Genomic DNA, 134,424 nt, shown 5'->3' on the forward strand with positions numbered 1-134,424 from the left:
TCTTCGCAAGTACTCCCCACCGTACCAAGCTACAACTCCATAACTTCAGCCTCCCGTTCCCGGCCGAGTCCTGGGATCTTGGGGAGAAAGGAATGGGGGTTTTGCCTCGGTCCTCAAGAATCAGTCTTCGGGAGGCGCAGGGTTAATGCAGGGAGGCGCGTAGACGCCTGAGCGCCACTAGAGGGACCACTGATACAGCTCAGCCGGGCAACTTTACGGTCACGTGGTGGTGAGGGCGGGTCCAAAAGGGGCCAGGCCAATAGGCTGTGCTGTCGGTGGGTGTGATGGCCAATAGGAACAGGGAGCGGGGTCCCGGACTGTAAGAAACGACGTCTGGGAGGGGGCTACGGGACCATGGGGCTTCTGACCATACTGAAGAAGATGAAGCAGAAAGAGCGGGAGCTGCGACTGCTAATGCTGTATCCTCCCAGACGCCGGAGCGCCGAGGGTAGTAGGGGCCCCCGCCGCGTGGGCGGTGCTAGGCGCCCCCTGCCGGGCGCGGGTGAGCGGCCGGCCGGCGCGAACAACTGTCCATTGTGCGTCACGCACGTGGGCCCTACCAATCGCTGGCGGCGGGGGCCGAGAAAAGGCCGTACCACCGGCTCGGGCCGGGCAGGGGGGACTCCGTTCCAAACGCCGAAGGTGTGGGCCTAACGGCGCAGCGCGCGACCGTGTGTCCCTATTGCAAGGAGGAGGTGGGGCTCGGAGGTGACTCGAACGTCACCGTCTGTCTCCGTCTGGCCTGAGCGTGGGCCCCTGTCCTCTCTGAGGCCCTGACCTCCTCCCCGAGGTCCGAGGGTGCCGGGTCCTGCCCGGCCCCCGAGGTCGGAATCCCGGGGGCGTGTGGGGCCAGCTCTGGGCTCTGCGCCCGCGGGTGTCCCCAACTCGGTCCACCGTGACTCCAACCGTCACCTCTGCTGCCCCGCTGCGCGTCGGTGTCCCCGCGGCCTGCGGCTTGTAGGTCCGAGGGCCCAGCCGGCCTCCCGAGCCCGGTTAGCAGGCGGCTGCACTCCTGGCCCTGCCCTGTGCGGCCGTGGGGAACCGGCGATGGCAGAGCTAGGCCGGCCTCACCCCCGGCCCGGAGAGAACATAGACGTGCGCACGTCACTTAATAAGATCCACATCGCATTTCATTTAAAGAGCTCTGAGAAGAGCGCGGAGTCACGCATTCAATACATATTTACTGAGCGCCTACTACGTGCTAGGCACTGGCCTAGGGGCTGGGGTGAAACAACCAAACCAAATCCTGCCTTCATGAAAATTCTGTAACGGGGGAAGAGAAAGAGAAGACCGCAAAGAAGTGAAATATGTAGTATGAATGGAGAAGAAAGTAGTTTAGGGAGGCCAAAGAAGGCCACCATCCGTCGCTGTCTGGCCTGAGCGTACCTGACCTCCTGACCCAGTGACCGCTGGATAAAGACATGAAGGAGATGAGGAATGTGTGTGTGGCGGGGAGCCATTTAAAGCAGAGGAAAGGCCAGTGGAAAGCCCTGAAGGAGGCACAATTGGTGTGTTCGGTGGATGCCAGGGAGGGTGGTGTGGCTGGGGAGGGTGAGGACAGGGAGCATCCTAGGATCTTTAGTTCTTAGCTCTCACTTTAAGTGAGTACCAGATGCGAGGCCATGAACCGAGCCCAGTTAGGCAGCTGTGCTCATGCAATTGATATAGAATGGTGGCTTGGACCAGGATGGAAGTAGTGAGGTCACGGAAGTAGGGGGACACCATGATAGCAGGGCCAGCGGGAATTGCTGCTAGGTGGGACGTGAGAGAGGAAGTGAAGTGAAGCCTGCAGCCTGGGTTTCTGGGCTGATCCATGAGAAGACAAGAGCCACTTACCGAAATGGGGAAGACAAAACGGGAGGAGCAGGTTTCCCGGGAAGTGATAGCTCTGAGATGCCTTGGAGTACCAGGTAGGCTGCAGGATACAGGGCTTACTAGAGGGGCATGGGTGGGTGGCATCAGCACAGGGATGGTGTTTGAAGCTATGATCCTGGAGGGACTCACCTAGGGAGCCCCGTGTGCACAGAGAAGTGAGTTGTGGAAATACAGATAAGAAGTCAGGCAGGGCGCAGAGGAAATCAGGGCCTAGGAGGAGGAAGGAGGGTGAGCCACTGTTGTCAGGTGCTGCAGGTGAGGGCCACTGTCCACTAGGGAGCAGTGGGGGAGATCTGGAGGACCCACTTGGCAAGAACAGGTTTGGGAAGCAGTGGGAGCCACAGCTATATGTTTAACAAAGAGCAGGGAAACAGGCTCTGGTGAGTGTGAACAACTGTGGCGAGGAGGTGTGCTGTGAAAGGGAAGGTAGGAGTGAGTCCCTGGGGCAGGGGAGGGTTTTGTTTGCGGCATCTGAGGGGGAGAAACAATAGCATATTTGCCAGCTGCCAGAGATGATGTGGGGGAGAAGGAAAGATGGAGGACAGCATTAGGGAGATGGGGAGAATCTGGAGCCAGTTTTCAGGGACTAAGGTCTCGGCAAGGTACTCTCCCCGCCTCCATTTTACAGGTTGAAGTCATTGGTCCCAGGTCCAGTGAGCAGCAAGAGGCACTAAGCCCAGGACCTCCCCCCAGCCCCATCCCGGCTGCAAGTGCCTTAAGTGTTGGAAGGAGAGCAGGGTGGTTCTCTCCCACTGGTGAGCTTATCCATTCTTCTGCTTTCTGCACCAGAGGTTGTGGAACATTCCTGTATTTGCTCTTCCTTCAGCCCTTCAAAAAAGCTAACTCCCTGTATTTCAGGCCTCCGTTCAGTATGCCTCTGGGAGCCTTCCCTGGCACGGAGCTGAAAGCCCTCCCTACAGGTGCCCCTCGAGGTGACTCCCTGGGGCTTGCCACATTCACAGGATCTTATTTTCTCAGTTGCACTTTATCACAGTCTCCTCACTAAGAGTGCAGGCTTCATAAGGGCAGGGACTTTGTCCCTCAGCACCTAGAGAGGGCCTGGCACATAGTAGGTGTTCAATCAAGATTTTTTATATGAATTAAAAAGCTTTTGATTAGCAGAGATGATACAATTATATCTTTTTGTTGTTGTTGGTACTGAGAAATGAACCCAGGATGCGTAACCACGGAGCCACATGCCCAGACCTTTTAATTTTTGATTTTAAGACGGCCTCACTAGGTTGCCTAGGACCTTGCTAAGTTGCAGGGGCTGACCGCGAAACTGTGATCCTCTGGCCTGGGCCTTTGGAGTCACTATATCTTGCTAGTTCCATGCTTTCTCCAGGCCAGTTATGGGCCAGCACGTGCTCGATTCTTTTTTACATGATGGGAAACGGTCAGTCCCTAAGAATGACATCGCCACTGGCACAGCACAGGGACTTCTCCTTAACCCGTGTGGCCAGAGGCCTGGACAATGCCGGCAAGACGACTATCCTCAAGAAGTTCAACGGGGAAGACGTGGACACCATCTCCCCGACTCTGGGCTTCAACATCAAAACACTGGAGCATCGGGGGTGAGCGGGGCCTGGGGCCCGCCCCGAGGGGGGGCGGGTGGGGAGGACCAGCTGACCACCAGCCACTCTCTGCCCAGATTCAAGCTGAACGTCTGGGATGTCGGTGGCCAGAAGTCCCTACGCTCCTACTGGCGCAACTACTTTGAGAGCACTGACGGCCTCATCTGGGTGGTGGACAGCGCGGACCGCCAGCGCATGCAGGACTGTCAGCGCGAGCTCCAGAGCCTGCTGGTGGAGGAGGTGGGCCGGGCGGGGCGGGGCAGCATGATCCCTGGGGGACACCTGGGGACCCAGAGTGCCAAGGGCAGAAAGCATGCTGTGGACAGAGACCTGGGTTTCCATAAATTTGGTTTTACTGTGTCACCACCCTGAGCCTCAGGTTCCGTACCTTGAAATGGGAATGACAACACTCACACCATAGGGCTTCAGGGAGCATCCTCAAGGTCAGCGTGGGAAGCTCTGGGAGGCAAGGAAGCCTGGCTCAGGAGTCTGCCACTGCAGTGTGACCTCAGGAAGGCACTCAACCTCTCTGAGCTTCCACTTCCACATTCCTTTTTTTTTTTTTTTTAAGAGACAGAGAATTTTTAATATTTATTTTTTTTAGTTCTCAGCGGACACAACATCTTTGTTTGTATGTGGTGCTGAGGATCGAACCCGGGCCGCACGCATGCCAGGCGAGCACGCTACCGCTTGAGCCACATCCCCAGCCCCACTTCCACATTCCTAAAATGGGGATCACAGTTAGGCTGATCTCATAATTTATTGTGTGGCCCCAACACTTTTTTTTAAGTAAGATTTTAGATTTACAGAAGAGTTGCAAAGATAGTACAAAGATACTCCCCCCTCCCTCACCCCACTTCCCTAATGTCAGCATCTCGGAGAACCCTGGTATACCTCTTAAACCAGGAAGCTAGTATTGGTGAGTTACTGTTATCTACAGGTCTTATTTGGAATTCACTATCTGTGTGTGTGTGTGTGTGTGTGTGTGTGTGTTTCTCTGTTGTTTCCACTCACGGGCTTTGTCTCTTCTGGGGTTTGATGAAGGTCACTTGCTGCATTTAGTAGAAACCAGGCCTCTTGAGAGCGGTAGTGAAGTTGTGAATAACTCCAAGAACCCACAGTGACATGTGGACCCCTCCTGGGGGTGTCAGCAGATCCACTGAAGTCCTGGCTGTCAAATGCTGAGCCCAGGCCTGGCAGGTTGAGACCAAGCAGGTCATGTCCACCTGTCCACATGGAAGGACTCCCAGTTGTAAACGCATAGAAATGACAGAATCAGAGGCAGACAGCGAAGCCTTTGGGGAATGGAACTATCAGAAGGGCTACAGCCAGGTGCGGTGGTGCACGCCTGTAATCCCAGAGGCTCTGGAGGCTGAGGCAGGAGGATCACGAGTTCAAAGCCAGCGTCAGCAATGGCGAGGGGCTGAGCAGCTCAGTGAGAACCTGTCTCTGAATAAAATACAAAATAGGGCTGGGGGTGTGGCTACAAACACTTGGAAGAGGGAAGGTGGCCACTTGCAGCAGCAAACCCCCAGGAGGCTGGGATGCCCGTGTGGCGTGGGCTCGCCAGGCCACAGTCCTGAGCGGCAGGACTGCAAGGGCTCAGGAGCCATCTTGAGTATCCCCTCCCTACTTATAAAAGAGGAAGCTGAGGCATAAAGGAGAGCGCCCACAGGGGGTGGTTGGCTGGAACCAGGACCCAGGCGCAGCCCTGGGCTCTGCCCCACGTGGCTGCAGCCTCAGTGGCCCTGCCCTTCTGCCCCCTCACCTGGGCCTCTCCGGGAACCCACAGCCTTGTCTCATCTTCAGGGTTGGTCTCTGACCCCAGTACCCCCCTCCTCCCCGCAGCGCCTGGCCGGAGCGACCCTTCTCATCTTTGCCAACAAGCAGGACCTGCCTGGAGCGCTGTCCTCGAACGCCATTCGCGAGGTGAGTCCAGTCCCTGGGGCAGCCTCCTGAAGAAAAGGGGCATGTTTCTATATTAATTTGTGTAAAAAGCACTTTTGACCCCTGCTGTGTGGCGGGATGGACGTCTGTGGGCACCAGAGACTCGGTGTCTGTCAGTTCGATGGCACAGGAGCCAGCACACTGCGAGTGCGCCCCTTGTGATGCTCTCTGCATGGATTCGCTGAATTCATTCTCACAACAGCCTTGCTAGGTAGGGACTACTGTCGCCATTTTAAAAGATGGTTAAGCAGACTTAGAGAGGTTAGATAATTTACCCAATGACACACAGCTAGAAAGTGGACAAGCCAGGATTTAAAAGCAGGCCTATCTAACCTGGTAACTAAATCTTAACCATTACGCTAGTGCTCAAGCACCATAATGAGAAAGAGCCAGGTTAGAATGTTGGTTCTGCCACTTACTAGCTGTGTGACCTTAGGCAGGATCCATAACCTCTCTGAGCTTTGGTTTCCTCCTTGGTAAAATGACCAACACAATCCCAGACTCATGAGGCCTTGGGAGGAGCAGATGAGATGTCATATGTAGGATTCCTGACACAGAACCCAGTCCTAGGAGATGCACAGGGGCCCATATTGCTTTTTTCACCATTGAGTGTCAGCGGTGTGGCCCTACAGAAAGCCTAGGTGCCCAAGGGGTGGCAAACCCGCGTAGGAGGCTGCACAGACGGGATGACCCTTGGACAAGGCCTTGAGGGAGACACAGAGTTCCCCCAGGGCCAGGAGGGCAGGCCCGGGGACTCTGGCCCCCGCCCACCAGCAGCTCCTGTCCGCAGGCCCTGGAGCTGGACTCCATCCGCAGCCACCACTGGTCCATCCAGGGCTGCAGCGCCGTCACCGGGGAGAACCTGCTGCCCGGCATCGACTGGCTCCTGGATGACATCTCCAGTCGCATCTTCACAGCCGACTGAACCACCTGGATGTCCCCACTTGCGGTCCAGGCCCCAGCCCCCCCAGCTGCCACCGTGCGGAGCGGAGTCAGCCCGCTGGACTAACACGCCCACCCTCCCGGAACCTGCTGCTGCTACTGCCCGCTGCTGCTCTCCCACGGCAGGAAGCTGCACCCCTCCAGTCACCCTGGCTCCCGACCCAGCCCCCAGTCGCCACACCAAGAAGAGGGGCCTGGGCTGGAAGGGGCAGCCTCTGCTGCTCTGGAGGCCCTGGGCCTCATCTTGGGCTCAGCTGTGAGAATAAAGCACTCCTGTCCAGCTGCTGGCTGAGCCCCTGTGATTCACCCGCCTTGAAGACCACCTGGGGTCCTAGAGTCCGGCAGGGCGCATACAGAAGCAGAGGGTCATCTGTGCCAGAGGGACGCACAGAGTTGCCAAAGCTCAGGTCAGGGCTGCACCTGATGCCATCTGGAAGAGTCCAGGCAGGCTTCTCAGAGGAGGCAGCCTTAGAGTTGGGAATGGAGGAGGAGGAAGGGTCTGGGTAGAGAATGGGTGGCAGTTTACCAGGGCAACTGCACCGCTCCTAGGTGGGAATCAGAAAAAGGCGCAGCCGCAGGCCTGGGCTCATGGTGCACAGGTTGTTGAATGGAACATGGGCTAAAAATGGCCTCCCTACTTGCTGTTATGACCAGAACCCCTTGTGCAGTGCACAGCCTGTACAGCTGTACATGGCAGTGCTGCTCAGGCAGAATCGCAAAGCAGAGGCAGGAAAGAGCAAGAGCTCTTGAGAATTGGGAGAGTATGGACTTGGGCACAAGTAGGCACACAGGGAGAAAGGGAGTGGGCTGCATCGGGCAGGGATGGTTAAGGCCTTCCCTGAGGCATGTGAAACCAGGCCCCCGGACCTCAATCCAGGCAGCAAGGCCGGCAGGTGTCTTCATGGGGCTGCTGTTCTAAGCACTACTCAGGGATCAAGGCAGCTAAAGACAGGCCTAGGGCATAGACCATCAGTGTCCCCTGACACTGGAAGCTGAGCCCCCAGGAGATTAATAAGTGGCCACCTCAAGCCCCCCAGCAAGTGGCGCACTGACCCTGCATCCCGGCCACCACGCCCTGCTGCCTCCTGCACAGCGTGGGCCTAACCATCTTCAGCTTCTCTTTGCTCAAAACTCTCTTAATGAGGACCTGCTGCCCACGAAGCCCACGGGACTGTGTCCAAGGGAGGAAGGATATCTTCATGACAGTTGGATGCTATGCGTAAAGGCGAAGGAGACCCTGGGATTTCCATCTGAACTAGCACTAGGGTCCCTTCTCCGAGGGGTAGAGGTTCCTTTAGGGTGGGCAGAGGGAAGCAGATGTTGGGTGGCCAATCTTAGGACATGCTCAAAATTAGGAACCCCTGCCCTGTCCTTGAGGGACAGTTGCTGAGGTCAGCAGCCTCCAAACCCCGTGGCCAGCAAACACTTGAGTCCCCGCAGCCAAACCCCAGCCCTGCCATGTGCTCATTAAGGCTGAGCAACTTGTTTAACATATCTGTGCCTCAGTTTCCCCATTTGGGGAAATACAATGGCACCTACCTCCCAGGGTTGGGATGAGGACCGAACTGGTTGGCGCCTTGTATGTCATAGCACCAAGTGTCAGCTATGATTAGAATGAACAGCGTGGTCCAAGCAGGTCCAAGCAGTGTGCACTGTTACCCCGTGCTTGTGGACATGCTGGTGGTCCCCTTAGCAAGCCACACCCAATGGAGAGGTGAATTATGCACAGCTGGGGGCCAGCAAGAGCGCAGCATGGTTGCTCATCACCAAGGTCTGGGTGGAGAGCCTGCCCTGCTGAGGCAGGAAGGATCCCAGCAGGGTCCAGCAGACCGGGGACACAGGCAGCTTGGTGGCTTCCCCTCTCCCCGCTGTCTTCTGCTCAGGGAAAGGGCAGAGGGAGGGAGGGAGGGGGCTGAGGAGGCCAGGAGCCACAAGCTGCCCAGCAAGCTTTAGAGAGCAGGAGCCGGGTGTGCGGTGCCAGGGGACAGTGCCACACCCCAACTGCTTAATGCTGCCTGGGTGACCTACCCGCGTTCAGGCCCCAGAGTGCAATTCTGTCGTCTATTTCCACCTGGAGCCTGCAGCACAAGGTTCGTACCTCCGAGTTCCAGGAAGAAAAGTCCCTGTCCTGCCAGTACTTCACCTCACTGTGGACTCAAAACTTTATGGTGCAGTTCAAGATTTTGACTTCAGTGTAACACTGACTGGAGCAAAGGTGACCACAGTGCCAGGTTTGAAAACCCCGTTCTCACTTGGCCCCAAGGACAACAGTACCAATGTGTATCACCAGCCTGGAGAGTTCCAGAAAGGCTGACCCTAGAACATATCAGAGCCTCGGGGACTGCGGCTCCTCTGCCACCTTTACCATGACGTGACTTCTTCCCTTGAACCAAGCCATGGTAGCCCCTGCTTCCTACGTTGTCACCTTTCCAACTGGACGCTCACACGAATGCTACACTGTTGGGTTGTAGGGAATTTTCCTAATGTAGGCACTGCCTTCTGTAAGAGTCCCTCCTGTCTCCTCTGTAGGGTGGCTCAGCGGAAAAAACACAGCTAGCTGTTTCATACCTAACGCATGAGAGACCAACTTAAATTCCCACTACCTGCAGCAATAGCTTGAGATGGGCCTGCAATGGGGTTTTTAAATATATGCGTATATTTAGGAGGAACGCTGGGATTGAACCCAGGGCCTCCTGAGTGCTAACCACAAGCTCTATCACTGAGCTACACCCAGTGTGCCACCCCCCCCCATGAAGTTTTTGATAAAGTCTCTGTATCCTGAAGCTTCCATGATAGTCATGAAAAATTTGTTGGTGTCAAATTTTCACAGGGACATATCAATGATGATACCAGGCTCACATTCAGGTTTCGGTTTATCCAGGATCCAGGTACACTTGAAGGAGGCTTTTTCCATCTCACTCACCTCCTTCTCAAAGTTTTCCATGATTCTTTATTTATCCCCCAAATTTGTAGATGGGATTGCTGGTAGTGGTGGAGCTGCCCAAATCTACACGTTCACTGAGGACAATAAGTCTTTCCTCCTTTGATGTCTTGATGGCTTCCACCATACCTGTTTCTGGCTGCAAACCTGTAACAAAAACAAAAATCCTTCCCTGCAGCCATTGCAGAAGATTCTCTTCTAACCCCCTTTCCCCCTTCTAGAGATGAGAAACTGGATCTCAAGTAGTTAAAGGAAATTGAAACCATAAGAGTAGTGACTTAGAGTCCCCAAACAGCATCCTGCCTCTCTGGCACTGTTTTTGCTGCCCCCAAGCTTACAGGAAACATGCATTAGCCAGTCCTGCAGAGGGAGAGAGGAATTTGGCTGTCTGGCACATTATGAACACAATGAAAATTGGGTGGATGAGCTGGGCACAGCAGTGCTGTAGTCCCACCTCCTCTGAGGCTGAGGTGGGAGTTCAAGACCAGCTTGGGCAAAATACAAATAGGGGCTGGGGTTGTGGCTCAGTGGTAGAGCACTTGCCTAGCATGTGTGAGGCACTGGGTTCGATTCACAGCACCGCATATAAATAAATAAAAATAAAGGTCCATTGGCAACTAAAAACATTTTTTAAATATTTTTTTTATATAAATACAAATAGCTGGGCGCATTGGTACACGCCTGTGAATCCCAGCGGCTCAGGAGACTAAGGCAGGAGGATCGCGAGTTCAAAGTTAGCCTCAGCAATGATGAGACACTAAGCAACTCAGTGAGGCCCTGTCTCTAAAGAAAAATGCTAAATAGGGCTGAGGATGTGGCTCAGTGGTCGAGTGCCCCTGGAGTTCAATCCTCAGTACCTAATAAAAATAATAATAATAAATAAAAGTTGGGTGTCTGGATGAAAGAAGGGAAGCAGGGGAGACGTAGTTTGGAGGTCGGAAAGGTTTTCCGCCCCGATAGGATGCATTCAGTTCCCCGCAAAAATAAAACCAGCAGCTGGAACCTGCCCAACCAATCCTTTCTCTCAAAATTTACAACATTTGCGCTTCAACAACAACAGGGATCTTTTCAGACGCTCCCTTGGCCGCGCGCTACGTCCGAGAACGGCGTCGTCACTTGCGACCAGCTCCCTGGGCCGGAAGGAGCAGGGCGCAGGCCCGGGCTAGGCGGCAGAGCGCACGGGGCGGGGGTGGCGTGGAGGGGGTACCTGCCGGCGGTCAGCCCCGCTGTAGCGGGGTTGTCATGTCTCGCCAGACGAAAGATGACTTTCTACGGCACTACACGGTCTCCGACCCCAGGACCCATGCCAAGGGCTACACCGAGTACAAAGTAACCGCGCAGGTGAGGTGGGGCCCAGCGGGGACCTTACCCTTTTAAGTAGCCAGGGGGTTGTGCTTTACCTTAAGGGAAGGCGCTGTAGGAAGCTCCTTTTTTAGACGACAGAAATGGGTTTCCCCTTTAAGAAAAGCCTGTGGTGGGCGCTGTCGTTGACTTCTTTCGCCATCGGGGGCGGGGCCGTGGAAGGGCGTGGTCCTCTTTAAAAGGGCGTGGACACAGTTCCCGGACTTGTGAGGTGCGTGTGCCCACGCCCGACGCTTGCTGTCTGGGCCTCAGTCTGTGAGATTCTCAGACGTGAAAACTCTGGCTTAACCCAAACGTTAGTTAGTTTCCCAATTTGGGGGTAAGTTTCATTTATTGGTTTGTTGGATACCTAAAAACCCTTTAAAGAGTTTATTTCTTAAAAAAATTAATACAGGTCTATGGTTTAAAAAATTCACAATTCAAAAGGACTTGAATCTTCACGGTCATCGCAGGAAGAGGATAGGTAAAGGCTATAGTGGATGTTGGAAGCAGTATTATAAGCACATTTTATAGAGACATGGAGAAAACCATGAAAAGAATTTAAGATAAAACGGCATAAGAGACTTCCTGTAGAATGATTTGAAGAATCGGTAATAATGGAGACTTCCAGGGAAAGTCTCTGGGGACTGGGGTTGAGGAGGGACTTTTTTAGTGGTTTTTTGTTTTGTTTTGTTTTGTTTTGTTTTGTTTGCTAGGGATTGAACCCAGGGGCAACACTCTAACACTGAGCTACATCTCCAGCCCTTTTTATTTTGAGAAAGGGCCTCACTAAATTGCTGAGGCTGGCCTTGAACTTGTGATCCACCTGCCTCAGCCTCTTGAGTCACAGACGTGTGTCACAGCCTCCAGTTTAGCATACATAGTTTATACTCTTAGAATTTGGGGACCAGGCAACTACTAAATGCAGAATCCTAGATGTTTTCAAAATATGCTTTCCCCAAATTTTTTATGTCATTCCCATGCCAAAAAAACTACAAATAAAGAGATTGCCCCTGGGAGATGGGCAGGAGGGGTAGGGGGTAGGAAGGATGTGGCCTTCTTCTTCAACCTTTGCCTACGTGCCTCCTACTGACTTTTTAAACCAAGTAACATTCATTATTTGAGATAGCTGGGATGGGTCTATAGTTTTTTGTGGATTGGGGTGCTTTGCAGTAATGCAGATTGACCCGAGGGCATTGTGTGTGCTAGACAAGCCCTCTGTCACCAAACTACATCTCTAACCCTACTTTGATATATTTTTATAAATTATAAAGATAAATTTTGCCCACTTGCCATCCCCATGTCTCTGTTGCTACCAATTTGTTGATCCTTGAAAATAACTACATTTACAAGCAAATTACCGTGTCTACTTTAGTAGTATTATTTACACACAATGGAGTTGTGCTTCTGACTCTTTTTGCTTACTGGTGTTTCTAAGTGAGTTTTTGTGTTTTATTTTACTTTAAATTTTTTTAAGATTGCAAATAAAAGCATTCTGACTCATTTTTATTATCAAAAAAATTTTTAAATTGAGACACAGTTTACATAAATGAGCTCAGTCTTCAATGTACAGCCTAATCAAATTTCACTAAAAGTATAATGTGTGCAAACACCACTCAGATGGAGAGAGACATTTTCATGACTCCAGAAAATTTCTTTTCATCTCTCCAATCACTGGTCACCCTCCCGCAGAGATCACTACTTATCTGATTTCTGTCACCAAAGATGAATTTGGTTTGTTCTTGAATCTCATATGAATGAAGCAATGAAACAAATATTCTTTTGTGTTTGACTTTTTTAACTCAACATAATATTTTTGGAATTCGTCCAGGGCTTTGCACATGCTGATCAAGTGTTCTACCAAGTTAAATCCCTGCCTTTTTTTATTTTTTTGGTACCAGGGGGTGTACCAGGGGGTGAACCCGGGGCCCTTGAGCACTGAACCACATCCTCAGTCCTTTTTATTGTTTATTTTGAGACATAGCTGGCCTTGAGCTTATGATTCTTCTCCCTCAGCCTCCTCAGTCACTGGAATTATAAGCATGCACCACGTCGCCCAGCCCCAGCCCTTTTTATATTTTGAGACAGTATCTCCCTAAATTGCTGAGGCTAGCCTCAAACTTTCAATCCTCCTGCCTCAGCCTCTTGAGTCAAAAGGATTACAGGTGTGCACCACTACACCTGGCTCACCATTTCTTTATTACTTATGTTGAATATTTTGTTTTTTTCTTAAACATTTTTTTTAGTTGTTAAATTGTATGAACTTTCAGGTACAAAATTTTTTTCTGGACATATCTGCTCATTTCTCTTTGGGATACACATAGGAATGGTACTGCTGGCGTGTAAGATAGGTATACGTCTAGCTTTACTAGAAATTGCCAGAAAGTTTTCCAAAGTAGTTGCCCATGTCATGCTTCCCTTATCACCTGCACTGGAAATCAACAGGATCTTTAATTTTAGTTATTCTTGGTATGTATTTGGAGTATTAATTTGCATTTCTCTAATGAGTTGATATTGAGCACATTCTCATAATAATCTTATAGGTCTTTTTTGTGGGAGGTGCCTGTTCAAGTATTTTGCTCACTTTTTTCAAGCTAATTATGCCATATTTATTCATACCAAATCACACTGTGTTGACAGGTAATGATTGAATACAGATACAGGCTGTCAGGAAAAGGGGAGGAGACAGGGGGCCCTTAAAATAGGGGGTGGGGTTGCGGCTCAGTGGTGGGGCGCTTGGCTGTGTGTGCAAGCTGTGAGCATTTTGAGCGCTTGAGCTGACTGGACTGTGTGCACGTGTGTGTCCTTTTCACTAGCTCTGCCTTTTGATCCCACTCAGCACCTGAGATGGGCATGGACTTCCAAGATGTCAGTTAATCTGCTGACCAGAAGACATCTGGAAGCTAGACTCCACCCCCTGAAACCTAACCCCCCACACCATTGGGGTGGAAAAAGGGGCTTTAGAAGTCCTCCTTCTCTTTTTTTTTTTTTGTGTGTGTGTGTCTGTCTGTGTGTGTGTGTGTGTGTGTGTTGCTGGGGATTGAACCCATGGCCTTGAACATGCGAGGCAAGTACTCTACCAACTGAGCTATATCCCCAGCTCCCTCTCTATCTTTATTTCTGCCTCCCTAGTGGGAGCTGGAGCTGGGGAGCCATCGCTGAAGAATCCCGAGAAAGAGGTATTTTCTCTCTCGGTGTGGTTACTTCGTGCCAGCCCACATTCACCTGGAGTGAACCTGAACAACTTAGTCGTGTGTTGTGGCAACTGGGTTTCATTCTCAGCCCTGCATATAAATAAATAAAATAAAGGTTCATCAACAGCTAAAAAAAAATTTTTTTTAATAGGATAAAATGGCTGGGTATGGTGGCACATGTCTGTAATTTCAGCAGCTTGGGAGGCTGAGGCAGGAGGATCACAAATTCTAAGCCAGCCTCAGCAACTTGGCCAGGGACTGAGCAACTTATCAAAACCCTCTCTCTAAATAAAATGTATAAAATAAAAAGGATGGGATATGACTCAGTGGTTAAGTGTTCAATCCCTGATACCCCCCCCAAAAAAAAGGATTAGGGCTCAGTGATAGAACACTTGCCTAGCACGTGTGAGGCACTGGGTTCGATTCTCAGCACCACATATAAGCAAATAAGTGAAATAAAGGTCCATCAACAACTAAAAAAAATTAAAAAACAACAACAACAAAAAGATTAAACACCAGGCCTTCTGAAAGGCAATAAGGAGCCTCTTTCCAGAGGCTGCTCTCAGTTGACACTCATGGAACTGCTGCATCTTTAAATTAAAGTCCTACATTAAATACGAATTTATGTCACAGTCACATTTCTGAGTACCATCCTTTGAGAATGACTCCAACCAGGGAGGCAGAAATAAAGAGAGGGGGGACATTCTAAAGTCCCTTTTTCCTCCCCAAGTTTGTGGTCTTAAAGCAGCTTTCACATGTTGTTAGCTATCTTCTGAACTGTGAGACAGGTACTCTTTTCTCAACTATTGATGTGGAAACTGAGGCTTATAGATATTAAGCGACTTGGCCATATTTTGCTCATTTTTAAAAAATTGAGTTGTCTTAACATTGATTTTATAGAGGGCCTTTCTGGATTTGAGTCCTTTATCAGGTATATATTCCTTTTTTAGGGGGGGGGGTACTAAGGATTGAACCCAGGGGGTATCCCTCAATGGTTTTTATTTTATTTATTTATTTATTTATTTATTTTTTTTTAAGATTTTTTTTTTTTTAAAGAGAGAGTGAGACAGGAGAGAGAGAGAGAGAGAGAGAGAGAATTTTCAATATTTATTTTTTAGTTCTCGGCGGACACAACATCTTTGTTGGTATGTGGTGCTGAGGACTGAGGATCGAACCCTGGTCGCATGCATGCCAGGCGAGCGCGCTACCGCTTGAGCCACATCCCCAGCCCCCCCTCAATGGTTTTTAAATATGGGCTTTGGGTTTGGTTTGGTTTTGCCATGCTTTAGGCAGGTCAGTTGTCAGAAGCCAAGGCCAGGTTTTAGTCTCAGCACTGCCTTCCAGGCCATCCCCCCCTCTGAGCCTCCATGATTTCATCTTTTAAATGCATGTTTTAAAAACTATCAAGGGCTGGGCTGGGGCTGGGGCTCAGAGGAGGAGCACTCACCTAGCATGCATGAGGCACTCAGTTCAATTCTAGCACCCCATAAAAATAAAAGGTATCAAGGGAAAAAAAACCTGTCAAGTGCTGCAAACTGTGGGACATTATTTTTAAATGATTATGAACATAACTTAAAACTGAATCTTCTTGTCAGCTCAGACCCAGCTCTGCACTTCAAGGGTCACCAGCCCCAGAGGTGGCTTCTTCTGTGACTTGGGGCGTTGGAACGCAGAGCTTTCTCCCTTAAGGAAGGACTGGCTCCTGGCACACACATCTCCCTCCCTCCCTCCCTCCCTCCCTCCCTTCCTTCCTTCCTTCCTTTTGTCTCCTTTTTCAGTGCTGGGGATGGAACCTAGGGCCAGGTGCAAGCTAGGCGGGCGCTCTTACCACTGATCTACATCCCCAGCCCTTTTAAGGTTTTTTTCTTTTAGAGACAGGGTCTCCCTAAGTTGCCCAGGCCGGCTTTGAACTTGATATCCTCTTGCTTCAGCTGCCCCAGTGGCTGGGATTATAGGACGTGCCACCACATTCAGCACAACCTCATTTCTTCAGAGGTTTGGGGTTCTTTGGTTTCGGGAGATAGAGAGACTTGGCCTCTGAAGGCACAGGTTGAGAGTTGAACAGAGGACGGTGCAGTCTGGAGAGGCCTTTAGGGATCCTCCCATTTGAAGGATGAAGAAACTAAGGCATGCAGTAGAAAAATTGCTCAAAGTCACACTAAAGCCCTAACTTCAGGCTGCCTTAGTGGCTGAAGGACATCTCCCTTTGAGGAGTTCTGAGAGGTCCCTGACACCTCCTCAGCTGCTACAGTTTGGTGGGGTGTCAGATGTCTGTCTCTGATCTCATGTGGTTCTTGCCTTTTCTTTCTCAGTTCATCTCAAAGAAGGACCCAGAGGATGTCAAAGAGGTGAGAATCGGGGGTGGCAGGGGACCGTTCCCCAATTCCCCAATTCCCCAGTTCCAGATCTGGAAGCAGTGGGTTATAGGTAACTGTGAGGACCTGGGCCCTTCCTCCCTGGCCCCTAGTGGTTGGGATGCTGTCTTCTCCTCCCAGGCCCTGGGGCAGACTGGGTGGGGGGAAGGCTACTGCCCACCTTGCTGGCCAGGTTACGTCTCATGCCCCTCTAGGTGGTCGTCTGGAAGCGGTACAGTGACTTCCGCAAGCTGCATGGGGACCTGGCTTACACCCACCGCAACCTCTTCCGCCGCCTGGAGGAGTTCCCATCCTTCCCCCGGGCCCAGGTGTTTGGTGAGTGTCAGATCTGAGCTCTTGGCCCAGTACAGAAGAGTTGGGCAAAGGGGGCAATTGGCCCTTGGCTGGGCGGTGACTAGAGAGATGGGGCCCAGAACTATAGGCAAAGTCATTTGGAGAGCTGGGTGGATCCTCTGAAGGGAAATGGAGGCTCAGAGAAGCCTAGCCCTTGTTGTGAGTTGGGCCCTTTAACATTCCCATCTCTCTCTCGCTCTCTCTCTCTTTTTTTTTTTTTTTTTTTTTTTGTACTGGGGATTAAACCCCAGAGAGCTTTATCACTGAGCTACATCCCCAGCCCTTTGTATTTTTTTATTTTGAGACAGAATCTTTCTTAGTTGCCAAGGCTATCGCCAAATTTGCAACTCTCCTGCCTCAGCCTCCCATATCACTAGGATTGCAAGTGTGTGCCACCATGCCAGAACATTCCCATCTTTATTACCCCTACTTTCAAGATGAGGAATCTGAGGTTCAATGAGGTAAAGGGTCTTGGTCTGTGTCTTAGATTGTTTTCTGTTGCTAATAGACACAATACCACAGACTAGGCAAATAATTAAGAGAAGAGGTTTATATGTCAGGTGTGGTGGGCAGTGCCTGTAATTCCAGTTACTAGTAGGCTGAGGCAGGAGGATCACAAGTTCAAGGCCAGCCTGGGCAACTTAGGGAGACCCTAAGCAACTTAGCAAGAGCCTGTCCCAAATAAAAATATTTTAAAAGGGCTGGGATACAGCTTGGTGGTAAAGCACCCCCAGGTTCAATTGCCAGTACCACAAAGCGAGGAAAAAAAGAAGTTTACTTTGGCTCATAGTTATGGCAGAAGATTTAGAGGCCACATCTGGTGATGGCCTTCTTGCTGGCAGAGTCCCCAGGAGGCGTGGGGCCTCACATGGCAAGAGACAGGGACCTTGGCAGACACCTAGCCAAACTGGCTTTTGTAGCAAACCCACTTTTTTTTTTTTAAGTGCTGGGGATTAAACCCAGGGCTTTGTGTATGCAAGGTAGGCAATCTGCTAATCAAGCTATATCCCCATCCCACAAACTCACTCTTGAGATAACCCATTTACCCATTAACCCACGGATCACGTGAGTCCCCAGACTCACATGAGATATTCTTTGTATATGTGTGTGTGTGGTGCTGGGGATGGAACCCAGGGCCTTATACATGCAAGACAAGCACTCTACCAACAGAGCTATGTCCCCAGCCCACAAGGTGAAGGATGCTGTTACTTGCTACCGCAGGAATACATCAGGGTACTCCCACTAGCAACATAATAACTAAGGCAGCGTTAGATAAATTTTAATAATATCTATACCAGCAGTGAGACTGCTGCTTGCTGTGTGACCTTGGGCATAGCACTTCTCTGAGCCTTACTTTTCTCTTTATTACATCACATCCATCTGAAATGACTTTGTTTTTTGTTGATTACCTGCCTTCCCAATTACAGTGTCACATCCTTGAGAGCGGAGACTTTGTTTCTCTCATCCATCTTGAACCCAGCATAGAGCAGGTGTTTAGATAAACATCTGGGGTGCAGTGGTGCACACCTGTGATGCCAGCTACTTGGGAGCCTGAGGCAGGAGGGATTGCAAGTTTGAAGACTTTTGTTGTTGTTGTTGGTACTGGGATTGAACTCAGGGACTTGTGCATGGTAGGCAAGCACTCTACCACTGAACCACATCCCCAGCCCAGAATCAAAAGTTTGAGGGCAACTCAGCAAGACCATCTCTCAAAGTAAAATTTTTTTACAAAGGGCTGGGATGTAGCTCAGTGGTAGAGCACCTGCCCAGAATGCACAAGTCCCTGGGATAGATCACCAGCACCAACAGGAAAAAAAAAAAAAAGAATGAATAGGGCCAGGTGTGGTGGTGCACACCTATAATCCCAGCATCTTGGGAGGCTGAGGCAGGAGGATCCAGTGTTCAAAGCCAGCCTCAGTAATTTAGCAAGGCCCTAAACAACTCAGTGAGACCCTGTCTCTAATAAAATATAAAAAGAGCTGGTATGTGGCTTGGTGGTTAAGCACCCCTGGGTTCAGTCCCCTGTACCAAAAATAAGAAGAAGAAATAAAGAATGAATAGGGAGATTGAGCCCTGCAGGAGGCATCTGGAGAGATTGCTGGGAGGTTGGGAGGAGGCCAGTAGGCTGCTCAGAGGCTCAGGCAGAGCCAGGAACAGTGGGCCTTGGTGTTAGAAGCCTCTGAGGTCACTGCTCTCCCGCTCCTTTGTCCTGGGACCTCAGGCCGGTTTGAAGCCTCTGTGATCGAGGAGCGGAGAAAGGGGGCCGAAGACCTGCTTCGATTCACGGTGCACATCCCTGCACTCAACAACAGCCCCCAGCTCAAGGAGTTCTTCCGGGTATGTGCACCTGCCCTTCCTACCACCCCAGCACCTGGAAAGCTTACCTGCCCACCAAGCTACACTCCCTCTGTTGGTCTTTCTGCAGGGTGGGGAGGTGACACGGCCCTGCGAAGTGTCCAGAGACCTGCACATTCTACCACCCCCTCTGATCCCCACACCACCCCCTGATGAGCCTCGGTTGCCCCAGCCACTTCCTGCAGAAAGGAGGGGCCTAGAGGAGTTGGAGGTGTCAGGTACATGAGAATGGGGGGAGGAAGCCAGAATTGGGGGACGGGAAGGCAGGGCTCCACACTCCTATCCCTACCTGTGATCATGTGACAACCCTGTCATGTCCCATGCATCTGCTGAGGTCTTTGGATAGGTCATTTCCTGTCTTTATTTTCAGTTTCTTAATCTGTAAAATGGGCACAGACCCTGATGATGGGCTTGTCTATGCCTATTGCTGCAAGGATTTACTGAGAGGATCATCCCATTTTGAACTCTGTCGAGTGGTTTATGTGCAGGTGTTAATATCCCAATGGTCTGTCCTCAGCGGACCCCCCGCCGTCCAGCCCTGCCCAGGAGGCTCTGGATCTTCTCTTCACCTGTGGCAGCACAGAGGAGGCATCCGGCTCCCCTGCCCAAGGCCTTCTCTCTGAGGCTGAGCTTGCCCTCTTTGACCCCTTCTCCAAGGAAAGTAAGGAGCAGGGGCAGGCAGGGCAGGGATTGCAGTAGCAGGTCCTGGGGGGCAAAAGAGGAGGCAGGACCACCAGCCAGCTGTTTGCAACTGTGTAAATCTGAGCAGGTTATCCCTGCACAGTGAGCAACCACTGGGGAAGGAGATGAGCCATTTCTCCCTATGAAAGCTTGGAAGAGCAGGGTCACATTGCTCTGGGAGGTTTTAGCTTGTCCTGCAAGTCCAAGGTGGGGCTTCCTGGCTGGCTCAGGGTCCCCTGCAGATCCTGGAGGTAGGAGAAGCCTGTCAGTCTGGGCTCAAAGAGCAGCCAAGGGAAGCCACTCTGCCTTGGAGTCCACCAGAAGCAGATGAGCTCCCCACATGGGACAGGGTCCCGAGCACTTTCCTGCTCTGAGACCAGGAACATGATAGTTCCCAACAGTGAGACACTGGGTTTTTCATTCAAAAATTCTCCAAGCTTCTGCTGTAACTGCAACCCAGGTGTTAAAGTGGTCAATCTCACTTTGGGATGATCGTGAAACAGTTTCTCTTTTTATTCCTTAGGAGTGTTTTTAAGCTGGTTTTGTTGGCCCTCCTTGTTTGCCCTTTGGTGGCCTTGAGGGCTGACCCTTCACCTTCTGATGAGTTTCAGGCATCTGAGGCCCAGCCTAGGAGAGGAAACAGCCTAGGCCAGCCTGTGTCAGCTCCCATCTAGCTGTCAGCCTCACCTTCCCCCTGGCTCAGGCCAGTGGCCAGTGGCCAGGCCAGCAAGTGACAAGGGTGTGAGGAGCTTGCTTTTACTTGTTCTTCTTCCACACCTCCAAGGTTGGGGAAGGGGGAAAATGGATTGGGGACAGAAGAGGTGGTATCACCAGGGATGTTGTACCATCCTCTGAGTGGCAGGCACCCAGGTTCCCTGGCCCAGCTGAGCTCTCTAGGGTTCCTGGTGGAGGATAGGACAGCCACTGGCAGTTGCTGGGTTTTTTTTTGTTTTTGTACCAGGGATTGAACCCAGGTGCTTTAGTACTGAGCCGCATCCCCAGCCCTTTTTATGTTTTATTTAGAGACAGGGTCTCACCAAGTTGTTTAAGGCCTAAGTTGTTGAGGCTGGCCTTAAACTTGCGATCCTCCTGCCTCAGCCTCCTGAAATGCTAGGATTACACACCCGGCTTGGCGGTTGCTTTGAAAAGCCCTTTACAGGTTGCACCCCTGAGACATTTACTGTGTCCATAGGAAAATTCCCCAATCCTTGTGTCCCTGTTGCTGAAGTGCAGTGTGCTCAGGCACTTCCTTCCCTCCTGCCTCCCCAACAGTCGTTTATGCCAGGAGCCAGCACCCTCTCTCTTTTTTTTTTTGTATTTATTTATTTATTTATATTTTAGATTTGATGAACCTTTATTTATTTTTATGTGGAGCTCAGGATCGAGCCCAGTGCCTCACACTTGCTAGTCAGGCACTCTACCACTGAGCCACAACCCCAGCCCCACCCCTGCCTCTCTTCTTCAGACATTAAGCTCCTGACTTCAAGTATTTAGGGGCTCCACAAACTCTTGCACTCCCTGCTTCCTGAGCAACACAGGGAGGGCTCAAGGCCCAGCTGGGAGGGGCGACATCCTCCTGCCTTCCTGCCACTCATCTCTTCATGGATCTCCTGGGACTCCCCATTTGGATGGGGCCAGAGAGATGCCCAATCGTGCATTCCCTCTCCAGGACAGGAATGCCACGGTGCTTCCTGCTCCTGTTCCTTCCTGTCAAAGGCCTCTTCTCAAAAGACTCACTGACTCTGTAGCCACCTCATATGAAAGCCACAGGGAGGATCTTTGACCACCTCCGGGACATCATGAGCCCTTCAACCTGGAACATGAAGATGCCAGTTGCCCACTGCCCCTTGCCCTGGGGTTCTCAGCTGAGATTTCAAGATCTTGAAAAAGTCCTGGAGAGGGCTGGGGTTGTGGCTCAGGGGTAGAGCACTCGCTTAGCATGTGTGAAGCACTGGGTTTAGTCCTCAGCCCCACATAAAAATTAATAAATAAAATAAAGGTATTGTATCCAACTACAACTAAAAAAAAAAAAGAAAAAGCCCTGGAGGGTGTAGCTTGCCTAGCATGTGCAAGACCCTGGGTTCAATCCCCAGCACTGTCAAAAAAAAAAAAAAAAGAAGGAAGGAAAGCAGCATTTTCACCCTTAGGCTGTATAGTTAGTCCGCCATCCTGTAACTGAACTTTCGGAGAAACTCTTGCATTCCTAGACCAACTGGAGTCACGAAAGAAATAGGACCAGTGAGTGACCCAGAGCTCAATAAGAAAAATTAGTGTATACCTAAAGAGTTAGGAAGGTAGGGCTCTTTTTGCTATACTCAAGTGGCTTCTAGACTGTCCAGGCCCTGCACCCCTCCACTGAGGACACACTGGTACCTAGATAGGTCAGAGAGGTTTGGGAGGGGTCAACAGTCCATGGGAAATGAAGGGCCAATAAGGCTTGAATGCTCTTTTTCTGATTGCAGAAGGCACAGGCCCCAGCCCCACCCACATAGGTGAGCTGGCAGCCATGGAGGTAGAGTCCACGAGGCTGAACCAGGAGCCCTGGGAGCCAGGAGGGCAGGAGGAAGAAGAGGACGGAGGCGGGCCTCGCCCTGCCTATCTTAGCCAGGCCACAGAGCTCATCACCCAGGCCCTGCGGGACGAGAAGGCAGGCGCCTACCCTGCTGCGCTCCAGGGCTACCGAGATGGTGTGCACATTCTGCTCCAGGGGGTGCCCAGTGAGTAGGGGCTGGAGGGTAGAGGGTCAGGCCTGGGGTCCTAGATGGAGCAGTAAGGAAGGGAAAGTGAAAAGCAGGCAAGGACCAGGAGCCTTTCTCCTCACTGACTGATGACCATGTCACTTTGAGAAGATTATTTCCATTCCTCTTGGTGGCTTCAGTTTTCTTTAGAATGGGGAGGAGAGACATGGTAAGTCCCAGGGAGGGGAGAAGGACCCATGATGCTGCTCTGTGAACCGAAAGGGCTAGACCAGGGGTTCCGAAGGGAGCTGGGCTCAAGTACCTCAGCTGAGCCAGTCTCTCCACAGGTGACCCATCCCCTGCCCGCCGGGAAGGTGTGAAGAAGAAGGCAGCTGAGTACCTAAAGCGGGCTGAAGAGATTCTACACCTGCATCTGTCTCAACTGCCTCCCTGAGGAGTGGGCCTTCCATAGGACTCTAGCTCCAGCACTGCCAGCCTCCCCCTCTCCTTCCCCAGCAACCCCAGGGGCCATTTCTCTATGTAACTGGACCAAGGAACATAATGGCTCCCTGACTGCCTGCCTTCTTGGAATCAGGACTCTATATGTGCCAGTATCTATCATGATGTGGCAGCAGCAGGTCTCGTCATTAAAACTTGTCAGTTTAGCCATCTGGAACTGGGGTCTGCAGACTGCAGCCTACAGCCAGATCTGGCCCATCACCTACCTTTTTTTTAAGGCCCACAGGCTAGAATGGTTGCTACATCTTTTTAATGGTGTGTGTGATGGGGAATCAAATGAGTAAGAGTCTGTGACTAGTGAAAATTAAATGAGGTCTGAGGTTGTAGCTCAGTGGTGGAGAGCTTGCCTTGCACATGTGAGGCACTGGGTTCGATCCTCAGCACCACATAAAAATAAAGGTATTGTGTCCATCAACAACTAAAAGAATTAATAATAATAATAATAATAACAATAATAATAAAATGAAAGTTAAGTGTCTATGAATAAAAATTGTTGGAACATAACCAGGCTCAACCACATCTATGGCTGCAACCAGAAGATTTAAGTAAGGCGACCAGCAAATCCCAAAACAGTTTTTCTTTTTTCTCCATCATTCTGAGGATTGAAACCCAGGTCTCAGGTTTTCTAAGCGCTCTCTCTCTCTCTCTCTCTCTGTCTCTGTCTCTCTCTCTCTCTCTCTCTCTCTCTCATGTTTTAGTTGTCAGTGGACCTTTATTTAATTTTTATGCGGTGCTGAGTATCAAACCCAGTGCCTCACACATGGTAGGCAAGCGCTTTACCCCTGAGCCACAACCCCAGCCCCTCTCCGCCTCTTTTCTAACTGTTCTTTTGCGAGTGGGTCTGGCTAAGTTTCCCAGGTTGGCCTGGAACTTGTCCTCATGCCTCAGCTTCCCTCCTCAGGACTGCATCCTCGGACCGCTGCACCTATCCCAAGACATTTTCTACTTGAGTCTTTGCAAAAAAAAAAAATAATAATAATAATAGAATAGAGTATCTCCAGGGAAACAGTAGAGAAAGGGGTCGATAGAGCCAGTTTATTGAGTGAAAAGGAAGAGGGACGGAAACCAAGACCGGGACGCTAATTTTGGGACCGCCCTAACCGGCGGTTTAGTGGAATAAATCCCGGCAAGACCTAGGAGGCGTGGCCCCTCGGTGCCACGCCCCTTCCCGCCGGCTATTGGTTACGGGAAGGACTACAAACCGGTGCACCATGGGAGTGCCCGGCCTGCAATTTTTAAGGTAGAGGAGGCCGAGCGCGCGCGTTGTGGAGGACGTTAGTGGAGCCGGAGTTCGCGAAATAGTGCTGGTATCGCCGGACTAAAACGCAGTGCATCTAGGGAGCACGACTCTAGGGATCCGGTGAGAGGGCGGTGGTGGCCGGCCGGGAGGACGGGGACGTTGAAGACCCGGGCGGGGAGGCGGGGCGGGCCCAGCGAGGCTCGGCCCCGCCCCGCCTCGGCGGAGCCTCACCGGGCCTCCGCCGGCAGTGGCGTGCCCTCCCACAGGATGGGGAGAACGGCCGCTGTCCCCGGGTTCTGAGCGCCCCCCATCCCCGCAGCCCACCCATGCCCGGCAGCAAGCTGCCTGTGGGTATTTGCCCAGACATGTGCCCGGCCGCCGAACGTGCCCAGCGCGAAAGGGAGCGCCGCCTTCATCGCTTCGAGGTGGATAGGGGGTGGACAGGGGACCCGCCCCGCGCCGACCCGCAGCGCACGGTAAAGGAGTACAATCGACCCGCTGCCGGCAAGCCCCGCCCCCCGCCGAGCCAGCTGCGTCCGCCCTCCGTGCTGCTGGCCACCGTGCGCTACCTGGCCAGCGAGGTGGCCGAGAGCCCCAACGCGCCCCTCGCGGAAGTGGCCAGCTTCGTGGCTGACCGCTTGCGCGCGGTGCGGCTAGATCTGGTTCTACAGAGCGCGGGCGACGCCGAGACGGCGGTGGTACTAGAGGCTGCACTGGCCACGCTGTTGGCCGTAGTGGCTCGACTCCAGCCGGTTGAGACGCGTGGGCCGGTGGACCCCGTGCTGCTGCAGACCCAGGTACAGGAGAGCTTCGGCTCTCTGCGGCGCTGCTACGCGCAGAGCGCAGGGCCGCACCCACGCCAGGCCGCCTTCCAAGGACTCTTTCTGCTCTATAACTTGGGTGAGTCGGCGTCCCAGCCTTACTGGCATAGAGCCAGGGACCCCTCCTTGAGGACAGTGGAGGCAAAGAAAAGAAGTATAAAATCTCACCGTTAGAGGCTGGGGTCGCATGCTTAGCATACTCGAGGCCCTAGATTCCATTCCCAACAGTAGCAAAGAAAGAAAACAACATCAGTTTCCTTTCAAAAACGGCAGTGCACAACCCCCAACATCAGACCCCAGACCCGACCTTCCTATTTCAGAGTTCAGTTGTAATCCCAGCGACTCAGAAGGCTGAGGCAGGAGGGTCGAAAGTTAGAGACCAGCCTCAGCAATTTAGCAAGGCCCTTAGCAACTTATTGAGACCCTGTCTCAAAAAGAGCTGAGAATGTGGATCAGTGGTTAAACGCCTGTGGGTTCAATGCCCCCATTAATAAATAAATAAATAAATAAATAAAATGGAAGGCACAGGGTTGGGAGAGTTGGCCTTGATAGTGATTTTCAAACATTTTAAAATCTCCCTTCCCTGTTAACAGTGTTGCAGAGATCACACATGCCCAGGAACACATCTGACAGAAGTTTCAAGACTAGACCCTTTATATGGGTGGTGCATTTTAACAAATTCAATTGAAATGAAATACTCTTGACTTCACAGCTCACTAATGAGTCAGAAGCCTCAGTTTACAAAAGGTGCCCAAGTTCCCAGTGTCCTGTGATTTTCTGAAAGAAAAGAAGCAAGATAGGGGCTCCTTGAAGAAATGGCCTTCCCAGGCAGATGAGGATGGTTTAGTAGATCAGGCTCCCAAACTGTGGGTACAGGGCAGCCAAGGCAGTGGGAAAATCAAGTGACAAAACTTCAATTTGGGTTAGGCCCTACCACATACTATCTCTAAGGCTCTCAGGCAAGCTGTTAATTTATTTGTTTCTTCTTTCCCCATCATTCCCCAACACTGCCCACTTCTTCTCTATTGTAAGCACCTAGGCTGACGTTGACATTTGGATCAGGTAAAGGCCTGACTGCAGGATCTTTTTGGGAAAGTTGGGCAAGGTGGGCTGTGCAGGCAAAGAGATATGGTCAAGTTGGGGTGAGCAGGATCAAGAACTGGAGTTGAGCCTCGTGGAGGGCCAGCCCTGTCTGGCCAGAAGAGTGAGCATAGCTGAATCTTGGAGCTGGCGGGAGTGGAGATGGGTAGGGCCTAAGGGGATGGGACGGGAAGTGGGTCTGATCCTAGAAGACCAGGCCTCATCCCAGCCTCCCAACTTCTCAGGCTCTGTGGAGGCTCTATATGAAGTTCTGCAGCTGCCTGCTGCCCTTCGTGCCTGTCCGCCCCTGCGCACTGCCCTGGCCATCGACGCCGCCTTCCGGGAGGGCAATGCAGCCCGTCTTTTCCGCCTACTTCGGACCCTGTCCTACCTGCAGAGCTGTGCAGTGCAGGGCCACGTGGGCCATGCCCGTCGTGCTGCCCTGGCCCGCCTCTCTCGCGCCCTTAGTACCCCCAAGGGACAGACTTTGCCTTTGGACTTCATGGTTCATCTGCTGGCTTTGGATGGACCTCACGAAGCACGGGACCTGTGTCAGGCCCATGGGCTACCCCTGGATGGAGAGGAGAGAGTTGTGTTCCTGAGGGGTTGCTATACTGAGAAAGGACTGCCACCTGTTGGTACCTGCAATGTGTTAGTGGGGAGTAAGCTCCGAGGGCGCACCCTGGAGGAGGTGGTCATGGCAGAGGAGGAGGATGAAGGTGTGTTCAGACCTTCCTAGGTCTGACATTAGGGGGACCTGGCATTAGGGGGATATATGCCAGCTTCCAGAGCTTCAGGACTGGGTCAGATCACTTAGATTTCTTTTTTCATGATTCTTAGACCATAAAAGGAACTTTCTTTTTGGGACCAATGGCTGTACTTCATTTATTGGAGAGCACATAGAGAGGAGACTGTATGGGTGTGGCAGGAGAGGCAAACAGACTGGGCAAGGCCCTGTCTACCTGGACCTGAGTGTGCCTACGAGTCCATGAGGGGTGGCCTTGCTGATCTCTGAATTGGCCTCTAAGGTTGACATTGTGCATCCTGCACTCACCAACCCACCAATGCCATCACTTGTTGGGTTTTCATCCCCTAGCAGCCCTGTCAGCCATTCTGCCAGCCAGATCCAGGAGGAAGGAGATTGGGACTTGCCACTCCCCTCGGTGTCCCCACTGATGGAACTCCTAGCTGTTGCCTCAAGCTGGAGAGGGGACCGTGATTATACATACTCTGGGCCTTGGGGGAGACTGGGACACGCTCCGGGAAAATATGTGGGAGAGGGTTAGGATAAAGGGAGATCGGAGGAGTACAGGCTGGGGTCAGAGTTCAGCCACAGGTCTCAGGGTGGCTGTTGCACCCTCCAAAGCTGCCACCACGATGCTGAGCTGTCTCTGCACCTCAGCCCAAGCTTCAGATCCGGCGTCTGTGTCCTTGGCCCTGTAGCAGGCATTGGCCAGGCCAGGGAATGTGGCAACAGAGCTGGAGCGGGGTGCCCAGAGCACATGGCTGATGAGAAATGGGCAGGCTCAGGGTTAGTGAAAGGCCCAGCCTGGAACTCAGCTGCTCTACACAGCCAGGCACAAAAGCCCCCACCCAACCCATCTGAAAGCTGCAATGTACAGTTTCATGGTGGGAAGACTGTAGATTAGAGTCCCCGATGTGACTGATTTGCCTCCCCTCCCTGAGACTCACCTTCCCCCCTGCCTTGGACTAGATTGTGCTCCAAAGCAGCAAAGCTGCTATCTTCTTCCTCGGGCAGGTGGCCTTTGCCTGGCGCCTGCGAGGAGCTTTGGGACAAGCTCACCTGTAGTAGCGTTCCTCCGGGAAGGCTCTGGAGTTCAGGAAGGCCCGCTCTAAGAGCATCAACTGGTCATTGAACATCCGGACCTGCAGGGGACTGGCAGAGGCAGGACCTGTGGCTCACCCTGCAGCCCGCAGCCTGGGTGCACCTTCCCAGCCACCTGCCCTCTCCCTTGCTCACTCAGGGCTGCCTTTCCTCTGTGCTGAAACATGTTGATCCAAGGCCGAAGCTGCTACCGCAAACTTCTCCACTGCCGTCACCAGAGGCCCTGTAAAGAATACCCAGTGGCTTAGCTTTGCAGGTGCAGAGTTCTCCATGCCTCAATGTCAGGGGGTGTCCATACCCAGGCTGATGTTGTGCTGCTGCAACAGGTTCCCAAGTTCCTGCTGGGCAGCCCGCAGGAAGCTCTGGAGGACCTCACTGTAGTCACTGACATTGAGGGGCAGGAATAAGCTGTCACTGAGCCGAAGAAGCACATTCCCAGCTGTCCGGGCCACAGCTTGGTGGCTGCTGAAGCCTACATAGAGAACAAGACCAGGCTATCTTCAGTTCAATCTCCTGTGGGTGGTCTCAGGATGCTCCTTGCCCCACTCCTCACCAGGGTCCAGAAACTTTTCCATATAATCAAAGGTGTCGAAAGCTGTGTGGTAGGTGGGGTAGATCCGGGCTGAGGTCTTGCTCTGGGGGGACAAGGCAGAGGTGATGGGCTTAGGATAGGAGGTGGAAGGTACGCCTACAGCAAGCCACAATGTGTGGGAATTGTCAGAGTTGAACCCTTGGCACCTCCATGAGATGGGTTCTACAATTCCCACTTTACAGAGGAGCAAACTGAGGCTCAGAGCGATGAACCTGCTAGACATCGCATGACTAATAGGAGGCAGAGCTGGCTTGGGTGCCAAATTCCAGTTTCACCTGAAGGATCCTGGAGTCAGGGGGACTTAAATCCAAGCTCCACACTCAGTACCAGTGTGGCCATGAGATGGAGAAAAGCCTTTATGGGACATCAAACAGGGAGACAGGCTGGCCACTCAGCATCCTGCTTCTCACTGCAACCTCACTCGATGCTATGAGTCTTCCCTATTTCATAACATTTAATCAATATTGAGATGAACTCCTCACACACACATTTTAAGATCTCAAGGCTTTCTATAATTAATGTCATTGTACAACCGATTGGTTTTTTTTCTTCCCTCCTGAATAATGCATAACACAATGTTGCTTCTTAAAATCAGTAGTATCTTATTTTTGACAAAGTAACAGATGAGTGTAAACAGACTCAGAGGTTAAGAAACTCAACATTAGGTAGCACAGCTACTAAGCGAAGGAGCCAGATACAGTGTCTGCACTAGAGATTTAGAATTAGAGCAAGGGACGTGGGGTGCCTGCTCACCCGGTCATAGGTGTAGGTCATGTCCACGGAGGAGATGCCCAGGAAGTGAATGAAGGGGGCGTAGTCGCTGCCAGCACCCAGTGAGCCCAGACTGCGGGAAAGAAGTGGGCTGGCTGGAGGGCAACTGGCCGACCCGCTGCGCTTGGTCCCCACCTACAGTTCCCGGTCTCACCTGGGAACCGTGCCGTACACCGGGCTGCTGCGGTTGAAGTGGCGTTTCCAGTTGTCGTAGATACTGGGGCCGCTGGGGCCTGGAGAGTCGATCTGGCCCAGAAGGGAATCTAGTCTTGGGGCGGGCACCCTCCCCAGCCCCAACAACCAGGCGGGCCGTCAGCGGGGTACCCTAGTCCCCACAGTCTCCCGACCACCTGCTGTCCGTCAGGTCTGGCTCTGCCCACCTATATGGCCCCGCCCTACTCAGTCTACGCTCCACCCCGCCAAGCCAAGTCCCCAGCACCTCCTTGGTTGCAGAGAAGACCACATTCTGGACAGGGGGTGTCCCCAGCACTCTAAGGGTAGCATTGGCTATGGGAGGAACAGAGAAAGACTACTCAGACTCTAGTCCCTTCCTTTACCTACCCACCCCCGTCAGGCCGGCGCCCTGCAGCGCCCACCCCATACGTACCCATCACCGCGACGTCCACGTTGATGTAGGCCACCGTGCGCTCTTGCAGCTTGCTGAAGAACTCCTGCGGAGGCGGGGGTCGACTTCGGTCCAGTGCTACCCAGTCCCAGAAGCCCCTCTCCATCCCCTACTCTGTGGGGCTTACTCACCTCTGTGAATTCCGTGGAGCCAATGAGCCCAAACTCCTCTGCCCCCCAGCTGGCAAACACGATTGATCTGCGGGGACGCCAGGTGCCTGAGGATGGGGGCATAAAGGGTTGGAAGGCAACCAACCAGGATCCAAGGTGGCTTAGGGGAAAGGTTGGGGATGTGTGGGGGAGGGGAGAGCTAGAAAGGGGAAATTGGGGAGGGGGGAGTAGGTGACCGAATGGCCTGACACCCTTAAGCCAGATCTTCCAGGAGGCTCGATCCTTCTTCCAGTTTCCTCCTCTGTGACAACCCACCCCAACACCAGACTTCCCTGGTCAGGGGCTACTTTCTGCCAGGATGCCCCACCTCCCTTCCTCTCTGCAGGCATGTTAGGGAGGGGAATGGGGGAGAACTGGCTGGCTCGCCCTCTTGGGCCTCGCCTCCAGGCGTCCCATGAAACATTTGCTGATAATCTCTGAAGGTACCCTCAAGGGCCTTCGCACTGAAACAGGTCTTCTTACAACAGTATCTTGCGTAGGTACTAGTTCTATCTCACGCTGAAGAAACTGAGCCACAAGGAAGTTAAACCACTTGCCTAGGGTCACACAGCTGGTAGGCACACAGCCAGGTTCAAATCTAGGAATGTGACTCCAGAGTCCTGGGGCTTATCCACTGCTCCAGTTGTCTCCCAGAGCATCCCACAGGGGGACTTCCATCTGCAGCCTGTGCCCACCCTGCTCTTGCCAGTTTCCATCCATCTTTGCCAAGACCCTGGTGGGTTCCACTTGCCTTTCCACCAGCTCCAGACCCCCCTGCTTGCCTGCTGCCAGTGCTCCCAGTTTTGCTCCTACCCCTGGCTGCCACTCACTTCTTTCATCACTCACTTTCTTGTTTTAAATGAAAACTTTTTTTTAAAACCAGGAATTGAAGGGGGAGGGGGCTTAACTTCTGTGCCATACCCTCAGCCCTTTTATATATATTTTTTGAGACAGCGTCTCGCTAAGTTGCTCAGAGCCTTTCTAAGTTGCTGAGACTGGGTTTGAACTACGATCCTCCTACCTCAGCCTCCTCAACCTGGGATACAGGCGTGCACCCACCACACATGGCTTAAATTAAAACTTTTAAAGTATAACATACATGCTTGCAATCACAAATTCCCATATTCCTGCCCAAAATGCATAACCTGAATAGACTCAGACAACCCCAAATTGAGGGCCATATAACAAGACAATGCCCAGATCCAGAAAGGTGAAGCATGGCTAAGGGACTAGTACAGATGAAAGGAGCCTGGAAGACACACAATGTTTGATCCCCAATTGGATCTTGGACCAGAAAATTCTTTTGCTATAAAGGTCATTATTGGGACAAGTGACAAAACTGTTAATTTCCTGATTCCAATCTTTGTACTGTGGTTGTAAGAGAAAATATCCTGGGCTAGAGATATAGCTCACTAATAGACCCTGTCTCAAAATAAAAAATATAAAGGGTTGGGGGTGTAGCTCAATGGTAAAGCACCCCTGGTTTCAATCCCCAGTATTTAAAAAAAAAAGTAAAAAGAAATTTCAGAAAATCAGTATGTGAGGAACAGGATTCACGCCTTCCCCTCGGATCTGCCTCACCCTACTTAGTGCCTCATCAGTGGTGCCTCCGTTGCTCAGGGTGAGCCTCCCCTTGTCCTCCCCTGTGCCCCCACCCTTGTCCAGCCTGAGGACAACAAGCCTCTGTCCCTCCCCCACAGTAGCACAGGATGGAAATAACATGTGCACTCCAAATGCTGCTCTCCTGATTAAAATCACTCCCCAGCTTCCCACGACCCTTGGGCCAAACCAAGCTCCCCATCTGTGACCTGGCGCTGCCCACTGAGCCACCTTGTCCAGTCCCAATGGTCTCCTGTTGGGAGCTGCCACATAGGAGCTGAGCGCCCCCTACCTTTGAGCAATGGAAATGTGGAGACTGGTTTCTGCTGCACAGAAGGAGGTGGATCCCCATCTCTGCTCAGCAGAGGACAGAAGCCTTGGGAGTGGGCGTTACCAGTGGGACGGACTGCCCCTTGTAACATTACCCCTCTGCCTTATTTGGATGGAATGTTCTTTTGAACAGCCTCCCCCAATAAAACCAGGGTTCGAAGTATGCCCTCTCTTTCCAAGGGACTCCTAAGGTCGAGAGCCATCCAGGGCTTTGAAAGGTATTTCTGTGTGCTTGCATGCTTTCTTTGCCGTTTTCTTAAGTTATTGGTGCAGCCAGCTTTTGGGAACCCAGCATAGGTCCCCACCCCATTTAGTTGGTGAGATCCTCCCCAGCTGCTGTGCCCTTGCCCTCCTCCTGGATCTGCCTCTCCTGCTCTGAAGGGCTTGAATGCTACAGTGTCCCCTACAGAGAGACCTTTCCCACTCTTCATTGGCAGAACGAGGTCCAGCTCCAGCCAGGCAATGAGAAGGCTCTCGGAGTGAGAGCACACCAATGCCTGAGTCAGTGAACTGCACCGGGATCCTGGAGGCCAAGGCTGGTGCCCATGTGTCTCTGCCCCCAGGGCCCTAGTCCTGGCACAAATGGGCACTGGAAACAGAGAGAGGAGGTGGCACAGGATGGTACTAGCTCAGGAAGGAGTGGGCTGGAGGTGATCCCTCGGGCAGAGAGTCCTTGGATTGGAGGAAGGAGGGCTAACTCACCTTTCTTCAGCAGGGTCCCCAGCACTCGAGAGATCTCCAAGAGAACAGCGGTGCCACTGCTGGGGTCCACAGCCCCATGTACCCAGCTGTCCCGGTGGTTTCCATACAGCACATAGCGGTCTAGCGGGAGGAACAGTGTCAGAGAAGCAGAGAAGGGGGAGGGGTGGGCGGGGTGTCCAGGCTGCGCTGAGGCCAGGTCAGGGCCAATGAGGCTGGAGTGGAGTGGCAGGGGCACCAGGGCAGGGCAGGGTCCTGGCACACAGGGAGCATGCTGAGGGGCTCACCAGGCTCCACGGCCCCACGGATGATCCCCAGGACGTTGGAGGAGTTCCTCAGTTCCAGACGATTGTAGACACTCATTTTCACCTGGCTGGGGAGGGGACAGATGTGACAGGGGTCTCCACCCAGTCCACCGCGTGCCCTGACCCAGTGCAGGAGAAACAGGTCCAGAGAGGGAAAGGAACATGGCAACATGGGACATGTCCCAAAGGACCAAAAGAGGCAGCAAGGCTGGGGCCAGTCCTTCTTGCTGAACCCTCGAGGCCTTGCATTCATTATTCACTCAGTCAGTACTTAATGAGCACTTGGTGTATGCACAGCACCTTACTAGGCTCTGCACAATGATCCGGACAGATGGGTCCTGGGGCCCTGGCTTTCACTGGGCCTCCCTCTCCTGAGCAAGACAGAACCCAGGAAGTGAACAACTAACTGTAGGTGGTGAGGGGCCTGGGAGAGGGAGTCCAGGTGCTGCAGGGGGCAGAGGCCCTGACTTGGGGGATCCATCCTTGGCATGTTCAAGAGAGAGTGGCTGCTGCGTGGGGGACGGGGGAGGGGCAGGGGACCCCGCAGGACCTCCCAGGTCATGCAGCTGTTCACAGCCTTCCCCTAAGGCAAGACAGATATTTAGGGGACAGGGAAGAGCTGAGAGAGAGAAGGAGGAGAAGGCCAGGTAAGAGAAGAATAGCCAGGAAGAAGAGAGGTAGGGGAGAGAGGAGGAAGGAGGAGAAGGGCCTGACCTTACCTGCCATCAGAGAGGCTTCCAGAAGACCGGAAGCCGGGGCCCAGTCTGTACTCACAGCCCAGAGCTCCCTGCCAGGCAGATGGCGCCAAGGTTCCATTGAGGTTGCTGGGAAGAGCGAAAGAGTGAATGTGGGTGTGGAATTGAAGGCTGCATGCCACTGGGGGCGGGCAGGGAACCTGGGGCACAGGCTCACCAGAGCAGGTCTTTGGCATCCTGGAAACCAATGGGCTGTGCAGGAATTGGGGGGAATCCAGAGGCATTGCTATGGTCCACGCGGAAGGAAGAGTGATGGGCTGGAAGGTAGGGAGTCACAGGGTCCCCAAAATACTTATAATAGGATCCTCTTTCCACACCTGAGGGAGGCAGGCCCCAGGAGTTTGGGAAGGTCTGGCTTGGCAAACTCTGCCCGTCATTGACGTCCATGGGGTCTGTATACACCAGCACCCCGGCCACCCCATACTTGGCAGCATTCACAGCCTGCAGGAGGCAGAGGAAGTGTGTGTCAGGGAGGGATGAAGACATGCACATCTTGCTCCTCTTTCTCCTCTGCCATGGAAGACAGGATGGATCTATCTTCCCACAGGCAAGATGATGTTTGTGCAAGACCTTTAAGGTGGTGCTACTTGCAGCATCAAACAACTGTCTATTGGGCATAGCCAAGCTAATGCCTATCAGTGGAATTAGTTAAATAAATGGGGACATCCTGTGATGGAATACTATGCAGCTGTATAAAAGAACAAGATGTACTTTTACAACCGTGTTCATAGCAGCATTATCCTCAATAGCCAAAAGGTGGAAGCAACCCCTGTCCATCAAGGGATGAATGGATAGACTAAATGTGGTTTGTAATGTGCAATGGACAGAATATTATTCCTACTTCAAAAGGAGGCAGACACAGTAGTGCACACCTATAATCCCAGCTACTTGGGAGGCAGGAGGATTTTAAGTTCAAAGCCAACCTGAGCAATTTAGTAAGATGCTGTCATAGAGTAAAAATTTTAAAAAGCTGGGGATGTAGTTCAGTGGTAGAGCATTTGCCTAGCATGTGTGAGGCCCTGACTTCAATTCCCAGTACTGCAAAATTAATTAATTAATTTATTAATTTATTTATTTAAAAAGGAATAAAGTGCTGAGACCACATCAGTGAACCTTGAAGAGGTTCTGTTAAGTGAAATAAGCCAGACCAAAGGATACATATTACTTGAGTCTCCTTATATGAGATGCCTAGAAGAGGCAGGATTGAGAGGCTGAAAGTAAAATCCAAGTTACCAGGGGCGGAGTGTTGGGTGGGGAGGGGGTATTGTTAAGTTGAATTTCTATGTGAAATAATGGTAAGGTTCTGGAAATGGACAGTAGTGATCTTTAACATTGTAATGTTGGGCTGGGGATGTGGCTCAAGCGGTAGCACGCTCGCCTGGCATGCGTGCGGCCCGGGTTCGATCCTCAGCACCACATACCAACAAAGATGTTGTGTCCGCCGAGAACTAAAAAAATAAATATTAAAAATTCTCTCTCTCTCCTCTCTCACTCTCTCTTTAAAAAAAAAAAAAAAAAAAAAAAAAAAAAAAACATTGTAATGTTCTTTGTGTGTGTGGTCGGGGGAGGTCCTGGAGATGGAGCCCAGGCCCTTGAACAGACTAGAAGCGCTCTCTCACTGAGCTGCATCTCCAGACTTTTCATTGGTTTGCTTGTTTATTTATTTATTTATTTATTAGCTGTAGATGGACACAATACCTTTTATAAGCTTTTTATTATCGTTTTTTTAATGTGGTGCTAATGCTTGAACCCAGTACCTCACATGTGCTAGGTGAGTGCTCTACCACTGAGCCACAATCCCAGTTCCTGTGTATTTATTTTTATTTGAAACAGGGTCTTGCTAAGTTGCTGAGGCTGGCCTCCAACTCATGATCCTCCTGTCTCAGCCTCCCGAGTTGCTGGGAAGACAAGCTTGTGCCACCTTACCTGGTTCTTTTTCTTTACCTTGCTGTTCCCTTTTTCTTCCCTCCCACTTTTCCTCTCCCCTTTTTTCTTATCATAGGCACTATTCAAAAATTATGATAAGATACACATATAATGAAATGTATTATCTTAACTGTTTCATTGTATGTTGGTATTAAATGTGTTTGTTATGCAACTACCTTCACCATGGATCTCCAGAAGTCTTATCATCCATCGTCCTGCCAATCTGTCAGTCTATGCCCTTTAAATCCTAACTCCCATTATCCCCTCTCATTCTATGCCTTTTTATATTAAAAAAATTAAACCATAGGTACACAATATCTAATTTAAAATTTTTTGAAGGGAGGGAAAACAGAGGATCATGAACTGAATCCGATTTCCATTCATATATGAGTTTGTTGGGATGAACCCAACTACTATGTATAACTATAAGGTTCTCATTATTTATTTATTTTTTGTTTTTGGTAGTGCTGGGGATCAAACCCAAGGCCTTGCACATATCAGGCAAACATTCTACCACTGAGCCTCATCCCCAGCCCCTGAGTCAAACATTTCAATTGAAAAGAATGACAGGGTCAGGCGAAGTGGCCCAAACCTGTAATCACAGCGGTTTGGGGGCTGAGGCAGGAGGATTATGAGTTCAAAGCCAGCCTCAGCAAAAGCCAGGCACTAAGCGACTCATTGAGACCCGTCTCTAAATAAAATACAAAATAAGGCTGGGAATGTGGCTTTAAAGCCAGCCTAAGCAATTCACTGAGACCCTGTCTCTAAATAAAATATTTTTTTAAAAGGCTGGGAATGTGGCTCAGTGGTTAAGGGCCCCTGGGTTCAATTCCGGGAACCAAGGAAAAAAACGAAAGAAACAAATGACAGGGACTGGGTGCAGCTCAGGGAGAGCGCAGGTGCTTCACATGCATGAGGCCAGGGTCGCATCCCACCCCCAAAAGAAGAAAGAAAAAGGAAATGGCAGGGAGGGGAGCAATAAGAGGAACTCAAGCTCAACATTCAGAACTCTCACAGGAAGATCTGAACTCCAAGAATATCAAACCTGAAGGTTTTGCCCCATCCCTTCACCACTTAAGGCTCCAAGAAGCTGGAGAAGCCACAGCCTGGCAGCGGCCGCCCCGATACAACGCCCCTTCCCGCCTCCAACCAGGCTCCGCCCACGCCTCCCCGCTGCTGCCCCCCCCGCCCCTCCTTCCCCCTCTGTCCTGCGTCCACTCCGGCCCCTCTTCCCTCTGAGCCCTGCACAAGGCTGCTCTCACCTTGTCCCCACGCCCTGCACCCCCATAGCGGGTCAGGGCAATGGTGCCCTCGAGATTGATACCCTGCTCCTGCAGCTCCTTGAAGTCCTCTTCCTTGCCCTGGTACGCATAGACGAGGAGGCCCTGGTGCCCAGAGGAGGTGACCCTTAGAGCCAGCTGAGCCCAGGGCAGGGGGGGAAAAGGGCAGGAAGGTGGGATAGCAGGGCGAAGGATTTAGACTGTCTCCCCACCTCACCCAGAAACATGAGCACCCCGCGGTCGGTCACCCTGAGTACCCTGAGTGGGTATGGCCTTGAGCAGGGGCCATGATGTTTGTTGAATGTCTAAGTGACAACGGAGGGGGTTGCTGAGCCCCTGGATCAGAGCAAGGAGAAGCCTGGGTGGGAACCAGGTGGAATGGGAACCAGGGGGAGCTGGGCCATGTCGGCAGGTATTCCAGTCCCACCTGCGGGGTTCCGGGGGGCGCGTAGGCTGCATAGGGTTGCACCACATCAGGCCCCCCCTGCTCCCCAGTCACATTCTCCTCTTTCGGATGGTAGGTGTGGAGGATGTCCCCAGTGGGGCCCACTGTGGAGGGGAACAGAGTCAGGGCTGGGCGGCTCCTCTCACCCACTCGGGCATCCCACGCCTGGGCAGGATCTCACCGACTTCCACGAGGTTGGGCTGCTCCTGGCTGGGGAACGAGAGCAGCACCTCATACTCTGTCCTCTCTGCTGAGTCCAGGCCGGACTCTGAGTCCCTCCAGCGACTCAGCAGCAGTTGCACCAGGGCTTCATCATGAGGGCTGGAGGCCAGGTGCGGCTGCCTGGAGAGTTCCCTGCAGGTGGCAGAGGAAGGGACGGGGCACAGTCAGGCAGGGGGCCTGCAGATCGAAGGAGGAGCTGGCAGATCTGCCTCTCACCAAAGGTTCTCCCGGATCTTGCTGGCATCCAGCTGCCCCATGACAGCCTTCAGGAGCTCCAGGTCCAGGTCCTGGAGGACTGAGGTGCTGGGGGCTGGTGCATCCGCCCCTTTGGGGATGGCAAAGTGGCCCAGGATGATCCCCAGCCCCAAGAGGGCAGCAGCCCCCAACCCCAGCCCTAGCACCTTCACCCACTGCATCCTGTGGGACCTCAGCCAGCTGGGGTGGCCCTGGCGAGGGCCTCCTTATAGATGGGGTGTCAGGCCTAGTTAACCATTACCCCAGGGGTGGTTTTGCCCTTTTGACCCTGGATGGCCAGGGAATAAGGGAACATCTCCCAGTGAGAATCAGGAGATGTCACATAGACCACATTCTGCATTGTTCATCTGGAAGGGACCTCTGAGGGCACCAAGGAAACATGGGGACACCAAAGGGCAGAGATGTAAAACAGACATTGGGCCAGGTCTGGGACTCAGAGCCCCTATGTCCAGAGCAGGTTCCTGCTGTGCCACAGTCACTGCCTGTCTTCCTTGGTGTCCCTTGGTCTCTGGCACAGCCTGTCCTGTATCCTTGAGCATACCTGAATTTAAATTCCATCCTTGCTTGACATAAGCTATGTGAGCTTGGGTAAGTCACTTAGCTTCTCTGAGCCCATTTTCTTAGCTGTAAAATGGGGGATAATAGACCTACTTCACAAGACTGTGGTGCTATCTTCATTAAGCAAGATTAAATCTATAAATATCTAGTCCAGCAGGGTGTGGTGGTACACCCCTGTAATCCCAGCAACTTGGGAGGCTAAGTCAGGAGGACTGCAAATTCAAGGCCAGCCTCAGCAATTTAGCAAGGTCCTGCGTCTTAGAAAGATCTAGCCCAGTGTCTATCACGTAGTGGGAGCTCAGTAGATTTTAGTCACTTCTCCCTAGAGCTCAAGGAAGAAGGGGACCTGAATGAATATTCTGTATTTATCCAAGTGGGCCCCGCTGTGGAAGGAAGTAGGGCTCTTGGAAAGGGGGGCTGTTCTGGAGGCAATAGCGGAAGCCATGCAAGGTGTCTTCCTCCTCAACCTCTTGACCCATCCTTCTGCTCCCTCCATTCACTGTTTATTTCCTCCTTCACTGACAGGTGCAGACATTGCTCATTCATTTGGTTCTAAGTGAGGCCTATATTGGGCCCTGGGGAAGCAAAGTCCAGAGGGACAGGCTTGATGATTATCAGTGCTCAGAATATAGCCTTGAATCTTATCAGCAGCCATCAGTGTGGGGAACACACACCTTCCTCACAAGGACACAGGAGGGCAGACACCAGCAGGCAGCCAGCCAGTTGCCAAGGTTGGCTGAGGACCAGAGATGGCGGCCCCAGGGGTCCTGGAAGGATTTAGTCCTTTGATCATGTGAAGTCATAGACAGCACACCGGGCGAGAGCTGGTGGCATCTGAGTGGGTGACAGCACTGTGAATGTGGTTTACACCTGAGAGTGTAGAACTCTCAGGAAATCAGCTCTGGCTGTTGGAGTCTGACATGAACTGGTTGATTTTCTTCCCAGCACCTTGGACTAGACTGGGGACGCCATTTAAGGTCCTTGGGCCTGTGAGCACACTTTGATCGCCTCCACACAGTCCTTCCGCGCTTCCAGGGAGGTCACCCCATTACCATGTTCCTTTCCTCCCTCGCCACCCTCCTTGTCCAGTCTGAGGCCCTTCAGACCCTCTCAGCCCCACTGATCCTTTCAGCATCGGTCACACTTACTGACACCACACCCTGCTGGCAATGCTGCCCCTGTACCCTCGCCCTTGAATGTGCCTGCAGTGTCACCTGACGTGTGGGCCCCTAACTCTCACAGGCACTTAGAGGGGGATTTTTGAAGTCTCTCCTCTCTTTCAAGCGCCAACCCCTCTCCACCCATCTCAGCTGATGACTGTGCTTCCTCTGTCACTAGGAAAACTAGAGGCAGCTGGAGGGCAGCTCCCCACTTGCACTCCCAGCCCCGCCCGCCTCCTGGGCCTTCCCTCCTGCTCCTGCTCCAAGAGGCCCACACCCCACCTAAGGCCAGTCTCTACCCTGGGCCCTGGAGCCCAACCCTGGATCCACTGAAGGACTGTAGCTCTGTCCTGCTCCTCCACTCTCCCTTAGAAGGCCATTTCTAGCCACCTAGGACACCCACTTATGGTGTGTTTTTTTTTTTTTTTTTTAAAGAGAGAGTGAGAGATGAGAGAGAGAGAGAGAGAGAGAGAATTTTTAATATTTATTTTTTAGTTCTCGGCGGACACAACATCTTTGTTGGTATGTGGTGCTGAGGATCGAACCCGGGCGGCACGCATGCCAGGCGAGCGTGCTACCGCTTGAGCCACATCCCCAGCCCCCACTTATGGTGTTTAACACCTCTTTTGAAAAACCTCTTAGCCACTTGCCCTCTAGTACCTGTCTTCTCTTTCTGTCCTCTTTTATGATGATAATTCCCTATGTCTGGGCTTGTCTTCAGTGCCTCCTTCCCCATTCTGTCGTTTTTTTTTTTTTTTTTTTAATTATGATTTTTTTTTCATTTTTTAGTTGTAGTTGTCAATATCTTTAATTTTTTTTTTATGTGGTGCTGAGGATCGAACCCAGGGCCGCACACATGCTAGGCAAGCACTCTAACGCTGAGCCACAACCCCAACACCCCCCACATTCTGTCTTGAAGCCACTCCAATCAGGCTTCACCCACCACTCCACTAAAATGGCTCTGCAAAGTCAGTTGTCCTTCAAGTTGCTAAATCACTTCTGCACCCCTCCTTCCCTCCCTCCCTCCCTCCCTCCCTCCTTCTCCTCCTCTCCCTCCCTCCTTCTCCTCCTCCTCTTCCTTTGTCCTGAGAATTGAACCAGGGTGATCTGCCACTGAACTACACCCCCAGCCCTTTCTATTTTTTATTTTGAGACAGTATCTCACTAGACAAGATCTCATCCAAGCTGGCCTGGAACTTGCAATTCTCAGCCTCCTGAGTTCTCGGATTGTGGCATGCACCGCTGTGCCAGGCCTGTCTTCTCCTAGTCTGACCTGGAAGCCAAACTTTCTGACTTGAGACACTCAATTAGCTGGGTGTGGTGGTGCATGCCTGAAATCCCAGTGACTCCAGAGGCTAAGGCAGGAGGATTGCAAGTTCAAAGCCAACCTCAGTAACTTAGTGAGGCCCGAAGCCACTCAGTGAGACCCTGTCTCTAAATAAAATATAAAAACGGGCTGGGGATGTGGTTCAGTGGTTAAGGGCCTCTGGGCTCAATCCCTGGTATTCCCCCCAAAAAACAGTAACAATGCCTTAGACACCCAAATCTCTTGGCTTCCAGGATCTCATGGGGCCTACTGTCTCCCTCCTTTGTGGCTGCTGTTTTGGTCCCTTTGTTGGGAACTCTTCATGTCCTGGACTCTCACTGTCACAGAGGCCCAGAGCTCAGGCTCTCTTCTCTATTTATACCATTTCCTAGGCAACCTCGCTCAGCATCATGGCTTTAAATACTATGATGGCCAGCCTCCGAGCTGGCCTTGAAGGACAAGAGGAAACTGCACTGTATCCAAGGTTAGGTTCCAAAAGATATGGTGGCTTCTGCCAGATGAGATGGCACACTCCTGAAATTCCAGTGACTCAGAAGATTGAGGCAGGAGGATTGCAAGTTCAAAGCCAGCCTCAGTAAACTAGTGAGGCCCTAAGCAACTTAGTAGGACCCTGTCTCAAAATAAAAAAATAAAAAGGCTGAGGATATAACTTAGTGATAAAGCATCCCTGGGTTCAATCCCCAATACCAAAAACAAACAAAAAAACCCATTATGTTTCTGCATGGCTCTCCCTTGGATCCTTTGCCAGCTGCCATGTTATGAGCACATTCAAGCAGCCCTGTGGACAGGCCACATGGTGAGGGGCCATGTGGGAAGTGTGTCCTCCAGGGCCAGCCAAGCCTTCAGAAGACTGCAGCCTTGTTGACATCTCAATTGCAACCATGCAAGAGACCCTGAGCTTGGACCACCCAATGAAGCCACTTCAACATTGCTAACTCATGGAAACTGTGAGATAGTAAATGCTCATCAGTTTAAGCTGCTAGGTTTTGGAATGATTGATTGGTTACACAGCGATGACCAATACAAATTACCTCATGTAGGTTGAAAGCCCCCCAAATCTATCCCCAATATGAATCTATCCTCTGAATTCCTGTATTGTTTCCAGCTACTGCTTGCACACACACTTGGGTGATCAAGAGGCACTCCTACAGAACACACCCAAAACTTGGCTCCTCATCTTTCTCTGCAGGCCTCCTCCTCCCACTCTGAGGTTCCACTTTAATTAACAGCAACTCCATCTTCTAGTCACTTGTGCACAAAATCAGGGAGTTATCTTTTTATTCCTGTTCCTCTCATACTCTACTTCCAGCCTATCAGTACAAATCCCGAATCCATCCTGGTCCAAGACTCTGTCATCTTTCCCTGGATTGTGGCAATAGCCTCTCACCTGCCTCCCTCTGATTTCTTTATTGTCCCTGGTCCCAGTCCATTTTCTGTCACTATAATAAAACACAGTGGACTCAGTGATTTACAAAGGAGTTTATTTGGCTTCCAGTTCTGAGAGTGAGAGAGAATTTTTTAAATATTCATTTATTTTTTTAGTTTTCGGCAGACACAACATCTCTGTTTGCATGTGGTGCTGAGGATCGAACCCGGGCCGCACGCTTGCCAGGCAAGCGTGCCACCACTTGAGCCACATCCCCAGCCCCTGGCTTCCAGTTCTGGAGGCTGGGGTGCAACACCAGGCCACGGCACCTGGTGAGGGTCCTCATGGTGGCAAAGCCCTTCTGGGTGAGCAGGCATGGGCAAGGGGACAAAGCACAGGGGCACACTTGCTGTTTTAACAACACACTCTCAAGATTATAAGTCCACTCATGACAGTGGAGTCCTGGGAAGGACCCCCCAGAGTTTCATGTGTTGGGACCTTAATTCCCAACACTGCCATGCTGGGAATTAAGGTCCCAACACATGAAACTCTGGGGGGACATGTCTAGACCACAGACCCATTCAGTCCATTCTCCACACAGCAGACAGTGACCTTCAAAACAGTCACTGCTGGCTCACAGCCCTCCAAGGCCATTTGACTCTGTGACTAGGTCACTCCAGTGGCCCTAGAGCCCCTTCATGTCCACAACTTCATCCCTTCCTCCTCCCCACATTCATTCTGTGCTTCCACTGTCCCTGATCCTGCCAGGCACCTCCTCACTCAGCACTCTCAATCTGGCCACCTCTTCAAGGAAATTGTAGCACCATTTGGTGGGGCAGGAAGCCTGTGGGGAGCACAGGAACGAGAACTTGCCTCCACTGCAAAGTAACGGACGCTCGCTGAGCGCTAGCACCGTGCCACACCACGCTCAAAACTCCACCAGGCAAGTGGGTCACCAGCCGTTTTGCTTGGGAATAATTCCTAGGAGCTTAAGTCGAGCCAAGTCAGAGGTCAGAGGAGCCAAAAGCTGAACTTGTATCCTCTTGGCTGGTATCTCCTTGCAGTGTGCCCTAAGCAGAGATCATTCCTGCCCTCTCCAGGTCACGCCAGAGACTAACTGAAAGGATTCTACTTGACTGGGCTTTTATCATTGGTTAGGGCTGAGGCTCTGTAAAGTTAGAGATTGAGGTACCCAGGGGTTGGGGAGATGACTCAGTGACAGAGCACATGCAGGAGGCCCTGGTTCCCAGCACTGAAAACAACAAACAAACAACAACATATACATTCCCTGTAGGACTGGGGCTGTAGCTCCGTGGTACAGCCGTCTCGCCTAGTGTACTGAGGCCCTGGGTTCAATCCCCAGAAGAGAAGAAGAAAAAAGACCTATAGAATATTCTTCAATTTTTTTAAAAAATATTTTTTAGTTGTAGATGGATACAATACCTTTATTTTGTGCTTTTTAAAAATTTTTTTTGTAGTTGTAGATGAACAGAATGCCTTTATTTTATTTGTTTATTTTTATGTGGTGCTGAGGATGGAACCCAGGGCCTCACACGTGCTAGGCAAGCGCTCTACCACTGAGCCACAACCTCAGCCCCAGTATTCTTCAATTTTATATCAATTTAGCAATCTTATTTCAGGATTCCTTCTTTTTATTGTTCTTGACTCTATGTCAGTTTTCTGTATCCTTTTTTAAACTGGCTTTGCCATCTCCCTGTTTCTGTTGTTAAATAGTTAAAAGGAAAAAAATTAAAAGCACACACCAAAAACCTGAAGTAGCTTCATTGTCTAGTTGTATAAGGATTACTCTTTCTTTCCTTCTTTTTTAAAAAATGTTTTCAGTTGTTGATGGACCTTTATTTTATTCATTTATTTATATGTGGTGCTGAGTCTTGAACCCAGTGACTCACACATGTGAAGCAAGCACTCTACCACTGAGCCACAACCCCAGCCCTTTCCTTCATTTCTTTCTGCCCCTATACAGGGATTTAACCCAGGGATAATTTACCACTTGACCATATCTCCAGTTCTTTTAATTTTTTATTTAGACTCGAGATCTCACAAAGAGCTCCAGGCTGGCGAGGCGCGGTGGAGCACACCTTAATCCCAGCTCTGGAGGCTAAGGGCAGCAGGATCATGAGTTCAAAGCCAGCCTCAGCAATTTAGCAAAACCCTAAGCAACTCAGTGAGACCCTGTCTCTAAATAAAAATCCAAAAAGGGTTGGGGATGTGTCTCAATGGTTAAGCACCCCTGGGTTTAATCCCTAGTACCAAAAAAAAAAAAAAAAAAAAAGAGCTCCAGGCTGGCCTCAAACTTGTGATCCTCCTGCCTTGGCCACTTGAATCATGGGGATTATAGGCGTGTGCTACCACACCTAGCTAAGAGTTGTTTCTAAATTTCTTGAAAATTAAGCCTTACCTATACCTATCCACACATATATTCATATTCCCCTCTTACCTAAGAATCATGCGACACTAGAGAGGATTTCCTAGAGCTGAACACCTGCAGAAGGCAGCAGTGCGAATGGGCACAAGTTCTTAAGCTCTGAGAGCCAAAATCCAGATGCGTCTCCAGTCCTGAAAGGTGTTGGGCCCTTGGGGAGTTCCCTCTGCCTCTCTTCTTCCCATTCCATGTCTACAAAGGGGAGATGGCTGATCCAAGGTCACAAAATGTGAAGTGGCTCTTCCCACCACTTCCTCAAGTCTTTCTGCACTTTGGAGTTAAAGCAGGTGCCTGGATCTCCCTGGGGAGGAAATGCAGTCCCCCTTCCTGTCCCACCCAATGCTCACCACAGGAACATCACCTCTGAGTCTAAGGGCAGGGCCATGTATGTAGGGGGCAGATCAAGGAACAAGAGGTTGAGGAAGTCAGAGGGTGGTCCAGACACTGGCTCACTTCAGAGCTGGGGGCTGCTTGCCCCCCACCCAAGTCCCAGGCCCTTGGACACATGGTGGCGTTATTTCAGCTGGGAAGTTTATTGCTGAAATCTAAAGAGTTGCTGGATGATTAAGTGGCTTCTGACAAAGTGCCCAGCCTTTGGCATCAGGCCTTGCTAGCTCTGATTCTGGTTCCTGTGTATGTGTGGGGAGATGGCAGGACCAGCAGCGCTGCCTTCTGGGAGAGGGGAGGCTGTAGAAAAAGGGGTGTGGCGGAGAGGACTCAGCCGTCCACCAGTGCTTGCAGGGCAGGGCTTCCTCCTGGATTACCTCTGCTTCCTCCTCCCAGGCCCGTTTCCTTCTGCAGGGTCTGGTACAACACGGTAGGCTGGAACACAGGGGTGCAGGGCCTCAGGTGGGTACTAAGCAGCGGGAGCTGGGCTGGGAGGCGAGGAGGAGGCAAGACAAAGGGGTCTGGGCTGGGGGTCTCACCAGGTTTTGCAGCTTCTCCCCCAAGATCAGGTTGTCCGCTTGGGTAGTGATGAGTGCCTCCCGAAGCCTAGGGTTGAAAGAGGGAGCCCTCTCAGCCCCCAGGCTGTTGTCCCAGGAGCACCCTGCCCCAGCCTCCTACATCAACTCTGTGACCAGTATTTCCTAAGCCCTGTCTTTTCATCACAACTGTTGGGAAAAGACATGTTCTTCCCAGGCAAATCTGCAGGGCCCCAGAGGGACAGATTTTGCTTTTCCCCTACTTTAGCAAGAGAAGGACAGGCTGCTTCATCACATGGGCTGGGCTGCAAATTCTCTGAAATCCCGTTGGAAGGGGATGAGGGGCAGAAGGCGGCCCCCTCTGTGGGCTGTGACAGGATCCGGTGTGATTCCAGGCCAGTGAGAGGGTCAATCTGGAATCAGCCCTGCCCAAGCACTTCAGGTCAGCTGTGAATGGCAGCTTCATCACACAGATCCCGTGGGTGGCCGTGGGGGAGAGCTGTAACACCCCACTGCTGCCCTAGGCCCTCTGCCACTAGGTAGGGCCATGACCCTGGCATTACCACAAAGGGGCATACAGCCACGGGATCGGGATCGCGCAGAACAAGCTCCAGAGCCCAATATCCAGAGAACAGTCCCCCTCCCCGACAGACAGCCCACCTCAGTTCTTGGACAATTAAAGGTGGGGACTGGTTGCTGATGGGTGCAGACAGCTATTCGTGAAACACATGCGGGCATAACCCATTAGGCACTGAGCAGCCCACCTTTAAACTTTTTTGGAGAAGAACCTTCTATAGAATCTCTTTGATGTTCCTGATACACTTTATAAAGCAGGCGCGGCCCCATTTTGTCTAGAAGCTCGATCCATCTGATCAGCTTCTGAAATTGCTTTCTGTGTTTTTTTCGCCATTTTATTTCTATGAGTTTTTATTTCTCAGCCAGCCCATTCCACTGAGGGGAACCCCATGTCCACTGCCCGCGTGGACGTGGGCAGGAAATGGGAAGCTGCCAGACTGCCCTCCAGCCATGTTGCGTCGACACAGCAGATTGAAAGGGAACAGCTGTGGCCAAATGTGGCCCCCACTCATGAAGCAGGTCCTGCTCTCGTAGGACACTGTGGCAAGGAGGCGAGGGCCTGCTGGCAAGGTGATGCGGTAGGAGCCAGAGTGGGAGGAGGGAGAGGAAACGGAGGGGAGCAGGAGGGAAAGGAAGCAGGGCAAGTGGCGACCCCAGCCTCTGCCAGCAGCCATGGCCCTGGCCCGAGGACCACACCTGGCCTTGTGGGGCTGCCCAGCCGGCTCACCTCCTGCAATCATTCTGCAGATTCCTCATCTCCTTTGAGGTCTGCTGGGGGCCCCAGTCTTCCTGATCGAGGAACGGGTTCTCCTGGATCTCCGGATCCCTGGGGCAGGTGGGCAGTGAGAGTAGGACCAGAGGATCTGGAGGCTGGGCAGGGCGCAGAGTAGGAGTGCCCAGCCGCAGCCCAGGCTCCTTGAGTCCTATCTGTGCAGCCCAGGGCTGAGTCCTACCCAGGTCTGGATGTTCCTGTGGGGAGGAAGCACCCTTTGCCTCCCGCTTGATTCTGTCTGTGTGTGTGTGTGTCTCTCTCTCACACACACACTGGCCTTACGATTCAGAGTCTTCCGATGCGTTCAAGAGTGTAAACAGGAACGTGAAGGCAGGTTCTGGCTTCAGGTCTAGCTTTGGCTCTGAAACAGGTGGCTTTGCAGAGAAAGTATTGTGGTGACTCTAGTGTCTTGAGCTGCTCGTGCAATCTGGGTCCTCCCGCACTCTGCTGCCCCTGCCATCGCCCTGCTTTGCAGGGGCTCATGCTGGGCATCCCCAGCCCAAGGAGGCAGAGTGGTGAGGGAGGTATGGATGAGAGCTATCCGGGAGGTTCTCCCGTCGCTAGGCCCAGACTCCCCAGCTGAGGCCACAGGAAGAGGTCAGGTCTTCACCCAGGCCCAGAAAGAACCTCTCCAGCCCTCCTGCCTCCCCTCTGCCTTGGGAGGCCCAGTGTTTGCTGTCACCTCCATGTTTGGCTCCCTGGAGACCTGAGGTATAGACTTTTGCTCCTCACCAGGCTGCACCACTGGATTCAAGACCTCCTTGGAGGGGGTTCCTCGCCTGCCCCTGAGAGACTGAGGGAGATACAGCCTGGTTGGTGACCCATACCCACCATGCCACCTGCCTGCCTTCTCATCCTGGAAGCCTCCGTTGTCCAGGAATCTAGAGCCATCGGAGTTATCAGATTTAGATCTGGCTGGGCACGGTGGCACAAGTCTGAATCCCAGTGGCTTGGGAGGCTGAGGCAGGAGGATCTTGAGTTCAAAGCCAGCCTCAACAAATGCGAGGCACTAAGCAACTCAGTGAGACCCTGTCTCTAAATAAAATACAAAAAAGGGCTCGGGATGTGGCTCAGTGTGAGTTCAATCCCTGGTACCAAAAAGAAAAAATAAAAGACTTAGATCTGTCAGATTCAGCAAATATAACAATACAACATAGCATGCCTAATTAGAGTTTTATATTTAAAAAATGCGTGCTTTGTGTGTGTGTGTGTATGTGTGGCGCTAGGGATTTAACCCAGGACTTTGCACATGGGTAGGCAAGTACTCTCCCACTGAGTTTGACTTCCAACCTGAGGCCCTTGTTTTCTACCTAATTTTCTACTTCAAAAAAGCTTCTATTCAGGGGCCGGGGCTGGGGCTGGGGCTCAGCGGTGAAGTACTCGTCTAGCACGTGCAAGGCCCTGGGTTCAATCCTCAGCACCACATATAAATAAAATAAAGGTATTGTGTCAACTACAACTAAAAAATGTTAAAAAAAAAAAAAAGCTTCTATTCAGACCAACCATGGACCTTATTTCCTGACACCATCCCAAACTTATCCCCGAGACCATGTTCTTGGCCATGGTCACTCCCACCCCACTGCCCTCTCTACTCTGCCAATGTGAGTGCTGCCCAGTTTTCTCTGCTGAGCAAATGCCCCTCCCCAGCACCCAAGGTCCCTGGTGATTGATGCCATGGCTGAGGCTGAGGACATTTCCATCTCCAGAGGCCGTGTGAGACCTTCTAACAACAGAACTAGAAAAGCAGTTTTGTCCCAGGTCACAAGTCTGAAGCTGCCTATGATTTAATGCTTGCCTCTCCTGTTCTCCTGCCACCTTCCTTCCATGCCACCATAATGATGCCCATGAATGTCCTGGCTAATGCTCTCCAGAGCATCAACAGAATCAGAGGCAAACACCAGGCTCTCATCAGATTGTGCTCCAAAGCCATTGGTTCTTAGCTGTGATAATAAAGCATGGGACATTGGCAAGTTTGAAATCATTGATGATCACAGAGCTGGGAAATTGTGACCCTCACAGGCAGGTTAAACAAGCATGAAGGGATTAGTCCCAGAGTTGATGTACAACTCAAGGATCTAGGAAGATGGTAGAATCATCTACCCCCATCCCATCAGTTTGGTTTCATGAGACTGATGATCTCAGCTGGATTCACAGACCACAAGGAAGCAAGATAAACACACATGAGAGAGAAAATCCTAGGACCCTTTTTCTAAGAACCTAATGCATCTATTACACATGCAAGTAATATAAAACAATACTATACTTTATAAAAATATTACTAAGTATATATATTATTTCTATATAATGTGTCTAAATAAAATGCCTTGATGGAAAAAATAGTCATAAGTCAATAGAAAAGATTGTCACCATTTTTCACCCTCAACTTTTCAGAACCCTGTGTACCTGTTGGCTATGTGACTAAGGACAAGTTGATTTGAGGACAGTGGTGACCTCAGATGTAGGCCATCTTCACCCTGAACTCTGCCTGGGCCTGAGGGACTTGTGGGCTTCTATACAGTGTGCTGTATGTTGTATGAAGCCTTCCTTTCTTCCTTCCTGTGCTGGGGATTGAACCCAGGCTTTGTGCACGTGAGGCGAGCACTCTACCAACTGAGCCATGTCCCCAGGCCCGGTGGATGTGTGGAGCCTTCCTAGGCAGTCACATTCCTGTGCACACAGTGTACACAGATCCCTGCAGAGGGCCTTGTCACCCATCACTCCAGGGACTTGCCAAGCTTCAGGGTGGCCACTCAGAAGCATGCCATCTCTGTCATCAGGTTTGATCTGTCTCAAGGGACCCTGGCTGAGTATAACAAGATCCACTGGCAAGATCTTGCCTCTGATAGTTTTGCTTTGGAAACTAGGCTTAACAAAACAACTTCAAAGAAAACAAAAACAGTCCCTGGGGAGGTCGTGGTAGCTGATTTATACAGTGCAGAAAAACTGAAGTAGCCCGAAGGGCCAAAATATAATAAAAAGTAAGTAAGTGACAACCTGTTAACATGATAGGATTCGGCTCACTCATGTGTTCATCATCCCGGGGAAACACTGGTTGGCCAGCCACTGTCTGTGGCGTGGGCCTGGGGCCAGGTCCTGAACACACAGAACAACTGCGTTGTCTGAAGTTCCGGGAAACAGACACCCCAGGTACGCAGATGCCTACAGTGCAGACAGAAGGGAGATGTGCCACACAGGTCTGTGCAGAAAGCCCTGGCCGCAGAGGATCCATGATCCACTTCAGAGCTCCAGAAAGACTGCACGGAGGGGGCCCCTGCTGCCTGCTCACAAAGGGCTGGAAGATGCGGAAGGCGGAGAGTGTAGGCAAAGGCAGGAAGGCTCAGAGGGCGTGGTGTGGACAGGTGCGGACACTCCCACTGGTGTGAGCAGATGCAGGGCTATGGCAGGGCCTGGGCTGTGGTCCCTAGTGAAGAGAATGCAGGGAGATCTTTGTGTTTTTCTGGGTTGTTTGGGTCATAGTTTGGAGAGTGGGTGAAAGGAGTAGACTTGAGGACAGGAAGCCGAGAGCCTCTGGGGTAAAGGCGAGGGGAACTGCACTTGCTGTGACAACAGTTATGTGTCTCAACTGTGAGTACTGGGGAAGATGTGTGTGGGATCACAGAAGCTGCCCCTTGACAACAGGCACCTGTCGGGTACTAGTGACCCCATGTAGAGTGGTCAGTGAAATATAGGATATCCATTAAAATTTAAATCTGGGATAAAGGATATTAATTTTTATTTTGTATGCATGTCCCAAATATTTCATAAAACATACTTGTATTATAAAATAATGTATATAATTTTGGATAACAAATTATCTTAAAAACAAGAAAAAACACAAGATTCAAAGAAGCTAAGTAAGCCAGGTGCAGCAGTACACACCTATAATCCCAGCACCTCCAGAGGCTAAGGCAGGAAGATCACAAGTCTGAGGCCAGCCTCAGAAACTTAGTGAGACCCTATCTTGAAATAAAAACTAAAAAGGGCTAAGGATATGGCTCAGTGGTAAAGCACCCCTGGGTTCAGTATCTGGCACCAGAAAGAAAAGAAACAGTCTAAAGAGGTTAAGTGACTTGCCTACAACCTCAGAAGTCAAAGGTGGGGTCAGGTGATCAGCAATGATGGCTGTTAGAGAGAGCCTGCCATCTTGTCACACGGTGGGAGCATAGGAGAGGAAGTGGACCAGATGCTGGGAGGACCAGTAAAGTGGGAGGAAGCAGATCCCTCAAGGGGCTCAGCCTCAGGAAGGGGCAATGGCAGCAGCCGAGATGCTGGTCAAGATTGCTGGATGGCGGGCTGGGGTTGTGGCTCAGTGGTAGAGCATTTGCTTAGCATGTGCGAGACCCTGGGTTTGACTCTCAGCACCACATAAAAATATACAGTGCCCAACTACAACTAAAAAAAAAATGTATATTTAAAGAAATAAAAAAGGTGGCATCTTTTACAATAAAACTAAAATAAACTGGTTAGAACTTGGAGGAAAGGGAACTGAGGTCTCAGAAAGCTGGCCTTCACCTGTCTCCCATGGGTGGGGGGGAGTGGCTCTGGGGAGAATTTCACCACCTTGACTTCTTCAGGACCAGGAGACCAGAACACGGGGACGAGAGGGTAATGAGGCTGGGAGGTGCCACCTGTGTTACCACTCCTATGCCTTACCACAGCGCAACTGGGAGGATTCCTAGGAATTAGCATCTTTGACCTGTTCTCCAGGCGCTCCTGCATCACCCACTGCCGAGCAGAGTCCAGGCCAGGCCACCGTGTGAAGGGCACAGGCTCCTTCAAAGGAAAGGAAACGAGGCTGGACTCAGGAGGATTTGTTCCCAGGCACCTCGCCCAGACCTCATTTCTTTCCTCCTGAGACAAGGATGGGTAACTGGACAGAAGAAATGCACCAGGATGTGGGGGCAGGGATCTACCACAGGGCCACTGAAGAGAGGCCAGGCTGGCAGCCTGTTACAGAGGGACAACACTTGTGACATGGACCAGACTTGGCATCCTGGGTCTCATATCCTGGGCTCTGCCTCTGACCCAATAAAAGCAGTCTGAACAGGCAAACTCTTTAATCACGTCTTTATTTCAAAACAGACTCCCAGTTTTTCTTTACACTGCATACAGCTCCCCAGGGACAGAGAAAGGCTTGCTGAGACAAGATCAACTCAACACCATGAGGCTCCTCCTGATTCTTCCCAAAGGCTCTGCCCTGCTGACCAGCTGAGGAGAGTTCTACAGGCGTGGTCCAGTCAGATACCTGGGTTGGCCCCGGCAAGAGGGCCTGTTTGCAGCCTCCACAGAGCACAAGGTGCTGGACAGACAGCCTAGGTCTCCCAGGGCCTTCCTTCATGCCCACCAGTCCCACCCTGTTCCGTCCAGTCCCCTGCCAAGTGCTCCTCTTCCTGGTGGTCCACCAGCCTCTCCACAGCCTGTCAGCTTCTACTTCCATGAGCTTGTCAACATCAAAAGTGCAACAGGCCCAGGGCGCAGTGCGCCTCTCAGTGGGCAGGGCGGTCTCTGAAACCACACCTTCCGCCAGCACGGAAAAGGGAATGGCGGGAAAGTTCCCAAGTCAGTGAGATGCACCCACCCTGGCAGTGTTCTCAGGTGAGGGCTTAAGGAGACTAAAAGTGAAACTTGCCACCAACCCCAGCAGTGTTCTGGCACACAAGAAAAGCTTCCTAAAACTTTATAATTGTATCTGCAAAATGCTAGTGGGACTGGGACCTTGTGGGTGAGAAAAGGGGTCACCTGACCCCTGTTGCAGGCTACCTGTTCAGAGATGATAAGCCCCAGGTACCAGGGCATTAGAGTCCAAGGCCCTGGCAGCCACATCCTGAAATGCACTCTGCCGCAAGCAGCAGCACCCCCTCAGCCTGCAATTCATCAAACACCTCAACGCACGACAGCTCACCCGGCTCTGGCACCTTAAACATTTATGGTCTGAGACTCAACTAAGGCTCTCCACTCCTCCAAAACTTCTCATACAGGTTGAATGTCCAGCTTCTTCCTCAAGGGTAGAAGTGTCCTCCAACCCATTAATTCTCCCCTGAACTATCTATGGAATCAAACAAGAAACCCACGGAATTCAAAGCCTCTTTACATACATGTGCCGGTGGCTGGGAACCAAGCCATCAACAGAGGACAACTCCAGAGGGACAGCTTAAGGCTGGTCACCCTCTGCAGGTCCTGTTCAGAGAAACCACAATTCCCAGCAAGAGCAGATATAGGCTCTGACCCCCAGTACTTGGGAAGATAGGAAGGAGAGAGTGACTAGTCAGGATGAATGAGTGGCCAGGCCAGGCCCATTTCCTGAACTAGTGGGGCTGCCCAAGCCTTCAGGAGTAGCCAGGCCTCATGTGCAGCAATAGCACCTGCACGGGTAACAAAGCCAGCAGAGGGGACCCCCAGTGTCTGTGGCATCAAGAGGATGTACAGGGAGAGGAGGGGAGAGACTAGCCAGGAGCACCCCCACTTCATATCATTCAATCAGGAGGTCAAACTGCTCAGCAGCTTCAAACTCAGCATTCATGGCCGCAGCCCACTCATCCAGTTCCGATTTCTAGGGAAGAGAAATGGGGGCAGGTAAGTGGCAAGGTGGCTACGTTAGCTGCAGCACATCACCCACACCTTGCAGGTGCTACCTTCCCCCAAGAGTCAGTTGCACCCTGGCCCTGCATGTCTCCTGTGTGTAGAGCCTCCAGTGTGCATGGCCAGCCAGAGGACAGAAAAGGCCCCACCTCTCACTCACCAGGATCTCAGGCACCTTTTTCTTCTTCCGTTTCTCTTTCAGGATTGGGGGAGAGATTCCAGGGAGCGTTGTATCTGGGGCCCAGGGCTTTGCAGGGACCTCAGTTAAATTTGAACACACCACAGGTGAGACTTTGGACAAGTCTTCAGGGCCCCCAAAGCCAAAGTAGGACCGTTGGCCTGGGGTGGAGGTGGAGGCAGAGCTGAGGATCTCCAGCCGGCTGTAGGATCGCCTGACTTTCTTAGACATGTCCAAGTCTCTGGCATCCAGTTCTCCTTCCTTGAAGTTGGACTCACCATTCAGGATGCATGACATAGGAGTGGTGGTAGGTGTGACAGGGATACTAGGAGTCTTGAATAGTTCCTCTTTAGTGGGCTGCATGTTAGGAGGGTTGTTTTCTTTCTCCAAGAAAAAAGCAATCTGTACCAGAACAGGAGAGAACACATTTCTGGACCACTTACTTCCAGGCCCAAGGAGACTGGCTGGAAAGGACAGATAATTCTTCTTCTTCTTTTTTTGTTTTTTAGATGAACACAATATCTTTATTTTACTTATTTATTTTTATGTAGTGCTGAGGATCGAACCCAGTGCCTCACATGTGCTAGGCAAGTGCTCTATCACTGAGCCATAACCCCAGCCCAGAACGGATACTTTTAAAAAGAAACTAGTCATTGCTTCTGAGGAGCCTGCTTTTCTGCCTCAGGAATACTTGCCGTATCTGCTAGTGCTGTTGCTGTTTCAAAGTGTGTCTGGCATCCAGCCACCTCTCACTAAATCACCCAAGCTTCCATCTAGACGAGCTCAATGAACTCCTAATCCTTGCCTGTCTCCAGCCTTGCCTTCTATGATCCATTTGCCACACAGCTGCTTAAGTTTTTCCTAAAATGTCCATTTGTTCACCTTGTTCAGTGCCAGGCACTGTTCTAGGCACTGGGAATACATCAGGGAATGAATTAAAACTCTACTGTTACAGTGCTTCTATTCTAAAACATAACAGGAACCCATGTGTTAAGTGAGGGTGTTAACACTACAGAAAATCAAAGCCCACAAAAACCAACTGAATAGAGTTCTGGGAATGGGCTGGAATCATAGGCCTCACTGAGGAGACATGTGAAACATAACTCGACAATGGTGAGGGAGTGGGTCATATGGACATCTAAAGGAAGTGTTCTCAGTAGCAGGAATAGAGATGTAAACGTCCTGAGGCAAGAGTGTGCCAGTCAGAATGAAGAAACAAGGAGGCCAGTGTGGCTGCAGTGACCCGAGGGGAGAGGAGCTAAAGATGAGGTTTGAGAGGTAACAGGGGTGGGGGTGTTTCACTGGGTCCTCCGTAAGCCACTGGAGAGCTTCTGCAGAGACCAACAGAGCCACGGCAAAGGCAGCAGACATGTATTTTAGAGGTTCATACATTGGCTCCTCATTATTCCATTCAGCTCCAATGCTTCCTCAGGGAGGCTGTCCCTCACCATCAAATCTGCATCAGCCCATCTCGCTTCTGCTAGCTATTCTGTCACAATGACCTCTTTTATTTCCTGTGTAGCAACACTGCTACCTGATGTTGGCTTGGTTAATGGTTGACTCAATCACCCAATCAGAATGGAAGTTACCTGAGAGCAGGGGTCTTTAGTCTTACTGGCTGACTTGCCTATGCCTGGCACTTCCAGCAGAACCCTGCATTTTGTAGGTGCTCATAAGGATGAATTCATGCCCATGAACTTCACACTGAATTTCCTGAAGGTCAAGACAAGGGTGGACGCAGGACAAATTTAATGACTCTTGTGATCGAAAGCCAAGGAAATAGATCAGGAAACTTTTATCAGTTTCCTGATAACTTTAAAAGTTATCAGGAAACTTTTCCTCACTTCAAGCTTTGGGGAACCTGTATGATAGGTGTTAGTAAAAGGGATGATGAACAGAATTAGGATTACTCTTGACTACTTCTTCCTCATTTCCTATGGCCAGTTGACCAGATTCCAGCAACTTTATCCTGCTCAGTGTTTCATGAATCTATCAGTCAACAAATAAAAACAAGTGGCTAGGACTGGGGTTGTGGCTCAGAGGTAAAGTTCTCCTAGCATGCATGAGGCACTGGGTTCGATCCTCAGCACCACATAAATGTAATGTAAAGATATTGTGTCCACCTAAAACTTAAGAATATTAAAAAAAAAAAAAAAGAAGAAGAAGTGGCTACCACTGAGGTCCCTGCTCTCAGATGTCTATATTCATAGAGGGAGAGAAAGACATCAAACATGCAAGTAAGTACACTCACGCTGTTAAGGCCTGAGGAGAATTACACATAGAAAGTGACAGTGACCGGGTAAGGGTGTCAAGGAAGGTCTATGGGAGGAGATCTCCTTTGAGTCCAGTGCTGCATGACAGGTCAGTCATGCGTAAAATGGGGAAAGGAAGGTGCCACTCTGCCAATACCTTAGTCAGGCCCTTACCATCTTATATAAGGATTCCTGAGCTTCATGTCCTCACACCTGGTGTGGAGGCCCCAGCACAGTCATTCTCCTCATGTCCCCAGAGGGTTCTTTATGTAATACTCAAGCTTGACTCAGTCACTACCTACCTTAAAATTTTTCAAAGGTCAGCTGGAGGTAGCTCAGTGGTACCTACTTGGCACGCACAAGGCCCTGGGTTTGATCTCCAGCACCATCCCCAACAACAATAACAACATCAACAAAACATTTCCAAAGGCTGCCCACAGACCAAGGATGAGGCCCAAGCCCTGGAATTTGCTCTTCATGTCTCATTAGGATCTGCCCTGGCTTAGCAAGCTCTCTCCCCTACCCTGACTAAGTCTGTTGCAGACACAAATTACCATTCCTCACACCTCATAAGTTTTCTTTGGACTCTAGATCTCTGCAAACATGGCTTATTTTGCCCAGAATACCCCTACTTTTAATTTGGTTTAAGCCATAAAGAAGAATAAAATTATGGCATTTGCTGGTAAATGGGCGGAACTGGAGAACATCATGCTAAGTAAAATAAGCCAGACCCAGAAAATCAAGGGCAGAATGTTTTCTCTCATATGTGGAAGCCAGACCAAACTAAGGGAAAAAAAGAACAAAAAAAATTAGAAGGAGAGGAGAATCCCAAGAAAACAGAAGAGAGATCAGTGGAATAGAGGAAGGGGATTGAGGGCAAGACAGAAAAAGGGAAGAACAGTGGGAATATTTTGATCAAACATTCCTATGTACATGAATATACCACAGTGAATTTCATCTTTATGTATATCCATGATGCACTAATTAAGAAAAAATATAGGGGCTGCAGTTGTGGCTTAGTGGTAGAGAACTTGCCTAGCATATGTGAAGCACTGGGTTCGATTCTCAGCACCACAGATAAAGAAATGAATAAAATAAAGGTCCACCAACATCTAAAAAATATTTTTTAAAAAAAGAAAAAAATATATAAAACCAGAAGAAAGATCAATGGAGTAGAGGAAAAGGAAAAGAAAGGGGAAGAAAGGAGGGAAAGTGCTGAGGACTGAATTGGAGTAAATTATGTTTCACACTGTATAATTATGTCAAAGTTGACCCCAATATTATGTCTATTAATAAGCTAATAAAAAAAAAATTCCTAGCCAAGTGTGGATGGCACATGCTTGTAATTCCAGCGGTTCAGGAGGCTAAGGCAGGAGGATGGGAAGTTCAAAGCCAGCCTCAGCAAAAGCAAGGTGCTAAGCAACTCAGTGAGACCCTGTCCCTAAATAAAATAGAAAATAGGGCTGGGGATGTGGCTCAATAGTTGAGTGTCCCTGAGTTCAATCCTTGGTTACCCCCCCCCCCACAAAATTTTCTAAATATTTGTAAAAACACCCCTGAGCCACTGGGTTGGGTACCATCCATAGCACCTGGTTTTCTTTTTGCAGCTCTGGACAAATAATATTGTAATCACTTGGTCATTTGTCTTTCTCCCCATCTGTAAATCCCACAAACTCTTCAAAGAATAAAATTAACATTTCTAACTGACTATGTCTTCTGATTTCTTCTTTGTGTGTGTGTATGTGTGTGTGTATGTGCTAGGGATTGAATCCAGGGCCTTGTGCTTTAGTGTCAAGCACTCTACCAACTGACCTATACCCCCAGTCAGATTTCCTCTTAATGAAATATTCTCTGTAACAAGTTCTGCTAAAACTGTAAAAGCACCATAATATAACTCATAACAACCACATATAAAAACTGAGAATAAAACGGATAGACAGTGGATAGGACACAGCTCACCATTTTAAGGAAAATGGTAGAAAATACACAGGTCATAAAGAGCTAAAAATGAAAAAAGTCTGCAGGGAGTAATCAAGATTGGCAATGTACGATGTTGTCCAAAAGTAAATTGTTCCAGAATACTGCAAAAGAGTTCCCTGAGTAGATGTGAGAAGGCAATATGCTGCTCCCCAGCTCTATAGTGACCTGGATCCCACTCAACTAAGCCGTTGGAAATGAACTCACCCTAGAGCTCCTGCGAGGCGACTGGACAGCTGGGATCTGTGGGGAACAACACCAACTGATCAAATAGCCAGCTCCCAGTTTTGGCCCCCCACTCACAACCCTGTCTCTTAACCCTCACCTCCACAGCATGAGCCACGATCTTCTTCAAAACGATGGGCTTTCTGACTGGAGCCGCATGGGGTTCCTGGAAAAGAGGAGTGATCATGAGCTCTACATTAGTGCTGGGGCCTCTTGGGCAGTAACTGAGAAACCCAGGGCTCACCTTCCCACTGAGTTCAGGAAGGAAGTTCGGAAGATCCGAGCCTGATTTCCGCTGGGACCGCCGCAGAGACGTAGCAGAAGATAGGGTCCTGGGCCCTATAGAGAAAAATGAAGAGAGGCTGAGCAGGACTCCAGGCCCTAGAGTCCAGAGACCGAGACTGGAGTGGGTCAGAGAAGGTTCCCAAACAAACCCTCTGGGGGCGCCTTCCTGAGGGAGAAAAGCATTCTTTGGCTCGGTGGGGAAGGGCCTGCGATCCCAAACGGCTCAGCCCCACCTCTCCCGCGTTCCCTCTGCTCACCCGAGCGCCGAGCGGCCCCTCCGGACCGCGTTCGCCTCTCAGTCATATCTAGTCTGGGCCTCGACCTCCTCTGCCGCCAGAGCCCGAGGCTCGTGCCAACTGGGAAGGCCGTCTGCAGTTGCAAGTGGAAGTGTTCGAATTACCCGCCCGGTCAGAGAGGAAGCGGAAATGACGTAAGGCGTGAGGGCCGCTACGCTTGGATTTTGCCCTCTTCGCTCGCCTTCCTGTCACGCCTCTGCAGGGGTGTGGCCGGTGGCGCGGTGTCGTCATTAGCGCGCGCCGTACCCGGAAGAGACGTGGCAGCGGAGGGATAATCGGAGCGGCCGGAGCTGAAGCGGGCAGAGCGGGAGCTACGAAGAGCGCAATCCCTGTCCTTCCGCGCCTCGAATCACCGCTCGCGCACGTCGGGACCGGTGCCGCGGCGGATCAGTAACTTCGAGAGTGGGGGGGTCTGTAAAGAAAGGGGCGGGGCTAGCAAGGGGTGGGGCCCAGACGGGGCTTTGGGGGCGGGGCCAGGGGTATCAGTGGGTAGCTGACTGAGAGGCCTGACTGGGGGCGGGATACCGAAAGAATGAGGGGTCGCCGTACGGGGGATTTATGCAGGGGGCGTGACCCGACACCAGCAAGACCGGGATTTTGGGTTTGCGTGGATGTGAGAGGTGTCGTCGAAGTTAAGTGGAAACGGACGGGGCTGGTGAGACCCAAGTGGCAGCTTGGTAGGACCTGGCTTCTCCCCCAGGGTCGGTCATGGGACTTTGCAAGTGCCCCAAGAGGAAGGTGACCAACCTGTTCTGCTTTGAACACCGAGTCAACGTCTGCGAGCACTGCCTGGTAGCCAATCACGCCAAGGTGGGACATTCAGAGGAACGCCTGAGCAGGGGACTGGGTGGTTGGCGATATTGGCTTCCTCCAAACCCTTGAGGGGCACCACTCTAGACTGTAAGCTCCATAAGGGCAAGGACTGGGTTTATTTTGCTCACTGCCATAGCCCCAGCCCCTAAGAGAGTCAGGCACATAGTAGGTGCTTAATAAATGTTTACTGGTTGAACAAACGAAAGGATATGTGTCTGTGGTGAGAGAAAAGAGGCAGTTGGACTTTGGAGTGGTTGGTCTTGGGGCCTAGGCTCCAACTGTGACTTCTCTTTCCCACTCCATCCAGTGCATCGTCCAGTCCTACCTGCAGTGGCTACAAGATAGTGACTACAACCCCAATTGCCGCCTGTGCAGCACACCTCTGGCCAGCCGAGAGACAACCCGTCTTGTTTGCTATGGTGAGGCCTGATCATCCTGGAGGGATCAGGGTAGCCCCAGAGCCATCTTGGTGATTGGTTTCCAAGCCCTCCTCCAGAAGCAGCATAATAAATTCCCCAGGCCTGGGAGGCCAGAGCCCTAGATTCCTGCCCTGTTAGGTTAATTCCCTGCTATGTAAGCTCAAGCAAGTCATTTTCCCTTTCTAGGCCCCTATGTCTTTTCCTAAAAATTAAAGCTCCTACTTCCTGCTCTGCCAGTCTTGGAGAGTTGAGCAAGAGCCTGTCAAACTTATGATGACGGCAGTTGCCAGCCACACCAGCATGGGACTTTCAGATATTTAGGATCTATTATTCATCCCAGTACCAAACAGAGGAAGAGTTTCCCACAGTAAAGTTAGCTAGACGGAACCATCGGTCATACGTGTTATGACTTTGGTCTGGTGTAAGAACGTCAGCTTCAATTTTTGAAGGAGCTGATGCAAAAGAGACAGCTCTATGTGTTTTTCAATGTGAGGGTGTGTGTAATTTGCATGACTTCATGTGTCTCTACATGGGATGTTCATTAGTACATTAGTGGATGGTCACAGGTGTGTTGTGGACATACAAGGAGAAAACATTGATCAGGATCCTTGAGTGTTAGCAACCATGTGAGCATATACAATGAGTTCATGGGAGCTAGTGTGGATATAAGGAATGGCATTTGTTTTGGGGTTACATATTCATAAGCACAGGAATATTTGTGTCCATAGATGTGTACATGCATCCTTGTGCCTATGTGTATATCTAGGAATCTGTTTGGAAACTATTCTTGATTCACTGTTAGCTCAAGGAGAATGATGAGTACAGGCCCAGAAAGGACTCCCTAAAAGACATTGGTGGCATTTTCTTCCCGCCCACCCTACCTCTTTGTGCGCTAGGCAGTTTTGTAGCATCTGCCTCGACTTTAGTGGGTGGTATCCAAGAAGGCCGAAGTCTTAGGCAACACTGATGAAATGGACCTGGAGTGAGGAGGGAAAAGCAAGGCCCTGGGCCTACATGTGTATGTCCCTTCATCCTGGCAGTGGGATGGGGGCTATTGCTGGGCTAAGAACCCAAAGAGTCTTCTTCCTGTGTCTCTCCCTTATTTCACGGGCCCTCAGATCTCTTCCACTGGGCCTGCCTCAATGAACGTGCAGCCCAGCTACCCCGAAATACAGCACCTGCTGGCTATCAGTGCCCCAGCTGCAATGGTCCCATCTTCCCTCCAAGCAACCTGGCTGGCCCTGTGGCCTCTGCACTGAGAGAGAAGCTAGCCACAGTCAACTGGGCCCGGTCAGGACTGGGCCTCCCTCTGGTGAGAGTCCCTTTGTCTGACCATCTCTTTGCCCCAAGCCTTACCTTCTTCGCCAGATGGGTGGGTGGGGACAACACTGGTCAGGCTAGTGACCCAAATTCCTTCCTCCAGATTGATGAGGTGATAAGCCCAGAGCCTGAGCCCCTCAATTCCTCCGACTTCTCTGATTGGTCCAGCTTTAATGGTAAGTGGTGGCCTTTACCTGCTTTCTGGGACCTTGCCTTTCTGCACTGCTCATGGCTCTCTCCATACCCACAGCCACCAGTACCCCCGGACAGGAGGACATAGACAGTGCTTCCGCTGCCCCAGCCTTCTACAGCCAGGCTCCCCGACCCCCTGCCTCTCCCAGCCGACCCGAGCAGCACACGGTCATCCACATGGGCAATACTGAGCCCTTGACTCATGGTGAGCCATGGGATTGTCCCAGCCAGAGAAGGACAGAAAGGGCATGGGTGGTGTGGGTGGAGGCAACTTGGGGATCCAGAGCCTCCCCCAAAGTGGCACTTCCTCACCCTAAGCACAGACATGGCCTCCCCTCAGTTCCATGATACTCTATCAGGCTGGGGAGGTTAGGATACCCCCCTGCACAGGGCTAGTTTCTCTGAGTCTGTTGATGCTGGTGGCTTCATCCCTGCAGCCCCAAGGAAGGTGTATGACACGCGGGATGATGACCGACTACCTGGCCTCCATGGGGATTGTGATGATGACAAGTACCGCCGCCGGCCAGCCCTGGGCTGGCTGGCCCAGTTGCTCAGGTATATGGGGTCAGTCAGGGCAGGATGGCAGGAAGGGGATGAGAGGAGATAATCCAAGAGAGGAAAGATCTGATGACAGCAGGGCTGGTTCTGGGCATTGGTGGCATCCAGTGCAGGGTCTGTGCAGAGGCCTCGGCTGGGCAGTAGCTACCTTGAGGTGCTCTCTCTGTGGCTGTTCTTACCTCCTGTAGGAGGTCTGTACTTGGGCTCTCTGTAGCCCCTTCCTGCTCCAACAGCACCCAATCTTTGTAACTCTCCCCCATGCCTGACATATCCCAGTTTCCAAAACACAGTCTCGGCTAAAACATGTGCCTCAGCTGCTGTGAGCTGCACAATGACTCCACCTGGTGGCAGGTACAGGGGTGATCATCCCTGTGGCGCAGATGAGGAAACTGAGGCTCAAGGATGGTGACTAAGGCTCTTCTCTGTGCCCCAGGGACCAAGGGCCTAACCTGACTCTGCACTCATTCCCCCCAGGAGCCGGGCTGGGTCTCGAAAGCGGCCGCTGACCCTGCTCCAGCGGGCGGGGCTGCTGCTACTGTTGGGCCTTCTGGGTTTCCTGGCCCTCCTCGCCCTCATGTCTCGCCTGGGCCGGGCTGCTGCTGACAGCGATCCCAATCTCGACCCACTCATGAACCCTCATATCCGTGTGGGTCCCTCCTGAGCCCTTGCTTGTGGCTGGGCCAGCCTAGGACCTGGGATCCTAAGGAGGGAAGGCAGGGATGCCAGGAATCTCTTTTCCACTCCTCTCCTTCAAGCCTGAGACACTAAGATTCCTGACCCAAGGCCAAGGCCACCAGAGTGGCTACAGGCTAGGTCAGGAGTCATGTAGGTCAAGCATTTATCTTAACCTACTTCCCCCTTGAAGGAGCTGACAGGTGCAAATAAATAACAGACTTTATTAAAACACCCAAAGCAGCCTTTTCCTTCTCCCTTCTCATCCTCGTCCCTAGTCCCCAGGCCTCAGTAGTTTTCTTCCCGGTATTGGATGGCCAGAAACTCCAGGGACAGGCGGTTGAAGAACATGGCTTCGTTGAGCACTGGGCAGAAGAGAGAGACCCCATCAGCCCAACACCCCTGCCCTCTCCTGTTACATCCTAGGGTTCCAAAGCTCCCCCTCCTCTTAGCACACCTCCTCCCACTCACTCAGGGTGGTCAGGGCACAGCACCGCAGAAACTTGTCACCTGTCATCTCCGCGTAGAGTGACCCCATGGCAGCCCAGCAGATGCTGATCACCTGGGAGAACTGTAGGCCCATCCAGTGGGAGAGCGGTCCCCTTACACAACAGCGGGTTTCCATCAGCCCCTCAGCCCTGAGCCCCTGCCCAGGCCTACCATCAGGACAGTCGTGTAGTGGAAGCTCATGTGGTCATAGTGGTGGGTGATGCAGAAGTTATGTACATCGTTGGCAAAGACGGCCAGGTGTATGAAGAAGAGCAGCAGTGCGGTCATGGTAAGCATCATGCCTGGTGGAAAGAAGAACACAGCTATGCGGTCACGCCACCGCATCCTGGCCGCAGTGTAGACTCAAATCAGATGTGAGAGCTTGAGCAGACCAGCACTGCCCAGAAGAGCAGCAGAACCCTGAGGACCTAGGGCATTCCATCCGGAATAGCAGTGGGATTCCAGAACTAGGAGGACACTGGGGGTGGGGACAAAATTCTGGAACGCAGACTGGTTCCAGCAAATACAAGAGTGTTTCATGGATGGCTGGGGTTGCTCTGAGGTGGGGAGGCATGGGCAAGAGATGCAGAGCAGTGGGGCCCTTGTGCTGGTAAAGGGACAGCATCTGCCACGGTTCCACCCCAACTCCACTGTGTGCATCTCCACAGATGCAGGTAGTGCGTGTGCATTCTGTAGACGAATGACCAGGCACAGCAGAGTTAAAGGGCACGCCCCAGGTCTGTGGCAAGTTTTAGGCAAATGAGATTAGGACCCAGATGTGTAGCTGGAAGCATCCTTGGTGAGGGGACCTAGGCTGGATTGCAGGTTCTAGGTATTTGCCCCACTTCCTGTTGAGGTGGAAGAGACGGGACAATACATCCTCCATTGCTGTCCAGGGTAGCTCAAAGCAGCTGGCTCTTCCACTTTTTCTCGTTTTCCTCCAGGACCAACGCTGACCAGCTTTCCCCTCCATATTTGGATGCTCAGCATCTCCCTCATTTCCAGAGTCCCACAGAGCTCTGGGGCTGGCAGCATCAGGCCTTTTTTATTCTCAAGTCTGAGTCAGGGATTGTTTTCCTCAAGCTTGCATAGCCATTGAGCCACACTGAGTCTATTCTGGAGCTCAGATCCCATCCTCCTTGAGACAGAGCAGGGAGGGGCAGACGCAAGCCCAGAAAAAAACAATTTCCTTCACGCAGGTGAGAGGTGAGAATTCCACTGCTGTCAACAAAACAAACCAGAGAAGCTGTGAAAAATGGTATGGAGGGATATAAAAGCTCCCAGGGGTTGAAGTAGGAGAGGGAGTAACTCATGTCCACCGTGCCAGCCTACTGTCTCCTGCCCAGCTGCCTGCCCAGAAAGTTAGGTTCTAGATCAGACCAAGACCTGAAGTCTCCCACCTCCACACAGTAGGATTGGAACCTACAGCTGTCATCCATGCTTGCTCCCTCCTCCCCATCTGCCGCAAATCACAGCAGTTCCTCAGACCCCTGACCTAACCATGTGGCTATGTCATTTTTTTTTTTTTTTGCAATGTTGGGGACCAAACCCAGGACCTTGAGCGTGTTAAGCCAAGTGCTGACCCGAGCCACACCCCAGCCCGCTAGAGTTTGAATATATGGTTTGATCCCTGAACTCATGCCAGAGTTTAATCCCCTAAATCTCATATTAATGGTATTGAGAGGGAAGCAGCTTTAGCAGGCTTTGGTGTTCAGAGGAGAGGCTTTGGGGGAAGCAACTAGATTATGTCATTAGGGTAGAACCCCTTTGAATCCTGGTGGCTTTATATCAAGAAGAGAGACCACACAGATAAACACGTGATGTGGTGCAGTCTGCGGGAAGGAGGCTTGCCAGAAGCACTGTCATGTTCAGACTTCCAGCATCCAAAATAAATCTCTTTTCACAAAGTAGCCTGCTTCAGGCATGTCATTCTAGTAACAAATTTAAAGCACATCAAAAGGGTGATGTCCCAATGCACATCCGTGGTCCCATTGTTCAGATAGGTATTTGCACCCAAATTCTCATTTGAGTATAAGTGAACTTCAATACATTGAAATTCCTAACTCAATGCTAATTATAGCAATATATGAATATATATTCTAAAATATTTTAGTTGTAGAGAGAAACAATATATTTTATGTGTTTTTATGTGGTAGTGAGGATTGAACCCATTGCCTCACCTGTGCTAGGCAAACACTCTTCCACTGAGCTACAACCCCAGCCCATGACTATGTTCTTATAGAAGATTAGCATATCTACAGGCATAAAGTGGATGTTAGCAGTTTCCCTCCTGTACCCTGATCCTATAGAGGTGACCTCTTTGCCAGTTTGAAAAGTCAGCATCTTTTGGAACTTCATATATCTAAATATACACATATATACATTATTTATTTATTTTCTGGTACCAGGTATTGAACCTGGCCTGGAGCCACTTAACCACTGAGCCACATCCCCAGCCCTTTTTAGTTTTTATTTGGAGACAGAGTCTTGCTAAATTGCTTAGTGCCTCACTGAATTGCTGAGGCTGGCTTTGAACTTGCCATCCTCCTGACTCAGCCTTCCAGGTCACTGGGTTACAGGTGTGTGCCACCATGCCCAGCTATACATGCATAATTTTAAAAAAATCTTAACATTCTTCCAATTACTCAAAAGGCTGAGGCAGGAGGGTCACTTCAACATGAGTTCAAGAAAAGCCTGGGCATCGTGGTGAGACCCTTTCATAAGACAAACTATTCATGAGAAAATCATACCATATGTACTATCAAAATAAAATCTTCAAAGAGATAAAAACATGACATCTAAACATAAAATTAATATGTAAAAAAGATTGATTAACTCACCAATGAAGGGAGTCCCCTTAGTAAGATTGTAAATCACCTTGATGATCTGGATATAGACAGGTACTTAAGGGAGAATATTAAAATATGATTACTGGAGGCGGCCCAATGGTGCACACCTGTAATCCCTGAAATTTGGGAGGCTGAGGCAGGCAGCTCATAAGTTCCAAGGCCAGAGTCAGCAACTTAGACTATCTCAAAAAGAAATGGGATAGGGCCAGGCACAGTGGCACACACCTGTAATCCCAGTGGCTCAGGCGGCTGAAGCAGGAGGATCATGAGTTCAAAGCCAGCCTCAGCAAAAGCGAGGTGCTAAGCAACTCAGTGAGACCCTGTCTCTAAATAAAATACAAATAGGGCTGGGGACGTGGCTCAGTGGCCCAGTCTCCTGAGTTCAATCCATGGTACCAAAAATAAAATAAAATATGATACTGAGTTAGATACAAAACTGGTTCATGTCCTAAAGGACAATAAAAATTATTACCTTTTAGACTTATTTTTCTACTAGATATAAATGTTTTCCCTCTCTCCTGGGCAATGCCTATTTGTCCCTTCAGAGTCTGAACTCCATAGTAAATACCAAAATCAAACAACTATATATTCCTACAAGTAATTGCATAATCCTCAGATGGGCTTGTGAAATAGTGCCCCACTATAAAATCGAAATTAAATACTGTACCCTTGGTCTGCCAATTTGACAACATTCTGCCACTTTTTTAAAAAGTTTATAGACTTCTTGGAGTGGACCTAAATTTGTGGTGGAGGGTTGCTGGGACAAAGCTAAATCTTTATACTCTTTATTTTTTTATTTTTATTTTTTAAAGAGAGAGAGAGAGAGAGAGAGAACTTTTTAATATTTAATTTTTAGTTTTCGGCAGGCACAACATCTTTATGTTGTGCTGAGGATCGAACCCAGCGCCCCGAGCTTGCCAGGCAAGCGCGCTACTGCTTGAGCCACATCCCCAGCCCTTTATACTCTATGTTGATAAGATTATAGATTATAGCTTCAAAGGCTGAAATCTAATGTTTTTATTTATTTTTTCATTTAAAAAATTAGGTACCAGGAATTGAACTCAGGGGTGTTTTACCACTGAGCCACATCCCCATCGCTTTTTTTATTTTGAGACAGGGTCTTGCTGAGTTGCTTAGGGTCTTGCTAAATTGCTGCAGCTGGCCTCAAACTTGCAATCCTCTTGCCCTAGCCTCTGAGTCACGGGGATTACAAGTATGTGCCACCACTCCCAGCTCCAATACACCTGGCTTAATATGTTTTTTTAAAACAGTCTCTGAACATCCCCTTGGTTCAGAGATTGACATATGTCTTTTTCTGTCAAAGACCAGATAGTAGATGCTTTTGGTTTTGTGGACTATAAGGTTTCTGGGGCAAGTGTTTCAGTCGCTATTGTAACTCAAAAGAAGTCACAGACAATATATAAACAAATGAATATGGCTGTATTCTAGTAAAACTGTACTTTGGACACTGAAGTATGAATTTTGTGTAATTTTCAAAAGTCATGAAATGTTATTTTTCAACCATTTAAAAATGTAGGGTTGGGGTTGTGGCTCAGTGGCAGAGCGCTTGCTTAGCATGTGTGAGGCACTGGGTTTGATTCTCAGCAGCACATATAAATAAATTAATAAAATAAAGGTTCATCAACATCTAAAAAATATATTTTAAAAAATGTAAAAATAAAACAGGCAGGCCTGTGGCTTGTAATGGAAGCAACAGGCTGAGGCAGGAGGATCACAGGTTCGTATCCAGTCTCAGCAATTAGCAAGGGCCTAAGCAACTTGGCAAGACTCTGTCTTAAAAATTAATTAATTAAAAGGGCTGGGAATGTGGCTCAGTGGTTTAGAGCCTCTGGATTCAATCTCCCAGTACCACACACACAAAAAAAGTAAAAACATTGTAGTTCATAGGGTCCATGAAAATAAGTCGTGCTCTGTTTTGGTCTGCAGGACCCTTAGCAAAGAAAAATTAAATAAATAGTTTTTTCCATCCATTCCATCCAGCCCCCACTAGACCATCGTAAGTAATGTTTCAAGGGCTACGCGCATGAACAAAGTCTTTCTTTTCTTCCATTCCCACTCTGTGCGTTCCAATTGAATTTCAAGTCATTCCCCTCAGCTGTCGTTAGCTGCACCTTTTTCCAAGGCAGAAACCCGGAATCATCCTCCCTTCCTTCCCAACCCTCCAGTAGCACATCCCTTCAGTCATTTAACGTCTGCGGGGTCTGTTTTAAGCATGAGAGAATAGGGGTTCTCAAATGTGCGTAATGTGCGTGCCAGAACTTCTTGGGGACTTTAAAAAGAGGGCAGGTCTAGAAGAGCTGTGCTCTATGCCCCTGTGGGTTAGGGTACAGGCTTTAGTCCTCGCAGCCCCCTAGTGGGGTATGTCCCCAATTTTAGGTGAACAAATTCCAGTGCGCGTCCAGTCCATCTGTGCACATATTCCCTGTGTCTCTTGCCTGCAGGGATGAAGGACTGGGGAGTCATGACCCGTCCCTCTTCCCGAGAGAGCAGCAAGCCAAGGCAGTTCCAAACTAGGGGAACTCAGGGCTCTCCCGGAACCATCATCACTCGTAGAGGACCGGTGTGGGGGAACACTAGTCTCGAAGGACCTAGAGCTGCAGGGGGACATTTCACCTGAAGGACTGCCTCGTTTCAACAACAACTTTATGGCTGCCGGAAGTACTTCTCGTTCCCTTTCCAGCTTCACGCCCGTGGGCTGCAGTGGGAGCGATGGCTGCGGCAGCCACCGGGCCTGGCCCGGGGTCTGGACCTGGAGACTCCCCGGAAGGGCCCGAGGCGGAGGCTCCGGAGCGGCGGCGGAAGGCGCACGGGATGCTGAAGCTTTACTACGGACTCTCGGAGGGGGAGGCGGCGGGGCGCCCCGCCGGGCCGGACCCCCTGGACCCGACTGATCTCAATGGGGCACACTTCGACCCGGAAGTTTATCTGGACAAGGTGTGTGTGGAGTAGTGGGTCCAGGCTCCCCATGTATCAGACCCCCAGACCATGCCTCCGACTTCGTTGCAGGGGTGACAGGAGCAAGGGTCATAAGAGGAGAACGACCGCGCCAGGCAGTAGAGGTTCTGCTGGAGCTTGAGAGCGTGGGCAGGTTGGGACTGGCCTCAGGTGGTGCTGGGGTCTGAGGTCTCCAGGCTGCTGTTCCCATAGGGCCCGGGTAGGGGGCGTGGCCCAGGCTCTGACAGGCACAAGGCTGTACCTAGGCTGAGCCTGACAAACCCCAAACCGGGTCTAACCCAGTAATCTCTGAGGCAGGCCACTGTAGGCTCCATATATGGGATTCGTGACAGGGTGGGATCAGAGTTTTCTTGCACAGAAAGCCTACCAGTTGGGCAAGTTGGGGGACATGAATGCCCCCTGACCTGAACACTAACCACCCTACTTCTCTAGTTGCGTAGAGAGTGCCCCCTGGCCCAGCTGATGGACAGTGAGACCGACATGGTGCGGCAGATCCGGGCTCTAGACAGCGACATGCAGACCCTGGTCTATGAAAACTACAACAAGTTCATCTCAGCCACAGGTGATCCCCACTGGGACACATGAGTCTAACATCTCTCATTCCTCCTGTGTTGGGAGAAAAGTAAGGATTTAGAGGGAGGAGACCCAGATTTCAGTCCTGCTTGACATTAATATACTATCACCTCCCTCCCTCTGGTCCTTTGTGGTCAGACTACAGTGGAGGTAATAGCTGCCCCAAAAGGGTTGTTTTAATACCAAAGAGGAGAAATGATGAAATGAAATTTTTTTTAGAGAATTTTTTTATTAATATTTATTTTTTAGTTTTCGGCGGACACAACATCTTTGTTGGTATGTGGTGCTGAGGATCGAACCTGGGCTGCAGGCATGCCAGGCGTGCGCGCTACCGCTTGAGCCACATCCCCAGCCCCTGAAATGAAATTTTTAAATGAATTTATATAAATCATTTAAAAAGACTTCCTAACACCAAGGAAGTCTCAGTAAAGTTGCTTTTTGTTTGTTTGTTTTTAATTAGTGGAAACTTTTGTCTCTGGTCCAAGGTAGATGGCCTTGTTCTTCCCTTCCTTTCTTCTTATTCCCCTTCCTCCTACTCTCCTTCTCTAATTAAACAAGGAGAGAAAAATTATGACATTAGAGACACAAAGATCATATAAGGTTTTTTAATTTATTTTGCCAAGAGCTATTTTGCACATTGGGGCTCTAACAGTGAATCCACCTGACAAAGCTCCTGCCTTTTGGAGCCCACATTCTACTTGGAAAGACAGACAATAAGTAAACACACAAGTAAAGGTGGTAGTAAGTGCTCAAAAAATTGAGTAAGAAGAAAAGAATATGTGTAGGGTCCTCCTTTAGTGAGGGTGAGTATGGGAAGGCCACTCTGAGGTGTGTCGTTTGAGCAGGGCCTTGAGAGACAGAGCCAGCCATGGGGTGGTGGGACTGGGGCAGGAGCACAGAGGTCTGGAAAAGAGAGCACATCTGGAGCATCCAGACGCAGCAGGGGAGAGTGGTAAGCTTAGGTAGGCTAGAGGGTTGGTAGGGATCAGGTTAGGGAAGGACCTGGGTGGTTGTGAGGAGTCTGCTTTTTACAGTGAGATGGAAGAACAGAAGAACGGTTGGTCTGGTTTATGTCTTAAAAGGGCCCTTCTGTCCACGTTGTTAAAAATGGACTAGAGAGGGGATAGGGTTGCAGCTCAGTGGTAGAGTGTTTGCCTAATATGTGTGAGGCACTGGGTTTGATCCTCGGCACCACATACAAAAATAAGTAAAACTTTATTTATAAAAAAAAAATGGACTAGAGGGCTGGGGTTGTGGCTCAGTACTTGCCTAGCATGTGGGAGGCACTAGGTTTTTTTGTTTTTGTTTTTTTTTAAAGAGAGAGAGGAGAGAGAGAGAGAGAGAATTTTTAATATTTATTTTTTAGTTCTCGGCGGACACAACATCTTTGTTGGTATGTGGTGCTGAGGATCAAACCCAGGCTGCACGCATGCCAGTCGAGCGCGCTACCGCTTGAGCCACATCCCCAGCCCAAGGAGGTACTAGGTTTGATCCTCAGTACCACATAAAAATAAATAAAATAAAGGTATTATATCCATTTACAACTAAAAGAAAAAAATACTTATATATATTAAATGGACTAGAGCTAGACACAGTGACATGCCTGTAATCCTAGCAGCTTGGAATATTGAGGCAGGATGATCAATGTGCCAGTCTCAGCAATTTAGACCCTGTTTCAAAATAAAAATTAAAAAGGGCTGGAGATGTGGCTCAGTGGTGAAGTGCTCAGTGGTGGGTTCAATTCCCAGTACCAAAAAGAAAGTGGACTATAGAGTTGGGTATGGTGGCACACTCCTATAATCCCAGCAACTTGGGAGGCTGAGGCAGGAGGATTGCAAGTTTAAGGTCAGCTTCAGTAACTTAGCAAGACCCTGTCTCTAAAAATAAAGGGGGCTGGGGATGTAGTTCAGTGGTAAAGTGCCCCTGGGTTCAAACCCCAGTACCCCCCCCCAAAAAAAAATGAAAGGAAGTGAGGGTGGCAGAGACCATAGGTGGCTATTGTAGCAGTCATGCTGATGATGTGGACCAGGGTGGCAATAGTGGTAAAGTAGAATAATTCAAGATATTTTTGAAGGTCAACCTTAAGGCATTTATTGATTGAATTATGTGATACATGAGAGAAAGAGAATTAAAGGTGCTGGAGGTGTGGGCCCTGAGTCACTGGGTAGAATGGTAATGCTTCTTATTTTGAAGGAGTAAGTTGCAGTGAGAGCAAAATTCAAAAGTTCAGTTTGGCCCTGTCAAGTTGTGATGCCTATTAGAGGAAGAGTCCGGCATTCAAGGTGTATGGAACAAGATGAGGGATCAACTTGGAGGGAATGTAGAGAGAGGAGAGATCTGAGAATTGAGCCCAAGGGTATTCTGACAGTTGAAGTCAGGAGGACAAGGAAGATCCCACAGAGGGAGCGAGCAGTTGGAGAGGTTTGAGGCCAGCCAGAAGCATGGTTGTCTTTGAACTAAATGAAGAAAACATTCCAAAAAATGGAACTAACAAACTTAGTCGAGCACCCAGAGAGCAAGGCAACATGGAGTACTTGTTGACTGGGCAGGGACATGCAGGAGGAGAGCTGAGAGACTCTGGAGCAGTGCACAGGTACAGGGGCTGCCCTCGGCTAAGGACAGGTGCTCATTTACTAGGCTGGGCTGTAGCTCAGGAGTGGAGCACTTGCCTGGCAGGCAGTTCCCCAGCACTGCCAGGGGCGGGGGGGGGGCGGTGGTGAGGTGGCACCAAGCACTTACTTACAGTAGCAGAAGGGGAAGAAGAATGTGGGCAGAGCCAGGCAGGTGCTAGATGTGGTAGAGCTTAACTAGAGACCTTCCAGAACATATCAGGGATTTTCCTTTATCCAAAGAGTGCTGAGGCAATGTGTTTAGACAGATGAATCATGTGGTGAGACTTGTGTTTTGAAAAGGTCCCTCCAGCTGCACTGGGAGGAACAGATGGAGAGCTGGCAGGAGCGAGGCCTTTTCTGTAGTCCAGGCTAGAAATTCTGGTAGCTTGCACCAGCACGATGGTGATGGGCAGGATGAGAGGCATTTGGGGGCAATATTGACAGCCCAAGGAGCTTCGACTGTAAAGATTACCTCCAGGTTTCAGCTTAAGCACTAGGTGGTGGATAGAGCAGCAAGGTGATTTATTTATTTATATGTTTTTGTTGCTGTAGATGGACACAATATCTTTATTTGTTTTTATGTGGTGCTGAGGATCATGGTAAATGAAGAAGTTAAGATCATTTCCCTTGACAAGCTCTCTGGAGAAAATAAAACAGGTAACCTCTTAGAGGGTAGATGGTAGAGACTGATTTATAAAAGTGGTAGAGAAAGGCTTTTCTGAGATGGGGACAATTAAAGTGAGTGATGGAATTCCCCCAGGAGGATGTGGGGGCAGAATGACTCCAACTGAGAGAACAGCCTAGGCAAAGGCCCTGGGAAACTCTCCAGTGCAGCAGGGATAGCAGTGGAGAGAGCTGGACCTGACTGTGGACCAGGGGATGGCAAACTTTTTCTGAAAAGGACCATAGCACATGGCTTTCTGGGCCATCTGTTGTGTTGTATCTGTTCAACTCTGCCACTGACACCTGAAATAGCCATACAGGTGATATGTGAATAAACGAGGGTGGCTGTGTTCCATCACAACCTCATTTGCATAAGCAGGCAGTGAGATTCTGGAGTGATGTGAGCAAAAATGCTGGAGCAAATGCATTGATCTCTCCTTCCTCCATTAGAAAGCAATGAAAAGGACTGGGGTCGTGGCTCAGTGATAGAGTGAGCGCTTGCCTCGCACATGTGAGGCACTGGGTTTAATCCTCAGCACCACATAAAAATAAGTAAATAAAATAAAGATATTGTGTCCATCTATAACTGCAAAGTATTTTTTAAAAAGCAATGAAAATATCCACAGTAGTCTGAAACAACTTCTTTAGAACTGTAGAAATTAACCAAGGTTTTCAGTAATATAGGGAAAAAGAAAAATGGCTAAATTTTGGTAAGAATAGTGAACACTGTGACTTTTTTTTTTAGTGCTGAGGATTGAACCCAGGGTGCTTAACCACTGAGCCACATCCCCACCTTTTTCTTATATTTTATTTAGAGACAGGATCTCTCTTAGTTGCTTAGAGCCTCATTAAGTTGCTGAGGCTGACTTTGAATTCACTATCCTCTGCCCTCAGCCTCCAGAGCCACTGGGATTACAGGTGTGTGCCACGGTGCCCAGCCCTAGGACATTTTAACTTGCTTTAGCCCCACTGCTTGCTCTCCAATTCAGCTACAGCCTTGAAAAATAATAGCTCATATTTCTGGTCCTGGATGGAAGACAACAGAGATGGAGCCCTTTCAAGACCTCATACTCAACAAATTGTCATTATTTGATCTGTCTGGTGGTTTCTTTTTTTTTTTTTTTTTTTTCCTTTCTTCTTTTCAAGATATTACCCATACTGGTCTTCAGCTCATGAGCTCAAGTGCTACTCCTACCTCAGCATCCCAAGTGCTAGGACCATAATTATGCCCTGGTCTGGCTGTCTGGGGGTTTCTTGAAGGACTTCACTCTGTAGCTTTATCAGTATTTGACTTAGAGGTTGCCTAGTGCTGGAGGCCTCTCAAGGAGGAGCTTTTCAGAACAATTATAGATAAGTAGTGTGATTGCCCAAGTTGATGGATAATAGTCAGGCTAGCTAATAATCTAACCAAAAAGTCTAAAAGGAAAAGCTCAGGAATTGGATGTCCATATCTCAGGAAGGCCACACACATTTGCTGGGTTGTACCCATACTCAGGAAAGGCCTTAGAATGCCCTAAGCTCTCCCCTCTGGCTTATCTGGAATCTCTGTACTAACAGGAAGTGGAGGCTAAGGCCAAGTTGTAACCAACTGACTGGCTGCATGTTTAAGATCCCCAACATGCACACACACGGCCAGGGAGATTTATGGGTTCCAAACATTTAAGGAGTTTTTAGTTTAATTATTATCTGACCACTAAGCTAACCGAGTGAAGATATCAGTAACCAAACACATCTAAGAACACAGACTTTGTGGAATTTATTCAGAAACTAATTAGATCAGGTTTAGTAACTCAGAAAAATCACTAAACAAAAACAGCAACTATAGCAAGCAGCAACAATAAATCCTGAGTAGGGAGGAGAATCTGATTCACTGAGTTGTCATATTATTTTAAATGTCTCTTTTCAACAAAAATTTATGAGACACTCAGAGACAAGAAAATATGGCCTGTTGCAGTAAAATCAATAATAAAAACTGTCTCTGATGAAACCTAAACATTTATTTACTACTAGACTTAAATCTGTTGTTTTAAGTATATTCAAAGAGCAAAGGAAAGTGATGTTTAAAGACATAAAGAAAAGGATATGCTGATGCATGCCTCTAATCCCAGCAACTTGGGAGGCCAAGGCAGGAGGATCAAAAGTTCAAGGCCAGCCTCAGCAACTTGTTGAGACCCTCTCTCAAAATAAAAAAATAAAAAGTGCTGGGGAGGTGGCTCCGTGTATAGCTCCCCTTGGTTCAATCCCTGGTGCCAATAAATAAATAGATAGATAGATAGATAGATAGATAGATAGATAGATAAATTTAAAAAAAGAATTAAAGGAAGATGTGAAAATGATATTGTTTTTTAAAAGACCCAGGTAGAAATGATGTAGTATAATAAATATAATGAAAATTTAATTTATAAAAATGGCTGAACTAATTAGGACAAATTTTAAAAAAGGAAAAAAGTGGGGCTGGAGTTGTGGCTCAATGGTGAAGTGCTTGTCTCCCATTCATGAGGCACTGGGTCAATCCTCAGCACCACATAAAAAAATAAAGGTGTTGGGCTGGGGTCGTGGCTCAGAGGTAGAGTGCTCACCTACCATGTGTGAGGCACTGGGTTCGATCCTCAGCACCACATAGAGTAAAATAAAGACATTGTTCACCTATAACTAAAAAGTAAATATTAAAAAAAGATATTGTGCCCATCTACAACTAAAAACAAAACAAAAGTCTTTAAAAAAGCAAAGAAATGGCTCAACAGCAGATTTGAACAAGGAGAAGAATCAGCAAAACTTGAATATGTCAACTGAGATTATCCAATCTGAAGGATAAAAAGTAAAAATGATAAAATTGAATAGAATCTCAGAGATCTGTGGGACATTATCTGGTGTGCCAACATGTGTACACTAGAAGTGTCAGATGGAGAGGAGAGAAGAATATATGAATAAACAGTAGCAGAGATTTTGAATGAAAAACATTTATCTGTGTGTCCAAGAAACAAAACAAACTACAAGTAGAATACATGTTAAAAGATTGATGCCTGGACACATTGTAGTCCAAAGACGGAGAAATTAGCTCCCGGCACAGTGATGCATGCCTGTAATCCCTGCGGCTCAGGAGGCTGAGGCAGGAGGATCCTGAGTTCAAAGCCAGCCTCAGCAAAGGTGAGGCGATAAGCAGCTCGGTGAGATCCTATTTCTAAATAAAATACAAAATAGGGCTTGGATTGTGTCTCAGTGGTCAAGTGCCTCTGAATTCAACCAGTAACACCACCAAAACCCCAAAAAAGAGAAATTAGAAAGTATCTCAAGAGAGTAGCATTCTCTCATGCAGGAGGGATCATCAGTAAGGTCAACACCTGGGGCTAGGGATTTAATTCAGTGCTAGTGCTTGCCTAGCCTGAGGCCCGGAATTCAATCCCCAGGTCTGCAAAAAAAAAACAACCAGAGATCAACAGCTGATTTCTTGGAAGCCAGGAAGTTGGAAGGCATGACATTACAAAGTGCTGGAAGGAAGACAAATGCCAGCCAAGAATTCTATACTCAATAATAAAACTATCCTGAAAAAAAAAAGAAGGAAAGCTGAGTGGGATGATGTGCTCCCATAGTCCCAGCTACACAGGATGCTGAAGGACCCAGGAGTTTGAATCCAGCCTGGAAAGAAAGAAATTGACAAGAGGATTATAAAAATTCATAAGGAAATGTGAGAGACTCAAAATAGCCCAAATGGTCTTGCAAAAGAACAAACTCACACCAGTTTCAAAACTTACTTCAATCTAATTAACTAAGAAGATATAATACTGGCATAGGATTGCCATCTAGATCAATTGAATAGAACTGAGTCCAAAAACAAACAGATCTTTGATCAATGGACTTTTAACAAAGGTGCCAAGATCATTCAATTTGAAGAATAGGTTTTTTTAATTTATTTTTTTTTTTTATTGATTGTTCAAAACATTACAGAGCTCATGATATATCATCTTTCATACATTTGACTCAATTGGGTTTTGAACTCCCATTTTTACCCCAAATACAGATTGCAGAATCACATCTGTTACACACTCACATTTTTACATAATGGCATATTAGTGACTGTTGTATTCTGCTACCATTCCTATCCCCTACTATCCCCCCTCCCCCCCCATCTTCCCTCTCTACCTCCTCTGCTGTTGTTCAATTCTCTCCCCCTTTTTTTTCCCTCCCCCTTGCCCCTCACAACCTCTTATAATTTTGTGTATCATTGAAGGTCTCCTACCATTTCCATATGCTTTCCCTTCTCTCTCCCTTTCTCTCCCCCCATTCGTCTTTGTTTACTGTTAGTCTTTTCCTCATGCTCTTCCTTCCTGTTCTGTTCTTAGTTGCTCTCTTTATTGAAGAATAGGTTTTTTCAACACGTGGTGCTAAGACAGCAAATGTCCACATACGGAAGAATGAAGTTGCATCCCTATCTCACATCACATAAAATTAATTAACTCAACGTGGATCATAGACCTTAATGTAAGAGCTAACAATATAAAACTCTTAGAAGAAAAAGAAAGATGCAAATCTTCATGACCTTGGATTGTGCAAGGGTTTCTTAGATATGACACCAAAAGCACAAATAAGTAGAGGAAAAAATAGATAAATTGAACTTCTCAGAATTATCTTGCATTTCATGTGACACTATTGAAGAAATAAAAGGACACTTTAGAGAATGGAAGAAAATATTTGCAAATTACATATCTAATAAGAGTATAGTACCCAGAATTATAATATAAAGAACTTTTATAACTCAGGGATAAAAAGACAAGTAGCCCTATTTGAAAATGGGCAAAAGATCTAAATGGATGTTTTTACAAAGAAAACATACAAATGACCAATAAGCACATGTAAAGATTCTCAGCTTCATTAGTAATTAGGGAAGTTAAAACAAGATACCACTGCACACCAAGATGGTGGTAATCCCAGAGTGGAAAATAACAAGTGTTGGTGAGGATGTGGAGGATGGAACCATCATAATTACTAGTAAAAACAGTTTAACCATTCCTGAAAAGATAAACCCAGAGTTACCATGTGACCCATCAGTTCTACTCCTAGAAATATGCTGAAGAGAATTGAAAACAAATGTTCACATCAAAATATGGGTGCATCCCAGTGTGGTGGCACATATATGAAATCCTAGCTTTCCAGGAGGCTGAGGCAGGAGGATTGTAAGCTCTAGGTCAGCCTGGTCAGCTTTGCAAGACTCCATCTTAAAAGGGCTGGGGATGTAGCTCAGCGGTACAGTGCGCCTGGGTTCAATCCCCAGTATTGAGAAAAATGAAAAAGTTCTTTCAGCAGGGTGTGGTTGTATACCCCTTGTCATCCCAGCTACTCTAGAGGCTGAGGCAGGAAGATCACAAAATTGAGGCCAGCCTGTGCGATTTAGTGAGACACTTTTGTCAAGAAGAGCTCAGGATGTAGCTCAGTAGTAGAGTGCTTGCCTAGCATGTGCCAGCTCCTGGATTCCATGCACAATATTCGGGTGAGGAGGTGATACTGACTGGCAGTGGCAATTATGGTCATTCTTACTGTTTCCTTTGTTTTGTTTTTGTGGTGCTAGCTGTCAATCTCAGGACCTTGCCCATGTTGAACAGGTGCACCATCACTGATCCATACCTCAGTCCTGTCTGTAATATTTTGGGGGATGCTCCTAGAACTGCCTCATTGAACATGATGCTGAGTTTGGAGGTTAGGAAAATATTCAGCCATTAATATCTTACTGAGTTTTTTTTTTTTTAATGGACACAATATCTTTTTTTTAAGAGAAAGAGGAGAGAAGAGAGAGATAGAATTTTTTATTTTTTTTGAGAATTTTAATATTTATTTTTTAGTTTTTGGCGGACACGACATCTTTGTTTGTATGTGGTGCTGAGGATCGAACCTGGGCCGCACTCATGCCGGGCAATCGCGCTACTGCTTGAGCCACATCCCCAGCCCGACACAATATCTTTATTTTTTATTTTATTTTTTTTTTTTAATATTTATTTTTTAGTTCTCGGCGGACACAACATCTTTGTTTTGCATGTGGTGCTGAGGATTGAACCCGGGCCGCACGCATGCCAGGCAAGCGCGCTACCGCTTGAGCCACATCCCCAGCCCACAATATCTTTATTTATTTATTTTTATGTGGTGCTAAGGATCAAACCCAGTGCCTCACACCTGCAAGACAAACACTCTACCCCTGAGTTACAGCCCCAGCCCCTCTAACTGAGTTTTAAAAACTCAGTTATAGATGTTGAATTGTCTCATTTATTTGTTTGTTTATTGATACAGGGGATTTAACTCAAAGGCACTTGGCCACATCCCTAGCCCTATTTTGATTTTATTTAGACAGGGTCTCACTGAGTTGCTTAGTACCTTGCTTTTGCTGAGACTAGCTTTGAACTTGGAATCCTGCTGTCTCAGCCTCCCAAGCTGCTGGGATTACAGGCGTATGCTGTCGTGCCCAGCTGTCTTATTTATGGATATGGTGAATTTAAAAAGGTTTTTTAAAGGGGAGAGAAAATACAGTGAATTATTATTAAAAGATCCTCTGATATTGAACCATGTTTACATTCATGAAATAAAGACTATTTGAACGTATTTTATCAGTTATTCTTTTAATAAAACTGCTGAATTCCATTTTCTAATTTACCCACGCATCTCTATTTAATTCATCTTTGCATCTCCATTCATAAGAGAGATGAATGTGTTGTTTCTTTTTTGTCTACACTCTGTGGGGTTTTCATATCAGAGTTTGTGCTATCAAGTTCAAGTGGAAGCTTCTCTCCCTGCTGGGATGAGCGACATTCTCGCACATCCTCTGGGGCTGGGTCCTACCTCCAGAGGATAGGGATGTCTTTCCTTAGCGACATTCTGAATTTTTGTTTTGTTTTGTTTTCTGAAACCTATTTTGGTAAATTCTATTTTTGTAGCAAGTTATCTTTTTTAATTTTTATTTTTTAGTTATAGGTGGACACAATGTCTTTATTTTATTTTATGTGGGGCTGAGGATGGAACCCAGTGCCTCATGCGTGCTAGGAGAGTGCTCTACCTCTGAGCCACAACCCCAGCCCAGCAAGTTATCCATTTTATCCTTAGAATATAACCCTTATGAATTAATTCAGTGTTTCATTTTGTTATCTTCTACATACGTTGCAATTTCAGTTGACTTGCCAATGGAGTGAATGTGAGGTGAAGGAAAGATAGGACTCAAAGATGACATGTCGGAAATAGCCAGGAGCCAAGATGGAAGATACAGAAGCAGCTTTAGGGAACATGAGGAGTCTTGTTTTGGACATATCCATATTGAGGTGTTACAGGGTCCTTCTGCAGGGCTGTGGTCAGAACCAGGGGCAGAACTGTTTTCAAGCAGCTGCAGCAAGAGACTGCATAAGGTGCTCAGGGAGCGGGAGAGCAGAAAGCATGGACTGTGTGTAGATGTCCATTCATTCTGCAGATTTGAAGGGAGTTGACATTTGCTTTTATTTTCTTCATGAAGTATGAAGCAGGGTCTCCAGTAGAGAGTTTCAGAGCATGAGCTGGGCGCAGTGGCACACACCTGTAATTCCAGTGACCCAGAATGCTGAGACAGGAGGATGGCAAATTCAAAGCCAGCTGCAGCAACTTAGTAAGGCCCTAAGCAACTCAGTGAGACCCTGTCTCAAAATAAAAAATGAAAAGGGCTGGGGATGTGGCTTAGTGGTAAAAGCACCCCTGGGTTCAATCCCCATTAGGGAGAGGGAGAGAGGGAATTGGAGGCTGAGGACTGAAGAGAAAATGCTACTTTGGAAAATGGAAAAACAGACCCACTAGATCACTTGGGAAGATGGCTAGGTAGCGTGGAGTGCTACTTTGGGACATCAGGCGATAACGTTTCAAGGGAGAACAGCTGGAGTGATTTTGTGACCATTTTTGGCTGTTTGGGTATGAGATGTAAGTGGCTAGCTGGGCTTATCCTGCACTAGGTTAAGGAGGGGACAGGAGAGGTCAGGGGCTGGCAAACACAGTGATGCTGATGGAGGATTCAAATGATCAGAGAGGCATTAGGAATAGTGATCAAGAGCCAGGGATGTTTGGTGGGTGGACAGGTTGGTGATGGAATTACAGCTGAGATTTTTGGAGAGGCATTTCCTGAAGATGGCTAGGAGGTGTGGACCAGATGAGGCACAGGCAGGAAGAGGTGACTGAGGAGGCTGGTGAACAGTCAGTGTTCAGAGGCTTGTCCATGTCGCTGATATCCACAAAGAAGTAGCAGGAGGGAATCAAGATGGAAGAGTGATTGGGAACTGAGGGGAGTGGCAGGGGATGGCAACAAGGGTGGGTATTATACATGATCTTCAAAACAGTGGGGTTTTGAGGAGAGGTGGGGTAGAAATGATCTAGAAGCATTAAAGGCCAGACCCTGAGGTACCTTGGATGTAAAAGGAACAGCTTCCTTAGGCAGGTTTCTTTGAGGACAAAAGGGAAGGACCCTTCAAATAAGATAGATCATGTTCCAGAAGGCGAGTGAAAGGGTTGTGGACAGGCAGTTTAGGAAGGAGAACAGGGTGAACAAATATTTATTATTTCCCCTGCACTAGGCATAAAGGATGCCCCTGTGAACTAGCAGACAGGTCCCTGCCTTTGCAGAACTTGTGTTTTAATGCTGCTTCACCAGTACCAAGTGTCTTGAGTTCTCCTTGAGATCTAAACACCCTCTGAAGGCAGAGATCCCTCTGCTTCTCCCCTGGACACAAGAGCCAAGGGTACAGAGCAGCTGTGTGTGTGCAAATGCCTGCTGCTCTAACATAATCACCCCCCTCCATGCTGTGACCAAGCCCTTGGCAACCCTTTCACGCTCAGTCATGGGTGTGTGTGAGAGCCTTTGTTCCAGGTCTCAAGCTGAGAGCTGCACCTGCCCTCCCCCCAGTCATCTCCTTTTCCCTCTTCTGGGCCCTTGCTCTACCAGACACCATCCGGAAGATGAAGAACGATTTCCGTAAGATGGAGGACGAGATGGACCGTCTGGCCACCAACATGGCGGTGATCACCGACTTCAGTGCGCGCATCAGTGCCACGCTGCAGGACCGCCACGAGCGCATCACCAAGCTGGCAGGTGGGTCCCATCCCTAGCAGGCCCTGCAGAAGGCAGCCCTCTGCTGTGGGGCTAACATGTTCTCCCGGTTGGCCCCCCAGGTGTGCATGCGCTCCTGCGAAAGCTGCAGTTCCTCTTCGAGCTGCCCTCGCGCCTCACCAAGTGTGTGGAGCTGGGCGCCTACGGGCAGGCAGTGCGCTACCAGGGCCGCGCGCGGGCGGTGCTGCAGCAATACCAGCATCTGCCCTCCTTCCGTGCCATCCAGGACGACTGTCAGGTCATCACGGCCCGCCTAGCTCAGCAGCTGCGGCAGCGCTTCAGGTGTGGTCCCTGGCCTTAGCCTTGCCCACCAGCCAGGGCGGAGTGCACACCTCCCAGGCCCTTGTGGGCTGTGCCCTGCCTACTGCCTTGCCTCCGTGACTCCTGCCCACCCTGCTAGCCGCCCTAGGTCTGCCTCTCACTGCCATCTCCCTCCCCACAGGGAGGGTGGTTCAGGCGCCCCTGAACAGGCCGAGTGCGTGGAGTTGTTGCTGGCCCTGGGCGAGCCTGCCGAGGAGCTGTGCGAAGAGTTCCTGGCGCATGCTCGTGGGAGGCTTGAAGAGGAACTGAGCGGCCTGGAGAGCGAGCTGGGGCCCTCTCCTCCTGCCCCTGATGTGTTAGAGTTCACTGACCGAGGTGGCAGTGGCTTCGTGGGCGGCCTCTGCCAGGTGGCAGCAGCCTATCAGGAGTTGTTTGCAGCCCAAGGCCCCGCTGGTGCCGAGAAGCTGGCAGCCTTCGCGCGGGAGCTGGGCGGCAGATACTTTGCTCTAGTGGAGCGGCGACTGGCACAGGAGCAGGGTGGTGGTGACAACTCGCTGCTGGTGCGAGCACTGGATCGCTTCCATCGGCGCCTCCGGGCTCCTGGGGCCCTACTGGCTGCTGCAGGGCTCGCTGAGGCTGCCACCGAGATTGTGGAGCGAGTGGCCCGAGAGCGCCTGGGCCATCATCTACAGGGCCTGCGGGCAGCCTTCCTGGGCTGCTTGACGGATGTGCGCCAGGCCCTCGCTGCTCCTCGCCTGGCTGGGAAGGAAGGCCCCAGCCTAGCCGACTTGCTGGCCAATGTGGCCAGCTCCATCTTGAGCCACATCAAGGCCTCTCTGGCAGCTGTGCACCTCTTCACTGCCAAGGAGGTGTCCTTCTCCAACAAGCCCTATTTCCGGGTACGGTCTGCGCAGGGGCTTTTAGTTATTTGTTCTGCTAATTGGCTCTCCAATGCCCTTTTACTAGTACATATTTACCAGTGATTGGGGAACTGAGGACTAGTTACCACGGCTCACACAGTCTTTGCCCCTAGAGGGCACTCTAGATGCGCTGTCAGGTTCTCCAGGATGGGGGGGACTCTGAGAGCACCTGCAGCCAAGCTATAGCAGAGGAAAGTGCCAGCCAGTGTCCCTAGTGCTGCCACTGCCACACACACAGACCAAGCAGAGAAGCTGCTCCTGGGTACTTAAGATGCAAGATGAAGCTGTCCCTTGGAGAGGGGCCAGGGCAGAGGGTGGGACAGCCCCTGCCTAGAAGAAAGGACTGTCTATCTGGGCCCTTCTTCCTCCCAGGGTGAGTTCTGCAGCCAGGGTGTCCGAGAAGGCCTCATCGTGGGCTTCATCCGCTCCATGTGCCAGACAGCTCAGAGCTTCTGTGACAGCCCAGGAGAGAAGGGAGGTGCCACCCCCCCTGCCTTGCTTCTGCTGCTTTCCCGCCTCTGCCTGGACTATGAGACAGCCACTATCTCCTACATTCTCACTCTCACTGATGAGCAGTTTCTGGTGCAGGTGAAATTTGGGCTCATGGTGGGGGGCAGAGGGTGGTGGTTCTGGGAACATAGGAGGCTGGGCAGTCCCTGGTGGCCAGACCCAACCTCTACCCTACTTTGGCTGTGTCTAACTCTTAATTGGAAGTGGCTCCTGAACTGTCACCAAGTACCCACTGCCTCTGTCCTCTGCCTCTGGCTCAGGACCAGTCTCCAGTGACACCTGTCAGCACACTGTGTGCAGAGGCCAGGGAGACAGCGCGGCGACTGCTGACCCACTATGTGAAGGTGCAGGGCCTGGTCATATCACAGATGCTACGCAAGAGTGTGGAGACGCGGGACTGGCTTACTACACTGGAGCCTCGGAATGTGCGCGCTGTCATGAAGCGGGTTGTGGAGGACACAACAGCTATTGATGTGCAGGTGCTGCCCTCGGCTGACTGCTGTAGCCCTGACACAGACTGGGGGTATTGGGAACAGCACTCTAAGGATCAAGACAAAAGGGCCAGGCAATGCCTGTATTCATGTTCTTATTCCTCAGCCTTGGGAGTGTAGTAGCATCACCACCCCCATTTTACCTACAGGGCAGCAGAGGCCTAGGGTCACCCAGGAAATTGGGGCAGGGCTATGCTGAATATTGGGTCTCAGACTGACTCATGTCCTGCTTTGCCCCACTCCACTGATTCTATAAATGGTGACTCAGTACCCTGCGATTCTTGTAACAGATGAGTAAGTATCAGGCATCCTCTGCTGAGGCTCCTTATGGTACCTCTTTCACCACCAGGTGGGGCTCCTATATGAAGAGGGTGTTCGCAAGGCCCAGAGTAGCGACTCCAGCAAGAGGACCTTCTCAGTGTACAGCAGCTCTCGGCAGCAGGGCCGCTATGCACCTAGCTACACACCCAGGTCTGGCTGGTAGGGGTGCCTCAGGGAAATGCACGAAAGAGGACCGTGTGCGGGGCGGGTTGTGATTCCTTGTCTCATTCCTCATGCAGTGCTCCAATGGACACCAACCTCTTGAGCAATATCCAGAAGCTGTTCTCTGAGCGTATTGATGTGTTCAGCCCTGTGGAGTTCAACAAGGTCTGAAGTCCCATGTGACCCAGACTCCAGGGGAACTGGGGAAGCTTGGCTGGAGCAGCTCTGCACCAGCCCAGGAAGCCCTAGGACCCAGTCTGTGCCCAACTGAGAGTGACCTTGATCCTCCAGTCTCTATTTCTAGGGCTGTTTCCAGGTAGTTCAGAGCACCACCACCATCACTTCATAGCTCAAACCTGGATGCTGATCTAGAAGCCTCTGCCTTTTTCTCCACAGTAGTTCTGGGTCCTCAGAGTTTCCTAGTCACATCTTGGCTTTTGCCCAACTCCAGTCCAAGTTCAGGGATATTTTTTCCCTCATTTAGTAATGTCTTTCCTTACCCCATGTTAATACTGGCCCCTATCTCTGCCTCTGATTGCTGGGTCCTGCCTTCCTTTCCCTTTAGATACCCTGTGATTCTTGTAACAAATGAGTAGGTATAGGGTATCCTCTGCTGAGGCTCCTTGTGGGACCTACGTACCTGCCAGGGCTGGAGGTGTTGTGGAGCCCGCGAGCGCTGCTGCTGTTACCTCTATAGCAGAGGTACCAGGTACCATGTCCCTGGAACTCTCTGCCCGGGACCTCCTGTCTTATGCCATTTGCTGGCACCTCATGTTGTTGATAGACCTTTATTTATATGAGGTGCTGAGAATCGGATCCAGTGCCTCACAGGTGCCAGGCAAGTGCGCTACCACTAAGCCACAGCCACAGCCCCCTGGCCCCTCTTCTTAACACCTACAGTCACTCAGCTGCCTCCCTATGTCCCTGCCTGCAGGTGTCGGTGTTGACAGGCATCATTAAGATCAGTCTGAAGACGCTGCTGGAATGTGTGAGGCTGCGCACCTTTGGGCGCTTCGGGCTGCAGCAGGTGCAGGTGGACTGCCACTTCCTGCAGCTCTATTTATGGCGCTTTGTGGCGGATGAGGAGCTTGTGCACCTGCTCCTGGATGAAGTGGTGGCCTCAGCTGCCCTGCGCTGTCCGGACCCAGTGCCTATGGAGCCCAGTGTTGTGGAGGTCATCTGCGAGCGCGGCTAGGCTCATCTGATGAACACACAGAGCCGCCGTGGTGCCCATCTGGTCAATGCCATGGTCTGACCTTCTGGTGCGGCAGACCTTCCCTGGGTCAGGACCTGTGTCAGGACCAGCTTAATAAACCTGTTTCCTCCTAGGTCTCTCAGTGCGTGCGGGAACCTGCAAGGGGTGGGGTTTGGGTGTTGAGGCTTCGGCAGCGCAGGATCCGCCCCCGAGCGCCAATTGGCTGATGTTCTGGGCCCATGATGAGCAGGGGGCGTGTCCACTTAAAGATCTCGGGACTAGGGCTGCCGCAGCCCCAGCTTTGTGTGGAGGCAGGTGCAGCGGGTCGCAACCTCCTGGTGGCCAAGCCTTTCTCCTGGGGGACAGGGCGGGCTGCGTTTCCTTGACCGACTTTTGTGAGCCCCCACCCCTGGGTAGAGCGGAAACCATGGCTTCTCTTCAGGGCCCCCGAGCCCCACTGGAATTCGGGGGGCCCCTGGGTAATGAGGCTGAGCGGGGCTGGGCTGGAGGGGTGAACTAGGAACAGGATGAGGCAGGATCTGAGGGTGGCAGTTTTGGGGGTACCCAGAGAAAAAAGGGAAGGAGTTGGCAGGGAAAATGTCTCCAGAGGGAGAGCCAGGAGGGGCACTTCTGGGGGCTGGGCGCTGGGGATTTGTGGAGAACTGAGATTTGGGGGAGGAGGGTCCTCTAGGGAAAGGAGTCCAGAGGCAGCGGGAGCTCGGGGACTGACAATCGGACTCGGAGACGACGGTGGTAGCCTGTGGGTTCTGGAGAGATGGAGAGCGGACATCCGAAGTTGTGGCCCCCTCCCTAGGCGCTGCGGCGCTGCTGCTGCTGCTACCCGCCACCATGTTCCACCTGCTACTGGTGGCCCGCTCAGGCCCGGCGCGCCTACTAGGCCCACCTCCGTACCTGCCAGGGCTGGAGGTGCTGTGGAGCCCGCGAGCGCTGCTGCTGTTACTCACCTGGCTCGGCCTGCAGGCGGCGCTCTACCTGCTGCCGGCGCGCAAGGTGTGAGCTCTGTTCCAATGCTTCGGGGAGGCGGGAGGAAGGAGGGCAAGAAGGCCCCACAACCCTTATCAGATTGCCCTGTACCCGCAGGTGGCCGAGGGGCAAGAATTGAAGGACAAGAGTCGTCTGTGCTACCCCATTAATGGTGCCTGGAGGACTGGCCCTTGCACTGGACTTGGTGGGAGTGGGGTTCAATATCTAGCCAGAAGGTCCATGGAGATTAGCTCCCGACCCCAAGCTCCCATATGTTCCTCTCTTATGCCAAGGAGACTCCAGGGAGTCTCCCCACACCCCTTATCCCCGCTCCTTTACTTCATTTGCAGCTATTCTATGCACCAGGGCAGTAGCTGAGGGGGCTCTCTGAAGGCTAAGGTGGTAGCCTAATGGCTTAAGCAGGGTCTGTGACCTCCCTGACCTTGCTTTGGTGCATGTGTATGTTGGGAGGGGCAGTGGCCATGCCCAGCCCCAGGACTTACTCTGTTGTGATTCAGGCTTCCAGGCCCTGGTGCTGACAGCCCTATTGGTGGGGCTGGGGGTGTCCGTTGGGCTGCCCCTGGGTGCGCTCCCGGAAATGCTTCTGCCCTTGGCATTTGCAGCCACCATCACCACCTTCATCTTCAGCTTCCTTCTCTATATGAAGGCTCAGGTGGCCCCTGCCTCAGCCCTGGCACCTGGGGGAAACTCAGGTGAGAGGGGTCCCAGTGGGGTGGAAATGCGGCAGATGGGGACACTTGTTTGCACTTTCACTCTCTGTTATTCTCTAGGCAATCTCATCTACGACTTTTTCCTGGGACGGGAGCTCAACCCTCGCATTTGTTCCTTTGACTTCAAGTATTTCTGTGAACTGCGACCCGGTCTCATCGGCTGGGTATGCTGGGCTTTATGGGGCTGGCCTCAGGCCAGGGGAAGGCAGGGCCCCAACAGTGCAGAACAAAAATCATTGTCATTCCCTTCTCCCTGTTGATCTATTGTGTTCTCAACATTGCTCTACTGCTGGAAGACAAGAGAGAGAGAAAGTCACAGGAGAGAAAACATAAAGCCTTCATCCTTGTGGGAAAGAGAGACCCAAACCAGTAAAATATATATAGTGAACTGGTGTAGTGCAGTAGTGGGGCATTGCCTAGCACCTGCCACACCCTGGATTCCATCCCCAGCATCACAACATACAAACACACCACACACACACACACACACACACACACACACACAAATTATGAAAGAAAACCAAGCAGGAAGAGTTAAGAGAGCTCATGCAGTTAGCAATCAAGTGCAAAATCTATTTTGAGGACAGTGATGATCACATGTTTTTGATGGTCAAGGCAGTACAGAATCTAGAACTGATCACTGGGTTTAGCAGCCTACCTGTCCGTCACTGTTGGCCTTGACAACATTCCATCTCTGTCCTAGAGTTATGATCACCCATGCTGGACGTTGGCCAAGAGTACCAAAGGAACTCTTGGGAAAGGTCCCTCATGTAAACTTAGAAGTGACCTCACCCCGAGGGCAGGAGTGTGATGTGTTCACCATGGATCTGTTTTATTTCCCCCCAATCTTTTATTTTTTGAGATGGGAGGTCTGACTGTGGTGGTGTCAGCCCAGGGTGGTGTCAAACCAAAGATCCTCCTGCATCTGCCTTCTAAGTAGTAAGACTACAGGCATGCACCACCGACCTGGCCCCTGTGGATCTGGAGCAGGTCCTGCTCACAGACACTTCAGCCTCTAAGGCTATTTGCTTACTTGTGAAATTGGATCAAATTAAAACCTTTTCCCAAGATTATTGTGAGAATGAGAAAGGTAAGCTTAATGCTAGCACTTAGCTCAGCTCTGCCCAAATGAGGGTGCTCAGCATGGACTGGATCCTAGCTAACTGCTAGTACTGCACATATTATGTCAAGTCCTCACACAGCACCCGAGTCAGGTCCCTATCTCTATTCCCCACATGGTGGTGGGAAAGTGCGCTTTGGGAAAGGTAACAACCTGCCCAAGTGGCAAAGCTCAGATTCAAAAGCTGGAGTTTGAACTCTGGAGCCATAGTCAGTCTGTCTACCTGAGCACAGGGCCTGGATCCACTTAACAAGGGGCTAAAGAGTGACTGACAATGACAGGTGAAAAAAGGGGAGAGGCTGGCACTTCCCCACCCAGGTGCTGCCACTTGCGTGGAGGCAATGGCCTTGTCCCCCACTATCCCCAGGTCTTCATCAACCTGGCCCTGCTGGTGCAGGAGGCAGAGCAGCGGGGGAGTCCTTCACTTGCCATGTGGCTGGTCAATGGTTTCCAGCTACTGTATGTGGGTGATGCCCTCTGGCATGAGGTGAGGCTGCACTGGGCAGGGGAGGCTGGGGAGAGTCCCTGTGGACATAGGACTAAGACAGTGTACCTGGGTCCTGTCCCTATAGGAGGCTGTCCTCACCACCATGGACATCACACATGATGGATTTGGCTTCATGCTGGCCTTTGGGGACCTGGCCTGGGTACCCTTCACCTACAGCCTGCAGGCCCAGTTCCTGTTGTACCACCCACAACCCCTGGGGTTGCCCATGGCTGCAGTCATCTGTCTCATCAATGGTCAGTCAGGAAGGGCAGCAAGCTGGGCCCATCATTTCCCTTCCCTCTTTCTTTCATTCACACTTGGTTCAGTATTCAGTAGGTAGGTGCGAAGCTCGGGTGATTGTCTAAAGCTGGGGCTGGGTTCTGGATATCCAGGCAGTCAGCTATAGACATGCCAGTAGATACTAAAAATCAGGCAGAAGACCACGGCCCTCAACCTTGACTATCTGCTCATACTCTCCCCCAGCTATTGGTTACTACATATTCCGTGGGGCCAATTCCCAGAAAAACACTTTCCGAAAGAATCCTTCAGATCCCAGTGTGTCTGGTAAGTTGAGTCTCTTGGGGGCCATAGATGAGGTGGAGCACGACTTTCTGGGATTCTCTACCTCACTCTCTGTATTTCCCAGGCCTTGAGACCATTCCTACTGCCACCGGGCGGCAGCTGCTGGTATCTGGATGGTGGGGTATGGTCCGTCATCCCAACTATCTCGGAGACCTCATCATGGCTCTGGCCTGGTCCTTGCCTTGTGGTGAGTGCCCTGGGTGGATATGAGCAATAGCATGGTGATCACAGGATACCTATGGTCAGCTACTAGGGATGGACCCAGTGTGTGGTGTGTGGCTGGGGCAAACCCCATTGCCAGGTTGGGTTGCCTTTCCCTGCTGAGCCTTGATGCTCTGTGAGCCACTAGGCATGGAAATCTCTGTGAACTGCTGTCTGAGTGGTCACAGAGCACTTCTGTACAGGGGTGTCCCACCTGCTACCCTACTTCTACATCCTCTACTTCACTGCACTGTTGGTGCACCGGGAGGCCCGGGATGAGCAGCAGTGCCTGCAGAAGTACGGCCGGGCTTGGCACGAGTACTGTCGGCGGGTACCTTACCGCATCTTGCCCTACATCTACTGAAGCAGCTTCACTGGCCACCAGACCACCATGATAGGAATCTGGACACAACCGGGCCCTGAGCTCACCCAGGAAGGGATGACCAGCCTCTGAGAAAAGGTCATTTGGAACAAGATGAAGCCGGTGCCCCCAAATGGAGACATTTTTCTCCCGTTGTATAAATGTCTGGAACCCTTGGTGTTTTGCTCCCATTCTGGGACAAGTGTGTTTATACCCGAGTTTGGTGAGCTCTGACTAGGAGGAAGCTGAGAGGCAGTTTGTGAACACAAGTCTGGGCTAGATAGGATAACAGCTGTCACTCAGAAATGGGCACTGTCCACATTTGGGCAGACCAGGCACAGCTTTATTAATAACAAGGGTCCCCAGATCAGCCAGGGAGCTCCTCAATGAGAGTCCTCGGTGCAGGTGGCACAGGGCCTCCCCAAAGGCGCTCTAGCTCCCCAGTGAGGGCTGCCACCTCCTCTGCTGCCACCGTGTGGGCTTGGTGGGCCCTGGTGCAGTCTAAAGCCAATGGTGTTAGGACAGCCTCATTTTCATTGGTCCAGGCCAGCAGAAATTGGCACTTCTTCCGGGCCCTGTAGAGGCGATCTCGCTCTTCTCTAGCCACAGCCTGTTTCCTGGCCCTGCCCAGAGTCTGCACTAGATGCCCCAATGCAGCCAGCGTGTAGCCTTTCTGGTTGGCGGGACCCTCACCCAGCAGGATGCGGGCGGCTTCTTGCATAGCACCCCGTGTACCCAGGGGCCCTGGTGGGTGCTCGCTGGTTTCTAGCACGCTGGCTGCAGCCAGCAGGGCTTCCTCCGCAGAAGCAAAGACTTGCTGGGCGCCCAGGGCTCCAGAAACGCCCAGCAGCGTGGCACAGAAGTCGGAGAGCAGCTCTTCGTCCCCGCCATGATAAAGGGCTAGAGTGTGCGCATAGGCGAACAGCACGTTGGGGAGCTGGAAGCGCACGAGCGGCGAGGGTGGGCAGCGACTGAGGCTGGCCAGCGCAGGGATGTGGGTGGGCACTGTGGGCCTGCAGGCCCTGGGGGCGTCTCCAGGAACTGGCTCCGCGGGGGCGGGTTCTAGCTCCACAGGTTCACTGCTGGAGACACCATCTAACTCCTCCAGAAGCCGCGGCCCGGCCCCATGGTCCCACCACCATGGCCGCCACGGAGGCAGCAGCTTCCCGGCCTCGCCGCGGCTCAGCAACCGCTCGAAGGCCGCCTTCTCTGCGGGTGCCAACTCTTCCCAGAGTCTGGAAAGGCCGCCGGGTGCCGGGCCAGTGCTCAGGCCTGCCTCCTCGGGGTCGTCCTCTGTCTCGCGTTGCTGGCGCAGCCGGCGTAGAGCACATGCTAGGCGGCTAGGCGAGGCGCTGCGGCCGCGGAGCTCTCTCAGCACCTGGTCACGGTAGAAGTCTTCGGCGCAGGCACCATGCGCCCGATAGCAGCGCAGCGAACAGTAGGGCACATTACAGCGTGGACAGGTGTAGCGCGCTGGCTGGGCCTCCCCGCCTGGGCAGAAACCGCACAGCCCGGCCGGCTCCATGGCAACTAGAGCAGCTAGCTAACAGCGAACGCGAGCACCCAAGCGCAGCCACTTCCGGCGCATCTTCAGTTACTTCCGCCTCTTTGCCAGGCCAAGGGAGCTTTCGGTTCGGCAAAGCTCGGAGGCTTCTCGGCAATTTCCGCCCACCATCATAAGCCAAGCCTCTCCCTTCTCTCAAGTAGCACTTTGGGCAGGCGCAGAAACCTAACGCAACTTACGAGCCCCGCCCACTACGGCGATGACGCACAAGATCAGAAAAATGCGCAGGCGAGCACTACGCTGGTCCTCGCTCGCCCCCTAGTGGTTGAGCAAACCCTGCCCCATCCCCGCCCCACAAATTTCCTAAAAGTGAAAAACAACTCTTCTATAAGAGCTGGCGGCATGGGCTGGAGTTGTGGCTCAGTGGTAGAGCGCCACAATAAAATAAATAAAGGTCCATTGACAACTAAAAATTAAAAAATAAAAAATACAAAGCTGGGGGCAGAAATCATCTATACTAAGCACCTACTTTGGGCCACTAATCGTGCCAGTTCTGTGGGAGATAAGATTCCTCTCTATACTGGAGGAACAGACATTTTGCTAGGGGACATAGACAATTTAAGGGGCAGTTAGAGTGGAAGAAAGGCCTAGACCTGGGTGTTGGGGGCATTGCTTTAAAAGAAGGCAATGTTTAACAAATATCTGAGCTTCTGTTCAATTCCTAACCTAAACCTGCTTCTTCCTTCATTAAATACTTTCTGATTAAATATCCAATAGTAGTCAGGCACTGTGAGGCCTGTAATCCCAACTGCTTGAGAGGCTGAGGCAGGATGATAGCAAGTTAGGGACCAGCCTGGACAATTTAGCAGGACCCAAAATAAACAATAAGGGCTGGGTATGTAGTTCACTATGTATATTATGTTTATATACACAAACACATACTCACAATATTTTTATACACATAAAATCTTCATTCACCTAATTCTGTTAAATGCAGACTCCATATTGAGGACCAAGAACAGAATGAGGATCAAAGAGATGAGATTCCTGTCCTAAACTTATCTTCTGGTGTAACAGAGATGATGAACCACAAACAACAACAATGAGGTGTTTTTGTTTGTTTTTGTTTTACATACTGAGGAATGAACTCAGGGGCACTTAACCACTGAATTGCATCCCCAGCACACCGCTCCTGCACCACACACATTTTTAAATTTTGAGAACAGAGTCTCAAGTTGCTGAGGCTGGCCTCAAACTTGTCATTCTCCTGCCTTAACCTTTTCAGTTGCTGGGATTACAGATATGTACCACCACATCTGGCTGAAAGATGAGGTCTTGATCTATGGTACCTATGAAATGTATCCTGGTTCTTTGGTCACTCTCACATTCATTCCCACATCCTGTCACTTCTGCCTCTGAAATATCTTACATCTATCTTGATATGTATCATTTATCTCCCTACAAAGACTTGGAGACTTGGATGGACCACCACTGATGGTCTAAGCTACCTGCCTCCTCATCAGAAAACAGTGCCTTAACTGTTTTCCTAACTTCCTCCAGAAAAAAAAAAAAAGCCTGAGAAATAGATTATAGGGCTGGGGATATAGCTCAGTGGTAGAGCATTTGCCTTGACTAGTCAAGGCCTGGTTTGATTTCCAGCACTGAAAAGTGAAAAACCCACAAGAATTTAGATCACAAATCAGATTACATCAGTCCCTTGCTTAAATCATCTTCATGACCCTCTGTTGCTTTTAGACTCAACCCCAGCTATGGTGTGAATCAAAACTCATGTTGAGACGGGCACTGTGGGCCACAACCATAATCCCAGCGGTTTGGGAGACTGAGGCTGGAGGATTGTGAGTTCAAAGTTAGTTTCACCAATTTAGCAAGGCCCTAAGCAATTTAGCAAGACCCTGTCTCTAAATAAAATATAAAAAACAGCTGGGGATGTGACTCTGCGGTTAACTGCACCTGGATTTACTCCCTTGTACCAAAGCAAACAAAACCAAAACAAAAAAACTCCACAAAAAACAAAAACAAACATGTTTAAATGTAATCCCTTTTGTGAGGCATTAAGAGGCAAAACCATTTAGAAGTGGTTAAGTCCAAGGTTCTACCTTAATGGATTGATCCATTCATGGATTAATGCAGTGTGGATAAAATAAAGGAGTTCTTTCCCGTGGCTAACAAGGTCCTGCAGAATCTGCTGCACTCATTAGACATCACTTCTGCTTCTACCCTTGGAAGCCTCTTGGCTGGAACTCTCCCCAGCTTAACACTTGATTGGTTATTTCAGGACTCACATCTTCTCCTCAGTGGTCTTCCTTAGGGATGCTCCTAAGTATGTCTATCCACAACTTCCCCCACACAACACCCACATTGCAGCAGTCTTTCTATGAGGCTATTAACACTTGTAATGAGTTTCCTCATATTTCCCCACACAAAAAATTTCAACTGTGGGCTGGGGACGAATGTCATTCAAGGGCAAGGACTTGAGAACTTGGATTCAATCCTCTACCAACCATAAAAAAAACAAACAACAACAACAAAAAACTGATAAATAGAAAGTCAGGGGCTGGGATTGTGGCTCAGTGGTAGAGTGCTCTCCTAGCACGGGCAGGACCCGGGTTCGGCCCTCAGCACCACATAAAAATAAAGGCATTATGTTGTATCCATCCACACCTAAAAATATAATATTTTTAAAAAGTTAGGGACTTTTTTTTTTCCCCAGTGCTGGGGATCAAACCCAGGGCCTTGAGCATATTATCCCAAACTCCCTACCACTGACCTACATTCCCAGTTTTTTTTTTTTAAATCACCATACATAATATTTTTTTTTAATCGAGAGAATTTTAATATTTATTTTTTAGTTTTCGGCGGACATAACACCTTTGTATGTGGTGCTGAGGATTGAACCCGGGCCACACGCGTGTCAGGTGAGTGCGCTACCACTTGAACCATATCCCCAGCCCCTTGGCTGTTCTTTACACAGCCTATATACCTACAATAAGCCAGGGGCTATGTAAGCATTTTATATCCTTTCACCTTCACAGCAACTCTCAAATGATGCAGAGACTAGATAAGTAATTCAAGGGCTGGGGCTGTAGTTCAGTGGTCGAGCAGTTGCCTAGCATGTATGAGGTACTGGGTTCGATCCTCAGGACCACATAAATAGTAAACATAAAAGAATGCTGTCTATCTACAACTCTTAAAAAAAAAAAATAAGTAGTTCAAGATCTGTCAAACAGTACTTGAAGAGGGAAAAAGAAAAAAACCCCAAAACTCCAAGTTCAGCAGTCTAAACCCAAGGGCTTTCCCCCATGGTATATTATATTAAGAACCAGCAGGTTCAAAAACAGATGAATGATGAGTGGGTCTCAGATATGCTGGAAGCCTTAGTTGCTAGGAGAGATCCTTAAATCAACTCTAGAAGAACTGTTTGGGAACATTTTATCTAATCATAGCATAATTAAATCATAATTAAATCAACAATTAGAAGTAAACAAGGTCACCCATCACCATGGTGCCAATGTAATCAAGCAATACTTTGCTGATTTCTAGTACTGAGGCACAGCAGGTTTCTTGTGTCCTGGACTTTAGTAAGGCCACAGCTAGTTCTAAGTTCAAAGAAAGACTAGATTGGCATTTCCTGACTTTATCTTCTACCCAAACCCCTTCCATACTGCCCTTTGCTGCCTCCATAAAAAATACCTCATCATGATTCCTGCTACCTTCTCTAGCTAGAAGATGTAAATTATTCAGAATGGGTAATTTCCCAACTCTTTATCTTAAGGACGGTCATCTGTGTCTGTCCTGTAGTTTACCATTTCTTCCTTCCAGATTATAGACTTCTGCCCTTACTGCCTCCAACCTCTGGAGGACAAATGACCACCCCTGAAAACCATACCTTTTCCTAACATCCTGCAAATTAAAATGAAACAATGAGCTGTCTGGACGAAGTGGCTTTATTAGAGAAAACAAAGATTACATAGGACTTAGGAGTTGGCATTGGGGCCTTTCTTCTTGCCAAAAGTGGGCACAACATTGACAAAGCGCCGGTTGTACTGCATCCGCCGCTTGGCACGGCCTGTCTTCTTCTTCTTCTTCTCCTGTTTGGCCACCTGGGAAAAAGGGCTGATCAGAACCTGGCTGACCTCTTACAAGCCTGGCACTCTTCCCTCAGGCTCTTCTCCAGGAAGGGACAAGACAAACAGGAACATCAAGGGTCTTGGATTAGCTGTGACAGTAAGACAAAGTCCAAACACCACAAATTTTCTCACTCACCTTGGGAGTTTGACCTCTTACTTTTCCAGCGCGGGCCAGAGAACCATGGACTTTACCTGTGGTGAGAAGGGAGAACAGCAGCAGGTTGAGACAAGTTTGGCCTTAACTGGAGTGAAACAAAGTCAGAGTTTTGACCTGTAATAACATTTTCTGGCTCTGGACTTTCAATAAGACTTGAAGAGCATCTTGGGGATCTGGTCTGACACCTTGATTTTAGTGGGGAAACTGAAGCCAGACAAAGGTCTGCCAGAAGAACTGCTGTCTGGCTCCTTCTCTCACACCTCTTGGAGTTCATTTAGAGGTGAACGGGAAAAATTTAGCTGGACTGAAGATCGTGGAAAACACTTCAGTGTCTTGCCAGAGAAACGATACCGAGCTGCCAAGACTATGTACCCTACACCCACTCATTTAAGGCAGTTCAAAAAGCCCTCCTCCCCCACTTACCTCCAAGCATGCGGCCGGCTACTTCCAAAGTGGTCAAGGCCTCCACTCCACACTGGCCCAGAGTAGCCTCATCCTCCAGCGGCGCGCCTGCCAGGAGCACGACTTGGTCTTCCGGGGCGATGCCCTCCAGTGAGGCTACATGAGCCTGCAGGAGAAGCAAGAATCGTGTGCATTCCCGCGGGTACGAGGGACAAGAGAACCAGAGGACGGGTAGAGTGCAAGCAGCTCCACGCAGACTTACCTTGATCTGGGCGACCGTCTCCTGGCCGGTTACTTCGAGGGTGTGTAGCTCTTGGGCGCGGACAAAGAGCTGCATGTCGGCGACTGAAATGAAAGGCTCGTGTGAGAAGAGGAAAAGCGTCCCAGGAACAAGGGAGTCAGGGAATGGGAAACCGAGCAGGACGAACGCGTCGGGACTGAGACAGGCGCGGCGTGTCAACGTGGGGGAGACCGGGCCTGCGAAGAAGCTCAGGCAGGGACTCGAGCCCGGGCCGTCATAGAGAAGCCCCTGCCCCTTGATTTCCCGGTGTCTTCAGACCCCGCGGCCGGCCTGCTACCAAGCCCTCGCCTAAGTCTTACCTGAGCCGCGGCCCGAGGTGCCGCTACCGTGAAGATGGAGTCGAGAAAGAGGAAGAAGCGAGGGCGCGCACGTCCTCACCGCCTGCTTCGTGCCACGTCACTACTGAGCGACCGCGCGGTCCTCTAATATTTGTACCGCTCATCACCATTCTAGCTCCGCCCCTTTACGCTACGCTCAGGCGTCCTTTCTTCGTGGGCTGTGCGAGCAGGTGGGTGGAGGGGGCGGGACTAGGCCGGTTGCGCGCGCAGAGGGCCAGTAAAGGGGCTGGTCAAGATGGCGGCGGCCGTGTTCCGGGCGTCGCTGCGGGGCTGGACCACTGGGGTCCTGCGGGGCTTCGGGCTGCGGCACCAGGTGAGAGCGCCGAGCTTGGAACTGAGGGAAGAGGGCTGAGTGCGCGGCTCACTGTTGTTCATTGTAACTCTGCAATCCGCATCTCTACATGGGTCCTTAGTTTTCCTACCCAATCGGTGGCACTTGTCTCGAAGGTAAATACAAGATTGAGGGGGAAAGCGGTAGATCCCGGAGGGCGCGTGAGGAATATGGGGTTTGGGTTGTGGATAAAAGAGAGCGCGGGGTAGTCGCGACTGGGGGTTACTGCCCACGACACTCGCTGCCTGGGTCCTGAGTTTTGAGCAGGGAATTGCCATTAGTTAAAGTACCTAGTCTAGAACTAGATTGTTTTAACAGAATGTGCAGAGACAACTTTTAAATACTGAAAAATGCCATAGTGGTCAATCTTACTGCTAATTGGCTTTTCAGAAGTACACAGTGTCATTTGAGTCCTGAGAGAGCATGCTGTTCAGAGTGCCTGAGTTTCTTTGTCCAGTCCTACCTACATCCTGCACACCGGGAAACTGAAGCTTGGTGCTTTCCGCCTCACACCTTTTATTTATGCTCTTCTCTCTGCTTGAAATGTTTCCGTTACTGTACTTAATAAAGTTCTCTGTTGTTGGGTAAGCCATGGAGAGATTGTTTGTTTTGCCTCAGAGCCAGACCCAGGGGCCACCTGATTACCCCAGCTTCGTGGAATCTGTGGATGAGTATCACTTCGTGGAGCGCCTGTTACCTCCAACCAGCATCCCACAGCCCCCAAAGCATGAACATTATCCCACCCCTAGTGGCTGGCAGCCTCCCAGAGGTGAGGTGGTTTGAAGGCTGATGGGGAGCATCTCCCTCCCCAGTGGCTTCAGGACTCATGTAGAAATCCTTTAGGATTAGCATTGGTTAGTGCCCAAGTAAGGGCTCAGGAGTGGAGCTGTCCATTCACGGGTACCCATCCATCCACACTGTTGGGATGGAGTCTTTCCACCTGGGGGAAAAAAATGAAGCATAGAGAGAAAACCAAGTGTTTGAACTGATATTCTCCCCCAGCAGACTATGTACCATAATTGAGAACACAGCTTGGGAGTCAGGCAGTTTAGGGTTTGAATTTCATACTGCTGTTCATTGCTGGTATGATCTTGAGTTAATCATTTCTCCCAACCTCAATTTCAGCAAAATAGAGATAATTTTCTCAGCACATAAAACACTTAGTGGAAAGCCCAGCATATGGTAGGTGTTTGTAAGTCCTTTGTTCCAGAGATTGATTTTGGCCACCCTGACCCAGTGGAAAAGGGCACGGATTACCTGAGAGGGGACCCAAAGATCCAGGGAGGCATGACCCTGACTTCATTTATTTCTTGCCATTAGTTAAAGTACCTAATCTAGAACTAGACTGTTTTAACAGAATGGTGGGAATCCCAGCCCTGGTCCCTGCTCCATTCCAAACCACTTACATGATACCATGATAAACAATTTGGTCCTGACTATAAACTGAAGGAAAGAGATGCCCTGATATGAAGTCTGTAGTTGGCTTGGTCCAATTGGTTGCAATAACCCTCTGCTGATTTTGTGAGGGGAAGGGCCTTGACTGTTGTTGGGTGAGGCCTAGAATGAATGGCTTATCAGTATCCATTACTGACAGATCCCCCACCCAACCTGCCCTACTTTGTACGGCGCTCTCGAATGCACAACATCCCTGTCTACAAGGACATCACACATGGCAACCGCCAAATGACTGTGATCCGGAAAGTGGAGGGGGATATCTGGGTAAGTGTGTAGGGAAGGGGTGGTAGCAGGGTGTGGTTCTGTACTTTTGGGGGCTAAAGGGACAGTAGTCTGAGATGGACTATTGATCAGACCCGATTTATCATCTTTTCCCAGGCCCTACAGAAGGATGTGGAAGATTTTCTGAGCCCACTGCTGGGGAAGACACCTATCACCCAGGTTAATGAGGTGACTGGTACCCTTCGAGTCAAGGGCTACTTTGATGAGCAGCTTAAAGCCTGGCTCCTTGAGAAGGGCTTCTGAAGCCTCCTGAGCAACCTGCATGGCATAGTTCCCCCACAGACTGGAGTTCAGGGGACCTTGGGAGTTGAAGTGTATTGGAACCCCTGGGACAGGATACAAAAATCAGGGTTAAGGGCTTGGACAGGGCAGAGTATAAGGGCTAAAAGGCTGTGGGGCCAGGCCTTTCTTACATAAAGAGGGAAACAGGTCCCTATGCACAGGTGTCCATTAGGGGAAAGCTCTCAAGCATGAGAGACCCACCTTGAACCACCAAGCTAGGAGAGGACATTATCTGCTGTCCTTCCCCTCACTGTGGCCTGTTACTTGGGGCTGGAAATGACAGCGCAACCCCCTTTGAGGGAGGGTTCACAGGGCAGAGCCTTTGGGCACATCCTTCCTCAGCCCTCTGGGAGCTCACTGCTAGGAGCATTCCTGAACCTTTGCTGTAGATCAGACCTGGCTTGGTCCTGGAGGGTTTGTAAAACACTGTTGACTTCAGCACAGGGTCCTAAGAAAAGCCTTAAGTTCAAGTGCATTGCTGGGCACCAGAGCATAGATAGCCATGTAGCCCAGGGAGAGGTGGGAATCCCAGCCCTGGTCCCTGCTCCATTCCAAACCACTTAGACTTAACTGGGTTTCCAGCTCTAAGAAGTCAAGTGATTAGCTTTGGCTGGCCTGGCCAGGCCATAAGATGGTACTTAGCAGCTCCTCGCAGTCTGGCCCAAACCCATCCTCCCAGCCTGTTGACCTGCAGGCAGGAAGTTGCAGGCCTTTCACTCCTGTGAGTGGTCCACCCATAGTCAACTAGCCTTCACACTTTCCCTACCCTGGAGTCACCCAGGTCAAAGACCTGAGGTTTCTCCCCTTCCCTCAAACTGGCTAAGACCGTGTTTGGATCCTGGCTCTTGGTCTCTGACCCAAGGTAGGGTACCGATTTCTTTCTGGGGCTCAGTTTCTCCATATGCAAATGGGTATGTGTTTATAGTTGTCAAGTGTCTACTCCTGGAAATTACAGACCATTATCAAGTCCATAGTCTTGGTAAGAAAAAGGAGCCCAACCCTGATCCTGACATAAGCCCCACCAGTCATTAATGCAAGTTTTTATTTGGCCGTATATACAATTTAAGCTATTAAAATTTTTACAATATTTACAAATTAAATAATCATCTGAAACTGTCTCCAGCAACTCTTGTAACACAAACCAAGGGGAAGAAAGACAGGGACAGGCAGGCCTTGGCTCCTGTGGTCCCTGCCTGGCCCAGAGCCTGTTCTAAAGTGGAGAGGAGGAGCTGCACTTCTGGCTCCTCTTTCCTGGGGATGGGCATTCAAATTCAAAAGATAAAATTTAAGCCAAAAGCCACCAGGTAAGGTAGTAGTTCCAATCCTTCTGAACTTAAGAATCTTAAGTTCTGCAAGGTGAGAAGTGGCCTTCCTTGGATTCTGGGTTGCAGTGGTTAAGGAGCAGCACACTAGCCCTCAGCCCGGCTGTGGCTGGACAGTGGCTACAGGGTGAGACTGAGGCAGCCTCACCTAAGAGAAGCTGCAGGGGAAAGGGCCTGGGGGAGGGGCAGGGCAGGGTCCCTCAGTGCTGCCCGCCTGCCCCCCACCCCCAGGCACTCCTTTCCCTGAGTTGTGTGGTTGCCAGTAAGACGTGGAAATGCCACAGGGCACAGGGGGCATAGCCACCACCACAAAGGGGCTTCTGGGGGAGATCAGGATAAGAAAAGGAAATTTGTACCAGTCTTGGCAGGAGGGCCAGGGCAAGTTCCTGGCCTGCCTCCAGCCCCTCTGGGGTCCACACTTGGGTATGGGAACTAATACTGTTCGGCACTGCAGTGTGACCCCGTGTACAAGTAGGGCTTGGAGGGGCTGCCCCTTCTCCCAGAAATGGATGGGAAAGAAGGGGGTTCTCAGAGGCTGAGCCTTTTGCCTTCACAGCTCCAGCTATGCCCCAGCAAAACACAGGGCTGAAGAGGTGGCAAGGAATGCTGAAGTTGACCCAGCATCCCCATGCCTGCCTGGGCCTCAGGGCTGGATTCTTGGACTGGGAACTCAGCCTCTTTCCACTTGGCCTCAGGGATGCCTCCTCCTCTTTCTCAGAGCTGGGGTTACTACTCCCTGGTGCAGAGAGGGAGCTGGCACTTGGTGGCAGGACTTGTTCCAGCGAGGGCTGCTCAAAAGAGCGGGGACAGGGTGAGGACAGGGACAGTGTCAGTGGGCAACAGGGGACTCCAACTTTTGTAGGCGGCGACGGCGGAGCTCTGCAGCATCAGGCTCTCCATCTTCAGGCAGCTCCTCGGCACCCACTGACTCAGGAGCTGAGGATAGAGAAGTCAGAAGTGGAACCCGGAGAAGCCCCAGCCATATCCCTAAAGGCTGATCAAACCTACCTGGAGGCTTTTCATTTTCAGGGGCTGGTGGGGAGGCTCCTGGAGATGGGGTGGTAGCCTCAGAGCTGGGGATGCTGGTAGAGGAGGCAGGAGCGACCACTGGAGAGGCAGTCTCTTCAGCAGGGTTGACAGAAGTGGCAGGCCGGGGGGGCCTAGGGACGGGACAGAAAGTAGATCCAGCCTTGGTAACCTAGCTTAGGCAGATTGTTCTGTTCTTGTCAAGCCTTACAGGACAGTCTAGGACAATGTGCCCCTGTGACTATCAGGCACAAAGGAACACACTTGGAATGGATGCTCCTGTGGAGTGACTCAAAGGCCACAAAGTGTTCTCAAAACACTTGGAGGTGGACTGCTGACCCATCTCTCGTTTTCCCCTGCAGTCTCTGCTCAGGGGCATCAGGACTTCACAGGGCATTTGCTGAATAATCACAAAGTGCTAAAGTCTTAACTCTGGCTTCCCTCCAAGCCTGTGTTGTCACTGTTAGGTGCAAGGCACTTGGTACGTGTCACCTCTGTAAACAGGAACTCCACTATTCTCTTGAGGTGAAGGAGATCACAAAGCAAGTAAACAATGGGACTAGCACTTGAATTCAGATCAGGCTGACTACAAGTGACTTAATTTTTCCTTTTTTTGTAGTGCTGGGGATGGAACCCAGGACTTGGTACATACCGGGCAGGTGCTCTACCAATCCGCCATGTACCCAGCACTCTCCCCCAAGTAACTTTGCATTAACTGTTTCTTCAATTCAGGGGCAATTCTTAGTGTCAGTAAGGTATTAGGTGATGAGCTAAAGCTAGGAATAATTTGAGTTTAGAAAAATATAAAGGAGTAAGATTCAAGGTCAGCTCACTAATAAGCATCACTCTTTCTTAGCTCCAGATGTGCTTCTGGAGTGGGAGGATAAAGGCACTGGGAGTAACGCCCAGAGACCCTGAGAATGTCTGGAGATAGGTGACCTGAGTAAGTAGGTATTATGGGGTATCAAGGGAGTCATGCCAAGAACAACGGTGAGGGACCTTTTCTTGGCAACTACATAGCTCCCCACTTTCTTGCAAACACTCTGTGGCCCCCATATCCCCATGTAGACATACCCCAAAGAGGCCAGCACAGTGAGATACTGGTTGATTTGCAGCATGGCGGCGTCGAGCAGAGTGTGGATGTTGCGCAGGCTCTGCAGCCGGGCCTCCAGGTGCTGCCGCTCATGGCCCTCCAGAGCCCGCAGTTCCTCTGGGGTCAGCCCAGCAAAGCCCGCAGGGGGCACAGGCATGGGGGGGAAGGCTGGAAGAGGTGGAGGCTCAGTTTGGCTACCTGGGCCTGATACCCCCTACACCTTCTAGAACATCCCAGAGGGTGGTCCAACTTACCAAAGGGTGGCGGCAGGGGCATACCCATCCAGGGAGGAGGGAAGGGGAAGCCTGGGGCAGGGCTAGCCTCTGGGGCAGAGCCAGGTGCTGGGGCAGGGGCACCCATGCCAGCAGCTGTAGTTGTAGCTGCTCCACTGGGCCGAGAAAGGGCTGCTGAAGTACAGAATGAGAAATCAGTGCTGTGGGGTCTCTGGATCCATTCCTGCCACCCTGCAGCTGCTGCAGTACCCAAAGGCTCACCTGCACTGGTGGATGGAGGGGCTGCAGCCTCTCCGGAGCTTGGGGGAGGTGGGACAGGTGGGAAGGGACCCATGGGGGGCCACAGCGGGAACATGCCTGGAGGAAAAGGAGGCAGGAGGCCCTGGGGGACTGCAGAGAGAAGACAGGATGGTAAGAAGACCACTGAACTGATATTGACCCCACTCCCAAACAGGGAGCTTGGCTACTGGGAGCTGTGTCCTCTGCTCACAGAGGCCTGAGCTCAGCACTGGTTACAGTGATTGCAATAATTTATTTCTCATCTTTTCATCCTCTCTGGCCCAGACTTGGAGGGCAGAGACTTGGATTCCCCAGCATCTCCCATTCCCAGCTCTGGGAAAGTACCCAACATATGGCCAAATGAAGGGATACTTACAATTAGGGGGCTGAGGCAGGAGTGGTGGGGGATGAGGGGCAGGGGGTGGCCCCTGATCCGCAGGCTCAGGAGGTGGTGGTGACTGGGCTGGCAGAGATGCTCTTAGGACATCCATTCGGCAGGTAGGGCAGGTCTGCTGTCGCTGGAACCAGGAGCGCAGGCAGCTAGGGATCAAGACCAGGTAGTGGTCAGCAGGTCTCCAGGGGCCTGTGATCTGATGTACAGGTTCCCAGGACCCCTCCCACCTGGTGTGGAAGATGTGGTTGCAGGGCAGCCTCTTGGCACCAGTCACCATTTCTTCTCGGCAGATGATACAGACATTGTCCATTGCCTGAAGTTCCTCAGGAGTGGCATCTGGATACCTGGTTAGGATGGCAGAGCATGTGTCAGAACCAGAGCTAAAAGCAAGGTGACCTGGGACAGTGTTTGGGAGAGAACCTGGGACAAGCCCACTTACAGTGTGTTCATGTTGCGGATGGCTCGGCGGGACATGATGGCGTCTGTCACAGCTTTCTTGAACTGCCTGAAACAACAGTCAGTAAATGCAGGGAGCGGGAGGGATCAGGTTAGGAGACTAAAGGGACAGGGTTGGGCTCACCTCATGGCCAGGTACATGGGTCGGATGGCAAAGAGCGGGAAGGTGTGCACCTTGATCATGATGGTCATGAAGGCCATGTACAGCAGAACCTTGATAAAGCCTGGGGGTAAGGATGCAGAGACCTGGTCACAGGGTCTGGCAGGTAGAATAGGAGATGCTGGTCTGGGTCAGGAGAGGTCCAGGCTGCCCTCACCTGTGAACAGCTCTGTGTAGAGCATGTACACAGCTTTATTGTCCCAGGGGTTCTCGCTCTGGAGGTCCACGGAGTGTAGCACATACTTGATGAAGATGGTGAGCACCATTGTCATCAGGATGGCATACTGGAGGGAGAGGGGCACGAGGGGGATGTAAACACCAGCTCCCCTTGATCCAGCCATGCTCTGCAGTGCCAGGGCCCCAGCACAGCAGGGTGCCGTGTTACCAGCACAGGATCTGAACACAGCTGGTCTTCCCAGCTCCCCAACTCACTATGACTTCAGGCAGTTCACTCAACCTCAACTTGCTCATCTGTAAAATGCAGAATTAACTATTTATTTATAGCAGCGTTGTCTTGCTGATTAAGAAATGCAGGTCAGGGGCTCAGCACAAGACTGGTATACAGTGGACACTCGGCAAATGCTGACACGCCTCCCCAGTAGCCCATCCAGCTAATTCTCTCCTGTCCATCCACCTATGCAGAGCCAACTCTAGCATCAGCCTCCAGGAAAACTTCCCTGAGCCCAGGTCAGGCCTTGTCTGCAACCTCTTTTGTGCCCTCCTGCCATCAACTAGGAGTGTATGAAGGGTACCATGACTGACTGATCACTGTTCGCTGGTGGCCACACAATAGGTGCTCAGTAAGGGTCTGTTGGGTTACTCAGTAACATGCAGTGCCACCTTGGACTTGTCTCCCCAAACTCCCAAGCCAGTTTTACCTCAAAGCCAAACACCAGCTGCACAGAGGCCCCACGGGTCAGGATGCTGTGATAAGCGTGGCTGACGAAGAGGAAGTCCAGGATACCCAGGAGGAACATAAGGGCTGTGGGGACCCCCAAATGGGGTAGGGTAGGATTAGCCCAGGGCCTGATAGCAACTTCTGCTCTAGGACAACCCCACCTTCAAGCCCACCATGGCCCAGCCATCTAGTCAGGTGGACACACTCCACTGATCTCAGCCCTCTGGGAACTCTAGTTTTGCCATGGCAGTGGGTTGTTGGGGCAGCCTCCAGGTGAGGAGGCACAAAGATAAGGCCCAGCAGTTAAGAAGCCCTGGAGTGGAACAGGGCACAGACGATGCAAATTAACTTCCTAAATTATCTTTCCTGTACAGCTGCAGGCTGAGGGGTGGCTTGTGCTCTGGGGTACAGGTCCATGGCTAGTGACTTTTCACCTTCCATTCCTTTATGGTTCCTGTCCTCCCTCCAGCTCCCTCCCTTCCCTTCCACAGATCTCACTCACAGACAATTCGGCAGTGAAAGAGCCAGGAGATATTGGGGCTGCGTTCCATCTAAAGCAGAGCAGAGTGGACCCATCAGGAAGGCCGGAGTCCTCCCATATGCCCAATCCAGCCCTCACTGCTCCATAAGCCTGCCCACTGGCCACTCCCAACTCACAAAGTCCACACGGTCCTCGGCCAGCCAGTGGAAACATTTGAGAAAGAGGAGGAGGGTGAAGAGTGCAACAAAGCGAGGGCTGAAGTCATCCCGAAAAACGGTGAAGGCCAGACAAGTCTCAGTAACAGCATACCAGGAACGCTCCAGAAGGTGCTAGGGGTTGGGCAGGGGATGATGTGGAATCCAGACATTCTGCTTGCCCAACACCCTGCCCCTCATCTTTGAACCACCAACATCTTACCTCCATCTCTGCTGCCCTCAGCTGCCCAAAGAACACCTTGCCCATCACCTTGCCCAAAAGGAAGACAAGGACGAAGGCCTGGATGTACAGGACCTAGGAGTGGGGAAAGGCTATGGTTTGGGGTCACTTTCTGCTTTTCTCTGCCTGGAGCTCATCATTCAGGAATCTCCCCAAGTCTTCACCAGTTTATTTAAACTTAGGCAACTAGTGGCTACTTCTCCCCTACTGACCTGTAGCCCCGCCTCTGCCCTAGGCAGACTCCTCCTTCCCTCCCAGGGAGTTCTGCCCTCCCTGAGCCCTGAACTCACTGCCATGCTGGGGCTGGACTTGGTCAAGTACACCACAGTGGGGTAGAACTGGTGTTTGAGGTAGTAGGCATGAGCCACCACGGCCCCGGTCAGCGCCAGGCTGGCCGCCATCATCACTGCGGTGCGGAACATTGCCCTGGCCCGCAGACCTGCGTGGGGAAAGGAAAGACAATAACGTGTATTGCCCATCCTATGCAAATCTAGCATAGTGCCTGGCACAACGTCAACGGGAGAAAGAGGGTAAAATCTCACTTCACTCTCACAACCATCAGATCAAGAAAAGCAAATGTGTCCCGTTTCCCCATTTCACAAATAAGAAACTGAGCCTCAAAGGGGTTAAGCGATCACACATATGAAACCTGGGTCAGTCTAGTTTCAGATCTAGGGCTCTTTCCACGCTGCCTGCCAAGCCGCCGCCTCCTCTGGGGAGGCAATGAGGAAAAGAAGCATTGTTGGAGGGCCAGTGGGGGGTGGGGTGGGGGACTGCCACCGCTGACCCTAGGGTGAAGGTGCTGGGGTTTGTGGCAAAAGCAAAAATCTGCTCCAGGGGCGGGAACGCTCGGCCTAGACTGGGCGAAGCAAAGCCGCAGAGGGGCACAGCCCGGGGAGGCAGCAGTGCGGGTGACAGCTGTGCCAGGGTGGTCAGTGCGGACGCGCGCCCCGCGGGAGCGGGCGGGGTACGTCAGCCTGGAACCCTGGCGCCCCCCAACCCCCGAGCTGTATCAACTCGGGGCACTAAGAAACGGCCGACCAGCAGGGTGCAGTGCGGGACAGAGGGACTCGGGTCAGCTTCGCAGCCGCGCACCTGTGAGCGCCAGGAGTTGTGAGCGTCGCAGGCGGGGCCCAGCTTCCGTGGCCGCGCCGGCGACTGAGGTCTACGGCCAGCTGACAGGCCGAAAGCAGGCGGCGGGACTGAGGGGACGAGCCGATCCCGGTGACCTTAACAGGAAGGTCTTGGTCCCGACCCCAACCACATCCCGGGGCCCACTTCACTTCACTCACCAGGAGCCCAGCGCCGCGAGCCCGCTCAATCTCCGCGACTGCGGCAGCCGCTCGGGTTAACAACACTCCCCACCCCCTGCGAACCGGAACTTCGGGGGTAAGACACCTCACTTCCGGCGGCGCGGGGCGCGGCGTGGACCGTACCAAGTGTGCCCTTCGTTTGCTCCCACCGCGCGTCTTGCGTGGTGCTGGGAGCAGAGATTTTGCCGCCGTTTCGGGGATTTGTGCCTACCGAATAGGGCTAAGCAAGGGGTGAGAGAGGTGGCCGGAGCGGAAGAGGGTAACGGAAGAGGTTGTCCCCCTACCTACTAGTCACAGATGGTACGGTCTCTACCGCTGGGTGGACTCAACCCAGTCCGGAGTCGGGCTCTCAGAGCCACTGGAAGGTGGAGCATTTTGCAGGCCGTGCCACTTGGAGGGGGTAGTGAACAAGGGAAAGGCTATACAGTAGGCCTAAGAGAAATAAAATGTCTTAGCGCCTCGTTCCAGGAATATCACAACAGTCTGACAAATAAGGTGCTTTCTGGGAAAACTGGCTGCAGAAAACAGAAATTCGTCCCCTCCACGATCACCCCTCGAGTTGTGTGGGAGTGAGTTGGGTCCCGTGGCTGCCACTGATTGGTTGCGAGAAAGTTACGCGGACCAATAAGAAAAAGAAAGGAAAATTGTTTGGCCTATAGAAAGAGAAAAGCGGGTGAGTGGTTGCTAGGGGCGGTGGGCTCCGTTGCCTAGGACTAGGTCCTACCCCGACTGCGGCGAGTAGGCAAAGCCGTGTTCGTGGGCAGGTGATCCCTGTCCCGCCTCGGGAAACGTTTGCCCCTCCACGAAAGGGAGGGGCAGTCAGGTGTGCGGGGTCTGGCCGAGCTAATTAGATCCTCCTAATCTTAGGACCGAGTATTCTCCGTCTGCGCCAAGGGATTGACTTTTCAGCGCCGCATGCCGGTGTCTTTTTCTGTGCCTACGGTTTTGCTGTCCTTATCTGGGGACACAGGTCCTGGGCTATTTCAATCGGTGACTGGGTCGCTGCCAACTCAATGCTGTCATTAACAAAATGAAACTAAGGCACTCACTTTGCGCCCTGTATTTTCCTTCGTCATCTCTTTTAACCGTCAGTCGTCAAAGTTGATCAGCTAGGTGGTGCTATCGCCATATTAAACGTGGGACAGTTGTGGTTCAGAGGCTTAGCAAGACCTGTCCTAGGATTCCTTAGGTCTGTCAGCCTATAAATGCCCAAGCTATTATTCTCAGTCATCCTCCCCGCCCCCCACCTGTTGACCTTACAGGTTGAGCTTCTAATCATTCACTGAGTTGGCTCCCCCATAAAGCCATTTATGACTTTTTACTGACTACATCCAATCATCCACTTTCAGTCTTTATTGACTCAATCTCTCTCACCTACTTGAAAGTCTAATAAACTCGTGCCACCCACAGGCCCCTACTTTTTGCTTTCTGGCTACGCATCTGCCCCCTCCCTCTCCCACCATTTTGTAAAATTTTGTGCTCATCTTAGTCTTGTAAGAAATCTTGTATGATTTCTTCTGTGGATTCAACCCCACCACCATCACCCAGATGTTGATGACTCCCATGTCTGGCTTCCAGCTGAGGTCTCCTTTGCTTTCAAAACAATTCTGTGTCCCTGGACTCAGAAACCTGGGCAGCATGTGGTGTTCCTCTGTCTGCTCCCACATTCAGCCTGGTAATTAAGCCATTTGTACTTGTCTGTCTACAAGTATGTCTCCTCTTCTAGAGACAGTGAACAAAAGAAAGACCTCTGCCTTTATGGCGATTTCCCTAGTAAATGTGATAGACAATAAACAATACATATAATATGAATGAATTATGTAATATGTTGGAAATTCGTAGGGCTAGAGGGGAAAAGAAGAGCAGAATAAAGGGAATCAGTACTGTGGGGGGGGGCACTTGAAGCAGGATGCAGTATCATCAAGGATAGTCAGGAAAGCATCACTGAGAAGGTGACCTTTGAGCAAAGACTTGAAGGAGGTGAGAGCATGAGCCAACTAGATTTCTGAATAAAGAAATGCCACTACGGTGATCTGGTCCTGGTTTGTTGGAGGAGGTGAGTGTGGCTAGAGAAGACCTAGCAAAGGATGAACAATAGGAGAAGGGTCCAGGGCCACATTATATTGGCCATTCCAGGCTTTTATTCTGAGTGACAAGAGGATCTGTTGGAAGGTGTTGAGCAAAAGTGTGATCTGCTCTGACATAGGACTCAAAGATCAATGTGTTTTCTGTTTTGGAATACACTGGATGGGGGCAGGAGGGAGTGAGAGGCAAGGGTAGAAGCAGCCAGTTAGAAGGCTCATGCAATATGCTAGGCAAGGAAGGAAGTCCTATTAATTCCACTTCCTGTCTTTCCTTGCCGTCTTCACTGCCACTGGCCGACTGCAGACCACCATCATTTCATGCCTACACAAAAGGAACAGCCTCCTTTCCTTACTCTTCTTCTATGTATTATTCATTCAGTGGCCAGAAAGATCTGACATCTTAGCCGGGCACAGTGGCACACACCAGTACCTTGGGAGGCTGAGACAGAGGTTGAGGCAGGAAGATCAGAAGTTCAAAACCAGCCTCAGCAATATAGCAAGGCCCTAAGCAACTTAGCAAGCAAGACCCTGTCTTTAAATTAAATTAAAAAAAAAAAAAAAAAACAGGCTGGGAATGTGGCTAAATGGTAAAGCGCCCCTGGATTTAATCCCTGGTACAAAAAAAAAAAAACAAAAACAAAAAACAGATCTGACATCTTAGTCAAAGTTTGTCTCCTGTACCCTCTCTGCCCTTTGGCCATAAGGCCTTGTTTGTGGGCACCTCAGATATACAGCACCTTCTTAGTTCATTTTTTTTCTTTTTTTTATGGTGCTAGGGATTGAACCCAGGGCCTTGTGCATGCTAGGCAAGCACTCTACCAACTGAGCTATATCCCCAGCCCCCCTTAGTTTATTTTCTATTGCTATAACAAAATACCAACAACTGGGTAATTTATAAAGACCAGAAGTTTATTTGATTTATGGTTTTTGAGGCTGGGAAATCCAAGATCATAATGCTGGCATCTGTGTGGCATCTGGTGAGGGCCTTCTTTACTGTATCATAATATGGTGGAGGATATCACATGACAAGACAGAGAAAGTATATGTCTGCTTAGATTTCTATTCCTCTTCCTGTAAAGCTACCAGTCCCATCATGGGGTCCCACTCTGACAATCTCATCTGATCCAGTTAAAGGCCTTACCTCCAAATACCATCAACCTTCAAATACTTAGTTTGGGAATTAACTTTCCAGCACATGAAATTTGAGGGCCATGTTAAAATCCTAGCATCTATCATGCCCCAACCCAGTATATCATCTTTTGCATGGGACTTTCCTCTTCCTTGGAATATCTTGCTCCTCAAGAATCATCAGATTTGGGCAGGGTTCCCCTTCTCTGTGTTCTCTTGGTGCACTGTGGACTCTCACTGCATTGGAATTGGCACTGAACTTCGATCAGCTTGCAGAGACCTTGAGTTTAAGGTTGGGGCCTGAATACTTTTTTTATCTCAACTGAGCAGATGAGTAAATTTTTGAGCAAAGAACATTACCAGGATTAAAGAAGGTCATTTTATAAAGAGGTCAGTTAATCAAGAGTAAATAACAATCCTAAACATTTATGCACCCAAGAACAGAGCTTCACATTACAAGAAGCAAAAACGGATTGACTGCTAGGAAAAACAGACCTTCACAGTAGCAAATTCAAATTCTCAATGACTGAAGCACAAGTAGATGAAATCAGCAAGGAGAGAGTAGACCTGAGGAATACTATCAGCCATTTTGATCCAATAGACATTTGTAGAACACTTTACCAGATAGCAGCAAAATTGGTGTTTTTCTTAGGCACATATAGAACATTTACCAAGATGCAACATTCTGTAATATAGCAACTCAATAAATTTAAAACAATTCAAGTCACAAAAAGTATGTTCTGTGACCACAAAATTCAGATATAATAAGAGAAAGATACCTGGAAAATTCCAAAATATTTGGAAACAAAATAACACACTTTTTTTTTTTTTTTTTTGGCAGAGAGGGAATGGTACTAGGGATAGAACCCAGAAGTGCTGTACTACTGAGTCATATCCCCATTCCTTTTTTTTTTTTAATATCGTTGTTTTATTTATTTATTTTTATGTGGTGCTAAGGATTGAACCCAGTGTCTCACACATGCTAGGCAAGAGCTCTACTGCTAAGTCACAAACCCAATCCCGCCCCCCCACATTCCTTTTCTATTTCTTATTATTAGACAGATTGCTAAGTTCCCCAGACTGGCCTTGAATTTGTGATCCTACTGCCTTAATCTCCCAAATTGGGGCATTACAGGGGTGTTCCATTGATACTCAGCAAAATAGTCCACTTCTGTATAACTCATGTGTCAAAGAAAATCAAAAGAAAAATTAGAAACTTTTATTTTTATTATTTTTTCTAGAAACTGAGCTGAGTGAAACTGATACACAATATGTAAGAATTCTGGGGATGCCAGTAAAGAAGTATTTAAGGGGATGTTTAGAGCACTAAATGCTAATGTTAAAAATGAAGAAAGAGGGCTGGGGATGTGGCTCAAGTGGTAGTGTGCTCACCTGGCATGTGTGCGGCCCGGGTTCGATCCTCAGCACCACATACCAACAAAGATATTGTGTCCGCCGAAAACTAAAAAATAAATATTTAAAAAAAATTCTCTCTGTCTGTCTCTCTCACTCTCTTTAAAAAAAAAAATGAAGAAAGTGGGCCAGGGGTGTGGCTCAGTGGCAGATTGCTTGCCTAGCTTGTCTGAGGCACTGGATTTGATCCTCGACACCATATAAGAATAAAGATATTGTGTCCACCTAAAACTAAAAAATAAATATTTTTAAAAAATTAAATAAAAATGAGGAAAGTTCTAGAATCTAGTATACCTCAGGTTCCACCTTAAGGAATTAGAAAGAGGACAAAAAATCAAAACCAAAGTAAGCAAACAAAAAGGAAGTATAAAATCCAAAGAAAAAATGAAATAGAAAATAGAAAAGTAGTAGAGAGAATCAACAAGACCAAAACCTAGTTCTTTAAGATGGATAAAATTGATAAACCCTGAACTAGATTGGTTGGGGGGAAAAAAAAAGACACAAATTACTAGTATCAGACATCACCATGGATTCTGTAGGTTTTTGGTTGGTTGGTTGGTTGGTTGGTTTTGGTACTGGGGATTGAACCCAGGGGCACTTAGCCACTGAGCCATATCCCAAACCTTTTCATTTTTTGAGACAGGATCTTGCTAAGTTGTTTAGGGCCTCACTAAGTTGCTGAGGCTGGCTTTGAATTTGTAATCCTCCTGCCTCGGCCTCCTGAGAATCTGGGATTATGGGTGTGTACCACCACGTCCAGTGGATTCTGTAGATATTAAAAGAATAATAAGGGACAATTGAAGATTTTATGGCAATAAACTAGACAACTCCTAAGAGCAAGAGCAAGTTAAGAATGTCTACCTTCCCCACTGTATTTGATATTGTACTGAAGGTCCTAGCCAAGTAGTAAAGCAAGAAAAATAAATAAGGTGGGCACAGAGGCAAGCACTCCTGGGAGGCTGAGGAAGAGGATTGCTCCAACCAAGGAGTTCAAGGTCAGCCTGGGCAACCCGGTGAAACAAGGAAGGAAAGGACAGAGGGAAAATAGGAGGGAGAAAGGAAGGAAAAATAAATAAAAAGCACACAGATTGTAAAAGAAGAAATAAAACAACTTTATTCATAGCAATATGAGTGTAGAAAATCCTACGGAATCCACACACATACAAAAAGCTACGAGACCAAATAATGAATTTAACAGTGCTGCAGAATACAAAGGTCCATATGCAAAAGGCAATTGTATTTCTTTTTTTTTAATATTTATTTTTTTAGTTGTAGTTGGACACAATACCTTATTTTTTTTTAAAGAGAGAGTGAAAGAGGAGAGAGAGAGAGAGAGAGAGAGAGAGAGAGAGAGAGAGAATTTTTAATATTTATTATTTTTTAGTTCTCGGTGGACACAACATCTTTGTTGGTATGCGGTGCTGAGGATCGAACCCGGGCCGCACGCATGCCAGGCGAGCGCGCTACCGCTTGAGCCACATCCCCAGCCCCCTGGACACAATACCTTTATTTTGCTTTTTTATTTTTATATGGTGCTGAGGATCAAACCCAGGGTCTTGCACGTGTGAGGCGAGTGCTCTACTGCTGAGCCACAACTCCAGCCCAGCAATTGTATTTCTACAATTCTAATAATAAACAACCAGGAATTGAAAATTTTAAAATACCACTTACATAGTATCAAAAATAGCAAAGGTGGGACTGGGGTTGTGGCTTAGCAGCAGAGCACTTGCTTAGCATGTGTGAGGCACTGGGTTTGATTCTCAGCACCACATAAAAATAAATAAAATAAAGGTCCATCAACAACTAAATAAAAAGAATTAAAAAAATAGCAAAGGTTAGTAACTTTTAGTAAAGGACAATTAAAAACTATACACCGGGCTGGGGATGTGGCTCAAGTGGTAGCGTGCTTGCCTGGCATGCGTGCGGCCCGGGTTCGATCCTCAGCACCCCATACCAACAAAGATGTTGTGTCCGCCGAAAACTAAAAATAAATATTAAAAAAAATTCTCTCTCTCTCTCTAAAAATAAAAAAATAATAATAAAAACTATACACCAAAAAGTACAAAACTCTGCTGAGAGAAATTAAAGATTTAAATAAATAAGAGCTAAGCCCTGTGCACGAATCACAATACTGAGTGCCCCTACAATGTCAGTTTTCTCCATACTGATCTGTAGATTAATGCAATGCCAACCAAAACCTCAGGGGGCATTTTTTTAAAAGAAATTAACTGATTCTAAAATGTAAATGAAGTTTAGATCTAAAAAAAATAAAATAACCCTGAAAAATACAAACGAAGTTCGAGGACTTGCATTACCTGAGTTCAAGGCTTATAATAAAGCTACAGTGATCAAGCTAGTATGACATTGGGTATAAGGATAGACACCTGAAACAGTGAACAGCCAGACAGAACACAGTTCAGAAATGAGTTGACACATATGTTGATTTCCTGATTTCCAGTAGAGGTACTAGTAGTTGTTGTTTTGTTTGTTTGTGGTGTGTGTGTGTGTGTGTGTGTGTGTGCGCGCGCGCGCGTGCCCGTGTGCATGCTGGGGATGGAACCCAGGAGCTGACGCAGGCTTAGCAAGGCCTCTGCCACTGAGCCACACCCCAGCCCCCAAGGCAGTTTGATAGTAAAAGATAATCATTTCAAAAGAAGGTCTGGAATGATTGGATATCTATGTGAAAACAAAACCTCATCCCTTACCCTGCATCATGCACAAAAATTTAACTTGAAAGGCATCATAGACTTAAGTGTAAAACCTACACTTTCTAGAAGAAAACATAGTGGAAAAGTTTAGGAAAAAAATTCTTAAATAGAACACAAATAGCATAAGCTCTCAAAGAACAATTTGACAAATTAGACAATCAAAATTGGACATTTTTGCTGTTCAGAAGACACCATTAAGAAAATAAAAAGGGGCTGGGATTGTGGCTCAGCGGTAGAGCACTTGCCTAGTGTGTGCAGGGCCCTGGGTTCGATCCTCAACACCACATAAAAATAAATAAAACAAAGGTATTGTGTCCAACTACAACTAAAAAAAAAATTTTTTTTTTTTAAATTAAAGGCAAAAACAGTTTGGGAGAAAATGTTTGCAAAACATATATCTGACAGGGGCTGGGGATGTGGCTCAAGTGGTAGCGCGCTTGCCTGGCATGCGTGTGGCCCGGGTTCAATCCTCAGCACCACATACAAAACAAAGATGTTGTGTCCGCCGAAAACTATAAATAAGTAAATAAATATATATTAAAAAATATATATATATATCTGACAAAGGACTCACATCCAGCAAAGAATTCTTATAATTCAACAATTAGAAAATACAAAAGCTAATATAAAATGGGCAAATTTTTTGAGCAGATATTTTGTCAAAGATATTGAGATAACAAATAATCAGGTTAAAAGGTGCTTGGTGGCTGCAGTGGTGTGTACCTGTGACCCCAGCAATTCCAGAGGCTGAGGCAGGAGGAGCACAGATTCTAGACCAGCCTTAGCAATTTAGGAAGACCCTTCTCAAAATAAAAATAAAAGGGCTGAGGATATAGCTCAGTGGTAGAGCACCCCTGGGTTTATTCCCCAGTCCAACCCCTCCCCCCAAAGCACTGATAGATAAGTGCAAATGAAAGCAATGAGATACTTCAGCCTTTCTAGGTTGAATACAGGTCATACAGGTGGAGTATTTGGCTGTCATGCAGGAGGCCCTGGATTTGATTCCCAGCACCTAAAAAAAAAAAAAAAAAAACTGGTCATAAAAATTGGTAATGATGTGGAGCGACTAAAACTCTCATATATAGTCGATGGGAAAACAAAATGGAACTGCCACACTGGGAGAAAGCTTGGTAGTCTTTTCTTTAAATTAAATTTATATTTTTAAAATTTGTTCTGGTTAGTTATACATGACAGTAGAATGCATTTTGACACACTGAACACAAATGGAGCACAACTTCTTCCTCTGGCTGAACATGGTACAGAGTCACACCAGTAGTATAATCAAACATGTATATAGGGTAATAATGTTTGTCTCATTCTACCGTCCTTCCCATCCCCACAACCCTACCCCACCCCTCCCTCCCCTCTGCACAATCCAAAATTCCTTCATTCTTCCCCCATTATGGATTAGCATCTGCTTATCAGAAAAAACATTCAGCCTTTGGTTTTTTTTTTTTTTTTTTTGGTTTGGCTTATTTTACTTAGCATGATATTCTTCAGCTCCATCCATTTACCTGCAAATGCCATAATTTCATTCTTCTTTAAGGCTGAGTAATATTCCATTGTGTATATATACCACAATTTCTTTATCTATTCACCTGTTGAAGGACATCTAGGTTGGTTCCATAGTTTAGCTATTGTGAATTGAGCTGCTATAAACATTGATGTGTCCACATCACTGATTTTAAGTCCTTTGGGTATAAACCAAGGAGTGGGATAGTTTGGGTCAAATGGTGGTTCCATTACAAGTTTTCTGAGGAATCTTCATACTGCTTTCCATAGTAGTTACACCAATTTGCAGTCCCACCAGCAATGGATGAGTGTACCTCTTCCCCCACATCCTCGACAACATTATTGTTGCTTATATTCTTCCTAACTGCCAATCTGACTGGAGTGAGATGAAATCTTAGAGTAGTTTTGAGTTGCATTTCTCTAGTCGCTAGAGATGATGAACATCTTTTTCTTATGTTTGTTGATGGATTGTATTTCTTCTTCTGTGCAGTGAGCTGGGTAGTCTTATAAACATACATTTGCATTATGTCCCAACAATTCCATTCTTAAGTTACCCAATGGAATTGGCAGGGATTATAAGCGTGCGCCAGTGTGCCCCACATGAATTGTTCTTTTCTCCAATAAACTTTACTAAGTTTAATTGTCTAAAACTTTTCTTTTAGCATCACTGACACCATCTTCAGATTCTCACATCCTCTCTCTCCAGTGAGAGGAAATGCCCTCCCCCTTCCTAATGGAACACTGCAAGTACTCCCAGCCAGCTTCTCTTCGTGTCCCCCAGCGCACCAATTGTGGGACTGACCACATGAGACCAACTTGTCTGTCTTTAGTCTGTCCAAATGACCCTGGACTTCCCCTGTCCTCTGATCTCCTTACTTTAATAAACAAATATTTGCTGAGGATCTACTAGGTGCAGGCTGTAGGCCAGGCACTCGGGACACTGCAGAGAAAAAAAAATGCAGCCCCAAGCCCTGCGCAGTGTTGCCTCCTGTAATCCCAGAGGATTGGGAGGCTGAGGCAGGAGGATTGTAAATTCAAAGCCAGCCTCAGCAAAAGCAAGGCTCTAAGCAACTCAGTGAGACCCCGTCTCTAAATAAAAAATGCAAAATAGGGCTGGGTGTGGGGAGCCATTCTCACACGTGACTGGGCGACTCCCGGTTTGGGTCTGAGGCACTCTGGCTAAACTGTGTCAGAGCTTTCCCGGCCCTCTCCTGGTGCGGGAGCCTGTCCGTGTGGGGGTGTGACTGACCACTGACCCCAGGGGCCAATCACTGACCCTGACCTTGGAGTGCTGCCCCTCTCAACCTTCATTGGATGGAATTCTCCCCTGAATTTCTTGTTCCCCAATAAAAGGCTACTCCCTGGCGTGCTTCCTCTCTCTCCTGCTAGCCCTGAGTAATCCTTGCTGCCCTACCGGGTGGTTCGAGGTGGGAACCAGAGGGGGAGCCATCTCAGACCTGGTCATAGAAAAAGGTAACTGAGTCTGTGTGTTTTATTACGATCTCACTAGCTAACTTTATGCCAAGAACCTCATTAATGAAACCAGTGCGCTGGTCGCATGGTGGAAGCTGGGGGTGTGGCTCAGTGGTCTAGGAGTGCCCCTGAGTTCAATCACCATTACCGCCCCCCACACACACACAAAAAATGCAGCCCCAGCCTGTTGAGCTTTCAGTCTCATACTGGAAAGATGCACTGACCATGGAGAGCATCTGGCCTGACTGTTGAATGAATGAATAAGTGGATGAATAAATGAGAAAATGCCAAGAGGTACACTTTTTTGTTCTATCAGAGTTGATTGAATATTTTCTTGATTAACATCAACATGTTTTTATTGAGCACAAACTATGTGACAAGCTTAGAGTCGGGTTTTTGGAGTACTCACAACATAACCCTCCGTCTCTTCCTGCTCAAGTTCAGTACCAACTGAGAAATAGACCAAAATGTTACTTTTGTTTTACAAATAAACTCCCTGGGAAAATGACATTTTAGATCTGCCCACCCTTCCCTGAGTTGGACAGACTTACTCACTCTGCTTCTGAGGATCTCACTTCCTTTGGGACCCTTATGAGCTTATCTAGTTTCTGCTACCAACTCACCTAGAAAAGTCTCTCTTCTCCTTAGGAGGAGTGAGAACAAGTGGGTCAAAGCCAGGAGTGTTAGTTAGTCCAGAAAAGGCCCACCTCTTGGAAACAAGAGGAATGGTAATAATCCTTAGATTCCATCAATCCAAGCATAATAACCAACTAGTCAACTGGTTAGTTTCAGAGTTTAATATAATCCAGATAGCATAAGACTGTGCACTGCTTGATAAATTTGTGTATTACAGATGGCCATAAGTTCTTCATCACTTCCCCCATAGAGAGGTAAGGTTTTTCTCCCCACCCCCTTGACTCTGGGCTTGGCCTCTGACTTGCTTTGATCCAATAGAATATGGTAGAAATGACACTGTGCCAATTCTTGGCTTATCCTTGAAGAGAACTGGCAGCTTCTGTGGGGACACATGACTAAATCAATCAATCAGGGTCACTCCAAATGAATTTGGGATGACTAAATAAAGACACAGTCACAGAAAGTACCTTTTTCTTTGGGTTCAGCAACTACTCCTCAGCCACAGCTCCCACAAGGGGGACAAGGCAGGCAAGAAAGAGGAGAAGCATGCCTCAAACCTGGATTATATTAATACTGGGAGCTAATTGTGGAACATTCTATCCAAAAAAGGGCAAAGGGTTACAACAAACAAGTGGGTGTAATTCAACCCCATTGGGTAACACCCACTCCTGGAGCTGTACCTTTGAGGGGAGGGCAATACCAGTTCAGTACTTCTTTACTCAAGACTTAAACATGTGTACATAACTCCTGTCCAGAGCATCTCACGACAAGCTTTCATTTCCTTCTCTTGGAATTCAGCCTCCATACTGTGAGGAAGCCCAAGCAGTCTTGTGGGGAGGCCCATGTGGAGAATCAGAGTTCCAGGCAACAGCTATCACCAAGCTGCCATTCATGGGAGTGTGCCCATCTTGGAAGCAGATCTTCCTGTCCAAAATGAGTGATTGCTCCAAGTGATGCCACATGAAGGAAGGAAGGAAGAGCCATCCCCTCATGGTCTTGCCCAAATTGCAAGACAGTAAGAAAACAAGTAATTGTTATTGTAAGCCTCTGTTTTGGGATGGCTCAATTCATAGCAATAGTCTGATTTGCCTCCCTGTTCCCAGCCTACTACCAGTCCAATGCCTACTACAGAATAAGAGCTTGGTAAATGATGAAGAGAGAATAAATAAATGATTGGAAGGGTGGGTGGATGGGTGGGTAATTGGATAAATAAATCATTGGGCCTGACAGCTCTGGAGTGGTGAGTTCTGGCAGAATTAGGGACCCAAAACTTTGTGAAAGATGAGGAGACATCTCTAGTGGAATTGCTATAAATAGCTTCCTGGGCAAGGATCTACTTATAGTGGCATGTCACAGACAGAGCAATACTCAGCTGTTCAAAGGAGGCAAACTGCAATCCAAGGGTTTAGAAGCCTCCGCAGTATAGTGGTCCCAGAGCCACAGCAGACCTCTTGGAAGCACAGCCACAGGAGGGCCGCCTGGAGCCACACCCTTCTCCTACCATCTCGTTGGGTCCAACTTTAATTTTGACATGATCAGAACTGTGGAGGAACACCTGCAATACATGCATTTTTACTGCTTCAGCTTCTGCAGCCCAAGAGACAGCTGGGAGGAGCTGGACAGATATGCAGCCACCAGCACCTGCCCTGCTCTAGCAAAGACCTCCCTAACCAGGCATCTGGATCTCTGCATGGCCTGCTTCCAGCCTGCCTCCCTCGCCCACCACACCTCTGTAGTTCAGCTCAGCTTCCTTCTCCCCAAACCCCAGGGGCCTCTTCAGCCTAGCTCCCTTTACTTTGGCTCCTCCTGTCACCATGTGCTATAGCGAGTGTCAGATCAGGCGAAGGCGGGCAGCGACCAAAGGAGGCAGATTTAAAGAGGCCGCCAAACCAGGCTTTATTAAGATATCACTCCCAGGCAGATCAGACCCACAGAGTGGACAGGAGAAGGGTCTGAGGAGAAACCCGTGGCAGCTCGACAGGACTGGACTTTTATGGGGCTCAACGGCAGGAAGGGAAGGGCTTGGGACAGGAAAAGGTGTCTTTTAGGGTCCCTTGTCCCGTTGGAGTTGGTCAGGGGAGTTGGCTGAACTCCAGGATTGGCCAGGGGGTCCTGCTGATTGACAGGCGTTTCCCCTGACTAATGTTCCTTTCCCGCGGCTGCTTTGTTCTAAATTGCCACCAAGTGGCCACCACGGACCTAACAGCGAGCTTTTCCCTCTCCTGTTTGCTCAGAAAACCCTTAGTGTACACCCAGAGACATTTGCAGCAGCAGCCACAAACTGAGGGAGTCTCAGTCTTCTGGGTGCCCATGGCACTTGACGTGATGCAAACACAGCCTCGTGTGACCGCCACCAGGGCAGGGCTCAGAACCACAAGAACATCTCCCACTGAGCACTACAGAAATCAGGGTAATAGCACAGCCAGCCCAGAAGTGATGAGCTCCGACTCCATGCCGGGCAGTTCTCATCCTCATGACAACCCCATGAGCCAGGTACTATTACCATACCTATTTTATAGGTGAGGAAACTGATGCACAGTGAGATTAAGTAACTTGCCCAGAGTTGCACAGCTACAAAGGAATAACGGGATTTAAACCCAAGCCAGGTGGCCCCACAACCCTGCTGTCAGCCCCTGCACTTTGCTCCATGTTCATTTTCTCCATGACAGCTTGCCATTTTATTTTATTTTATTTTTATGCTGGGGATTGAACCCAGGGCCTTGCGCATGCAAGGCAAGCATTCTACCAACTGAGCTATATCCCTAGCCCCCAGCTTGCCATTTTATTGATGAGAAAACAGATGCTTGAAAAGATGAAGAACTGGGGCTGGGCTGGGGCTCAGTGGTGGGGCGCTAGCCTGAGGCCCTGGGTTCCACCCTCAGCACCCCATAAAAATAAACAAAGGCATTGTGTCCATCTACAACTAAAACACAAAAGTTTAAAAAAAAAGAAAAGAGACTTAAGAACTTAGCCCAAGTCACCAGGCTGGAGACTGGCCGAGCTAGGATGCTACTGCCTCTCACCCAGCCCGGCCTGTCACCTCCACTGGGGGCCTGGGGAGCAACCCCAACCCAAGGCTGAGCCATTCCTAACAGTTTCTGGGAAAAACCAAGGAACAGCCACTTCAGACTTCCTGGCTGGCTGCCACCTGAGACAGTGGTTGAGCCTGGGTGTCCTCAGAGGGCAGAGCAGGGACAGGAAGCTGATGTATCTCCCCTCTGCGGGGGGCAGGCAGCCAGCTGGGGAGGCCTGTCTGGGCAGGCCAAGAACAGATCCAGGGAAAGCACGGTGGGTCACCCAACAACAGCACAAAGAAAGGTGCCAGGGCTTGTGTGGCCTTAGCAATCAGCTGGCAGCAGGCCAATCAGCTCACATTTACAGGATGTGTGATGAGCAAGGGAACAAGTACCAGGGACAGCCATGAGTTAAAAGTCACCTCTTCCCTTCGGAGTCTTCTTGCCTGGTTTAAGATATTTAGGGAGGTGGCGCCCACCTGTAATCCCAGCGGTTTGGGAGGCTGAAGCAGGAGGATCAGCGGTTCAAAGCCAGCCTCAGCAACTTGGCGAGGCCCTGAGTAAAGGAGGCTTCTGTCTCTAAATAAAACACAAAAAGGGCTGGGGGTGTGGCTTATTGGTTAAGTGGCCCTGAGTTCAATCCCTGGGACCAAAACTCACACTGCTCAGCCTGCTTATTCTTCCTTCCTGACCAATGGGTGCTTTCTCTCCCCTCATTCATTCACTCATTTATTGATTGCCCCTGGCAAGCCAGGCCCTGTTATGCGTAGAGAATGAGGTCCCTGCCCCATGGACCCTCCAGTGAAAAGACAAAAAGAAAAGAAAGAGAAACCAGGAGGACTGGGATGTGGCTCCTGGTATAGCGTTTGCCTAACATGTTTGAGGCCCTGGGTTTAAGCCCCAGCTCAGCGGGGGTGGGGGAGAAAGACAGAATGAAAAACAGGAAACACGGACAAGCAGTGACTGAGAAATCAAGAAGGGAGAGGAGGCTGGAGGAGCTAAGCTTTGAGAGAGAGTGATTCCACCCTGCAGGCGGGAAGAGAGGAGATGGGGAGGTGCAGATGCAGGTGGACAGAGGAGCAGGTAAGGGAGAGTGTTGCACGTTTGAGGAAGGACACGAAATTGTGATTATTCACCTGAGAAGAAATGGAATGGAAACTTAGTAGGGACACACAGTGGGACTGCCAGGGAGCGTGAATATAGCCTTGACTGCAAAGCACAGCAGTGCTCAGGCTGAGATTTGCTTTCCCTCCAGTGCAGGTACCAAGGGGCCTTTGGATGGGTTCCATGTTGGAGTCTCCCAGGTGTGGCGGTTTTAGGAATGCACATTCCTGAAGGAGGTGGAGCCATGAGTCGGACTTACTTCTAATCAATAGAATTGAGCACAATTGACGGTGGAAGACTTCAGAGATCTGGTCACGTAGTCCCTTGGGCTCCCTGCTTGCATTCCTCCTGGGTCACTTGTTTCAGGGGAAGCCAGCTGCTGTGTCCTGAAGCAGTTCTATGGGCAGGTCCATGAGGCGAGGAACTGAGGCCTCCCAGCCAGCAGCCATGCAGTGAGCCCCCCGGGAAGGGGAAGCCCCCAGCACCACACATGACCGTGGCTGCAACCAACATCTCAACAGCAAACCTCATGAGAGACTTGAGTCTGAACCTACTGACTTGAGGGCTGGGGTGTAGCTCAGTGGTTAGGGTGCCTGCCAAGCGGGCATGAGGCCCTGGGTTCAACCACAAGCACCAAATAAATAAATAAATAAATAAATAAATAAATAACTCCTGACTCACAAAGAGTGTAAGAAGATAATACGTTGTGTTTGGATTTAAACCACAAGGTTCTGGGGCTAACCTTTACACCACAACAACTAATATTTCGAATGTCCTTCAGAAGGTCACAACCAGAGGGCAGGATCCAGGCTTCTTGGGTCTCAGTGTCCTGTCATCCCCTATGGGCTTTGGGTTTCCTGGAAATCTACTTTTGGTCAGAAGTTAGGAAAACAGAGAGTGACATCATAAGAGAGGGAGGGGTTTTGGTTTTGTTTTGTTTTGGTTTTTCTCCTATTTTTATTGGCACATTATGATTAAACATAAGAGAGGGAGGTTTTCAAGGGCTAATAACAAAAAACTAGGTAAGGAAGTATGTTAGTTGATTTTCTGTTACTGTAACAAAATACCTGAGAAAATCAACTTATAAGGAGGAAGATTTTATTTTGACCCTTGATGTCAAAGGGTTTTTTTTAATATTTATTTTTTACTTATAGGTGGACACATTGTCTTTATTGTACTTTATGTGGTGCTGAGGATGGAACCCAGTGCCTCATGCATGGTAGGAGAGTGCTCTACCTCTGAGCCACAACCCTAGCCCCTGCCCTGCCATGTCAAAGGTTTTAGTTGGTTGCCTCCATTGTTTGAGGGCCTTGGGAAGGCTGAACATCATGGTGGGGAGTACCATGGGAAAGCAAAGCTGCTCACCTCAGGGCTACCACAAAGCAGAAAAAGAGAAAGGGAATGAGACATACACCACTGACCTAATTCCTTCCCCTAGGCTCCACCTCCTAAAGATGCCACCAGCTCCCCAGAGCACCACAGGCCAGCACAAGCCTTCAACACTCAGCCTCTGGGAACACTAAAGACCCAGACTACAGCAGGAAGTGACATTTAAAATGAAATTAGAGCCAGGCATGGGGTCCCACACCTATAATCCCAGGGACTCCGGGAGGCTGAGGCAGGAGGATTGTAAATTCAAGGCCAGCCTCAGCCATTTAGCAAGGTCCTGTCCTAAAGAAAGGGCTAGAGATGTGGCTCAGTGGTAAAGTACCCCTGGGTTCAATTCCTGGTACCAAAACAAAAATTAATTAACTAATTAATTAATTATAAAAATATTTTTTAGTTGTAGATGGACACAATATCTTTTATTTATTTATTTACTTTTATGTGGTGCTGAGGATCAAACCCAGGGCCTCACATGTGCCAGGCAAGTGCTCTACCAATGAGCCACATCCCCAGGCCCTTTTTAAACTTTTTATTTTGAGACAGGGTCTCCCTAAGTAGCCTAGGCTGGCCTCAAACTTTTGATGCTTCTACCCCAGCCTCCCCAGCAACTGAGATTACAGGCACATGCCACTGTCCCTGGTAAGATGGTAAAGTTTGTGTCGTGTGTTTTACTACAATTCAAACAAAATGTATTACATTGTGGGCTGGGGATGTGGCTCAAGCGGTAGCGCTCGCCTGGCATGCGTGCGGCCCGGGTTCGATCCTCAGCACCACATACCAACAAAGATGTTGTGTCCGCCGAGAACTAAAAATTCTCTCCCCTCTCTCACTCTCTCTTTAAAAAAAAAAAAATGTATTACATTGTGATATATGCAATGATGGAAATATATTCAAAACAAAACAAAACATGAAAAAAATTCATCCATTTTAGTTGTAGGATTCAATGATTCCCGTTTTGTTTTGTTCAGTACTGGGGGTTGAACCCAGGGCACCCCACCATCCTAGGGACATCCCCAGAACTTTTTTTTTTTTTTTTTTGAGATGTGGTCTCATTAGGTTGCCCCAGGCTGGCCTTGACTTGGGATCCTTCTACCTCAGCCTCTTGAACTAGTTGGGATTCTAGGCGTGTGCCACCCTGCCGGTCAACTCCGTGGTGTTTAGTATACTCAGACATGAATTTCTTTTCAGCCCTAATTAATTAATTTTTTAAAATGAAATTAAAATGGCTAGAGGCAGGTGGAAGGGAGAGGGAACAGGAAGGTCCTCTGGGCTGAAGACGTGGGCATGTGAAAGAAAACAGAGGGTCTCAGAGTGGGGCCTGGGGGTGTTGTGCCGTGGTAGAGGCCTCTGTAGCAAGCCCAGGGACCTGGGTTCCATGCACAGCACCACAGACAAACCAATGAAGACCACAGCAGAAGAAGAGGAGAAACCCCAGGACGGCTGGGCCTGGAGAGTGGAGCTCAGAATGACAGAAAATGAGTCTTCAGAGGGAGACAGGCCGATCACGCCAGGGCCATGAACAGTCTGGTGACTTGGGGACTTGCACCAGGCAGGTAAGGCACTGACATCCTGCAACAGAGAGGGGGAGCGAGGAGGGGGGGCAGCACCAGTCGGAGCCGGAAGAGTGGTCAGGAAGCAGATGCAGCCAACTAGGAGAGATGAGAGCGGCCTAGGCAGTGCAGGGCTGGGCTGGGTGGATGGAGATGCCAAAGGCGCAGAGAGCCAGGACGCACTCCTGACGGGATGAGGGCGGGGAGAGGGAGGACCCCCCCCACCTTAGATACAAAAGGTACAGTGATTCTCCAGGCCGGGGGATCCAGCAGGTTTAGAGGCAGCACCGTGAGATCACTTTTTAAAATTATGAAATATTAAAAACAAACAAACAAGCTTGGATCTGGGCACAGTGGTGTGTGCTTGTCATCCCAGCAACTCGTGAGGCTGAGGCAGGAGGATCACACGTTCGAGGCCAGCCTCAGCAATTTAGTGAGCCCCTCAGCTAAAAATTAGTGAGACCCTGTCTGAACTTTATTTATTTATTTGGTACCAGGGATAGAAACCAGAAGCACTTAACCTCTGAGCCTCATCTCCAGCCCTTTTTATTTTCTATTTTGACACAGGGTCTCTGCTAAGTTGCTGAGGATCTCACCTAAATTGCTGAGGCTGGCTTTGAACTTGTGATTCTCCTGCCTCTGCCTCTGAGCCCGCTGGGATCACAGGTGTGCACCACCTTGCCTGGCACCTGGATTGCAATCCTAATTAGCCCTAAATAAATGTAACTTAATTTGTTCTTAAAAAAATAGAACTATGAAATATTCAATGCATATGTACTACACATTCTTATATCGTTCAGGATAAATGCATAAAATCTTGTCAGTTTAAAATAAATGAATAAAAATATATACAGATACAATATGAAATATTTGCTATGTATGAAATGATTTATACCAAGTGTACGTAAGCAACAGAGTGGACTACTAAAAGAAACCCCAACTTGAGAAACATTAGCAACATCAGGTTTTCCTATTCTCCCTGTCACCTCTCTCCCAGCCCAAGATTCTACAGCCCCACATTTTATTACTATTTGGAAACTCATCACCTTGCTTTTATTTTTCTCAAATTCAAGTGGTTACTTTATTCTAAGTGCATTAACAAAGATGTTTCAATTGAGGATGGGAAGGATTTGCTTTTTCAGTGTAAAACTGACTGTAGCGAAGTTCCCAGTGTCTAGATCCTCTCTCAACAACTGGCCAGCCACTCCCCACACTGTCCCTGATAGTTCCTAGCCCCATGTTCCCACTAGTGTTATACGCATCGTGGAGTCTATTTCCCTGGGGTATCAGGATGCGCTCTGCATTCATTGAGATGGTCCTGCTTCTCTGTTAAAGAGGTAAATTACATTAATTAATGTTCTTGTCTCTAACCTTGCATTTTTAGAATAAATTCAACTTGGGCACCATGTGTTTTCTTTTCTATACATCACCAGACTCAGCTTGCTGATCATTTATTTAGAATTTCTGCATCTGTTTAAGAGGCTACATGTTTCTTTCTTTTTTTTGGCACCAGGGATTAAACAACCCAGGGTTGATTATCCACAGAGCCACATCCCCAGCCCCTTTTGCCCTTTTTGTTTTTTATTTTGAGACAGTGTCTTGCAATGTAGCTTAGTTTCTTGCTAAGTTACTGAGGCTAGTTTTGGACTTGCAATCCTCCTGCCTGAGCCTCCTGAGTCACTGGGATTATAGGAGAGGTCCACCACAACCAGCTGTCATTGTATCTTCTAATTGGTTATTGTTTATGTTTATAAAGACTTTTTTGTTTCTTTTTTTTTAAGAGAGAGAGAATATATATATATATATATATAAATTTTAAGTTTTTCAGTGGACACAACATCTTTGTTTGTGTGTGGTGCTGAGGATCGAACCCGGGCCGCACACATGCCAGGCGAGCGCACTACCGCTTGAGCCACATCCCCAGCCCCTTTTTTGTTTCTTTATTTTTTTGTTTGTTTGTTTTGGTACCAGGGATTGAACCCAGGGGTGCTTAACCACTGAACCATATCCCCAGCCCTTTTTTTTAAATAATGTTTTTATTTTCAGACAGGGTCTCACTAAGTTGCTGAGGCTGGACTCAAACTTGAGATAATAGACATGCACCACCCCACCCGGCAAGACTATTGCTTTCTGAGTACCAAGTTGATATCCTGTCAACATAATTGAAATATTATTTGAATTAGTTCTATCATTGAATTTCCCTTGGGTTTTACGAGTCAGCTTTCATATTATATGCTTATATAGATTTACAGTTTCTTTACCAGTTCTGGTGCTTGTACATTATTTCTCTTGTCTAATTGCATTGGCTAATACCTGTAGTAAAATTTTAAATAGTAGCAGATATAGTGGGTATCCTTGCCTTGTTTCTGAACTTAGTGATATGTTTCCAGCATTTCTGCTTTTAGTAAGATACTGGCATTAGCAATCCCAAAAAACCAAAGGCCAAATGTTCTCTCTGATATGGGGATGCTGACTCACAACAGGCAGTACGTGTGTGTGTGTGTGTGTGTGTGTGTGTGTGTGTGTGTGTGTAGTGGAGGCTCAAGGGATTGGGCAGGGGAATGAGCAGAAGGGGTGGGGGATGGAAATGGGAAAGACAGTAGAATGAATTGGACATGACTTTCCGATGTTCATGTATGAACCCACAGCCAGTGTAACTCCACATCATGTCCAACCACAAGAATGGGAAGTTATACTCCAAGTGTTTATGAACCCCAGCCCAGCCCTCTAGTGACTTTTTAATTTAGCTGCTGCACTCTCCGGTCCTGCATGTCCATTTGGTTGTCTCTTCAGTGGAGTCTGTTTCATGAGCCACCGTCATCACATTTGCCTACAGTTCTTCACATGGGGTCTCCTCTGGTTCTTTGAACTTTTCATAACAGCTGCTCTGAAGCCACCATCTGCTAAGTCCAACGTCCTTCAGAAACAGTGTCTGTGGCTGCCTTTCTTCTGTGTAGGAACCACGCTCTGCAGTTCCTTTGCCTGTCTTCTGACTTCTTGGTGGAAAACTGCATATTTTTGATAACACTGTAGCAACTCCAGATACGGATCTCAGGACTCAGTGCAGCTGTCCTGCGTGCCTGGTCACTTGTTTGTGCCCTGCCCGAGTTAACCCCATGATGTCTATGTCCTTGCAGCATGTAGCCTAGGATGGTTAGGCTCAGAGGGTTTTTTCCTATTTTTATGGTGACCTTGTCTTCCTCGGGGTTGCCCTGGAGCGGCATACCTCAGTCATTGGTCCGAGTTTGGGCTTCCTGACTGAGTCAGAGCCCCTCCCTCCTGTGGGGTTGAGTGTGTGGCTTGCAGGCTGCTCTGTGGCTGAGTGTTTGTGTTTTTGCCCACTTCGGACAGGGACTGGTAGTTTGCAATTTCCCTCCCTGCCTACTTGTGCGACAGTGCAGCCTTGCTGTGTGTGTATGGGCTTCCGGGCTGCCAGGGAGCAGTTTTATTTTTAAGCTGGGTTTCCTAGGAGTGGTGACCAGGGCAGAGTAACCAAGGTCATGCTTCAGCCCCTGTACCAGCCTGGCTGCCGCCTCTTGTGGAGGGTCTGGGTGCAGCTCTGACTGTTCCTGAGTGGGTTCAGCCTAGTGCGTGGCCACAGCTCTCCCAGCCCCAGGGTGGACTGTGACCCCCTAGGGCCCTTGGCGGCCATCTCCTTCCCTGGTAGTCTCTCAGTCTCCTGGTTGCTCTGCCCTTTCCTTGTTGTACTAGTAGGGAGATGTTGAGTGCTCTCTCAACGGCTGTCAGTCAAGATCTCCGTCTTGTTGGACAGTGCTCATAGGCATTGTTCCAGAAAAACCGGTTCCCAAGGGCAACTTGCAGAGCTCTGTCTCTAAGGCTGCCTCTCCCGCCGGGCAGAACCTTTGCTGTGCTCTGTAGGAACTGGGAGGAGGGCCGAAGCCAAGTCTTACTAGAAAGATACCGCCTCTCTACAAGCTGGTGGGGCCGGGCTGGGATAGGAGCCTCTGGTCTTTTTTTTTTTTTTCTTTCCCCCCCCCCCCCCCCCGACAGTGCTGGGGATGGAACCAGGGCTTCATCAGTGCTAGGCGGTGCTCTGCCACCGAGCTCCATGGCCAGCCTGGCCTCTGGTCTTCTTGGTTTTCTTTTCCTGACATGAGCCGTGGGGATCCAGTCTTGTAGGCTGTCTTGCCTGTAGCAGAGCTACAGAATCATAGAGAACCCCAACATCTCTGTGGCTCTCAAGACTCGATTTCTTGCTCATTTTCCACACCCCTTAGAGTGTGTGGCTCTGACTCAGTTCCATGTCCTCTTTATTCCAGAACCTGGATGGAGAGGCTGCCCTTCCAGGGGGACACCAGGCTCCTGGCAGATGGATGAGAGTAATGGCAGAGCCACACTGGGGCTTTTAAGCTCCTGCTCAGATGGGGCATGCACCATGTCTTCTCAGGTTCCAGATCTACACTGTCCTGGTTGGAGGGCGGGTCGTGACGGAGGGCCAGGGCCGGGCTGTGGGTGGAGAGATGAGCAAGGGCAGCAGGGACAGCAGGGCCTTGTAAGCCATTTATTCATTCAGAAAGCAGGAGCAACACGCTTAGGTATTGGATCAAGTCGGGTCTGGGAGCTGGGGATGGACAAGCCTGACTTCCTAGTAGGATAAATCACACGAGAAGCCGGGGAAGGGGGAAGAAGATTGCAGACTGGAACACACTACTGCTGAGGAGTCTGCACTTAATCCACAGACTTTTTTCTTTTCTTTATCCTCCCTCGTCTTCTCCCCGCCACCCCCCCCACCACATGTCAGGTTAATGCTCTACCACCAAGCTGCATACCCAGACCCTAGGGCTTCTTTTCTGCATTCTCTTCTGATCTCTAGCATTATCAGTAGACAGGAGACCCGGTGAACACAGCCCATCTGGGGGTCACTACTGAGTTTTACTCAAAACCTTCTCTAGGTCAGGCTTTGATCAGAATCAGTCTTGAAACAGACAGAAGGACCCTCAGATCCCTTTGTGAAGACCGGGCTAGACGGCTAGGTGGAAACTTGACTTTCTGTTTACTGGCTGTGTGACTGGAAGTAAATTACTTAACCTCTCTGGAGACAACACTGCATTTTAGTGGTTGTTTTTTCCTTTGTGAAGTAAAGCTACTAACAACACCCACATCTGTAATCTCTGCAATTTAGAAGGCTGAGGTAGGAGAATCTCAAGTTCGAGACTAGCCTCAACAATTTAGAGAGACCCTGTCTCAAAAAATAAAGGGCTGGGGGTATAGCTCAGTGATAGAGAGCCCTTGGGTTTAATCCCAAGTACAGCGTGGTGGGGGAAAGGAGGATGTTTTAGCTTCTTGTCCTGTAGGGGTTTTAGGCCCCAGGTCCAGCGGTCCTGCCCCTCTTATGGGTGAGGAAGCTTTGGGAAAACTTTTACCTAGCAGCTGCAAGGCAGGTGGTGACTGGCTTCACAGGTAGAAGTGAAGCCACGCCCACCTCTCCAGGAGGGTTCTGATTGGTGGAGGGGTGGGGCGGGGTCCACCCTTGGGATATATAAATGCGTTGGTACCCTGGGTCGTGAGTTATGCTGTGGTTAACTCCTGCTGGCCCGTGAGGCTTCTTGAGGGAGGAGCCTGCTTTGTGGGAGGCCAGCTGAAGACTCCCAGGTTGACCTTGGGGTGTGGGGCGAGGAGAGGGGTGGTTGGCACCTTCTCCAGAGCCCTTGGTTGGCATCTCTGTGAAAGGTTAAGGGAAGGTTAGAGAAGCAGGTTGAAAATGAGGAACTGGGCATGGTGGGGCGCACCTGTAATCCCAGCGACTCAGGAGGCTGAGGTGGATCTCGAAAGGTGGAGGGCAGCCTCAGTAATTTAAAAATACCCTGTCTTAAAATTTAAAAAATATTAAGAACTGAGCCAGGCGCTGTGGCGCGCATCTGAAATCCTAGCGGCTTGGGAGGCTGAGGCAGGAGTAAAACCAACCTCTGCAAAAGCGAGGCGCTAAGCAACTCAGTGAGACCCTGTCTCTAAGTGAAATACAAAATAGGGCTGGGAAGGGCTGGGGATGTGGCTCAGTTGGTAGAGTGCTTGCCTCGCATGCAGAAGGCCCTGGGTTGAATCCCAAGCACCACAGGGGGGTGCGGGAAGAGCTGGGGCTGCAGCTCAGAGACAGAGTGCCCTTAGATTCAATCCCCATCACAACAAAAAAAACAAACCATAGTTTGAGGAGGCCCCAATCTCAACTTGTTCTAAATCCAACTATTTGATGTCATTCTCTTTGGTCCTCAGTTTCCCCTTGATATAGGGGGCATGTGCCCTTCCAACTCTTTGGTGTAGGAAGGGGTTGAGATCTGGGCAGCAAGGGGAAAGTCCTCAGGCTTTTTGAATATGTGGGTTCCACCTTCACCTAACTGAAGCCTGGTTGCTTCCTTTGCAAAATAGGTCCCTGTGACACCCGCCTTCCAGGGGGCAGTAAGATGAAGCCCTTAGAGCTTTTAGCACAGTCCTGAGCACCTAGGAGGTGTTTGCTGCTGCTGTTACTCTCTGGTCCAGGCACCAGGAGGAGGGTGGGGGTGCTGCAGTCCTCAGCAGATCTTTGCTTCTTTCCTGGCCTCCCCATCTGTCAGGCCTCCCAGGTGCCCTCTGTTCTGAATCCTTGAGTCTCTGCACCCTGCCCTCCACCTTCCTGTCCTCTTTCTGGCCAGCCTCACCTTCCTCTTTGATTTGTGGGAGGTCATTGTATAGGTACCAAGTCCTGAGGCTGCTGTATCTATAGGTCCCCTTGCTCCACCCTGCCCCACCCTACTCCTACTCCCCATGAGATAAGTGATACCGGAGACCCTGCCATTGTCTTGTGGTTATCACCAGGTGAAGTTGGGGGACTGCAGCCAACAAGCGGGGGTAATGGATTTCTTCATCCCCACCAGGGCCAGGAGTCCAGGCCTTCCTCAACATTCTGGGTGAGTTTCCGGGAGGCTGGCATGGGAAGGGCGATGGGGTCAAGAATACAAAGAGCTATGGAAGGCAAGGTCCTGCTCTGCTCAAGCCAGCCTCCCAAGCCTCTCTGGACAGGTGTGGCAGGTGGGAGGGGGATCTTGTCAGAACATGGGCTCAGTGGTGGTTTGGGCTTTGACCATTTTATCTATGGGGCATGACCTGTGTCCCCTGTTTTTCTTCTCTACCTCTGGAGGACAGCTTTTTCCAGGAGTTCCTCTCCAAAGACACCTGCTTCCAGATTTCAGATACGGTAAGGAAGCAAAGTGGAGTTTGTTACAGAGAGTAACAAAGTAGAGGCTGGGGTCACTTGAGTAGAAGGTTGACTTAATGGGATTCAGTGCTGCTGGGTCCCCTGGACTGTTGGGGGAACCCTTCCCCTTATCTTTGCTGGGCCCCTCATTTTACTGTCTTTTCGTCCCTGTCCAAAACCTCTGGGGTGTGAAGGAACCTGGCTGCTGGCCTCATCCCCAGGGCCTCTGGCTGCCCCTGCCTGTCTGCAGTTCCTCCTGGCTGTGGGGCTGGTCTCCTTCCGGTGTGCTAACCTGACGCTCTGTGAGCTCAACCACAGCAGTTCTTGGCACTATGAGTGGCAGGAGTGGGCAGTGGGATACTATTGAGGGTGAGGGTATGGTAGGATGGGACAGGGCGGAGGCCATAGACTTGACCCTTGACCTCACGCCCTTGTGTTCCTTGCAAATGAGATGGAGGAGGACTTGGAGAAACCTAAATGTGAGATTTTTTCCATGGGCCCTGGGGGAAGATTGGCATTCCCGGGTGGGGAAGTTCCAGCACCCAAGGGACATACTGTGGGCACGAATGGGCTTCTAAGCCAGCGCTGTGAGCGGGTGAGGCTGGGCTGCCATCCCAACTCACTGTCCACTCTACTCCTCCCAGGTCATGGCCAACAAGCCAACCCACTGGGCCTGGACTCGGAAGTGGTGTCCCCACCAAGGTGAAGTTCAGAGGGATTGCTGTCAGGCCTGGGGCCCCTTACCCCATGTATTAGGCTTCTCTAGAGGAACAGAATCAACAGGAAGTATAATTATAAAAGGGGACTTATTAGGTTCTCATATGTAACCAGAAGTGATAGTCCACAAAAATGGCTGTCTGCAGGCTGGAGAGCTGGGGGAACCAGTAGCTGGGCAGTTCAAGAGGCTGAAGCCCAGAACAAGAGGGATCAGTTCTACTCTAGTCTGAGACCAAAGGCTTCTTGAGAATCCACCTTGAAAAGTGAAGAAGCGGGAGTCTAATATCCTCAGACGATCACACCAGTAATCAAGAACCTGTTCAAGAAGAATTGAGCTTGCATCTGCTGCTGCTTCCTCATTCTTCCAACTTTTATTCCATCCAAGCCATCATCCTATTGGTTGGTGCTGCCCACGCTTAGGGAGGGTCTCCATTTCAGTTGGCTATTCCACATGCCAATCATTCCTAGACAGAATCTCATTGACAAACCCATAACCCTCCTAATCCTTGGAATATCTTAATCCAATCAAGTTGTGTTAGACCAGGACGCAAGAAAAGACCACTGACTCCAATTAAAATCAAATTAAAGCAAGCTTATTAATTCGACCGGCCGGGCTGCCTCTCCCTCCCAAAACCGCGGGAACAAGACAGCCCCCGCAGCTTTCCTGCAGCCCAGCTTTATAGCCCAGAAAGTTACACAAAGGGGGTTTACAGATAACAGAACTCGGACGAGCATAACACTGATGGTAGTTTACACTTTTGCTGGCCCCAACATCAGAATTTATGAGGGTCATTAGAGCCTCAGAGAGGGTCGGTATCTGGCCAGGGAAGGCCAAGATTTGTGAGGCGTCACTAAAGTTTCAGAGAGGGCTGCTATCTGGTCAGAGAGCCAGGCATGGGTGAGTTCAAGGCAGGGGCAGGCATTCCAAGCAGGTTCAGAATTTGCAGTAATTTATAGTAAAGCCGAAATCATCTTTTCATGGCTTTGTGGAGAGATGGCTCCCAATTTTAAGAAAAGATCAGGTTGGGTCTATCAGTTGATGATTTAAA

General features: G+C 49.7%; 15 protein-coding genes across 22 annotated transcripts; 8 read left to right on the forward strand and 7 right to left on the reverse strand.

Annotated features, from left to right (window-relative positions):
* The first annotated feature begins 265 nt into the window (after positions 1-265).
* ARL2 (ARF like GTPase 2) lies at positions 266-6,623 on the forward strand. Of its 2 annotated transcripts, none has more exons than XM_081261730.1 (5): positions 266-419; positions 3,339-3,449; positions 3,527-3,689; positions 5,298-5,378; positions 6,187-6,623. In XM_081261730.1, the coding sequence occupies exons 1-5, from the start codon at positions 355-357 to the stop codon at positions 6,319-6,321; spliced, it is 555 nt and encodes a 184-aa protein (XP_081117856.1). In that variant the 5' UTR covers positions 266-354; the 3' UTR covers positions 6,322-6,623. The 2 variants fall into 2 exon arrangements, with proteins under 2 accessions (XP_081117856.1, XP_081117857.1); XM_081261731.1 differs by lacking the exon at positions 266-419 and adding an exon at positions 1,893-1,910 and having other exon boundaries at positions 3,312-3,449.
* Positions 6,624-10,419: 3,796 nt separating this feature from the next.
* Positions 10,420-23,259, forward strand: SNX15 (sorting nexin 15). The gene is made up of 8 exons (XM_081282701.1): positions 10,420-10,620; positions 16,127-16,162; positions 16,384-16,504; positions 18,744-18,859; positions 18,948-19,095; positions 19,395-19,538; positions 22,021-22,275; positions 22,584-23,259. The coding sequence occupies exons 1-8, from the start codon at positions 10,522-10,524 to the stop codon at positions 22,688-22,690; spliced, it is 1,026 nt and encodes a 341-aa protein (XP_081138827.1). The 5' UTR covers positions 10,420-10,521; the 3' UTR covers positions 22,691-23,259.
* Positions 23,260-23,944: 685 nt separating this feature from the next.
* Positions 23,945-26,763, forward strand: SAC3D1 (SAC3 domain containing 1). 2 transcript variants are annotated; one of them, XM_081279409.1, is made up of 3 exons: positions 23,945-24,115; positions 24,315-24,895; positions 26,142-26,763. In XM_081279409.1, exons 2-3 carry the CDS (start codon positions 24,322-24,324, stop codon positions 26,633-26,635), a joined length of 1,068 nt encoding a protein of 355 aa, XP_081135535.1. In that variant the 5' UTR covers positions 23,945-24,115; positions 24,315-24,321; the 3' UTR covers positions 26,636-26,763. The 2 variants fall into 2 exon arrangements, with proteins under 2 accessions (XP_081135535.1, XP_081135536.1); XM_081279410.1 differs by lacking the exon at positions 23,945-24,115 and having other exon boundaries at positions 24,225-24,895.
* A 140-nt stretch (positions 26,764-26,903) lies between these two features.
* Positions 26,904-37,856, reverse strand: NAALADL1 (N-acetylated alpha-linked acidic dipeptidase like 1; the record flags this gene model as incomplete). Its single annotated transcript, XM_081279408.1, has 18 exons — positions 26,904-27,402; positions 27,701-27,793; positions 27,878-27,965; positions 28,041-28,214; positions 28,296-28,377; positions 29,088-29,178; positions 29,260-29,351; positions 29,545-29,612; positions 29,713-29,776; positions 29,862-29,947; positions 32,511-32,630; positions 32,795-32,880; positions 33,532-33,636; positions 33,725-34,008; positions 36,756-36,878; positions 37,201-37,322; positions 37,400-37,572; positions 37,657-37,856. 18 exons carry the CDS (start codon positions 37,854-37,856, stop codon positions 27,216-27,218), a joined length of 2,238 nt encoding a protein of 745 aa, XP_081135534.1. The 3' UTR covers positions 26,904-27,215.
* Positions 37,857-45,240: 7,384 nt separating this feature from the next.
* LOC308643055 (uncharacterized protein) lies at positions 45,241-47,540 on the reverse strand. The gene is made up of 5 exons (XM_081282667.1): positions 47,503-47,540; positions 47,103-47,194; positions 46,776-46,874; positions 45,476-45,542; positions 45,241-45,371 (listed from the first exon to the last, which is right to left on the reverse strand). Exons 1-5 carry the CDS (start codon positions 47,506-47,508, stop codon positions 45,267-45,269), a joined length of 369 nt encoding a protein of 122 aa, XP_081138793.1. The 5' UTR covers positions 47,509-47,540; the 3' UTR covers positions 45,241-45,266.
* A 4,363-nt stretch (positions 47,541-51,903) lies between these two features.
* On the reverse strand, positions 51,904-58,736 carry LOC308643054 (sororin-like). Its single transcript, XM_081282666.1, has 6 exons — positions 58,574-58,736; positions 58,276-58,370; positions 58,132-58,197; positions 58,014-58,049; positions 53,560-53,979; positions 51,904-53,370 (listed from the first exon to the last, which is right to left on the reverse strand). The coding sequence occupies exons 1-6, from the start codon at positions 58,617-58,619 to the stop codon at positions 53,290-53,292; spliced, it is 744 nt and encodes a 247-aa protein (XP_081138792.1). The 5' UTR covers positions 58,620-58,736; the 3' UTR covers positions 51,904-53,289.
* A 103-nt stretch (positions 58,737-58,839) lies between these two features.
* ZFPL1 (zinc finger protein like 1) lies at positions 58,840-62,757 on the forward strand. 2 transcript variants are annotated; one of them, XM_081282664.1, is made up of 8 exons: positions 58,840-59,022; positions 59,313-59,422; positions 59,733-59,844; positions 60,963-61,156; positions 61,268-61,340; positions 61,415-61,561; positions 61,794-61,911; positions 62,389-62,757. In XM_081282664.1, the coding sequence occupies exons 2-8, from the start codon at positions 59,321-59,323 to the stop codon at positions 62,573-62,575; spliced, it is 933 nt and encodes a 310-aa protein (XP_081138790.1). In that variant the 5' UTR covers positions 58,840-59,022; positions 59,313-59,320; the 3' UTR covers positions 62,576-62,757. The 2 variants fall into 2 exon arrangements, with proteins under 2 accessions (XP_081138790.1, XP_081138791.1); XM_081282665.1 differs by having other exon boundaries at positions 58,843-59,002.
* A 14-nt stretch (positions 62,758-62,771) lies between these two features.
* Positions 62,772-64,942, reverse strand: TMEM262 (transmembrane protein 262). Its single transcript, XM_081282668.1, has 3 exons — positions 63,247-64,942; positions 63,058-63,157; positions 62,772-62,951 (listed from the first exon to the last, which is right to left on the reverse strand). The coding sequence occupies exons 1-3, from the start codon at positions 63,418-63,420 to the stop codon at positions 62,875-62,877; spliced, it is 351 nt and encodes a 116-aa protein (XP_081138794.1). The 5' UTR covers positions 63,421-64,942; the 3' UTR covers positions 62,772-62,874.
* Positions 64,943-68,600: 3,658 nt separating this feature from the next.
* Positions 68,601-85,838, forward strand: VPS51 (VPS51 subunit of GARP complex). Its single transcript, XM_081281033.1, has 10 exons — positions 68,601-68,879; positions 69,333-69,462; positions 81,681-81,827; positions 81,908-82,127; positions 82,288-83,005; positions 83,399-83,614; positions 83,797-84,015; positions 84,377-84,498; positions 84,588-84,675; positions 85,445-85,838. Exons 1-10 carry the CDS (start codon positions 68,655-68,657, stop codon positions 85,703-85,705), a joined length of 2,346 nt encoding a protein of 781 aa, XP_081137159.1. The 5' UTR covers positions 68,601-68,654; the 3' UTR covers positions 85,706-85,838.
* Positions 85,839-85,924: 86 nt separating this feature from the next.
* On the forward strand, positions 85,925-90,352 carry TM7SF2 (transmembrane 7 superfamily member 2). 4 transcript variants are annotated; one of them, XM_081281034.1, is made up of 10 exons: positions 85,925-86,184; positions 86,520-86,716; positions 86,807-86,894; positions 87,208-87,402; positions 87,481-87,584; positions 88,908-89,027; positions 89,113-89,281; positions 89,511-89,591; positions 89,674-89,796; positions 90,014-90,352. In XM_081281034.1, the coding sequence occupies exons 1-10, from the start codon at positions 85,932-85,934 to the stop codon at positions 90,172-90,174; spliced, it is 1,491 nt and encodes a 496-aa protein (XP_081137160.1). In that variant the 5' UTR covers positions 85,925-85,931; the 3' UTR covers positions 90,175-90,352. The 4 variants fall into 4 exon arrangements, with proteins under 4 accessions (XP_081137160.1, XP_081137161.1, XP_081137163.1 ...); XM_081281035.1 differs by having other exon boundaries at positions 86,807-86,861; XM_081281037.1 differs by lacking the exon at positions 87,208-87,402.
* Positions 90,353-90,469: 117 nt separating this feature from the next.
* Positions 90,470-91,709, reverse strand: ZNHIT2 (zinc finger HIT-type containing 2). Its single transcript, XM_081281038.1, has one exon. It carries the CDS (start codon positions 91,694-91,696, stop codon positions 90,539-90,541), a length of 1,158 nt encoding a protein of 385 aa, XP_081137164.1. The 5' UTR covers positions 91,697-91,709; the 3' UTR covers positions 90,470-90,538.
* A 3,913-nt stretch (positions 91,710-95,622) lies between these two features.
* FAU (FAU ubiquitin like and ribosomal protein S30 fusion) lies at positions 95,623-97,130 on the reverse strand. Its single transcript, XM_081280573.1, has 5 exons — positions 96,983-97,130; positions 96,645-96,727; positions 96,404-96,548; positions 95,960-96,015; positions 95,623-95,796 (listed from the first exon to the last, which is right to left on the reverse strand). Exons 2-5 carry the CDS (start codon positions 96,717-96,719, stop codon positions 95,671-95,673), a joined length of 402 nt encoding a protein of 133 aa, XP_081136699.1. The 5' UTR covers positions 96,720-96,727; positions 96,983-97,130; the 3' UTR covers positions 95,623-95,670.
* Positions 97,131-97,188: 58 nt separating this feature from the next.
* Positions 97,189-101,187, forward strand: MRPL49 (mitochondrial ribosomal protein L49). Its single transcript, XM_081275555.1, has 4 exons — positions 97,189-97,334; positions 97,971-98,121; positions 98,947-99,071; positions 99,186-101,187. The coding sequence occupies exons 1-4, from the start codon at positions 97,257-97,259 to the stop codon at positions 99,330-99,332; spliced, it is 501 nt and encodes a 166-aa protein (XP_081131681.1). The 5' UTR covers positions 97,189-97,256; the 3' UTR covers positions 99,333-101,187.
* SYVN1 (synoviolin 1) lies at positions 100,395-107,584 on the reverse strand. Of its 2 annotated transcripts, none has more exons than XM_081275534.1 (16): positions 107,441-107,584; positions 106,439-106,587; positions 106,131-106,223; positions 105,890-106,042; positions 105,735-105,783; positions 105,213-105,316; positions 104,492-104,618; positions 104,299-104,398; positions 104,158-104,223; positions 103,946-104,062; positions 103,701-103,864; positions 103,307-103,435; positions 103,067-103,216; positions 102,794-102,980; positions 101,702-101,853; positions 100,395-101,629 (listed from the first exon to the last, which is right to left on the reverse strand). In XM_081275534.1, exons 2-16 carry the CDS (start codon positions 106,568-106,570, stop codon positions 101,523-101,525), a joined length of 1,830 nt encoding a protein of 609 aa, XP_081131660.1. In that variant the 5' UTR covers positions 106,571-106,587; positions 107,441-107,584; the 3' UTR covers positions 100,395-101,522. The 2 variants fall into 2 exon arrangements, with proteins under 2 accessions (XP_081131660.1, XP_081131659.1); XM_081275533.1 differs by having other exon boundaries at positions 103,067-103,219.
* Positions 107,585-132,562: 24,978 nt separating this feature from the next.
* Positions 132,563-133,392, forward strand: SPDYC (speedy/RINGO cell cycle regulator family member C; the record flags this gene model as incomplete). Its single annotated transcript, XM_081280494.1, is given in 4 exon segments — positions 132,563-132,658; positions 132,909-133,010; positions 133,104-133,151; positions 133,153-133,392. Coding segments are annotated over 4 exon segments (330 nt in total). The 3' UTR covers positions 133,237-133,392.
* Between the last annotated feature and the right edge of the window lie 1,032 nt (positions 133,393-134,424).

This window comes from Spermophilus citellus (assembly GCF_964194105.1).
Source record: "Spermophilus citellus genome assembly, chromosome: 2".
In the NCBI taxonomy this organism is placed as follows: domain Eukaryota; kingdom Metazoa; phylum Chordata; class Mammalia; order Rodentia; family Sciuridae; genus Spermophilus; species Spermophilus citellus.

Coding starts and splice junctions, on each gene's coding strand:
- SYVN1 (XM_081275533.1), bottom strand. CDS start 106,570: ATGTTCCGCACCGCAGTGATGATGGCGGCCAGCCTGGCGCTGACCGGG. Junction 105,317..105,734: donor CTTTCACTGCCGAATTGTCT/GTGAGTGAGATC, acceptor GGGTCCCCACAG/CCCTTATGTTCCTCCTGGGT. Junction 103,220..103,306: donor CCCTCCATCCACCAGTGCAG/GTGAGCCTTTGG, acceptor TCTGTACTTCAG/CAGCCCTTTCTCGGCCCAGT.
- MRPL49 (XM_081275555.1), top strand. CDS start 97,257: ATGGCGGCGGCCGTGTTCCGGGCGTCGCTGCGGGGCTGGACCACTGGG. Junction 97,335..97,970: donor GCTTCGGGCTGCGGCACCAG/GTGAGAGCGCCG, acceptor GTTTTGCCTCAG/AGCCAGACCCAGGGGCCACC. Junction 98,122..98,946: donor TGGCTGGCAGCCTCCCAGAG/GTGAGGTGGTTT, acceptor CATTACTGACAG/ATCCCCCACCCAACCTGCCC.
- LOC308643054 (XM_081282666.1), bottom strand. CDS start 58,619: ATGACTGAGAGGCGAACGCGGTCCGGAGGGGCCGCTCGGCGCTCGG. Junction 58,371..58,573: donor AGGGGCCGCTCGGCGCTCGG/GTGAGCAGAGGG, acceptor TTTTCTCTATAG/GGCCCAGGACCCTATCTTCT. Junction 53,371..53,559: donor AAAAGGTGCCTGAGATCCTG/GTGAGTGAGAGG, acceptor TCTCTTCCCTAG/AAATCGGAACTGGATGAGTG.
- ZNHIT2 (XM_081281038.1), bottom strand. CDS start 91,696: ATGGAGCCGGCCGGGCTGTGCGGTTTCTGCCCAGGCGGGGAGGCCCAG.
- SNX15 (XM_081282701.1), top strand. CDS start 10,522: ATGTCTCGCCAGACGAAAGATGACTTTCTACGGCACTACACGGTCTCC. Junction 16,505..18,743: donor CCCCCGGGCCCAGGTGTTTG/GTGAGTGTCAGA, acceptor CTGGGACCTCAG/GCCGGTTTGAAGCCTCTGTG. Junction 19,096..19,394: donor AGAGGAGTTGGAGGTGTCAG/GTACATGAGAAT, acceptor GTCTGTCCTCAG/CGGACCCCCCGCCGTCCAGC.
- ARL2 (XM_081261730.1), top strand. CDS start 355: ATGGGGCTTCTGACCATACTGAAGAAGATGAAGCAGAAAGAGCGGGAG. Junction 3,450..3,526: donor AAAACACTGGAGCATCGGGG/GTGAGCGGGGCC, acceptor CTCTCTGCCCAG/ATTCAAGCTGAACGTCTGGG. Junction 5,379..6,186: donor CCTCGAACGCCATTCGCGAG/GTGAGTCCAGTC, acceptor TCCTGTCCGCAG/GCCCTGGAGCTGGACTCCAT.
- FAU (XM_081280573.1), bottom strand. CDS start 96,719: ATGCAGCTCTTTGTCCGCGCCCAAGAGCTACACACCCTCGAAGTAACC. Junction 96,549..96,644: donor AGACGGTCGCCCAGATCAAG/GTAAGTCTGCGT, acceptor CTTCTCCTGCAG/GCTCATGTAGCCTCACTGGA. Junction 96,016..96,403: donor AGCCGGCCGCATGCTTGGAG/GTAAGTGGGGGA, acceptor TTCTCACCACAG/GTAAAGTCCATGGTTCTCTG.
- VPS51 (XM_081281033.1), top strand. CDS start 68,655: ATGGCTGCGGCAGCCACCGGGCCTGGCCCGGGGTCTGGACCTGGAGAC. Junction 81,828..81,907: donor GCGCATCACCAAGCTGGCAG/GTGGGTCCCATC, acceptor TTGGCCCCCCAG/GTGTGCATGCGCTCCTGCGA. Junction 82,128..82,287: donor CAGCTGCGGCAGCGCTTCAG/GTGTGGTCCCTG, acceptor CCCTCCCCACAG/GGAGGGTGGTTCAGGCGCCC.
- TM7SF2 (XM_081281034.1), top strand. CDS start 85,932: ATGTTCTGGGCCCATGATGAGCAGGGGGCGTGTCCACTTAAAGATCTC. Junction 87,403..87,480: donor GGCACCTGGGGGAAACTCAG/GTGAGAGGGGTC, acceptor GTTATTCTCTAG/GCAATCTCATCTACGACTTT. Junction 89,592..89,673: donor TTCAGATCCCAGTGTGTCTG/GTAAGTTGAGTC, acceptor TGTATTTCCCAG/GCCTTGAGACCATTCCTACT.
- LOC308643055 (XM_081282667.1), bottom strand. Junction 46,875..47,102: donor GCATCGGAAGACTCTGAATC/GTAAGGCCAGTG, acceptor CACCTGCCCCAG/GGATCCGGAGATCCAGGAGA. Junction 45,372..45,475: donor GGGAGAAGCTGCAAAACCTG/GTGAGACCCCCA, acceptor CCTGTGTTCCAG/CCTACCGTGTTGTACCAGAC.
- SAC3D1 (XM_081279409.1), top strand. CDS start 24,322: ATGCCCGGCAGCAAGCTGCCTGTGGGTATTTGCCCAGACATGTGCCCG. Junction 24,896..26,141: donor CTTTCTGCTCTATAACTTGG/GTGAGTCGGCGT, acceptor CCAACTTCTCAG/GCTCTGTGGAGGCTCTATAT.
- ZFPL1 (XM_081282664.1), top strand. CDS start 59,321: ATGGGACTTTGCAAGTGCCCCAAGAGGAAGGTGACCAACCTGTTCTGC. Junction 59,423..59,732: donor TGGTAGCCAATCACGCCAAG/GTGGGACATTCA, acceptor CACTCCATCCAG/TGCATCGTCCAGTCCTACCT. Junction 61,157..61,267: donor CAGGACTGGGCCTCCCTCTG/GTGAGAGTCCCT, acceptor TCCTTCCTCCAG/ATTGATGAGGTGATAAGCCC.
- TMEM262 (XM_081282668.1), bottom strand. CDS start 63,420: ATGCGGTGGCGTGACCGCATAGCTGTGTTCTTCTTTCCACCAGGCATG. Junction 63,158..63,246: donor ACTACACGACTGTCCTGATG/GTAGGCCTGGGC, acceptor ATGGGCCTACAG/TTCTCCCAGGTGATCAGCAT. Junction 62,952..63,057: donor CTGTGCCCTGACCACCCTGA/GTGAGTGGGAGG, acceptor TCTTCTGCCCAG/TGCTCAACGAAGCCATGTTC.